At 57.1% G+C, this 138,355-nt stretch overlaps 2 protein-coding genes and 7 long non-coding RNA genes across 16 annotated transcripts; 4 read left to right on the plus strand and 5 right to left on the minus strand.

Annotated features, from left to right (window-relative positions):
* Window positions 1-1,955: 1,955 nt before the first annotated feature.
* EN2 (engrailed homeobox 2) lies at window positions 1,956-10,942 on the minus strand. The gene is made up of 2 exons (XM_003134527.5): window positions 9,934-10,942; window positions 1,956-6,809 (listed from the first exon to the last, which is right to left on the minus strand). The coding sequence occupies exons 1-2, from the start codon at window positions 10,646-10,648 to the stop codon at window positions 6,493-6,495; spliced, it is 1,032 nt and encodes a 343-aa protein (XP_003134575.2). The 5' UTR covers window positions 10,649-10,942; the 3' UTR covers window positions 1,956-6,492.
* A 24,362-nt stretch (window positions 10,943-35,304) lies between these two features.
* LOC110257578 (uncharacterized) lies at window positions 35,305-55,238 on the plus strand. 8 transcript variants are annotated; one of them, XR_014833453.1, is made up of 11 exons: window positions 35,305-35,671; window positions 40,164-40,281; window positions 45,704-45,826; window positions 46,151-46,318; window positions 47,655-48,776; window positions 49,337-50,151; window positions 51,010-51,139; window positions 51,606-51,760; window positions 52,214-52,283; window positions 52,420-53,713; window positions 54,592-55,238. It is a non-coding gene; the product is annotated as an uncharacterized LOC110257578 (long non-coding RNA). The 8 variants fall into 8 exon arrangements; XR_014833455.1 differs by lacking the exons at window positions 35,305-35,671; window positions 40,164-40,281; window positions 45,704-45,826; window positions 46,151-46,318; window positions 47,655-48,776 and adding an exon at window positions 51,331-51,521 and having other exon boundaries at window positions 49,572-50,151; window positions 51,010-51,175; window positions 51,620-51,760; XR_014833456.1 differs by lacking the exons at window positions 40,164-40,281; window positions 45,704-45,826; window positions 47,655-48,776; window positions 49,337-50,151; window positions 54,592-55,238 and having other exon boundaries at window positions 51,010-51,175; window positions 51,547-51,760; window positions 52,022-52,283; window positions 52,420-54,300.
* Window positions 47,189-64,436, minus strand: LOC146394860 (uncharacterized). The gene is made up of 4 exons (XR_014833471.1): window positions 64,246-64,436; window positions 55,434-55,566; window positions 54,712-55,002; window positions 47,189-52,844 (listed from the first exon to the last, which is right to left on the minus strand). It is a non-coding gene; the product is annotated as an uncharacterized LOC146394860 (long non-coding RNA).
* LOC146394861 (uncharacterized) lies at window positions 63,827-66,877 on the plus strand. The gene is made up of 3 exons (XR_014833472.1): window positions 63,827-63,982; window positions 65,555-65,732; window positions 66,774-66,877. It is a non-coding gene; the product is annotated as an uncharacterized LOC146394861 (long non-coding RNA).
* A 2,015-nt stretch (window positions 66,878-68,892) lies between these two features.
* Window positions 68,893-74,367, minus strand: LOC110257544 (uncharacterized). Its single transcript, XR_002340304.2, has 2 exons — window positions 73,656-74,367; window positions 68,893-72,439 (listed from the first exon to the last, which is right to left on the minus strand). It is a non-coding gene; the product is annotated as an uncharacterized LOC110257544 (long non-coding RNA).
* Window positions 74,368-85,149: 10,782 nt separating this feature from the next.
* LOC146394862 (uncharacterized) lies at window positions 85,150-91,653 on the plus strand. Its single transcript, XR_014833473.1, has 2 exons — window positions 85,150-85,315; window positions 89,086-91,653. It is a non-coding gene; the product is annotated as an uncharacterized LOC146394862 (long non-coding RNA).
* Window positions 91,654-108,572: 16,919 nt separating this feature from the next.
* INSIG1 (insulin induced gene 1) lies at window positions 108,573-121,834 on the minus strand. The gene is given in 6 exon segments (NM_001244521.1): window positions 108,573-110,525; window positions 116,278-116,377; window positions 116,627-116,793; window positions 117,899-118,023; window positions 120,709-121,139; window positions 121,759-121,834. Coding segments are annotated over 5 exon segments (831 nt in total). The 5' UTR covers window positions 121,118-121,139; window positions 121,759-121,834; the 3' UTR covers window positions 108,573-110,495.
* A 4,713-nt stretch (window positions 121,835-126,547) lies between these two features.
* LOC146394863 (uncharacterized) lies at window positions 126,548-129,569 on the minus strand. Its single transcript, XR_014833462.1, has 2 exons — window positions 129,431-129,569; window positions 126,548-127,714 (listed from the first exon to the last, which is right to left on the minus strand). It is a non-coding gene; the product is annotated as an uncharacterized LOC146394863 (long non-coding RNA).
* LOC110257512 (uncharacterized) lies at window positions 128,096-135,262 on the plus strand. The gene is made up of 2 exons (XR_002340231.2): window positions 128,096-130,036; window positions 132,292-135,262. It is a non-coding gene; the product is annotated as an uncharacterized LOC110257512 (long non-coding RNA).
* The last annotated feature ends 3,093 nt before the right edge of the window (window positions 135,263-138,355 follow it).

Genomic DNA, 138,355 nt, shown 5'->3' on the forward strand with positions numbered 1-138,355 from the left:
TTTCACAATTTCTCTCTTCCCCTTAACAGGTGTATGGATGCTGCAGGAAAAGGGGAGGCACGCTCCCAAAACAGGCCCTGCGCTGCGTGGGGCACCGCGTGGGCTGAGCGCGGCTTTCCTCAGCAGAGCCGCCCACGTCACGAGCCCTCCACGGTGCCAGGCACTTTCTGTTCATTTCCTCACAAAAACCCCTCATAGGAAGCCTCTTAGGTAGATGTTCTCTCTGCTGGAGAGATGAATGATTGGGCTGGGGGTTGGGGGGCAGTGGGGAGGGTAAGTAACACCGTCGAGCTTCGTCTGAGTGCAAGGTTGCGGGGTTACAAACTGCGCTTCCTCCAGAGCAAAGTGCTCAGAGATAAGAATTTGCATGAAAACTCTGAAACTTGAGCTGGGAACCCAAAGCTTGGGACCTGTGAAAGTGAGCTCAGCCTAATGCTTTCTTACAGGGTTCAGTCTTGTCCCAAACAAATAGAGGTCTGGAAGCCAGCATGTCCATTATTCCTTCTAGAGACTGACCTTGGACCAGTTTTCACCCAGATGTCTTGGCGGCGGAGGGCATCATCTGAGCGAGAGCACAGCCTCTAAGTTATGGTGGAAATGGTGCCTCGGGGCACCTCACTGGCAGTGAGAGTCAAGGCGCTAGCCTCGGCGGGAGCGCATTCTGCAAAAGGCTGGGTGACAACGCCCTGTCCCCTGCTGCCTGGGTGTAAAGATGTGCCAGCCTTCCGGGTTCACGTTTGGTCGATGGCAGTGGGAGAGTAAATAGTCCCCGGAGAAAGTTTTGGCCCAAAGGGAAAACGCAGACGCGGTGCCACGGCCACGCAGGGACGCCAGAGGGCAAGGGCCGGGGCCGCGAGGCAGGAGGGAAGCGGCCAGGCTGCTGCTGGGAGGGGCCCCAGACCCGGGGCCGGGCAGCACCTCCTCGGCGCGCTCGGCAGCTGGAGCCTGTGATTACCCATCCAAAGAGGAGAGAAAGGCCGAGGAAGAAAGGGGAGTTCGCGGAGGGGGTCGAGGCTGGGGGAGGAGGAGGGCGAACCCGGCGCAGAGCCTGACAGTCCCCTTCCAGACAAAGGACTTGGCGGGAGGAGAGAGCCTCGAACGGAACGCGCCGGCTGAAAGGCGTGAGCGGCCCCTTCCGCCCGCAGCGCGCTCGGCCCGCGCGGCCAAGTTTCGCAGCCGCAGATGGATGGGAGGAGCGGCGGCCCGCGCGGCGCTTCCAGGGACCCCCCCACCTACCCACCCTCCCGCGGCCCCGCGGAGGAGCCTGGGCCGCGTCCGGGCCCCTCCGGCCCGCCTTCCCCACCCCGAGCCCTCCGCCGAGGAGAAGGCGCCGCCGCAGGCCCCGCAGCCCGCGGCCCACGGGGCGCTCAGCGCTTCTTCCCTCCCGGGTCTCCGCGGAGACCGGGGCGGGGGCGATGGGCGGAGTGGGGGGGTCTCTCTGGGACGCCTTCCAGGCTGAGGGGGTGAAAAGGCGGCGGGGGAGGCAGATCTCGGCTACTCTTTGTTCCGGGCGAAGCGCGGGGCCCAGCCCTGAAACGAGGGGTCGGCGGGACAGCCAAGGGCGAGTCTGGGGCTCTGGCCCCAACGTTCTCCCTTCACCGAAAACCGGCCCTGGCGTCCCCCGGGGACACGGAGGGGCTAGGGGCCTGGGGACACCCTGCCTCCCTCCGGAGCTGTTGCCCAGGCCTGAGGGCCTGGGGCTGGGGTCCGCGAAGGGCGGCAAGCCTGGGCCACACCTGTTCCCCCAGACTCGGGAGTCGTCCCCCCATCCTTATCTTAGCCCCACATCCTTCTGCCGGGACTGGGCCTACGCTGAAGAGGCTCCCGGCTGGGCGGGAGGCTAACAACAACAACAGTAATAATAACAACGCGGCCCTAGTCAGCCTCACCAGCCACGCTTGATTAAATCTCGTAATTAGGCATCTCTTTGATGAATATTATTACATTTCAGGCGATTTCAAGAATGGCCTTTTATTATCTGTGGGCGGGCGGCATAAAGCTAATGAAGAAGTTGAGACGATTAATAAAAACATGAATGGTCTACGCGGAGCTGGCGCGGCCCGGCTCTCGAGGGTGCGCCCGGGAGCTCCCGGCGCTGGCATCCGGGGCTCGCCGGTCCCTCCCGAGAAGGGCGGCCGGCGGGGTCGGCGACTCCGGGCTCCTGTGGTGACCGCCCCTCTCGCCCCACCCGACCCCACTCTTCCTGGGAGAAGGCCTCGCCCTCGGCCCTGATAGGACCGAGAGGCGCGGAATAGGGGTCCCCGCCCCGAGGCCGGGCCTGGGGCTGCACCGCGTGTGTGTAGGCGGTGTCAGGGTGCGGGGGTGTCGGGGTCCGTCTCCCGCGAGGCCTCGGTCGCCAGGCGCTAGTACGCTCCGAGCGGCCCTGGCAAGCGGCAGTTGTCGGCGGAGCCGGGACCTTCCCCGGGCGCTTGGGCAGCGGCTGCGCAGGCAGCGACGAAAGAGGTCAGATATTAAAGCAGCGGGAGCCCGAAGGACTTTGAGCCGAGCCAGAGCGAGCAAACGCGGCCTCAAGGCCGGGCCCGCGCAGCCCCTCGAGCGCATTTGCATACATCGTGTGCTGCGGTGCGGGCTGTGCGCGGTTTGCCCCGCACACCTGTGCCCAGCGGTCCGGAAGCCCCCATCCGTTTCTCTTTTCGCTCAAGGGAAAAACAGGAAAGACGGAGCCTTCTTGGCGATCAGAGTGGTGTCACCGCGTGCCCCCTGCCCCAAGAAAGTGCCCCGTGGTCCACTTTGGATGACCTTCAGACCCGTGTTGACCCTCGGATTCTGATTCCAGACCCTGCTCGTTCGACCTTTTTGGCAGCAGCAGAAGGAAGGCGCTCTAAGCACAAGGAAACTTGCTGGGTCTCTTCCGCACCTTCGCAGGGGTGTCTGCTCCGCAGGCCTGGGAATGGCCACCCCTCGCCTCCCCAGCGGGGCTCCCAGGCCTCCGCCTGGTCTCTGCCCCCGGTGGAGGAGGACTGCGGACAGGGCTCCGCCTGGGCTTGGCAGGGACACAGCCAGGCCTGGGAGTGGGGGGCTGCTCAGCGCGGAGGAGGAAGGACTTCCTTTATAGAGGAGATTTCCTCTGATGAACACTGAGGAAACCTGCCTCCTGCGGGGGCAGCGGTCTGGCAGGGGCTCAGCTGGGGCAACATGGACCCTCGGTGCTGCAGTCTGGGTCCAGATAGGAGATACAGATGCGTGGGGCCTGGGAGGCCTGGGAGGAACCAAGCAGCAGCTGGACTTCAGAAAGGAGCTTGGCCTTTCCCGCAGGCCTGACTCTGGGCGCCACTAGGTCCTCGGGAAAGCGGCTGGTGGGCACCGAAGTGGCTCTCCATGAGTTATGAGCTTAGACGGTAGCTGTTGAATTTTTAAAATGTAATAAACATAAGTGCAAAAGCAGAATCCCAGCGTTTAGAAGGTCGGAGGGCTCATTCAGTCCATTTTCCTACCAGAGAGGAAAAAAAGCAAAAAAAAAAAAATCTTATGCCATGTGTTTGCTTGCACGCCTCTGGGCATGGGGAACTCATTACCTTGCAAAACTGTACATTGCCCCATAACAGTGCTATGATTTTCAAACAGATTAAAAAACAAAACCCCATAATGATTGCTTAATGTTACTATATTGTCTTTTTATTAAAGAAAGGGAGAGAGAGAGGTCCTCGGGTAATAGAAGTTGTGCTTGTGTGTTTCTGTTTTGTCTTTAGGAACCCTCAGAACCGTGCCGGGGGTGGTGGTGGCTGAGGAAGACGCTGCAGATGATCGTACCCCATTAACACTCCTGGCACAGGGCTGCTGGAGCTCCAGAGCCTCAGCAGACCTAGATCGTACTTGCAACGGGGGTGGTGGCAGGGGAGGGGGGGCGGCTCCGCTCCTTCCAGGAGGCCCAGTGTCCTTCTGATGCAGAAGCCGCGGTTGTGCCAAAAAAGGCTGCCTAAGAGGTCACCTTTGGAACGGATGATACTCTCCAGTCTCTGCATTTGTTTTACTGCAAGACGAAAACTTCTTCTAAGCCAGGAGAGTTGGCAAATAGAGCAGTTGGGTGTGCAGGGTGTTGCTGGGTTGTGCATGCGGAGCTGGAAAATCGCAAACGCTTCCGGGGGAGGCATCCGGTCAGCTCCGGTCCTTGGGATGTTGTCCACGTCCTTTGCTTTTGGGGGGCGGTGGGGGGAGTGAGGATGACAACAAAACAAAAGAGAAGAGCCTCTTTGTCTCAGGTCAGATCAGAGTTCCTCTCCCCAGGGGACGAGCGCCTCTGTCCAGCGCGGGAGCAGCGAGGGGGTCGGAGACCTGTTGCGTCTGTAGGATTTTAAATACTTGTGCAACGGTGAAGAAACCAAACATCAAACTTCTTTGGAGCCCTTCCTTCCCGCAAAGAAACATGCACTTAACTGGCGGGGGTTGTTCTGTCCTCACGTAGGAGATACCCACAGTGTCTTCCTTGTTAAAAAAAAAAAAAAAAAGAAAAGAAAAAGGATGCCTCTGGCTGCAAACATAGGCCTGTGCACACCAGCTCCGACTGAGGCCAAGGCTGGGAGCACTGAGCCCAGGGAGGGGAGGACGCCCAGGGCAGGGAGGCTGGACTCAGAAACACACTTTGAAAAGCTAGGCATTCCACCTTGGACACCCCGTATTTTACAATAAAATGGGTTTTTTTATTTAATGTAATTTTCAAGAATTGAAACACACAAAAATGCAGGGGGAGAGTGTTCACAATTTTGATAACCACGGTTGTAAATAGAAACATTCATTTCTCATAAGATTATAAATATTTGCTACTGAAACTGGAAAATGCACATGTTGGATAAACGAAAAAATAAACATAAAAAAATAAAAAACCCAAGAACTTGGCTTCCGGCTAAAAAGGCATTATCGTTTTCATTGTTTCCTAAGCAGCAGATGGTTATTCACAGAATTTTAAATTACAACTTTTGTTCTTATAGTTTTTTTTTTTAAAAAGGTTTACACTAGTATGTACAAAGTGAAACTAGTATCGCAGTGAAATAAAGAAGTTTAAGGCAAAGAGAGAAGTTCCCCCTCCGTCCGCAGGGGCACAGCCACGAGGCCTGTCTCAGCCATGGGCACGCCCCCTGGGCTGTCCCCATGCAGATGGACGTTTGGACATAATTCTTTTTCCATACACGAAACAGAAGACAGTGTGGAGTTATAGATAGATAGATAATGCGTTTGTTTATATATATGTACTTGGTGGGGGATATATTGAATATATTTAATTTACACGGTACCACACCTTCGAAAAATAAAATGTATATTTAAAAAAAAAAGACAAAAAGTGATAAAAAAAAAAAGGTTATTTACACATTTTTCTTCCTTCTTCTAGATCCTGGAGAATTCTGAGTTCTTTTAAAAGTCAAGGTAGCCACACGGTCCAGAACTGCAGACTCATGCACGCCTGCTTGTGTGAGTGTACAAGAGTATCACACACACGCACACCTGGTTACCTTGAGGAATGCTCTCTATAGCAGAAGCGGCCACTTAGAAAAAAAAAAAAAAAGAAAGAAAAGAAAGGGAATTAAAAAACAAAGGAAAGGAAGGAAATGTCAGCTCCCTCTCCAGGCCTCTGCCTGCCCAGAGGTGGAGGCAGCGGACTTGGGCCGCAGGGCTGGGGCCGTGGTGGCCACAGGGGCGATGTCCAGGCCTGGAGGAGGAGGCGCCCCACCTGCCTGGCCCCGTCGGCCCTGGGCCCAGAGGTGGGAGAGTGGGTGCTGGCGGCCGGGTGGCTGGACAGGGGACAGCGACATAGACGCAGACAGAAGAAGCATGCAGGGAGGCAGAGGCCAGGCCTCAACGAGGAGGAGGAGGAGGAGGAGCAGAACGGGGAGAAGGCGGGAGGAGGGGACCGGGCCTTGGGACCCGGCCCAGGGCAGACCCGGCCTCTGGGCGCGGTAACTGCCCATGGCCAGGCCTCCACCATCCGCCCCGCCAGGGCCCTCTCTCTGCCGCTGGCGAGGCTGGGGATGCGGCCCCTCCTGCCGTCTTCCCCCAGCCCACACACACAAAGTGGCAGAACTCAAAGACCAAGTAGGAGCTCTTTATTCGGTTCACAGTCGTGTGAAATGCAGCAATAAAAATCTTTGGACTTCAGCAAGTTGTTTTCATTTTTTTCTTCTTTTGAAATTAAAAAAAAAAAAAGTGTCCGATGTCCCATAACGGAACTTAGGGGATTAAAAAAGATGAAACCCTAGGCAGCCCCCTTTGCAAAAAAAAAAAAAAATCATAAAATTAGCACGGTCTCTTCAACAACAACAACAAAAAATAACAAAAAAAATACTTTATAGTCAGACGTGTTGGATTTTACACCACCTGTAAATTATATATACATAGAATGAATATTGCAGAACCATAGCTAATACACGATATCGTCGCTATTAATGCTGGTATAATCTTTATACACTGGCCCTTTATGTGTGATTTTAAATTATTGCATTGTTTAGCTGGGACTGAGACTGGACGTGGCGCCCGCCCCCCCTACTCGCTGTCCGACTTGCCCTCCTTGGCGGTGGTGGAGTGGTTGTACAGGCCCTGCGCCATGAGGTGCACGGCCAGCGTGTTCTTGTTGCCCGTGGCCTTCTTGATCTTGGCGCGTTTGTTCTGGAACCAGATCTTGATCTGCGACTCGTTGAGGCTGAGCTCCTGTGCCAGGCTCTGGCGCCGCTGCTCCGTCAGGTACCTGTTGGTCTGGAACTCCGCCTTGAGCCTCTGCAGCTGCTCCGCTGTGAAAGCTGTGCGGGGCCGCTTGTCCTCTTTGTTGGGGTTCTTCTTCTTTGGTTTTCGGGACCTGGGACCTGGGCGGGGCGTGATGGACAGAGAGAAGGTGGGTGAGAGGGCTGGGGACTGCCTGCTGACAGTGGGTCGGAAGGATGCAGAGACTGGGAGGGAAGGGGCTGCCCAGGGCCAGCTGGCTGACCTGGAGGAAAGTCAGGCTGGATGTGAGGCGGGGATGGGGCAGGGCTCCCACCCACCTCTGGACCCCTCTCCTGGGAGGTGAGGAGGGGGGCCAGGGAGGTCTGCATGAGGAGCTGAGTGTTCAGATAAAGGGCAGGCTTAGGGGAAAGTCTCCAGATAAAAGGGAAACTCCTGCAGAAGAGTTAAAAAAAAAAAAGAACACCCAAAACTTTGTGGCCAGGCTTTTTCTAGCCCTTTCTGAGGTTCTATCCAGGAGTAAAGATGCGGGGGGGGGGGGTAAGGTGCTGGGAGAGAGGTAACAGGGGAGGAGTGGAAGAGGTGGGGCAGCCCCAGTAGCAGGAAGAGCCCTGGAGGGGGTAAGGGGACCCCACAGGGGACACCCTCCAGGTCCCAAGGGCTGCGGGAACCTGAGAACAGGAAGGGCCCAGCGGGCTACCCTCCCCTTGTGGGCCAAGTTCACTGCTCCCTTGAGGGACGGAAGGGAGCACACATACCCTTTCCTGGCTTCCCATCCCTTCAAACCCACCCGGCTGCCCCCGGTCCCCCATCCAGGGGAGGAGCACCCTGACCGCTTGTGAGTTGGGGGGCCCAGTTGACCCTGAGCAGAAGGTTCACACTTCTGCCCCGCCCCTCGCTGGGACACCCCACTGAACTTGAGGTGGGTTTGGGACCGCGGTGGTGGGGCTTCTAGGACCTGGTGATAAGGCCTGAGAAAGGAGAGCAGAGGGGAGAGGGCCAAGTGTTTCTCCTTATTGGTTTCCGGAAAGTCAGTCCCAGCACCAGGGTGTCCCGAAGAGGGGGTGACGACTGCTAGTCTGGCCTCTTAATCTGTCAAGTGTGTGAGTTAACTTTGCAGGGCTCCTGGTCCCAGCTTCTTCCGAGGCCGCCCGAGGCGGGAGGCGGGAGAAGGCTGGACCTCGGGCCGCCAGAACGGCCAAGCCCCCACCCGGCGCCCTCATCCAGGGACTGCCGGGCCACTCTGCGCAGTGGCGGAGGGATCCTCGCACCCCGCAGAATTGGGACCCAGGAGGGTGGACCAGCACCCGGGGCTGCGCCAAGCGAGGGGTCTGGGCCGGTCCGCAGGCCCTGGGGGCGCCCGCCGGGAACTCCCTCCCCCTGAAGACAGAGCCTGGCGCTCTCTCCCCGAAGCAGGCTCAGAAAGAGGGGCCGGGGCTCCCTGGAGAGGGGGCGCCAAGGACTCCGGGCCTTTTGGATTCTAAAGCACACCCACGTTCACACCCACCACGCGCACTGCCCCGGCGCGCGCACCCTCACAAACCACCGTCGCGCACTCGCCGAGGGCGCCGGCTCCTCGCCCACCCGCCTGGCTTTTATGGGGCGGGGTGCAGATTCGGGGGCGGCGGCCGGCCTCCCCAGGGCACGCGCGGATGGTAGGAGGTGGCTCTGAGAGGCCGAGACAGGCCGGGGCGGCCCCGCACCTGCTCGGCCCCCACGGTAGCCCGGGAGCCCCGTGCTGCTGCTGGTCCGCCTCCACTCCCTCTCTCTCCGCCCCCAAACTCCTCCGGTCCTGGGTCCCCTGCCCGCACGAAATCAGCCCACAGAAAGACCCAAACCATGTTACAGAAAGAAAATCTCCCTATAACGTGAATTTCCACTTCCTTTTCTTTCTTAATTTTCTTTCAAAATGCACACACTTATGGACTCACCGAAACAAGACCAACCCCCACCAGAAAACTGTGTTGCTGCTTTTTTTAAACACCAAGAAACATACATCTTATTTGATGGGGATTTTTTTTTTTTTTTTTTTTTTTTTTTAAGTCCAGGAGGAGGACCAGCAACGGAGCCAGGCCTGGCCGCCCCGCTCCCGAGGGCCACTGGGGCCTGGCTGGGCCGCGACTCGGGCGCCGCACAAAGCCTGGCCCAGGCTCCTCGCTGGCCGCATTGTGAGCCTATATGTTAATTAAATATTAACAAAGGAGAGTGGCGAGAACAATGGAGCAAATTTCAGATCTAGCTGGAGAAATTCGGATATGGCCTCAGATCCACACACAGCATTTCTGCAGGAAGGCGGCCAAGGGGTGACTTAGTTGCGCCGTGCACTAGGTCAGCAACACCCGCAAACCAGTCGAGGGTTGGAGGGGGGCAGCGGGGGTCTGGTCTGTGCTGCCAGCTCGGGGACAAATGGAGTCTGCGCCTAATGGCGGTTCACAGCCGCAGACTCGCATTTAATGTGGCTGATGTTTTCTACAGGGTTATGGACTTAGCTTTAAAATAGCCCAGATTTATGAAAAATACGCCCGAAGCTCTGCACACCTCTACAGGCTCCCCCCCCCCAACATTCCCTCTGAAATCTGCTCTTTTCCTACAGGGAGCTGCCCCAGGGAAGCTCTGGGAAAGGTCCTTTCTATTTGGGGATTGCAGGCCGCCCTCCTCCAAGCTGTGTGCACGCCGCCGGCTCTGCAAATAAAACCAGGCACAGGGCAAAGAGTGCCTCTGTTTTCATCCCTTCCCTCCCTGGATGCCCCCACGCCTCCTTAGTTAGCCCCAACTGAGGAAGGGCGGCCAGCCTTGCTTTCATTTCGGGCTGCATCTGGGGTAACTGGGTCATAAGAAGAGTCATGGACTGGGGCAGGCTGGGTGTGGATCCCGGGGCTGGACTGAGTTGCAAGGATGAAGAGAAGGGTTGAGAGTGTGAGCTTCCGGGCATGTTTTCCATTCCCCCCCCCCCGCAAAATAAACTTCAGACAGGGGAGGGATGGGCTCGGGGCTGCGAGGAGAGACCCCCAAAAGGCAAGAGAGAAAGGAGGTTCTGGTGCTTCTGCGGCTCTGAGACGTCCGTACCCCCTTGTGAATTGTTCCTGCCCCCTCTCCTCCTGGCCACTGCCCCATCAGCGGTCAGCGTCAGCCGCACACAATGTCGCTGTGTGTGCGTCTTTGTGTTAGGGGAGAGGGATCCTGGTGTCTTCTTCCTCCGGGTAAGTTCCCAGGCCAGCGGTGCCGGCAACCCCGCGGCGGATCGGGACCCGGGTTCCCAGGGCTCACCTGAAGAAGGCCGGTCCGAGTAGCGCGTGCAGTAGACCCAAGCCGGCCAGAGCATGGGCTGCGTGCCCAGGTTGGCGCTGGCCTGCGAACTGTCCGAGTCTGAGCTCACCGACAGGTCGCCGCCGCCCAAGCCGCGGGCCTTGAGCGCCCCGTCCAGGGGGCCCCCTGGCTCTCCGCCTTTCTTGGCGCCGCTGTGCAGCGACAGCGCCTTGGAGCCGCCTTCGCCGTCACCGGGGGAGTCGCCACCGCCACCGCCGGGCAGCGGCCCGCCGGCACCGGGCGCGCCGAGCACGTTCTGCCGGGGTTCCCGGCCGGATCCCAGGAGCTGCTCGGCGCCGCCCGCGCCGCCGCCTCCCTCCGCGCCGCCCGCGCCGCCTTCGCCGCCAGCTCCGCCGCTTCTGCCTCCTCCGGCGCCGGCACAGCACGTCCCCGCGTCCTTTCTCCGGCCAAACTCGGGCCGCAGGATATTGTCGATGAAGAAGTTGGTGATGCGGTGTGGATGCTGGTGGTTGCCCGGCGCCTGCAGGACCGCGGGCAGCATCAGAGCCCGCCGGCGGCCAGTGTCCGCATCGCCCGGGCTGCTGCTGCTGCTGCTGCTACTACTGCTGCTGCTGCCGCCGCCGCCGCCGCCGCCGCCGGGGCTGGATTCCGGCTGCCGCTGCTGCCCCTCCACAGCCGCCGCAGCTTCGCTGGGCTTGGGGTCATTCTCCTCCATGCTGTTCACACCAAATCCCAAACCGGTCCTCCGAGGACACTCTCCAGTCGGCCCTCGGCCCGCCCGCTCTGTACACAGACTCTCGCGGCCAGCCCGTGTCCCTACCCCGCCGAGTCTCCCGAAGGCGTGCGCAGCGGCCGCAGCCAGGGCTGGAGTCCTACGAGTCGCCGGCGCGCTCAGAGCCGAGCCACGTTCATCCACGAGTTGAGTTAGAAAATAGGAAGAGTCGCCCGGCGCCCAGATGCCGGGAGATTCGAAAGAGTCCGGTTCTCGTCTTTGCAGCGCACCCGGGCGCTAGACAGTCACAAAGGTCCAGCGTGGACTCGGGGCGCCGCCGGGCTCCGCGCTCCTCTCCACGTCCGGCTGCCCCAGGTTCCGGCGCTGCAGCGGCGGCCGCCCGGGGCTGGAGCTCCGCGCATGCAGGCAGCGCGCTCCCTAGCGCTCACGGCCGCCGGGGCCCGTTCGGGCCGCCGCCGCCGCCCGGCCGCCCCCGCCCGCGCGCCCCGGCCGGCCCTCGAGGGTGCGCGGCGCGAGCGGTCAGCGCGCCCGCCGCCGCCAGCACGCACATGGAGGCCCGCGGGCCCGCGCTGCGCTCGGCCGGCCTCGGGGCCCCCTCCGGGCGGCCGCCGCCCCGCTGCGGGCCGGGGCGCCCCACCGGCGTGCGGCCGCGCCCCCGCCGAGCCCCGCCGAGCCCCGCGGCCCGAGTCGCATGGGTGAGCGGCGGGAGGCGCGGGCCGGGCCGGGCCGGGCTGGGCCGCCCGCGCTCCCTCGCCGTCTGCGCGCCCTCGCCGCCTCGGCCTCCGCGCGGGCTCGGAAATTTCCAGGCCACTTAGCGCAACCTGAGACACTTTGACTCTGGATTTTTGTTCTTATTTTTAACAGAGCCCCCTCGAGTGACGTCGCGGGCCGGTCTCCTGGACACGTGCCTCGGGCCAATGGCCGCGGCGCCGCGCGCCCACGTGACGCGCCGGCGGCCGCTGGGTGACAGGAGCCTCCCGCCGCCCCTCCCCGCCGCTGCCGCCCCTCCCCCCCTTAAAGCGGCCGTGTCCTCGCGCTCCCGGTGCGGGAGCCGGAACCGGCGAGACCGCGACCGAGTCCCCGGCCCTCGATGGCGTGTTACCCCCGCCGCTTCTTGGTTCAGGGATCTGCGATACCCCCGTGCCAGCCCCGCCAGGTCACCCCAGCGTACATAGGCGGACCAGCGCTGGAAGCCTGCTATTTTTAACATTTCCATATTGTTTACCGTGGGGGAAAAAATCCCACAATTCCTTGCACAAAATGCATAAATAACATTAAATGAGCTGCCGAGATACAAAGGGACTTTTGTGGTCCACCTTCCTTGCTGGTGTAGGGGGGGATTGTCACTTACGTTTGACTTTGGTCACCCGGCAGATGCCTGTCTTAAACGCAGAGCTGGCGCGCAGGACCCTCTTCCTACAGACCCTGCTTGTAAGTGTGCGTGTGTGTGCGCGCGTGTGCGTGTGCAGGGAGCCGCGTGCATAGGGTAGGATTCCAAACCGGGACACCGATCCCTCCTGAAACATGCATGCAGATCCAGTAGAGGTTGGGACTCCGTGTGGGGAAAGAAAGAAAGGAGCATAGGGGGCTCTAACTGAGTCTTCTTTTCTGGAAAGAAAGGGAGAGCTGGCAGTTCAGCCAAACCTTCAAAACCACGTGGACAGAAAATCTTCTAGAGCAGTGGCCTCCTGCCAGTCCCCAGCCGGTCATCTGCCCACCGCCCCCTCCCCCAAGTCCTGGCAGAGGGGCTACCAGGAGGACATTCTCCCAATTTCCTTTGTCTTAAAATCCTTTAAACTAGTTTTTCAGGAGAGCGGGGTCCATCTGAAAAAGAAATTAGAAGTCACATGGTGGAGTGGGGGCCCCAAATTGTTTCTCCCTTCCCCCCTTTTCTCTATCCCTTTCTGAACTTCCTTTCCAGCTGCTGTCAGAATGTCCAACTTGAACTTCTGTTTCCTCTTCTGCCCTCTCTCCTCCTTTTGGCTCCTTTGTGTTCACTCTTCTTTCCCTTCCTCCAGCTGCAGACACCCCCACCAAACACCAGGTTGTTACCCCAGCCACGCCTGTCCATCATTTAAAATTTACATGGAAATTTCTGGAGCTTGAGAAACATCCAAAAGGGCTACTCTGAGGGTGCTGGAGCGCTGGCACAATAAAAGCACACTGGAGCCGGGTGGGAAGAGGATGGGGAGGGGCTGGGTGCCCTAGGTCTGGCATTCCCAGGTGGCTGTGGAGTGCCCAGCCACTGAAAGCCACTGTGGAGCTGCCCTAGGCCTGGGGCAGCCAGCAGGATGCTGTCAGGCCAGGAAGGATGGAGTAGGGTCTGGACAAGCAGCCCTCTTGGCCGTGTGACCGCCAGGCCACCTTGAGGCTTGAAGGCTTGACCCTGGCCTGGCTCAGCTTTCCTCTGGTCCCCACCCTGGTTCTACTCTCTTTCCACCCCGGCTCTACCTTTCTCCCACTACAGCCTCCAGGTTGAGGCCTGGAGTTGAACTAGAAGCAATAGTTACAAGGTGCTACTCTGGGGAAAGTTAACCCGTGGAGGAGGGGCATGGAGCGGGCAGGAGGCAGTTCTGGGCTGACTCACTTGGCCACTCAGTGCAGTAGGTGGCTGGGTGAGGGAGGCTCTGGAGGCAGATGGGGAGGCTCGGTGGTCCTCTGTGAGACTGGAGCAGGTGGAGAAGCTACGTCTTGCTTGGGGTGACTCTTCTCTCTTCCTCTCCAATCCCCAACCCCAGTGGAGAGAGCTTCACCAAATTATCGGGCAAGGCGCACACCCACCAGCCACCCTACCTGGGTCTCAAAAAATGAAACCCCTAGCCTGCTGCACCTGGAAAAATGGGGCTGGTGAGGTTTAGGAGAACACGCTCTTTAGGCCTGTTTAAAATGTAGGAGGAAAATTTCCTGCAACTCTGGAAATATCCACTTACGCCGGGTCTCCAGATCACCAAGTGGGTAGAGGGAGGGCCCAGGGCTGGCTGGTTCCTGCAAAACCATCCCTGTCCCATGAAAACCAGGTAGGCCCGCTCCTGAGAAGTCTTTTCCAATGTCTGGGCCATCTCTGCCTCTGATTGTCTTGGCGTTAACTGAGCCCAAGTGTTGCACTTCTGCTGGGTTTTCTCCTGCCATCCAGACCTAAATTACTGGCTCCAGGATGAACTCTGCAAAGCATCCTTGTCCTGTCCAGGCCCCCTCCCTTGGGGGTGGGGTGGGGCAGCAACTGGCAGACCTTGGCCTCTGGGCCGCAGGTCAGGCTGGTGTGGGGAAGCAGACTGATTTTTGAGTTACTGGCCTGGGGGGAGGAAGGGCCTGGTTGGGGGGGGGGGGCAGAAAGGGATGGGGAGAGAAATCATGAGAGTGTCAGGCCACCCAAAGCCAACCCAAACATGAACGTCATTCCAGAAGGGAGTGCCCCTTGAGAGTGGGTGCCACCCAATGTTATAGCAGAAACTTGGTTTGTACTGGGCCTGAGCGCCTGCAACATCTTACAGACACAGAAATCTCAACAAGCGGTTTCGGGAAGCACTAAAACATCCGTGAGGCCTGACCAGCCAGGTGGGATCTGGGCCACCACTGCCTGGCTGTGCTTCCAGGGGGTGCATGGGGGGCCACATTTCCAAGTCTCTGCTCCAGACCACGGACCCGCAGTGCAGAGGCTGTGTGCTCACCGAGCCCCGCTGCCCCAGTCTCCCACCCTGCCAGCCACCGCGACCCCGCAGCTCGGCTTCTCTATGGGAACAGGCGAACCAGCACTAGATGTTTGTTTCTGCCCAGCATAAAGTGAGGCTGTGGCCCGGAGCATCCATCCTTTCTCCTCCGGCCAGGTCCAGGAGAGTGCCCCCAACCACCTGCTTACAGAGAACCAGCCTCCATCCTTCCCGGGCCCTCTGCACAAAGGAAGACCTTGGAGAGTATTAGGGCAAGGCAGTGTCTGGGCCCGGTGGAGCATAGCACTGGCGGTAACGTTCCAAATAAAATCTGTGCAGAGCAGCGGGTAGCAGAAGCGCTCCTGGAGACGCTGGGCTCCTGGCTGCAGATCCAGCCTCGGTTTTTTCTTAAAGCTAGGCAGACGGAGGGTGACTTTTCCAGCCACTTTGCTGTCCCCTCACTTCTCTGGGTGGGCGTGGGTACACTCAAAGGAAAAAGGAAAAAAAAAGCCAGGAACGCAATGTGAGCGCCGTTCGCTTGCAGGGGTCCTTGTCCCTGGGTTGGTAGAGCGAAATCTCAACCCCCCGCAGAATCAGACCGGGGAGCCCCGCGCTGGTGGCCGAGAGCCAGCTCCGCGCGGCCGGATCCTGGGCGCCTGGCTGGGGAATCCGGGCGAGCGAGAAGACAGGGCCCAGCCAGCCAAGAGTCACCCTTGGCTCCAGGTGCTCCCGGGTGACACCGGCCTGCAGACAAAGGCTGAAGTGAAGGGGCACGCGCAGTAGGGGGGCGGCTCGGGCGGGGTGGCGGCGGCGCCGAGGAAGTGCCTGTGCGCTCACCTCCCAGCCACGCACCCTCCGCGGGACGCACCCAGCGAACTTGGGGCTGGGGTCAGGAACCTCGGCCGAGTAGCCCCAGGGAGGAAGGGGTTAAGCGCAGCAGCAGAAGGCCTGTAACCGGCCTGAAGCATCAAGGAGAGTGGGGCGCTCCGGACCGGCGCCTCTCCCTGCCCGGGGGGCGGGCAAAGGGCGCTCAGCTCCCTAAAGGCCCCGCAGGGCGCCCGAGCCAGGCCGACGGGTAGGTTGGCGCCCGCGGAGACCCGGCTGAGGAGGGCGGCGAATAGCGAGCGGCATCCGGGTCTGGACCTGCCGCGAGACCGGGAGAGGAAGCGGCTTGTGCTCGGCCAAAGCCCCGGGGAGTCGCGAGCACCAAGTGGGTGAGGCACCCACTGGAGACCGCCCGCCTGTCCAAGCCACAGGGAGAGAACCGAGTTTTGTCGCTTAGCCGCAGCGCCTGGCTGGGAGGGCTGGGGAGATGGGTGGATTATGGGCAGGTCTCCAAAGCTGCAGAAACCGCTCCTGAGCTGATTTTTCAGGGAAATGGATGCTTCTAAAGGGGAATGGGGGCGGGGGGGGGTGTCACATCTTTAGCGCTTAGGAACCCACACCCCATATCATTCTTCCTCCTGGGCCCCTCCACCCACTCTCTGTTGGCTTTCTCGAGGGCCAGGTGGCTCTTGCCTTACAGGACCTGCCTTGGGATTCCTTGGGAATCACCTTGTGCCCTGGGGGCCCCTTTCCAGCTCTTCCACTCTGTTTCACTGCTCGTGTCCATTCCTGTAAAATCTGGATGCCCCTGGAAGCTGGACCCATTTCCACTCCCCACGGACCACAGTATCCCCTCCAAACAGACGGAGCAGCCTTGCAGGGTCAAGGTTGGGAGCTGCCCATGACCTCACACCTCCACGGTAAAGAAAATGTCCCCTCACAGGTGCAGCAACCCAGAAGGAAGTGACATCTTCGAAAAATCCAGAGGCAAATCAGCAGAACTGGTTTGGCAAAGGAATTTGAAGAGAGGCACCTATAGCTTGAGCTGACGAATCACATGAAAACAAGAGGAAAAGATACAGGAAAGGATAATGAGTCATGAAGAAAATCAGCCACCCTCTCCGCTCTTACAATTACTTACGCATAGGGGAAGACATTCTAGTATCTATCCGCGGTCTTTCTTTTGATCTTTGCAAGGAAAACAAGAGAGTCCAAAGGAACCCTTGGAACACCTGCTTCCTTCCCAGAGTGTGAAGTTTCTTCTCTTTCTTTCCTTAGAAGCCACAGAAAATCACAGAGAGGCTAGTGTAGCCTAGACTCAGGGATGCTGACTTCACCCAAATTTTGGAAACATGTTTTGAGTGACTAGAGAGTTCCAGAATGTGAGACAAGCTCAGGTTTAACTTAGACCACCTGGATCCAGCCCAGCCAATGCACCTATAGTTAGGGAGACACATAACTCATTAGTCTAGGTTTATGTCAGGAAGAAAAGATTTTCACCGTCACCCCCAAATACCCACAACTGAACAGAGCTTCCCTGGGGGAACTCATGTAGAAGAAGGTACTGGCTGAGTTGGGGGAGATTGATTTTTTTGAAACCTATCTTCAGGTTAGTCATGACACTGTATCCTTTTATCTTTATCGAATGGAAATATATTAACATTTATAGTTTGATATAAAAGGGTAAACCTAAATGGTGAAGTGAAATGAAAACATTGCTAAGTATGATTAAATTGTTGATCAATTACACCGAGTTCGACAAACCTGGTTGTTTCTTTAGCGTGAGTCAGCAATGAACATTCTCAAGTGTACAGTATGGGGGTATGTCCCTCGGTACATTCCTGTGCTAAGAAGAACACTCTCGAGAGGAGTGGTGGCTTTTAAGAGCACAAAGGCTTGGTGATGAGCCATCACCCAGCCTGGTGGATGCCTGGCCAGCCCGTGGTGGCTGCACTCAGGGCTTGCGTACCAGGGCCCACAGCCCTCTGGGCAGCTCTGGCCACTCTCCTCACTGCTTCTCCCTGCCTTCACTTCCGTTCTGTTCCCACATCCCAGCACAGCTTGCCCACTTAAGGAAAAGCCCACCAAAGCAATATTTTAAAGTTAAAGTACATTTTAGAAGTGCTCATTCTCCCCCCCCCTTCCCTCTCCCCAGGCCTTCTAAAAATATTAGTATATTTCTCTGCAGGCAGCTCTTTGTGTTGCATCTTGTGTTGCAGAAGAGTTTCAGGGGTTTGTGTCTCCTATCAGTTAATCCCCTAAGACACAGCAGCCCCTGTGATGACGGCAAAGTGGAGGAACGCTATGCCATCTGGAGCATAAACACAGGCTGGGGAGAGAAACGCGATATGCACCAGGATTTCCCAGATATGTAGCTAATGCCCTTAAATTCCTAGGGATTGACACCCCACCCCAGCTACCGGGAGCCTGAAATGCGAGCTGGCCTAATTAACTACCCATTTGAGCTCTCCGTGTGCAGGGCCAGGGCTAACTTTGGCGGCCGCGGAGCAGCCCCTGGGTTTCAGATGTTGGGGGCCCGCGCCGAGGGCGAGGGTCTGAAGCCGCCAGCGGGGACTGAAGTTTTGGTGCCAACACGCTCCGGCGGCAAAGCGCAGATTCCCCAAACAAACGATACATTTGGGGCGACGCTTTTCTCTCTTAGGTGCAGATGCATATACAGCTGCTGCTCGTGCAAAGCAGCCAGGAAAAACTCAGCCCTGAAAATAGAATGTGAAACCAAGCTTCGACCGTTAGGAAACCTCGATCCGGAAACATTTCCCGAAATCGGAGGCCAGAAAGGATTTCGGATCAAGACGAAATCCAGAGGCGAGCATCTGCCAAGGACTGAGACCGGGCCGCGTGCAGGTTTGCAGGATCTCCGCCCGGGCGAGAAGCTCCTTTTCGTAATGGAAACAACTCCTGGAAAGCACGAAATCGAGCCAAAAGAAAGCGCTTGCCGGTCAGCGAGGGGCGCGAGGAGAGCTCCCTCTCCGGGAACCCCGGAGCCTCCCGCGTCGGGGCTGGCGGATGGGGGCGAGGTGGGGTAGACCTTGCTGGGGTCCTGGGTGGCAGGGCGAGAGCACACCCGGCACCCACTGCGATCCCATCTGCTCCGCCGAGCGGGCAGGGGGAGGGGCTCCGCGCTCCCCGCATCTCCCAGTGTCGCCTAGAGGTGCTTCGGCGAGTACCCAGCACCAGGGTTCTCCGCCCCGGGGGTAGCGGTCTCCGTTGGAAGCGGGGATGGGGCGCCCCAAGCCGGATTTTCCCTCGGTGCGCGCACGCGTGGCGGGAGCGGGCCTGTGCAGGTGGGGGCGCCGGCCTTTGCTGGCTCGGCTATGACCTGGTCTCTTGCTTCCAGAACTGGCAGCCTCTGTTGGAGGCGCGGCTCCTCTACCCGTCTCCAAAGTCCCTTCCCCGTCTCCCTGCGACATCGGGTTGGGTGCCGGGATCCCTTGCTGGACTTTGGAGTGCGAGAGCCCCAGGAGGCCCTAAGCCAGTTTCCTCAGAGCGCCCCCGCCACGCCGAGCGTCAGAGTAAGCCCCGAACCCCGGGCGAGCTTGGATGTAGGAGTGATTCCTAGACACTGACCGGGTGCCCCGCAACACCACCAGAGGGAGGGAGGGGGCGCTGTGGCTCCGGCGCCGGCCCTGCCCTGGAGCCCGTGAGGGTCTACACTCGCGCCCTCTGGCTCGGAGCAGGCCCCTGGGGATGCGCCCGAGCCACGTTCCTGCCCTCTGGCAAGGAAGGGACCCCGGCCCAGACGAGACGCTTGGCTTGACAGTGAGGTGCTGGGAGTCGGAGCCCGAATCTTTGAGACAGCCTGCCTACTTGGCTACGAACTTCCCTCCGAGCTGAAAGCCTGTCCCCTCAGGGCCCCAAGTTCCGAGGGTTGCGAGACCCGGGCACCCGCGAGGAGGCTAAGGGCGCGACTGGAGCGGGGGCCCCCTCCGCGGGGCCCAACTCCCCGGGAGCTCCGGGCCTGGGGCTGGCGCGGCCCGGCGCGGATTTGTGAATGAACCGCTGAGCTCTTTGCAGCTCACAGATCAGAGGGCTGCGATCGCCCCACCGACGTGGTCCAATGAGCGGCTGCAATAGCGCTTAGCGACAAAGCCGGCCACGGCCCGGCTCGGCGGTTCCGCGCTGCGCCGGGCGGGGACGCGGGAGGGGCCGAGCCGAGGCCGCGACTTCAAAGCCGCTCGTTCGGGCTCAGTGAAAGGGTGGCGCTCCGGGGTGGCACCGTCTGAAACTGCATTTCCCCCACCCCCACCTCCGAAACGCCCACAGGCCGCCCTGACCGCAGTGACCCGAGCTTCCGGCCGCCTCTGGCCCTCCCTGTGCGGGTCCTTCGCGTCCCCCAGGGCCCCTGGGCGCGGTCTCATCCCCGCTCGGGTATCCACAGCCTCGAGGGTCTGGCCAGACCCACTTCCTTCTGCAGCCTGATGATTCAAAAGGTTCCCCCATGCTCCCACCTTTTGAAACGAATGTCTTTCGTTGCCCGCCTCGTGTTCCGGTTGTTGGGGAGAGGGCACGCAATTGGGTGGCCCGCCGAGGAACCCGGTCTCTCTGCTTGCGGGTGGGGGCGCGGGGAGAGCCCCTCCGGAGAGAAATGCCTGCGTAAAGCGGCCCTCTGCCCTCTCCACTTCCCCGCTGGCCAGGGGGCCCACCGCTCCAGCAGCGCGCCCCTAAAAGACCCCCTAACCCCGCATTTAGCTGCCCCCCCCCCCCCGCTTCCGCTGCCCGCTTTCCAAGTATGCGCACTGTTTTTTTCCTGGGGAGCCATGGGGAAGGGGGAGGGGAGCCTGGAGCGCGGTGGGGGCAGGGACGTCTGCTTTAAGGGAAGGAGGGAGAGGTCAGAGGTTAGGAGGGATTAAGCCTTAGTGGCTCCGCTCATCCTCAGTGGCCAAGGGACGGAATCCCTGAATCAGGGGATCCAGACATCTTTTTAAAAAAAGAATTTGGGGGGTGGGGACGGGCGTGGGTCCAGTGAAGACAGGAGAGTCCCTGTCGCAAAGAGGGGAATGGAAGGGCACAGACCGTGGAATCCAGAGGGTGCCTGGGTGGGGAGCTAGAAGACCTAGGAGAAAAAGGAGCAGCCTCGTCCCAAGGTGACACCCCCTGGAGAGTCTCCCTTGGCAGGGGCGGGGGCAGAGGCCGCCCTCTCACCTGCACCTGGTCCCCAGACTCAGCTTCCACCCAGGGAATGGTGCCCCTCTGAGAAGGTGGCTGTTTCAGGGCCTGCCTCTGCCCTCTCCCCCGCTGGTACCGGCTGGGGAAGACCTGAAGGAAGGCCCCCCTCTGCGTCCCCCTCCCCAGATTCCCCAGCATAAATTCCCTCTGGGAGGAACTGCTCCCAGCCACCAGAGGAGCTCTGACGTTTGGAGACTTCCCAAAGCTGCGCAGTCAGGTAAAAGGAAACTGCAAGGTAGATACATCCTTTGCCACTTAATCCTCCTCCGCCCCCCCACCCCACCGCCCCCCCCTGCCCACAGCCCTGAGGATGGGGCCTTAACTGCGTAGCATCTCTGCCCCATGACAACAGAGGTTTCTCTCCGCTCTGAGACCCCTGCACCTGACCAGCTCCTGGCCACCTCTGCTCCCGGGTCTAACGGGCATAGTGGCACATTTAACCGTCCAGGTGGGATCTGTTGAGTCCTTCTCCTCACCATTCACCCAGCTGCTCTGACAACGCTCCTCGCGGACAGGCCTGATTCCTCCTCCATCACCCGGGTCCTCAGCTGGCCTGCAGGCTCTGTCTTCCAAGCCCCTCCTACAGTCACCGTTTCCACCCCTTCCCGCCCTCTGCTGCCATCTCTTCTCCCACCTGGAGGGCTGGCCTTTCGGCCTCCACTGGCCCCTGTGGTCTGTTCCCTGTCCACCCTTCATCTACACCAGCAGTTCCCAGGAATTCTGAGGATGAGACACGGTCCTAAAATGCCCCTCACAGCCCCATGCGACTTCCCTCTGCCACCTCCCTCACCCAAGGATGGCTGGTCCCTGGGCTGGCTCCGGGCAGCGAAGCCTTCCCACCTCACAGAGGGTCCCTCTCGCTGTCCTTGCTCTTCCATCTGTGGCGCATTCTTCCTCCAGACTCCTGTGCTTCTGGGTGCAGCCCTGTGAATGCGAGCCCCCACCCTGATTCTTCCCCAGGACAACGGAGGTGGACTCCAGGGCTAAGCTTTCATAAAGCTCATACTTTTTGCTGTTTCTTCAAGGACATTCTTAAGGGAATGGCATTTTTTAAAGCAAAACTCTGAGCTCATGACTGTGACTACAACGCCTGCTGGTGCGGTTGGAGCTTTGACCTCCGTCCTGCTGAGGCCTCGGCCTTTTACTGGCCTGCGTGCCCGTGGCTGAGTGGTGACAACGGTAAAAAACAAATCCGCAGAACTGTCCAGATAGTTGTGTGTAACCCTCTGAAGGCTCCTAGGGATCTGCCAACCGCATTTTGAGTACTGCTGCACTCCAGGAATGTTTCATGAATGAATGCATTTTTTAGGGCGAAGTTCCTGGGCCAGGGATCGAACCCGGGTCACAGCAGTGACAGCACCGAATCCTTAACCCCTAGGCCTACAGAGAACTCCTGAATGAATGCATTTTACTGCAGGCTTCTGAGGTGGATACACAGTCCTTACTGCTGCTCTTGACACCAGATGTGTTTCAGAATGTCTTTGATTTTGGAAAGGTGACAGAGGGTACATAGTGTGTGTGACCAGTGGGGGTGACGGGGCCTGTAATCAAACCCATTACTGTTTCTGCCATGGCAGCTCAGGAATAGTTGCATTTGTGGCACATCAGCCATGAGAAGCCTCACCACCATTCAGGTCAGGTTTTGCCACCGAAGTTTCTTTTCTTTTCTTTTTTTGTCTTTTCTAGGCCCGCTCCCGCAGCATATGGAGGTTCCCGGGCTAGGGGTCCAATCAGAGCTATAGCTGCCGACCTATGCTACAGCCACAGCAACATGGGATCTGAGCCGTGTCTGCGACCTACACTGCAGCTCATGGCAACACTGGATCTTTCACCCACTGAGTAAGACCAGGCATCAAACCTGAATCCTCATGGACGCTAATCAGGTTCATTTCACTGAGCCACGATGGGAACTCCTACCACTGAAGTTTCGAAAGTGGCTTTCATTTCAAAAGCACTTGAGTTTTGTAGTCAAAGTCCTCTATCAACATTGTCATGGGCCAAGGGTGCCACTGGGGACAGAGGTTAGCAGCTGGCCCAGCCGGAGGTCCAGCGCTGGGAGGAGAAGTGAGACTCAGACTGGGGCAGTGGGGTCCAGGGTTGCTGTGCCTCTGCTCCCGCAGTCTCTCCTTACACTGCACGGTGCAGCCCACCAACCAGGGCTCAGGATGCGGAGATCCAGGTCTGGGGGGGGCCCTGGGCCTCCTTCCCTGCCCCCGCCCCTAGCACCCAGCGCTGTGTCTCCCACCCATGTGGAACTGCAGCTTCTCAGGGCCCTGGGAGGGCTGAACACACCCCACGCCTTCCAGCTTCCAGGCTTTTTCTTCTTTCCGTGTCACTCTTGAGAATCCAAGTTCCATCAGGACTTGGGCAGCTTGAAAATTGTAAATCCTTTTTTTTTTTTCAGCTGCACCTGTGGCGGGCAGCAGTTCCTGGGGTAGGGATCGAACCTGAGCCACAGCAGTGACAAAACCAGGTCCTCAACCACCAGGTCACCATGAACTCCCCCAAACTGTAAATCCTAAGATTGAAAAGGAACTTTTTTTTTTTTTGTCTTTTTTTGTCTTTTTTGTTGTTGTTGTTGTTGTTGTTATTGTTGCTATTTCTTGGGCCGCTCCCGCGGCATATGGAGGTTCCCAGGCTAGGGGTTGAATCGGAGCTGTAGCCACCGGCCTACGCCAGAGCCACAGCAACGCGGGATCCGAGCCGCGTCTGCGACCTACATCACAGCTCACGACAACACCAGACCCTTAACCCACTGAGTGAGGCCAGGGTTGAACCCGCACCCTCATGGTTCCCAGTCCTATTCGTTTCCACCGCGCCACGACAGGAACCCCCCTCCTTCCTATTTATTTATTTATTATTATTATTAATTTTTTTTTGTCTTTTTCAGGTGTGCATGAATGGCATATGGAGGTTTCCAGGCTAAGGATCTAATTGGAGCTGTAGCCGATGGCCTGTACCAGAGCCACAGCAACACCAGATTTGAACTGCATCTGCAACCTACACCACAGCTCACAGCAATGCCCAGATCCTGAAACTCACTTAGCAAGGCCAGGGATCAAACCCAAAACCTCATGGTTCCTAGTCAGATTCATTAACCACGGAGCCACCAAGGGAAATCCTCCCCTCCTTCCTTTTTATTTTTTTATTATTATTATTATTATTTTTTTGTCTTTTTGCTATTTCTTGGGCCGCTCCCGCGGCATATGGAGGTTCCCAGGCTAGGGGTCGAATCAGAGCCGTAGCCACCGGCCTACGCCAGACCCACAGCAACGAGGAATCCAAGCCGCGTCTGAGACCTACACCACAGCTCACGGCAACGCCGGACCCTTAACCCACTGAGCAAGGGCAGGGACCGAACCCGCAACCTCATGGTTCCTAGTCGGATTCGTTAACCACTGCGCCACGACGGGAACTCCCTCCTCCTTCCTTTTTAAAGCTGAGTAATATTCCATAGTGTCCCATGTTTTCTTTTCTTTTCTTTTTTTTTTTTTTTGCTATTTCTTGGGCCGCTCCCGCGGCATATGAAGGTTCCCAGGCTAGGGGTCTAATCAGAGCTGTAGCCACCGGCCTACGCCAGAGCCACAGCAACGCAGGATCCGAGCCGCGTCTACAACCTACACCACAGCTCATGGCAACGCCGGATGGTTAACCCACTGAGCAAGCGCAGGGACCAAACCCTCAAACTCATGGTTCCTAGTCGGATTTGTTAACCACTGCGCCACGACGGGAACTCCTTTTTTTTTTTTTTTTTCTTTTTTTTTCTTTTTTTTTTTTCCATGTTTTCTTTATCCACCATCCCCTCTTGGACACTTGGGTGCTCTCACCTTTGGGCTACTGAGAATAATGCCACCATAAACCTGGGTGTGCAAATATATTTTTGAGATCCTGTTCACAGCTCTACAAGCTTATCTCTCTAGAGATAAACTCTAGCTGCAAAATGCACGGGGAATTTGAGACTTAGTACACAAAAAACCCTGAAAGTTAAAATAGCCTGTTGATTTTTGTGTTAATTACATGTTGAATGTTACATATTTCGGATAGATCAGGCTAACAAAATTAATGTTAATTTTACCTGTTTTATTTTTAGTTTTCTTCCTGCAGCTGCTAGAAAACTCTAAATTACTCACGGGCACAGTCTTTGTGTCTTGGACTGTGTGGGTCCAGAAGAACGAGCCTGCACCCATTAGGGAGGAAAAAGCGTGACATCACAGGCCAGAGCAGAGGGAAGGAAGGGAGGTGGCGGTCCAAGCGGCTGTCAGGGCGGGTGTGTTTTCTACTCGAGGCGGGGGCAGGGAGGTGGCTTTGGGAGTCTATCAGACTCTGGGGCTGCTGAAACAACAGCCCGTAATCCTGGTGGCCTCATGCAACAGAAACTGATTCTCTCAGGGCTCTAAGGAACTTGCTAGAAGTCCAAGACCATGCTCCCTGACACCTGTAGGGGGATCTTTCCCACCTCTTCCTCTTTTGATATTGCCCGCAGTCCCCCAAGGTCCCAGCTTGAAGCCACATCACCCCTGCTCTGCCTCCGTGGTCACAGGCCATCTTCCCCGTGGCTGTGTCCCCTCCCTCAACTACAAGGACGCAGTCACCTGGGATCGGGGCCACCCTTCTCAGGCATGGCCTCATCTTAACCCTGATGACATCGCAAAGCCCTGATTGCCAAGTCACTCTCCTAGGTACCCGGGGATACGACTCCACACAGCCCTTGGGGAACAGCACGGGAGGTGGGTGGCACCTCGCTTCCCTCAGCCCTTCGAGCTCTGCTGAGGACCCGCCTCTGTGGCCCATTCCTAACCCCCCACCCATCCCTCAGTCCCTGTTTATGAACTGAGGGTGGCAGTGGCTTACTGGGTGTCAAATGAGCTTAGGCTGAAGCACGGCCTGGCGCATAGCACGTGCTGTTTGTAGGGACGTTCCCCCTAAAGGCAGAGGGAGGCCATGGAGAGTTTTCAGCGGCGGAGTGGGATGCAGCCGCCCTGTTTCAGAACCCCGTTTTAGGTGAGCCTCATCTTAGAACCACACTGTTCCTGCCACCTCTCCCCGCCCCATGCATTGCCCCCAGCTCCACGTGGCTGTCTGCATTCCAGTTAATTAAACTTGACACAATGAGAAATTCGGTTCCTCGGGCTCACTAGCGACATGTCAAGTGAAGATGAGGCCAGAGTCCTTGGTGGTACTAGGAGGGGCGGGGGTGGGAGCCAGGAAGAGGCCGAGTAAGAGCCAAGGAAGGTGGGATTGCCATCCCCCACCCCCCCAAACCTGTGAGCCTGATGGTGGAGGGGAGGGGGAGGGGCAGAGAGCAGGGCGGAGGGCGGGAGGGGGGTGTGAAGGGAGCAAGGCCAGCACACGCTTCTGTGCCGAGGAAGAGGGCGGCCGTTCTCCAGGACAACCGTCCGTGTCCCCCTAGAATTCACATGAGGAATCCTCACCCCAGGATGATGGTGTTAGGAGGGTGGGGCCCCCGTGAGTGGGATTCGGGCCCCCACAGAAGAGCCCCCAGGGAGTCCCCCCTCCCCATGTGATGACCCAGCGGAAAGACCACTCTATGGACCAGGAATAGGTCCTCACCAGACAACAACTCAGCCAGTGCCTTGGTCTGGGCTTCCAGCCTCTGGGCAGCGGGAAATGAATGCTGCTCAGGCCGCCCCATCTCTGGTGCTGCCCTAGCAGCTAAGACAGGGTGAAGGGTGGGGCTGCCAGTGTGGGATGGACTGCCGGGAGGGGTGACCCCTGGCTGCACAGGCTTCCTGGCTCAGCAGTGATGCCTGCAGCTCGAGTGGCTGGGACCTGGCACAGGGACAAGACGAGGGGAGCCCACAGCACAGAGGGGAGGCCGAGAAGATGGGTGGACAGAGGGCGTGGTTGGGGAGGTCAAGGTGGGAGGAGGCGGGTGGGGGGAAGGAGGAGGGCTAGAGACTGGCCTCGCCATCTCTGGGTGGCCCTGTGCCCTGGCCTGCTGGGGTCTCCCACTCCTGCCCTGCATGCCCTCCTTCCTGCCCCCCCCCCCGCCAAGTTCACAGTCACTGGCTTTCAGAGACAACCCCCCCACCCACCCTCTTGGTATCTGTGTTGGGCCTGCAGACACATGTGTGGTTGCTGGAGAAGTCTCCAAGGACAGGGACCACGATGGCTTGTCCCCAGAACCTAGCAGCTGCAACAGGTCTCACTGGTGGAGTGAAGGCTGTGTCCTTGGTACCATTCTAGAATCTTCTCTGGGGGATTTGTTGAAATCCCGAGGGCCCACGGGCTCCTGTACCAGTCAGGGCTCTCCAGGATCCAACAGGAAGAGTCATTAAGAGATTTGTTTTGGAGAGTTAGTTCACGAGGTGGTGGGCCCGTCATCTGGGATCCTTGGGGTGGCTGCAGGCTGGGAGCTCAGGGGGGAGCTGACTCCGCAGGCGGGGGGTGGCTTCCCCTTCCCTGGGAAACTTGGGGCTCCCTCTTGGGCCTACAGCTGACTGCAGAGGCCCTAGTTAGGGAGGGGCTTTTTCACTTAGAGCCACCTGGCTGTAGGCGGTAATCCCTCCGCAAACCCGCCCTGACTGTTCCCCGGGGCTAGCGTTTCCGGACTGTGTGCCAGGGCATCCCCACGTCACCCACAGGCTCAAGGTGTGCTCGGATCCACAGGAGTTGGAAGGCAGGGTCCTGGGCCCGCCCCGGCCTGCGGAGCCTGACTTTCTTCCAGCCTGGAAGCCTTCATCTCACCGCCTTCCGCTGCTCGTGGCCCTGCCTGCGTCTTCAAAGCCCAGCCCTCCAGCCTCTGCCTCGGTCTCACTCCCTTTTTCTGGCTTTGACCCTCTCTCTTCCTTCTTATGAAGACGCGGGTGAGCGCACCGGACACTCCCAGGTCAGCACCTCCAGACTCGGTCGCATCTGCAGAGTCCCCTCGGCCGCATCAGGTCCCTGTCCTAGCGCCCGGCAGGCGTGGTGAAGCGCCACAGACGGGGCGGCTTACCCAGTCTACACCTGTTGCTCACAGTCTGGAGACCGGACGTCTGAGATCAAGGGGTCAGCAGATTCTGTGGCTGGCGGGAGCCCACCTCCTGGGTCACAGATGGCAGCTGCTTGCTGTGTCCTCGGTGGGGAAGGGTGAGGGGGCTCTCTGAGGTCTCTTCTGTTAGGGCACTGACCTCCACTCAAGGGGCTTCTCAGGACCTCAACACCTCCCACAGGCCCCGCCTTCCAGAGCCCCGCCTCCCACAGGCCCCGCCTCTCAAGACCCCGCCTTCCGGGGCCCCGCCTCCCACAGGCCCCTCCCCCAGGGCCCCGCCTCCCGACACCATCACTGCATGGGTTAGTCTCCAACATGAACTGGGGAGGACAAACATTCAGTCTGTGGCTGTAACACGTTCTCCGCTTGTGGGGACTGAGACGCGGGCAGCTTTGGGGGCCATTCTGTGGGATACAGCATGTCTGCAGGGATGCCTCTATGAATTGGGTCCTCTCACGCAAGGGCACCTGGGCGGCTCCCTACGAAGCTGACTCTTGGTCTCACCGAGCCCTACGGAGTCGGAGGCACCACTTTCGGGTCCAGGCTGTGACTCCAGAATCAGCATTTTCAACCAGCCGTCGGGTTGTTTCTTGCACGCTAGGATTTGATCATCTCTCTTCTAGACAAAATGTGGTGGGGACCAGCAAACAAGGCAGAGCAAAGCCCGGCACCACACCCCCACCCTGCGGTGCCTCCCCTAGGCACCAGTGGGCACCCTGATTCCCTATTTCCGCTCTCTGGGTGGGTTTGCCTCTCCAACGACAGTGGGTTCCTGGAGGAGACAGTCTTTTTCCCACACTGCCCGCAGCTATGGAGCCTGCAGGTCCTGGTCGGAGGAGCCCGGAGCCCTTGGCTGCACCTTGCAGTGCCCGGTTGTGGGTACCCGTGATGCCTCCACTGACCTGAGGGGATTTAAGATACAGAAACTATGATTTGTATTCAGAGCCTCCTGAAGACTGGAGTGCAAAGAAGAAATCATTTCTTTCAAGCCACACGCCCTTGGCTGATATTAAATGTTCTGCATATGACGCTTCAAGTCTGTGCCTCCTCCAGGACGGGAGATACAGTGAATGGGGTGCTGGGAGGAGCACAAGAGGGGAACCCGCTCCTACAGTCATTAAGCCCCTGAGCAGCTCTGGGCGAATCCCCACACCTCTTTGTGCTTCTGAGACGAAGGTTTAGGGCGAGTCCCTTCTGCCACCAGGATGCCACCTGGGACTGTTCCCGTCCACAGGTGGCCAGGCGGAGGGGATATTTTCTAGGCTAATTGAGCATTGCCCCCAATTCCACCCGATCCGAGAAAAAGGCTCTGGATTATTCACGTATGAGAAGATGGCTTTAAATAGCACCTCAATTTGTGTCCTCACCCATCGGGCGGGTCTCCGTGGAGACCAGGTGCCCAGGGGAAGCGTCTCTCGTCTTCCTCCGAGAAGCGTCTGGCAAGAGTGAGCTGTCGCCCCCACCAGGGAGGGGACCCGCTTCCATCTCATTTCCGTGTGCGGGTGCTTCTCATGCTATGACAATTAAAAAGATGGAGAAACCATTTGCATTTTCCTGGGTGTTAATGACCTTCCAAACCAGTGTTCAATTGTCTCGTTTAAAACAGCAGAGCTCACGTTGCATGAATAATTCAACGGCTGCCGAGTTCTCCCACGTAGAGGGCAAAAACCTCATTTTTGACCTAGTTCCTAAAGTTGAATCCATTCGTGTCATCTTTATACACACTTAATTTCCGTTTTTTTTTTAAGGTATACCTTCTTTTACTCAGAGATTTCCTAAGTAAACTTAGTGCCAAGGTTCGGGGACTTAAACTGACGAAGCAGAGAGCTAATTTGTTTTATCTTACCTGAAGCCTTCCTTTAATGAGTTTTCTGTCTTGAGCACAGAGGCATCTACTGGCTTGCTGTGATCTGGCTCAAGGAGGCATTGTTGGAACTTAGGCAGGAGGAGGCGTGGAAAGACCTGGGGTTCAGGGCGGCCCCAGGGTGGTCAAAGGCACGGCACTGAGGGCTGCGGTCTGATCTTGGCTGCGGGTCCAGTAGAGTGAAACGGGGTGCGGGGCGCTGCCTCCTCCCAGGGGCCGTCTGTCCTGGACAGAGCGATAGCTCACTGCCCAGCATGCTTCTCTTCCTGAAAGCAGAACTTGTGGCTGCAGAGCTATGAAAGTGCAGGGTCTAGGCCTCATCCTGAAGCTCCTTAAGCCAAATTTCTGGGTTGGGGCTTGGGTTTCCACAGTGTAGGGGCGTTCCCAGGCATCCTTAATCTATATTAGCATCCTGTCCCTGCCATCACGGAGGACCATGAACTTGGTAGCTTAGGACAACAGAAACGTGCTGTCTCACATCTCTGGAGGCCGGGGCTCTAACACCCACGTGCTTCCTCTGAAGCCTGTGAGGCAGGACCCTTCCTCGCCTCTTTCAGCTTCTGGTGGGTCCCCAGGGCTCCTTGGCTCGTGGCCACCCCTCCCATCCCCTGGTTCCACCTGTCGTTGTATGGTGTTCTCCCCTGGTGGCCTCAGGGCGACGCCACTTCCTGGCAGGCCATGTCCACAGGTGCTTCAGCATAGCTTTGGGGGACACGAGTCAGCAGCGTTGAAGTGGGCCTGTCTCCATCACCAGAAAATGGACAGGCACCCGTTTCCTGCCTGTGAGGGGCCTCCAAGCCTGGCGTATGTTTCTCACCTGTTCAGCCACGTGCAGCAACCACTCAGCTGGGTCCAGCCCTGCACAGGCCCCAGATTTTTTCTTTTTTCTTTTCTTTTCTTTTCCTTATAGGCTGAGCCCAAGGCATGAGAAGTTCCCGAGCCAGGGATCGAACCCATGCCGCAGTGGTGATAACACCAGATCCTTAACCCACTGAGCCACAGGAGAACCCCGGCCCCAGGTTTTCTGACCTAAAGACAGTGTGAGATGGGGGTGCTCCCAGGCCAGCGCGGGCGGCAGGCAGGGAGACTCTGAGACAGTAACACAGGCCTTGGCATCATGTTTGGGAGCATGTCCAGCCCAGCATGGGGGGCGGTAGAGGAGGGAGGAAGGTATTTTCAACCAAGATGTGTCTCCCTAGGAAAACTCCGTGCGTAACCGTGTTCATTCTTCATTGGCACGACAGCCAGGAGTACAAGGAGTGATGGTGCTGGGGTCTCAGATCCACTGTATCTTTGGCAGTGCCCCCCCCCCCACTTCCCAGAGGGGCCTCGTTTTCTCACAGGAACCCCTCCCCGGGAGATTCTTGATGACAGATAATGGCATTTCCAGCCTTTTCAGAATGAACCATTTGATCAGGGAGGAAAGCTTTCACTGTCAGGCAGCAGGAAGCCTGACTTCCGGTGGCTGGAATCCGTCCTTGGTTTCCTGCTCGGGCTCTGGGGGCATTGCTACCGCCCTTGAGGATGTGGGGGGCCCAGCCTGTGGTTCTCGTGGCCCGTGTCTTCCTTTCCAACCGTGATCTCAAAAGGATGCAGGGTCAGAGGTCAAGGTCGAGTAAAGAGGGGATAGGTGTGTGCTGTCCTGGATGCCCGGGGGTTGCTGGTCATGCCTCAAGGGTCAGACTGTGTCACTCGGGCACCCTTAGCTGCAGGAAAGCCGGGCAGGGGTTTCTAGGCGTTTATAATACAAGCCAGCGAGAGAGAAGGTGGATGGAAACATGCACTGGGTCACCCAACCCACAGTGTCTGCCATGAACAGATGCCCTCACATCTGGTTATTAACTGTTCCAAAGCTGGTCTCCATGATGAGATCCTGCCTTGATGTCTTGCTTTGCCTTTATCCTGCATTTGCCCATCACCAAGAGATGTTTGGGGGGGAAGCCTAGTCCCTTCTGGAAAAGTTCGCCTCTAATCTGGCTGTCCCCCACCTCCTTGTAGCGTGTGGAGACAGTGGGGTCCTAGTGGTGACAGGGTGGGTCCCTGTGTGCATCTCCTGGGCCTGGTGTGACAAAGCATCGGACCCTGTGTGGCTTGGAACCACAGAAATTCGTTTTCCTGCAGTTGGAGGCCGGAGGCCCAAGGTTAAGTGGGGGTGGGCTGGTTCCTTCTGGAGGGCCAGCCCGTCCCAGGCCTCGTCTCTGGGTCTCCTCAGTCCCCAGCTGTCCTCAGCCTTCGCTGGCATGGGGTGGCAGCTCTCTGGCTGCTCTTCTTCTTTTTTTTTGTCTTTTTTTTTTGCTATTTCTTGGGCCGCTCCCGCAGCATATGGAGGTTCCCAGGCTAGGGGTCGAATTGGAGCTGTAGCCGCTGGCCTATGCCAGAGCCACAGCAACTTGGGATCCGAGCCATGTCTGCAACCTACACCACAGCTCACGGCAACACCGGATCGTTAACCCACTGAGCAAGGGCAGGGATCAAACCTGCAACCTCATGGTTCCTAGTCGGATTTGTTAACCACTGCACCATGACGGGAACTCCTGGCTGCTCTTCTGATGGTTGGGGACATCCAAGAGGGCGCCCCCTCACTGGTTCGTGGGAACCCCTCTTCCGCTCTCACCCCAAGCTGGAACCGGCCTTGGGTGGAGACATCTGGGCACCCCACCCCCTGCAACACTGCCTCTGCTGTGTTGGACACAAAGGCCCACAGGCCACCCTGCAGCCTGGAAGCTTCCAGGCAGTGCCAGGCACTCCTGTGCCAGGTTCTGGTTGCTTGTTTGGGCAGGGGCCTACCTCTAGCCTCTGCCCTCAAGTCCTGGCCTTTCCACGCATTTCCGGGGCCTGGAGAGGCCAGGGTCTCCTGCCCTCAGAAGGGACTTATGGTCAGAGCATCTCGCTGGGCACGGCAAGCCTCGCGTTTTATCAAACATTCTTTCTACCTGGTGGGAAAAGCGGGGCTGAGTCCAGCAGGTGTGGCTTGTGCTAAGAGAGGTACGACGCTAAGGGTCAGGGACAACTGAGGGGCCGCTTCACTGTCCCCAGGGGCCCTCACTGTCCTGGGAGCACGTTCCGAGCCAACCCTGCCTGACTGTGTCACAGAGTCCGGCAGCCCTGCCGTCCAATCCTCAGCCCAGGTACAGGCTCAGCCAGTAACGAAAGGAGAAACAGGTGCTGACTGTACCCCAGGCTGCTTCCAACCCGAGGCTTCCAGGCTAGGCTGCCATGATGCCATCAGGTACCTCGTGATCCAGGTGTGACAGCAGGCAATTGTGCTCTAAGGTGTTTGCAGATGGATAGGTCAGCCTGGCCTTTGGGTTCAGGCCCAATGGTTTCTGTAGAAAAGCCTGGGACAGAAGACACGCCTGCGTCCTTCCACCTCCCGGGTTCCTGCGTCCCGGGGCCCTTTCTTCCTCCCAGGCCATTGTGGTTGGGGGCCCTGGCTGTGCTTCCCCCGGGGGCTGAGGTGTGGGGAAGGCCACCATCGGGTCTGGTAAGGAACGGCAGGGCTGTCCAGGCTGCAGTCTTCTCATGTTGTATTTTCTGGTCAATTTACATCCTTGGGGGATTACATCACCCTGGACCGGGGGGTGGGGGCGTCCCACTCCACCCTGAGGTCGCTGAGGGAGCCAGCCGGGGCCAGAGCCACCAATGGCAGGAACATGAGGGCAGTAAAAGGCTCTTCCCCATCCACCTGAGCCAGGAGCCCGAGAATTATGAGGTGTCTGTGTCTCCAGACTTTCACTGTCCACCTCACGATCACAGAAGATTTTGGTGAAGTTGGAATAGAACCGAGGACCTTGGGCTCTGAGTCCAGCGGCCTGGCCTCCACACACACCCAGGGGACTGGACGTGGCTGTCCAGGAGGCAGATGGCCGACCCAACACGCTGTGTCGGGGCCACTCACCGGCTGAGATTTAGGAACCCGCCTCCCAAGTGGGAGTGTAGCGGTGGCTGGGGCTTCCCTGAGCTCAGGGGCAAGGGGGATGCAGTGCTTTTCCTGTAGGTGGGACACAGGGGAGCGGCTGGGCGGCCGTGGTTCCCAAGGGAGTGGGGGCAGTGTCAGCCCTCCATGGCGTGGTGACCAGAACCCCAAGCCTCAGCCCGGGCGTCGCCATGTGCCTCTGCTCAGGGTCCTTGTCTCACTTCTGCCCACAGCTCTCCACCCCATTCCCTTGAAATCACGACATTCTTCATATTGCTTTCCCCTTGATCCCAAATCCCACCTGCTATGGTCTGGGATGTGGTGCGTGCCCCCTCCCCAAATCTTTGTCTGGAAACCTAACCCCTGAGGTGATGGCATTAGGGGGGGGCCTTTGGGAGGGGACAAGGTCATAACGGGAGAGCCCACATGAACGGGCTGTGTCCTCTTGAAAAGGAGCCCAGCGCGCCCCTCCTCCTCCCAGCACCTGAGGAGCTGGCAAGCAGCCGAAGACACCAGAAGAGGGTCCTCGCCAGAACCCCACCCCAAGGCACCCCGATCTCAGACTTCTAGACTCCAGAACTGTTGTGTATAAGCCCCCTGGGGTGGGGTGTTTCTTTACAGCCTCTCTTAGCCAGGCCTTCTCCAGCCAATCCTGCCTACCACACGCCCGCGGAATCTCAGGTCCCTCCTGAAGGACCCAGGCTGGTGGCAGACGTGGAGGGTGGCAGATGCAAACCAAAGCACTTCTGTTTCTGTTTGAGAAGCTCTGTAGAGACGTGGGCTCAATCGACCTCGAATCCCTCCAAGGCCTGAACCCCTCAGAGGGCAGGTCTGAGCCGCGCAGGCAGGGAAGGCTCTGTGTGGGCATGGGTGGTGGCCGGGTCCTTGTGGTCGTGGGTGTGGAGGGTGCAGAGGAAAGCTGGGCAGTGGCTCTCTCCTCCTCCCAGGCCCTGCACAGCTGGCAGGGACTCTGGGCTCTAGGGGCCAAAGAGCTGGGATCTGGAATTAGGACAAAGCACTCTTTTTTTTTTTTTTGTCTTTTTGTTGTTGCTATTTCTTGGGCTTTTTGTTGTTGCTATTTCTTGGGCCGCTCCCGCGGCATATGGAGGTTCCCAGGCTAGGGGTCGAATCGGAGATGTAGCCACCAGCCTACGCCAGAGCCACAGCAACGTGGGATCAAGCCGCGTCTGCAACCTACACCACAGCTCACGGCAATGCCGGATCGTTAACCCACTGAGCAAGGGCAGGGACCGAACCCGCAACCTCATGGTTCCTAGTCGGATTCGTTAACCACTGCGCCACGACGGGAACTCCTTTTTTTTTTTTTTTTAAGGGCCATACTTGTGGTATATGGAGGTTCCCAGGCTAGGGGTGGAATCAGAGCTGTAGCCACCGGCCTACAGCACAGCCACAGCAACTCAGAATCCAAGCCACGTGTGCGACCTACACAACTCACCACAATGCCAGATCCTTAACCTGCTGAGCAAGGCCAGGGATCGAACCCACATCCTCATGGATCCTAGTCGCGTTTGTTAACCACTGAGCCACGAAAGGAACTCCGGGATGCAGCACTCAACTGAAGCAGAGGAGCAGCCTCCTCCCCATCCACGCAGCTGCCGGCCTCTGAGGAGCAGGGCTGAGCCTGCCCCTCCTCCAAGGAAGCCAGGCCGCCTGTGTCTCTCCATCCCCAAGATTTCGCTTCTAAAGCCTTCCTTGGCCCATTTTCCCGCAGCTAATTCTCCCGGCCCTCTCCTGCCTCTCCTTCTGGCTTTCCAGCGCTCCCCTCCTCCTGGGGACCCAGGGCCCAGCGCTGATGAGTCTATCAGCCCTAACAGCCGGCCTTGCGGCTCCTCGGCAGATGAGTGGCAGATCTCTCACTAAGTCCTCAGCTCTGAGCCTGCTGAATTTAAGGGTAAGCCCTGGATATGGATGAAACCGGAGGCCTTACAGGAACAAGGTAACAGTCCTTTAAAAACACCCCTGTCCTGCTTGGCTGAGCTCTTGGGGACCCAGCCAAGGCGGCCAAGGCCATTGGTCCATCTCGGCTCCAGGCCTCTGTGCCAATGAGAACCTGGTCCCATTGAAGGGCACTGGGGCTGACTCGCTTTGCTTGTTTGGGTCTTGAGCTCTGCGGCACGTGCGTGCGTGTGCGTGCGTGCGTGCGTGCGGGTACGTGCGCATGCGTGCGTGCGCATGCGTGTGCGGGAGCGCGCCCTCGGGCCCAGAGCGAGGCCCAGCGTGGTTGGCCCTCTGCCGGGTGGACACCCACTCCTTCAGACCCAGTAGCCCTGCTGGGTCCATTGGGAGCCGCTGCCCCTCCGCACGCTCCGGGGCCGCCCCGCCTTCCCGAGGGGGATGGGCCGCTGGGCGGGGTCTGAGCCCCGCCCTCATTTCCAGGGCGGCCCGGAGCCCGGAGGGCAGCACCGCAGACGGCCCGAGGGCCTTGGGGACCACCCTCCTTCCACCTCCCTGAGAGCCTCCCTAGCAGGTGCCAAACGCCGCAAATGATCCCGCTGGTGACTCGGAGCTTTGCAAGACAAGCGCTTCCCGTCTCCTCTGTGAAAGGAGCCAGGTCAGTGACCCTCTGCGACAACGGAGCTGACCCTTCCGGTCCAGGACAGGGACAATTCAAATCAGTACAAAACCCAAGGGCTTGCCCAGGCCCACGGGGCTCACGGGCACAGTCTGGAGAACAAAGCCATGAATTACTAGGTTTGTTTGTTTGTTTGTTTTTCATATTTTGGTGCTCTGGTAATTTATTTTTCTTTTTTTATTACTCAGTGAATTTTATTACATTTATAGTTATACAATGATCATCACAACCCAATTTTATAGCATTTCCATCCCAAACCCCCAGCCTATTCCTCCACCCCCAAACCCGTCTCCTTTGGAAACCATAAGTTTTTCGAAGTCTGTGAGTCAGTATCTGTTCTGTAAAGAAGTTCATTGTGTCCTTTTTTTCAGATTCCACATGTCAGTGAAAGCATTTGATGTTGGTGTCTCATTGTCTGACAGACTTCACTTAGCATGATAATTTCTAGGTTTATCCATGTTGCTAAAAATGCCAGTATTTCGTACCTTTTAATGGCTGCGTAATATTCCATTGTGTATATGTTGATCCACTCCTCTGTGGATGGACATTTAGGCTCTTTCCATGTCTTGGCTATTGTAAATAGTGCTGCAGTGAACATTGGAGTACGTGTGTCTTTTCAAGTCATGGTTTTCTCTGGATAGATGCCCAGGAGTGGGATGCTGGATCAAATGGTAATTCTCTTTTTAGTTTTCTGAGGCATCTCCAAACTGTTTTCCACAGTGGTTGCCCCAATTTACATTCCCACCAACAGTGTGATAGGGTTCCTTTTTCTCCACACCCTCTCCAGCACTTACTGTTTGTAGACTTTTGGATGATGGCCATTCTGGCTGGAGTAAGGTGGTACCTCATAGTGGTTTGGATGTGTATTTCTCTAATGAGTGATGTTGAGCATCTCTTCACGTGTTTTTTGGCCATCTGTGTGTCTACTTCAGAGAACTGTCTGTTTAGATCTACTGCCCATTTTTCGATGGGGTTGTTTATTTTTCTGGTATTGCAAAGGAAGTGTCTGACAAGGGATTAATCTCCAAAATTTATAAACACCTCCTGCAGCTCAATACCAAATTACCAGTTTGTAACACACACCGTGTTCAACCTAAAATTCGGAGCAGTTTGCAAATCCGAGTTAAGGTGAGTTTGCTGAACACCTTCCAGGGCAGCACACAGGCCACAAGCAGCCCCTCGGGCTCCAGGTGCCTCTGCATGGCAGCCAGGGTCAGAGGGGACAATGTCAGCCCCCAGCCTCACTGCCCAGAGGAGGAGAGAGCGAAGCAGAAGAATTCACACAGCGGCCCGGTCCCCATGGAGGTCAGGCAGCGGCAGCACTGACCACCCCAGGCTGAGTGAGCTGGTCCACAGGGCTCCCAGGACCCCAGGGCCTGCTTGGGCCTCCAGGGTCGGCCACGAGAGAGAGGCCCTGACCACACCCCTTCTACCCTCCACCGCCTCCAGCTGTCACCTCTTCCAGGATCAGCCTTACTGCACGCCCTTCCCAGGGTGGCCGCCTGCGGTACAAATGCCCACCTGTGACACCGCTAAAAGACCATATGGCCCAAGAAGCCCCTGCTGGGTGGCCAGGCTCGGTCAGGCTGTGGCTCAGCCCTGCTGCCCCCTTCTCTGGGTGGGACCCCTGGTGAGAATCCTGCTTTGCCAACTCCAGCACTAGGACTCTGGCTGTGAAGGGTCCAATTGATAAGGGCCCTTAAGAGGGTACAAAGCCAGATGGGAGAATGCCCGGGGTGGGGAGGCGGGTCACATGAGCAGTGGGGAAGCCGATGGAGTTGGTACCCAGGGAGCCTGTGCAGACTGAGGGGTTGGTTTCTAAGCAGAGCAGGGAGGGATGGGTTGGGGGTAAGGGAGGCTCTGGAGGCAGAGGAAGCAGTTGTAAGTCCTGCCCCCGGGGGCAGCTCAGAGGAGCCTGCTGCTGGGCCCCTGCCAACCTCTTGGGAGGACTTTCTGACTTTTGAGAAATGCGATGAGATGCCGTTTTTCACCTGCCGGCTAAGGAGCGCCATCCTGCATTCACTGATGGGATGGGATCATGTTAGTTCATCAGGCGGATACAGGATAGTGGTTATGTTGCTAAGAACTCTATCAGGGAGCTCCCTGGTGGCCTAGCAGTTAAGGATCCAGCCTTGTCATGCTGTGGCTCAGGTTTAATTCTTGGTCTGGGGACTTCTGCATGCTGCAGGCAGGGCCCAAACAAACAAACAAACAAATAATGGCTCTATTAGAAATGCACGTGGAAGTTCCCACTGTGGTGCAGTGGAACTGATGGTGTCTCTGGAGCGCTGGGATGCAGGTTCGATCCCTGGCCTGGCATGCTGGGTTAAGGATCCAGTGTTGCCACAGCAGCAGCATAGGTCAGCTGTGGCTTGGGAGTGATCTCTGGCTCAGGAACCCCATATGCCTCGGGGTGGCCAAAAGAAGGGAAAAAGAAGAGAGAAATGCATATTGACATATCTGGGTAAGATGCCTTAATGTCTTGATTTTTGTTGTTGTTGTTATTTTAGGGCCACCCCTGCGGCATATGGAGGTTCCCAAGCTGAGGGTTGCATCAGAGCTACAGCTGCCTGCTGGCCTACACCACAGCCACAGCAACATGGGATCCAAGCCACGCCTGCAGCCTACATCACAGCTCATGGTGATGCTGGATCCTTAACCCCCTTAACCCACTGAGCAAGGCCAGGAATTGAACCTGCATCCTCATGGATCCTGGTTGGGTTTGTTAACCACTGAGCCACAAAGGGAACTCCTTGAATTTGTTTGAAATATATTTCAACTGGAGTTCCTGTGTGGCTCAGTGGTAACGAACCCGACTAGGATCCATGAGGACATGGGTTTGATCCCTGGCTGCACTCAGTGGGTTAAGGATCCAGTGTTGCCATGAGCTCTGGTGTATGTCGCAGATGAGGCTTGGATCCCGTGTGGCTGTGGCTGTGGTGTAGGCTGGCAGCTGCAGCTCTGATTTAGCCCCTAGCCTGGGAGTTTCCATATGCCACAGGTACGGCCCTAAAAAAGACAGATGTCTATATGGCAACCAAAAACATGGCAGGGCGATGAATGGGAGTGGGTGGTCGTTACAGCTGGTGATGAGCGTATTTTAGTTCATTGTTCTAGTCTCTGGACTTTGGTGTCAGTTTGAAATTTTCCTTAATAGGAGTGGTTTTTTGTTTGTTTGTTTGTTTTTGTCTTTTTGCTTTTTTCTAGGGCCACACCCACGGCATATGGAGGTTCCTAGGCTAGGGGTCTAATCAGATCCTTAACCCACTGAGCGAGGCCAGAGATCGAACCCGCAACCTCATGGTTCCTAATTGGATTCGTTAACCACTGCGCCACGACAGGAACTCCAATAAGAGTTTTAAAAAGAGCGTCATGCGTGTCTGGTGAGAATGTGGGCACAGCGGTCTCTTGCACAGTCTGGAGCACGTGATCTGACGATGGTAACAATATACGTAAAAACGCGTGTGCCTGTCAGGGCAGGACCCCCTGCAGGTAACTTACCCTGTGGACACAGGCATTGATGTCCAAGGACACACAAGGACGTGGACCAGTTGGAATGGGTCTCACCCTCTTGGCCTTGAAGCCCTGGGAGCACCTCATTTCTTCTCCTTCTGGAAGGACTCTGGCCTCACACTCCAGGCCCAGAGGCGGCCCCCAGGCAGAGGAGGGCGAGGCTCGCTCTGTCCCCTGGGAGGGGTGGCAGGGCCCAGAGGCAGGGACACCTGTCCTTTATGCTGCTTCTGGCTTCCCTTTTGTGCACAAACTTTAGTAGGACACTGACTTTTCATGACAGAAACAATTACATGTATATATACACACATACATATTTTTTTAGGGCGGCACCTGCGGCATATGGAGGGTCCCAGGCTAGGGGTCGAATCGGAGCTGCAGCTGCCGGCCTGCACCACAGCCACAGCAATGCTGGATCTGAGCTGCGTCTGCAACCTACACCACAGCTCACAGCGACCCCGAATCGCTAACCCTCTGAGCAAGGCCAGGGATCGAACCTGCGTCTTCATGGATGCTAGTCTGGTTCTTAACCCACTGAGCCACAACGGGAACTCCAAAACCCATAATTTTGGAAATCATTTTAGGATCATTAGAAGCCAAGATGCCTTGCAGAACCAGCCCGTGTTAACCACGGAAATCAACAGTTTATATTTCGGGCTGTTTCTGTGTCTGCAGAAGCACCAGCGTTTCAGGTGGGGAGGGGGGAGGAGGTGTGATGGGTGTTTTTATTTATTTTACATTGTTCCTATTTAGTTTTGGACTCAGCCTCACCTGTGACTGGTCAGTTGTCCCCCCCCCCAGAACTGATGAGGCCATTCAGTTGGTTCCGGGCTTTTCCTTCGCAATTCAGGCCTTCTTCCACCTGTGGTTGCTGTACAAGGAGACACGAGAGAATGCCAGTCATTGTCACCACTCGTCATCACAGGTCTGAGCGAGAGAACACCGGTCATTGTCATCACAGGTCTGAGCTCCGGGGGGACGGGCGTGTCCTGTTCGCCGTCGTGTTCACCGCACCCAGGATGGCGGAGGGCCCCAGGGACACTTGTCATGTGAACGAGCGAGTGAAGAATGACCCCCAGGTGCGTTCACAGGACCGCGTCCTTTCCAGAGTGTGATGCTTGCTGCTCCGCCGTTCAGACTGCGCTGGAGATGGCGCAGCGCCCGGCTCCATGCTAGTGGGCACTCGTGCCACACCTGTCGAATGAACCAACATCAGCAAGTCCTGATCCCTGATCTCAGCTGGCTCCTAGCCCGTGGGCCTGTCCAGCATCTTAAGGAAGAGGCAGAGGTTCCAGGGGTCCGGTCTCCAGGGGCCTCCTTCTCACAGCCGTGCCCAGAGGTGCGGCGGCTCTGGGAGGCAATCAGCTCTGGAGCACCCACGTATCACCCCTCGGGGACGTTGTGTGCATGGGGACTGAGCTGCGCCAGGAGCCCTGTCTCACCTTTTCCTTTTGACTCAACGCCCCTCCTCTGGGGGCTTCCTGTGCCTCCAGATCAGCGGCACAATGCGTGCACCCCTAGGGTCCCCCCACGTCCCCTGTCAGCTCCTCCAGTGTGGGGACAGGGCCTGAGCCATGGTCCCAGCCTCAAGGCACATGTGCACCTGGCGGAGCCCCCTCCTCTGAACCATTCCTCTCTCAGCGTGGGGGATCCTCCAGGTGTCACCCAGTGACAGGAGCACTGGGCTCTGCACGCAGCTGCCCGCAGAAGCGCCCCCTGCCTGCGTGCCCCTGTCCCCCTCTGCCACAGGATGGGCTTTCTAAGTGTCCAAGGAGGGGACACTCGGGGGGGGTACCTCCAGGCTGCGGGGACCCACGCAGCATAAACGCTTCCATTTGCCTCTTCTCGGTGCCGCACCTCATCCCAGAAGCAGCGGGTCCCTGTGCCATTTGCAAGGCGCTCGCCGCTTTCCAAACCTCGTCCTGTCCCTGCTTGGTTCTCAGCCCTCCTGTGACACAGGCAGGTGTTGTCACCCCACTTGGCGGGAGAGGAGGGTCCAGAGGAACAGGTGACTCGGTCAAACCCTGCACCTTGTCAGAGGCAGAAGCGCCCTGGGGCCCTGGGCGCCTCCTCCCCCATTTGGGCGCCTTTGATGTGCGCGTACGAGGTGCCCTTGGGTGCTGACCTGTGCTCTTGGGATAATCCTGACCGTGACGCCGCCGCCGCCGACTACGGTGGAGGTGGTGATGGCTATAATGATGGCTAAATTCACCAAACCCCGAGCGAGGCCCCTCACAGCCTTGCAAGGTCGGTATCATGGCCACCCCCATTTCGCAGATAAGAAAACTGAGGCCTAGAGAGTGACTCAGTAGCATCACACTGGCGGCAGGAGGCCAGCCAGCCTTGGTTGCTCTGTGGGAGGGAGATCCATGTGGCTGACAGTTGGGTTTTAGGGTGTGTGTTTACTTCTGTCAAGTAAAAGGCCATTATCCAGGCGGCCCACCTAGGCCCCGGGTCCCTGGAAGAGCACAGTCACAGGGAAATGGGACCTTGGAGGAAGGTTGGAGGGACGCAAGGCTGCTGGCTTTGAAGACGGAGGGAGGGCCGCGGGCCTGGGAGCGTGGGACCCTTAAAGCCGGAGACGGCAGGACACGACTTGTCCCCGGAGTCTCCAGGAACCAGCCTGGCCTACAGGGATCCGCCCGGTGTGTCCTGTGTTGAACTTGACCTGCCAAACTGTAAGATGATAAATTTGTGTTGTTTCAAGCCACTGCGTTGGTGGCAATTGGTCACAGCGGGAACAGGCACGGATAGAATGTGGAAGAGCATGAAGCCGGGACCCGATTCCTTCACGCCTTCCCGCAGGTCTGCAAGGGCTGGAGGGGAGGGCGCGCTACCATTCATGGGAGCTGCAGAGAGAGGCAGGGGGTCAGGGGAGAAACGGCACGTCTCCCGAGGCAATGCAGTTTGGGACGCTCACTCGCCTCCCTCGGAACAGGGGTTCCCCATCCCCCACCCCCGGTTCCAGGCGTGGGTTAGCGGGGAGGTGCTGTCTGAGCGGCTCCCTCTGCACGTGCACTTCTGGAGACTGGCGGGCGGGGACAGGGCAGGAAAGGGTCAGTGCTCAGGGACTGAGCCACCTCTCTCTGGGCCCCCAGGAGGGGAGCTGCCACCCCCAATTCCCAGGGCTGTAAGGGGGCCCCAGGGTGGCCACGGCAGCCGCTGGGCCCTGGGGAGTTCCTGGAGTGGGGCTGGGGTGTCGGGCGCTGTCTGTCTCTGAGGCCGTGTAGCCAAGGCGGATGCGATGCAGACGAGGGCATCTGTAAATGTGGCCAACTCCAACATGCCTCGACTGGGCTCAGGCTCAGAGAGATTTGGGATCCTGGAGACCAGCAGAGCAGAGCGAATCTCAGTGGCTGGTTTCTCTGAAAGACCAGCCCCAAGAGCCCCAGGCTTACGGGATTCCGCTGGGAGATGGGAAATCCTTGTTAAAGCAGGCTGGTCCAAGACAAGGACTTGCCCGTGTGAATATGCGCGCCCCCCCCCCCCCACACACACCCTAAAACCATCTCCAGCTGCTCAGCTGCCGAGACCTTAATCCAGGAGCTGTGACCCAAAGGCTGTGAGCTGCAGAGTCAGCCTGCGTTTCTTTCTTTCTTTTTTAAATTTTATTTTCTAAAAAATGTTATGGCTGTGGGTGCGGCATACGGAAATTCCCAGGCCAAGGATTGAACCCGAGCCTCAGCTGAGACCTGTGCCACAGCTGTGGCAATGCCAGATTCTTTAACCCCTGTGCCGGGTAGGTGATTAAACCTGTGGCTCTGCAGTCACCTGAGCCGCAGCAGTCAGGTTCTTAGCCCACTGTGCCGCAGCAGGAACTCCCATCTCTCTTTATCTTTTTGAACCAAGCACCCGCATTGTCAGGACTCTGAGTTCCCGCCAGCTCCTGGCACCCCGGGTTAAGTGGGAGAGTCTGGGGCCAGGCTGGCCAGGAGGAAGGCCAGGAAGCAGTAACCCACGCAAACCCTGGTGCACAGCAGGACCGGTCACCCCAGCAGGGCGCAGGCCCCTCCGCCTTCGAGGTACTGCCCCCCTGTGTGCCTGGTGCTCTGACTTGTGTCCCCAGACCATTGGGGGCTGGGCTGTCCTCAGATGCATCCGGGGCAGGGGCTTGAGTGGCGAGTGGGGTCCTCCCCACCAGCAGTCTCTGGTCATGCTGTCACCTGCCTGTGGTTCCACAACTAGAGGCGTCCTCCCTGGGGTGAGCTTTGCTTTGCTCACAGGAGCCTCTCCACTAGGGCCTCCCTGTGCTGTGTCCTGGGCAGAGCTGCATCTGGGGCAGAGGAGGTGGGGGGAGCCAAAACCCAGTGGTCCAGGCGGACTCCCTCCCCGCTCCCCTCCCCCACTGTGCCCACTCTGAGCCGGCCACTGCCAGCTGGGCAGGACTTCTTCTCAAAAGCAAAATGCAGGCATTGTGGTGACATGTTACTATGTAGGTATCTACAGTTAGAAAGGTTTAAAAAATCAAGGCTCATTCCTGTAGCAAACACTTAAAATGATAGATTCTGGAGTTCCCTGATGGATCACGCGGTTAAGGACCTCGCAGCTGTTAAAGATGTCACTCCCGTGGCTCAGGCTCAGCCTGGGAACTTCTGAGTGCCTCAGGTGCAGCCAAAAAAAGATGAGTCTAGATTCAGACAGCTTGGAGTTTTTTGTTTTGTTTCTCATCTCTTTTTTTTTAGGGCTGCACCTGCGGCAAATGGAGGTTCCCAGGCTAGGGGTCAGATCAGAGCTGTAGCTGCCGGCCACAGCCACAGCCACGCCAGATCTGAGCCGCCTCTGCGACCTACACCACAGCTCACAGCAATGCTGGGTCCTTAACCCGCTGAGTGAGGCCAGGGAGCAAACCCGTGTCTTCATAGACATGGTGTTGGTTTCTTAGCCTGTCGAGCCACGGCGGGAACTCCAGGCTGTGTGGAGTTTAATCCGCCTCTGCCGTTGATTGGCTGTGCAGCCCTGAGCGTCTTTCCCTCTCTGTGCCTCGCTTTTCTTGTCTTTCAAGTGGAGTAATTATGGGACCTGCCTCTTAGGGTTATTTTGAGGACCCGCTGAAATGAGTGAATATTTGTAAATCACTTCGCACAGGGCCTGGCACGTGGCACGTGCTACGTCCATGTTTGTCAAATGAGATAAATGCCAACATCACAGCATACTCAGCCTGCTGTGCGTGCCTCTGATCTCGGTTTTCCAGGAAAAAATCAAGAGGGGGCAGGATCCGCAGCCTGGAGCTCAGAGCCTGCTGAGGACATGGGGGCACCGAATAAAACTTTGGAGCTGAGAGGGGACCGAGGGACCCATTGGGGGTGTGAACGCCTGCAGAAATGCTCAAATGACCCAGCAGGATGTGGCTGTCGGTCACCACCAGCTGCCCCCGATTCCAGTCCTGGGTTTGCACTGTGCCCAGGCCCGCCACAGCCCCCACCCCGTTCCTGGCTCCAGGCCTACACCACAGTCATAGCTGTGGGCGGGGAAAGAGCCAGGCTTCTGGTCCTGGCAGCTCCTGGATGAATTCTCGACTTTTTCTCAACTGCCTGGTGGAGAAAATAATTACTGTCTTCTCGAGACTGTTCTGGGGAAGCCTGGGAGCAGGCGATGCTGGCGCAGCGGCTCAGAGCGTTGCTGAGCGGCCCCTGGGGAGGGGTGGTGTCGAGGTGACACCCCTGCCCCGTCTGTTTCACTAGCGACCCCAGAGGGCCCAGAGAACCTGGTGAGAGGTCAGGCCCCCCGACCCCGTCCCTCCGCCCACCCCCGTGCTGCCCCGACCCCCCACCCCAGCGTCATCCTCCCCCCCCCGGGCCTGCTCGCAGAGCTGGGAACTGTATGAAGTTATGTGCTTGAGGAGCTGACAGCAGCCTCCGGGCTCAGCGTTTGATCCGCCTGTATGCTGACATCTTCAGAACAGCACCAACTGCCGGCTCTCCTGCCCCTGGTTGGTGGGGGGCAGCCCTCCTGCAGGGGTGTGGCCGGGGTGCGGATGCTGGGGTGTGAGCAGCAAAGACCAGGCTGGGCTGTCTGTCACACTGGGAGGGAGATGGGGATGGGGGGGAGACTCCGGAGCAGGAGACAGGCCCCCAGCCTCAGCTGCTCCTCCCCTGGGTCTTCCCTGCCCCCAGGTCCCACCCACCCCGCCTGGGGGCCAGTGACTCAGCCTCAGGACAGGTGCCTGTCGGCGTAAGTGACGGTCAGAGGCTCCTTAGGGACCCGCGTGGCTGGAGAGGGCCAGGCCCTTCCACTGCCCAGCAGGCATGTCGCATTCAGGAGCTTCTCCTGCGTCCCTCATAGTGCAAAAGAGGATGGAGTCCCCATTGCGGCTCAGTGGGTTATGAACCCGACCAGCATTAATGAGGATGCAGGTTCGATCCCTGGCCTTGTTCAGTGGGTTAAGGATCTGGCTTAAGGACTAAGCTGCGGCGTAGGTCACAGATGAGGCTCGGATCTGACGTTGCTGTGTTGCTGTGACTCCAATTCTACCTCTAGCCCTGGAACTTCTGTGTGCTGCAGGTTCGGCCCTTTAAAAAAAACAAAACAAAACACACATTACAAAGGAGGACGAGGACGGCCGCCGACCACTTGCTGCCTTCTGAATGACAAGCAAAGGCTCCTGGGACAGGAGTGGAGATCCAGGTGTGGGCGGGGCTGGCTCCCCCCCAGGCCTCGGCCCCGTGTCCTCACGCTGTCGTACCTCCGTGTGTGTCTGTGTCCTGATCTCCTCATGAGGACCCCAGATTAGAGGGGGGCCCACCTGCATGACCTCAGATTAACTGAATCACTGCCTTCGAGGCCCCATCCCTGAACACAGCCACATCCTGAGTCCTGGGAGCTGGGGTTCAACACAGGGCTTGGGGGCATGACACCCCCCACTTAGGTGCGTGGCCATGGCCATGGTTGTGTCCATGGCCGTGAGCAGGAGAAGATGTGCGGGTGAACAACACAGCCCCCCGCTTGTAGGGACTTGCCATCTCTGGCAGTGATGTTTGCCCTGAACAAGAAGCCCCGGGCAAGGTTAGAGCGGTGCTGTCCTTGGCTGTGCCAGTCGGAGGGAGCAACGCGCTGGATCCGTCGGGGGGACGTCTTCTTGGAAGAAGGGGCTCATATTCTGGACCTTGAAGGGAGCAGGTGTGTGCAGGTGGGGGACACGGGAGGGTACTGGGTTTGAAGGGAGCTGCTGGTGAGGGTGTGAGGACTGAAAATCTGGTGCCCAGTGGAGGGCGAGGAGAGCCAGGGGGCTGGTGGGGAGGGGGGTGAGTCCAAGGTGGGCCTTAGAGGCTTCATTGCCAGATCAGAACTGTGTTCTGGGAGCTCCCACTGTGGCACAATGGGATCCACAGTGTCTTGGGAGCACTGAGATGTGGGTTCGATCCCCAGCCTGGCACAATGGGTAAAGAATCCAGTGTTGCCACAGTTGTGGCTTAGGTCACCACTGCGGCTCAGATCTGATCTCTGGTAGGAAGCTCCATATGCCTTGGGGAGGCCCAAAATGGAAAAACAAAAAACAAAAAAAAAACTGTGTTGTTTAGGCCATGGGGGCCTGGGCAGAGAAACTCACAAGTTAGCTGCTTGCCATGCTGGGGCCTCAGTGGCAGGTCTGTGTTCCAGAATGTGACCGGTGGGTCAGCTGTGCCGCAGGGACCCTGGTTGGGCCCAGGGTGCAGGCTGGGCTCCCTGCTCGAGGGACAGGCCCCAGCCGCGGCTTCCAGGACCTGAGCCCTGAGCCTGAACCACAGACAGGCCCACGGACGGAAGTGGCCCGGGACCCAGGGCGGGCCGACAGCAACCATCCTTGTTAGTTTCTAAAGTGTTCTGTGTTTCGAGGCAGAAACAAAGGGAGACTCAAACAAAGGTGTTTGGACTCTCTTCGGCCTGTGATGGGCCAGAGCCGAAGCCTTCTAAGCAGGAGGTTACACCATGGACCTGGGCAGGAATTACTCCACCAGGGCTTAGCAGGCTAGATTGGGACCCGCGACGGAGAGCAGACGGAGGCAGCAAGACCTGGCCACAGACTTTATTATTTCTCTTAAATTCGGTTGCATCTCATCTCTTCAAAGAGTTTTTCTCTTTAAGTTTCAATACTGTGCTTGAATCCCAGGCTGAATAACCACCCTCCCCAGCTGTCATTTTCAGCTGGCAGGGCAGGGGTGCTGTGATGGGGGGGCTGAAGAGCTGGGCCGCCCCCCCAACCCCGGGGGGGGTGGGTGTTAATCTGGTTCCCAGAGCGGGGCCGCCTTGTCTCCGAGACCTCACGTCCCTGCTCCTCTAGCTCCGGGGAGAGCGAGGCCTGCTTTAAACGTCGGTAGTTGTGCCGACAACCCCTGAGTGCAGGAGGCTACTCCAGGCTGGATTACAAACCCACTTTCATGCCAGCTGGGTTTCTGACAGAAACGCCACAAGCTGGCACCTGGCAGTGTTACCGAGCTGGCAAAGTCAGAAAACTTTGATTTTTTTTTTTTTGCAGCTCACACAGCGGAGCCTTCAGCATTTCACAGACTTTCCCACGTGACCTGCATTTTTGAAAGAGGCTGGCGTGGAAAGTCATGTTAGATCAGCTCTCATTTGATTAGGACTAATGGTGCTGTTTGAAGTTCCAGGGGTATTTGAAGCGAGCATCTCCGACTCCTTCCAAAGTCTCAGCTCAAGTCCAATCGAATCATGCTCGTTTCCTGTTCATCAGTAAATTGTGTTTATGCTGATTCTTATGCATAAAGCAGACTCGAGGGAGGCGGGAACCGGGGGAGGGGGGATCCAGGCCTGGGTTCAAGTCTGACTCAAGAAGGGTGGGTTGTGTGATACTGAACAAACAAACCTGGGGAGACTCCCTACAAAATGGGACCCTCCCGGTGTCCCGGGTCATTGTGAGCACGACGTGACCTTGTGGGCACAAGCCATCCTTTGTGATGGATCGCGCTTAGGAAGTGAATGCTCAGCAGGAGATGCACGGAAAGTCCTCGAAGTGGGGGCTAGCCAAGCCCCCCGGCTCCTCCGGCCCCGTTTCACCCCATGCCAAACCTCGCTTTTAAGATGGTAACTCTCTCAGGCTTCAGACTCTGGGGCTGAGTCTGCCCCCTGCCCCCTGCCCCCAGCCTCTGGTCTCCCCATCCTCCTTTTAGTAACAGAAGCATGTTCAGTGTCAGCAGGACAACGGACAGAGGGAGACCGCAGCTGCGGGGGGACTCTGCCTAGTGGGAAAAGCTGGTGCACCAGGGCGCCTCCTCACAAAGGCAACTCCTTATCCTGGATGTTCCTTTCTCGGCCCCCCTCCCCAGAGCGAGGACAAGTGACACCTCAGTGTGCCCAGCGCTCCAGGACACGCATGCAGAGCAACAGGGCAGAAGGCGTCTGAACCCCGCGTGACCCTCCCCGTGGGCTGCTGCGGGGGCAGTGGGCCTGAGCCAGATGCCCAGCCCTGGACAAGCAGGCTGAGGGCTGGGGGTGTGCTGCTTCCTACCTTCCAGGCCCTTTGCACACACTACCCCTCTCCCTCTCTCCACAAATGCTTGGGGTCAGCACCGTCCTGACCCCTACACGGGAGGAAGCTGAGACTCACGCGGGTTACACAGCTCGGCTAAGGACAGAGCAGGCACGTGGCAGAAACAGGACAGGGCCCAGGCTGTGTGGCTCCCACCCACTGGGCTGATCTTGAAGCTTCTAGGGAGCCAGGCACCATGTGAGGCTCAGATTCAAAAATGAGGTCCACGGAGGTCCTGTCGTGGTGCAGTGGTAACAAACCTGACGAGTATCCACGAGAACTAGAGTTTCATCCCTGGGTTTGCTCAGTGGGTTAAGGATCCAGCATTGCCGAGAGCTGTGGTGTATGTCGCAGACGTGGCTCATATCTGGCGTGGCTGTGGCTGTGGCATAGGCCAGCAGCTGCAGCTCAGATTCGACCCCTAGCCTGGGAACCTCCATATGCTGTGGGTGTAAACAAAAAACAAAACACCCAAAGAGGAGGTTCTGCAGCCGTCACCCCAGGCTGCCCGGTGATGGGGTGCAGTGGGTGTTAGAGCCACTGGATGTGCCGTCGGGGGAGGGAGGGAACTTCCCAAGGAGAGGAAGGACCTGCCAGCTTTTCAGAGATGCTGGGTGCCCTCCAGAATTCCCACCTTAGGAGGCGTCTCTGCTGTCACTCTGTCCCACCAGGGCCTTTTCTGGCAGCCACCTGGGCTCTACTGCGTGAGAGACATCCAGCTGGAAGTTAAAATCAAGGCTTCCTCCTTGTCCAGAGAACTGAATGGAGAAAGACACTTTCAGTGTAGAGAAGGCATCACGTTTCTCTCTTCTGGGAAAACACAGAGCCTTCAGACCACCTGCAAGGAACCAGAGGACTCCAGGGCGCGGGGTCTTCGGGGGACGGGAGGAACGGGCAGCACTCCGCGGTGGCTGGAGAAACGTTTCAGATGCCGGGTCGCCATCGGATGATGCTGTGGCCCAGGAGGGCAGCTGGGGTCAGGACGGAGCAGAGGCAGGGGCCTGGTGAGCCCGGGTCCTGGCCTTCTACGTTCTGGTCCTGGCTGGGCCCACCAGCCATGCGACACCCAATGGCCTGACCCCCCCTGCCCCAGCCCGGGGCCCTTGGAGGTCTCCCGCTTCCACCCCTTTGCCGTCGCCACGCGGACTTTTCCCCGCGCGTCCGTGTCCAGATGTCCCTCTGTACAAGGACACCGGGTCGTGTTGGATTAAGAGCCCACCTGCCCCAGGATGGCCTCATTTTCATAATCTCATCTGCAACCACCCAACTGCCAGCCAAGGGCACATACTTCGGTCTGGTGGTTAGGGCTGTGGCATATCTTTTGGGGACACAGTTCAGCTCATAATACTCAGTTTCCTCCAATCTACAATGTGAGAACTAGTGTTAGCTTCAGAAGGTTCCAGAGAGAATGAACCAGTGAGTGGACATGAAGTCCTTTGCCAGAGCCTCGCACGTACTGTGTTAAATAAACATTACCTATGAGTGGGTACGGGCGTTTTATGAAACTTTTATGAGCTTCTGCACTGAATTAACTAACAGGGAGGTCGGGGCTAGAGAAAGGACCAGAATCAGGCCGTGGAGACCATTTCCCGCTTCATTTGACCTGATCAGGTGTCCGGGGTCAAAGAAAAACAAACCCTAGACACGTGGTTCACTCTCGTGTCCCAGGTGGTCCTTCTACCCGTGGAGGATGGGCCTGCACTGGAAGCAGAGAGAGCCGGGCTGGGGAACGTCCGCCCCTTGCTGGGGGTGGCGGTGGCGGTGCCAGGGGTTGTGCGGTTTGCTGATTTCCGTGGCAGAAATGTTCCTACCGAGGCCAGTGTCAAACCTTGAGACCAAAGACTGGGAGTTCCTGTCATGGTTCAGGGGTTAACGAACCCAACTCATATCCATGAGGATGCGGGTTCGATCCCTGGCCTCGCTCAGTGGGTTAAGGATCTGGCGTTGCCATGAGCTGTGGTGTAGCTCCCAGACGCGGCTCGGATCCCATGTTGCTGTGGCTGTGGTGTAGGCCGGCAGCTGAAGCTCCAGTTGGACCCCTGGCCTGGGAACCTCCATATGCCATGGGTGTGGCCCTAAGAAGACAAAAGACAAAAAAAAAAAAAGACTGAAGACTAAACAAGGAGCTACAAAGAGATGCACCGCCTCCGGGGTACCCCCACCTGTGTCTTTTTGGGTCCCAACCTCCTGAGCAAAGGCCACCACGCTTGCCGTCAAGCCCCTCCTGTGCCTTGGCTACGGGCCCTGCGGGCTGAGGGTGTTGGCAAAAGAACCGCCCAGGTGATTCTGGTTCAGCCCCCTTTGCTGGCTGCCGCCTCAGGTGAGTCCTATTCTTGTATTTAAGGAGCTACTGTTGCAGCCGAAGCTCCAAGCGTGGGCTGTGGGAGCAAAGACAGACAACAGCTACAGCGGGGGAAAAAGGCTGCACGTCCAGAAGCATGTTCACCGACTGGAAGAGCCGGGACCCCTCTCAGGTGACAGCCCCCGGCAGGCAGGACAGATGTTGAAAGGTGGTTACAAGCAGTAAAGCTGAGAAGGGGACGGGAAGTCACGCCAAGGGTGGGCTGGGCCTGGAGGTGGGGGGTGGGGATGGGACTCGGATAATGGGGGGTGGGGGGAGGGAAGGAATAAAGAAACAGGTGTTTTTGGAGTTCCCGACATGCAGGTTCGATCCCTGGCCTTGCTCCGTGTGTTAAGGATCCAGCGTTGCCGTGAGCTGTGGTGTAGGTCGTAGACACGGCTCAGATCCCGTGTTGCTGTGGCCCTGGCATAGGCTGGCAGCTACACTTACAACTGGACCCCTGGCCTGGGAACCTCCATATGCAGTGGGTGCGGCCCTAAAAAGAAAAGAAACAGGTGTTTTCCACCCTCTCACTCTTAGACCCCCTTTGAAAATATCTCCCAAAGCGGATTCCATGGTTGAAATAGTTTATCTCACAGAGACTGTTATTTAGTAAAAACTTGGGGCAGCCTGAGAGACTGAGATGAGCCATGTTACCATGCTGAGTTTTCACCGAAAGCAAGGATGAGGACGTTTGCGGGCCGAGCAGTGTGCGTGGGGGGCCCCAGGCCCTGGAGCTGACGAGGAGCTGCAGGTGCGCAAAGCAGGTGCCATGCGGCCGCCAGTGCCGGTGGTGGCCTCACCCCCCTCGGGGCCCTTGTCTCCAGGAGGCAGGTCCCACAGGGGACGGGGGTGGGGACACACTCCCTGCATCACCTGTTTTCAACTCCTTGGGACCCTGACCCAGCACCAGACTTGGTTTCAGCCGCATTCTGGTTTCAGTGCTTGTTGGCTACACAACCCCAGACAAACTGCTCAATCTGCCCGAGCCTCAGCTGCCGCATCTGTAAAATAGGCATACCAAGAGTCGAGCAGCCGAGACAAGAGCAGGCAAAGTACTCTGAGGACAACTAAACCCAGTGGACAGTACCGTCCCGGCCCCAGGCACCACCCAGCCTCCTGAGCTTCTGCTGCCCGGGACCAGGCACTGTCCTCCACTCCCTTTCGGTCCCCGCTCATCAGTGATCTGGTCTGATCTGGTCTGCAGCCTCCCGGGCTCCTCATCCCAGCCCTTCCCCTCCCCTGGATTACACGGAATTGATCCGACGGGGCAGCAGGTAAGGTTACACGTGCCAAGCGCAGCGGCCCCCTGGGGAACGCTTGAGACCCACAATCTTGCCTCCGCGTTGAAGCCCATTGCACAGGGAAGGAAGTGGAAGCTCAGAAGGATGACATCAGTTGCTTGTCTCACAGTTAGTGTGCGGCAGGACTCAGGCAGTTTGCCGACATGGATGCCCATGTGTGGCCACCTCACCCAGGCTGCTTCACCTTGCCCTTGGCTCTCTGAGAAGCTACTGGTCCCCTTTAGAGAGCGGCTTCTCCGGCTCAAAGAAAGCTGAAGGCGGCAGTAAATGAGAACGCTCCCTCGCAGCTCAGCGCCCCCGGCCCCAGCGGGAAAGACCGACTTACTTGTACATGGGAGGGAGAAGGAGGTGTCTGAAGGCTTCGTGCGGGTCTGTTTCTCCCCTTGTCCTGCATTCGCTAAGTGCTCCCTGAAGATCTCATTTGTGGAGGGAGGGTTACGCCGTGATGACACCCACTGGCCTTTTAGCAGTTGGGGGTGAAGCCAGAGGAGCCCCCAACCTGCCCAGGTGCTCGTCTCAGCGTTAAGACGTACACTGAAAGCACAGCCGGGTTAAGGTGGGTGTTAAAAGCATAGCCGAGCGGGACTCCCTTCCAGGAGGGTTTTCACCCATCGCGCTGGTCTTGGGGGCAGCAGGGACCCTGTGCTGCTGCCCCCAGGCCCTCTGCCTGGCTGGGCAGTCACACTGGGCCCCTTGCCAGCTCCGTGGCGTGCCTTTGTGACCCATTTTAAGCGGGATCAAGCTAAAATCAAATACTGTAAATTCGGAACGGCAGCCAGAGGAACAAAGGGGCTCAGTGGCGCGGCTGTGCAGTGTTGGGGAGAAAAGAGGGACCAGCGGAATCGGCCGTGTCCTCGGCAGGGCTGTGTGACTGCCCTCTTTTCCTCCCCCTCCGCTGAGCACTCTTCAGAGCTGGCATTCAGGGGGTGGGGGAGCACCAAGTGCCCGCATCTCTGATTTGCTGGAGTCAAACACTCAGGAGCAAAGGGCAGTGCCTGCTCCTGGAGCCGCCCAACCCTCTCCCCACCCCCGACCTGCCAGCCCAGCCTCGAGGAAAGGAACTGGCTGCAGGGTCTGGACACAGCTAGAGATGCCACACGGGGCAGGTGTCCAGGCTTCAGGCAGACGCTGCTCCTGCAGAGGGTGCGGCTGACCTGAGCCCCATGGTCCAAAGCCGTGGGTCTCGGGGCCAGAGTGAGCATCTTGGCCACCGGCAGCTCCATCACCAGAGCTGGGAGAGGCGGGCAGCCACCCCCTGTCCTGTCAGGATGCCTGTGGCTGAAAAGAGCCACCAAGGGATCCTTCAGGGCCACCATCTCAGGTCACCTGAGAGCCGCTGAAGATGAACCTGAGCCTCTCCAGAAGCAAGCCTGGAACGCCTTTCCGACCCAGCCTGGACAGAGGTGTGTTTCCCTCTTTGGCCGAGATCCACGGCAGAATGGCTGCCCCTCCGCTGCCGCTGCAGACAGAGGAGGATGCTTCCCCCAAGGGCGGCTCCTGAGTTTCTGAGTGAAATAGTCACCTTGGCATCTAAGGAGAATGTGACCTTGTGCTGCTAGGGTGATGGGCACGGAACGGGGATTCTAGAGAAAGCACCACTCATGTAAAATTGAGTTTTAATTTTTTTCCCCAGCTTTCAAAGTCCAGCCCAATTCCTGAAGGAAAAAAAAAACAAAACAAAACTGTTTTTTTCATTCTTTCTATGGCAAACAAAGCCATTTTATATTCTTTCTTCGGAGTAGTGGTGGATGGCTTTTTTTCCTTTACATTTGTTTATTTTTTGAATATTTTAAAAAAGTTTATACCTTTTCAACGTTGCGAAATTCCAAAAACCTTACAGAATTTGGGGAGTTCCCTGGCGGCCTAGTGCTTAGGACTTGGCACTTCCATTGCTGCAGCCTGGGTTCAATCCCTGGTCTGGGAACTGAGATCCCACCTCAAGCCACTGCACACTGTGACCAAATAAATAAATACGTTTTTCAAAAAGAAATTCCCTTTGTGGCTCAGTGGATTAAGAACCTGACATAGTGTCCATGAGGATGCGGGTTCAATCCACGACCTCATTCAGTGGGTTAAGGCTCTGGGGTTGCTGCAAGCGTACATTGCAGATGGGGCTCAGGTCTGCTGCTGCCGTGGCTGTGGTGTAGGCTGGAGGCTGCTACTCTGATTCGACTCCTAGCCTGGGAATTTCCACATGCCACAGGTGCAGCCATAAAAAGAAAAAACCCACAGCAACCTTACAGAATCCCGGAGTGCGACGTTTCACTATTTCCATCCTCAGGCTGCAGTGCACCAGCATTCAGCTCGGAGCCTCTCTTCACCCTTTGGAGCATCCAGGCATCCGCCCCCTTCCTCCCTCTGGAGGCCCCGGCCTTCCCTCGGCGTCCTCAACTCCACTCACCCGGACCCACTCCCAGGACTTCATGGAGAAAGCGTCCCCTCCCCAGGGAATGAGAGCCGACTTCGGGGATGGGGCTGTGGCTTTCCAGATCCTCCACAGGCTCACGGATTTTTGGTCCTACAGCCATTTGCCGCCAGGCCTGAGGGGGGATGCAGGGGCAGGCAGGCCCCTGATTTCTGGATGACTTGCAAATTTCCCTCCCACTCAGGCCCCACAGGGTCCAAATCCAGGCTGCGGCGGGCTGCTTTCTTGGGCCTCCCTGGCTACCGTCTGCAGCTGGAGAACCTGTGGCTGCGAAGGGGGACATGCATTATTAATTCTGCGTCTGAGCCGTGCATATAGAAAGACATTTTACAGACTCGCAGCCCTGGGCCTCCCAGCCAAGCTCGGCTGGGGACTGTGAACTCTCAGCCCAGCCGGCAGAGGGCAGCACACTGCCCTCCCAAACCGGGGGCGCGGGGTGGGGGTGGGGGTCGCAGTCATTTTTAAATCAAATTGGGAAATACACGTATGCTCTCTGCTTTTCATTCTGCCGTGGTTTCCAAGAGATAGCATTCTCTGACATTTACTGGTTTTCCCACCCAAACATACACAACTTGCGAAAACGTTCTCAAGAAAGCAAGCCGAGTTTGATTTGGAAGTCATGACCCCTCAGTCATGTGTGTGGGGTCGGGCCCCTGCCCCCCGCCCCTTGGTGCTCGGTCCCAGAGTGGACTTCTGACCTGAGTGGGGCTGCCTGGGTCTGTCTGTCCATCCTCCTCTGTAGCTCTGTCCACATGATGCAGCCAGGTCACGCCGAGCCTCCCGTACCAGATTCCTAAGCGTTAGCCAAGGCATGTCTGCAGACTCCCTCTCCTATTTCACGGTAGAAATGCAGCCGAAGGAATACCACAGGGAGAAGTTAGAGTCTGGTTCCCCCTGGCCTGGCTCAGCAACAGGACCGCTTTAGCGCTTCCAGGGGCCAGGACCCCAGGGCGACAGTCCCTGGACACGCCTGCTCCCTTCTGTGTTCCCAGTGGCCTCTCCCCCAGCGCCGGGGAAGGAGGAAGCACTTCCCCGAGCTTTTCTAGGACTGCTGGGCCTTCTGGACCCACCCAGCCCACCCCCTCTGCCAGCACCATGGGCCAGAGGTAACGAGGGCAAGAAGGATGGGAAATGGCAAGGGGGTGGGAGCTGGTGGCCAGAGGCCCCCTGCAGGGGCCAGGGCTCCTGGATGCTGGTTATCTTTGTTGTTGTTTTTCTTTATTTTTTTTGTCTTTTTGTCTTTTTAGGGCCGCACCCGCAGCGTATGGAGGTTCCCAGGCTAGGGGTCAAATTGGAGCTATAGCCGCCGGCCTATATCACAGTCACGGTAACGCCAGATCCAAGCCATGTCTGCAACCTACACCACAGCTCATGGCAATGCCGGATCCTTAACCCACGAAGCGAGGCCGGGGCTCGAACCCAAAACCTCGTGGTTCTTAGGCGGATTTGTTAGCCTCTGAGCCACGAGAGGATCTCCATGTTGCTGTTTTTAATTTAATGTTACTGCAGTATAGATGACTCACAATGCTGTAGTAGTTTCAGGCGTACAGCAAGGCGAATTGGTCACACACTGAAATCTATCCATTCTTTTCCCCACAGCGGTTACTACCAACCAGTGGGTAGATTTTCCTGTGCTCTAGTCGGTTCTCATTAACCAGCTGTTCCGTACAGTTGTGTGTATGTGTTATTCCCGCCCCCCCCAAAGCTTATCTTTAAATAAGCCATCGAAGAGTTGTTGGTGCAGGGTGGCCCCTCTCACAGCCGTAAGCAAGTGACCTCGGGGCTTTTCTCTGCTTACATAAGGGGGACCAAGGCGTGGCAAGGCTTCCCCGTCACACGGAGGTGGGGTGGGGCTGAGTGTGGCCGCTCGCTCTGCCGGTGCCCCCTCGGCCCTCCACCTGCTCTGAGCCCCAGGGGGAATCTTGTGGCCCCACCCCCTGGGCTGCCCTGCCTGTGGCTCTGGTGGGTTTGGGCCCTGAGAGGGCCGGCCGGAAATGACAGGTGGGAAGCTGTGAGGAGGGCAGCCCCTGCTCCCTGCCTGAAGGGCCACTGTGGGCTGCTGCCTATCCTGAGGCATTCTGGCGCCAGGTTCAGGCCACGCAGGGTGCCCGCTCCCTGCCGTTACCAGCCCATGAATCTGCACTTCCACCTGGGCCCCCTGCACTGAGCCCACCTGTCAGCGCTCTTCTCTACCTCCTCCTCCTGGCGGGGGTGAGACCTGTACTTCCTGCCATCCCATCATTTTTTTTTTTTTTTTAAATGGCCGAACCTCCAGCATATGGAAGTTCCTGGGCCAGGGATCGAGTCCAAACCACAGCTACGACCTATGCCACAGCCATGGCAATGACAGACCCTTTTACGGGGATCGAACCCACACCTCCACAGCTACTGAGCCGCTGCAGCCACAACAGGAACTCCATGCTCTCTCATCATTAACTCATCAACACCATCATCCCATCACCTCACCATCCCCATCATCCCCATCACCCCATCCCCATCATCACCATCATCAATGATCCCCACCATCCCCATCATCCTCATCCTCATCCCCATCCCCATCATCCCCATCAATTACCATCATCATCCCCATCACCTCCCCATCCCCATCATCCCCATCATCCCCATCACCTCATCATCCCCATCATCCCCATCCCCATCATCCCCATCAATTACCATCATCATCCCATCACCTCCCCATCATCACCATCCCCATCATCCCCATCATCCCCATCATTCCCCATCCCCATCATCCCCATCAATTACCATCATCATCCCCATCACCTCCCCATCCCCATCATCCCCATCATCCCCATCACCTCATCATCCCCATCATCCCCATCCCCATCATCCCCATCAATTACCATCATCATCCCCATCACCTCCCCATCCCCATCATCCCCATCATCCCCATCACCTCATCATCCCCATCATCCCCATCCCCATCATCCCCATCAATTACCATCATCATCCCCATCACCTCCCCATCCCCATCATCCCCATCATCCCCATCCCCATCATCCCCATCATCCCCATCATCCCCATCATTCCCCATCCCCATCATCCCCATCAATTACCATCATCATCCCCATCACCTCCCCATCCCCATCATCCCCATCATCCCCATCACCTCATCATCCCCATCATCCCCATCCCCATCATCCCCATCAATTACCATCCTCATCCCCACCATCACCATCATCAATGATCCCCACCATCCCCATCATCACTGTCATTGTGATCCCTGTCAGCAGCAGCAGCAGCATCACCACTGCTTATAGGCAACTCTTTGGGGCGAAGGCTGGTCCTTCACAGCCTCTTCTTGTTTTCCCACTCACTGGTCACTGGCCACATGAGCCTCAGCCAGGATGACCTCCCACAGGTGCGCCCGCAGGCCGAGCCCCACCTCTCAGCCTCCGCCAGGCTGCCCCTCTGCTGGAACCGCCCTGGCCCTGCCTGGGCAGCTCCTTTAAGGGCCGGGGCTTGGCTCTCCCGTCCCTTCCTTCTGGAGGGATTCTTCCCCGATCTCAGACCAGGCAGACATGCCAGCTCCCTTCTCACCCCACAACACACACAGCTCAGCGTCACCCTGCTGGTGGCGGGTGGGGGATACCTGCATTCTGGCTGCTTCTGGAGGCCCCCCAGGAATGGGGACCCGCTCCTTCTACTCCTGCTGGGGCTACACCTGGGCTGAGGGCTGGCTTGGCATGGAAGTGGAGGGTCAGCAGGCTTCGGCATCAAGAAGCTGGACTTAAATTCTGTTCTGTGCCTTACTGGCTGGGGACCCCCGGTGAAACCTCCGGCTGACCTCTCGGTTTCCTTGAGTTACCTTACAGTGTTGTGAAGGCACTCCCACCCTGTGCCACCCAACCAGCAGGGAGGCAGTGTGGCCCAAGGTCTCTGCACTTGCCACACGCCCAGGGCAGCTCCTGGTCCTCTGGCCTTCACGCTAAGGCCCCAAAGCACCGCTCACGGGCCCTGGCGGGAAGGAATGCATTGCTGCAGGGGCAGAGCCAGGTAGAGCTCCGCTCCCTGAGTGAGCGTGTTCTCACCGACCCAACAGTTTAGTTGGCTCCCCTGCCCAAGCCGGGGGCAGCCCAGCGCCTGGTTCTGGCCATCCCCGCCCGGGAGCCTGGGCTCATGCGAGGAATGATGGCGGCAGGCTGGGAGGAAGGGGTGTAAACAGCCGGCGCCACTGCGAGACCCTCCAGGTTCCCAGAGGGGAGAGTGGCAGACCCCAGCAGAAGCATGAGGCAGAAAGGTGCTTCCCCCGCCGCCTGAAAACTCAGATGCTCCTTCAACTGCATCGTTTCTAACAGAAGAAACCTATAGGTCCTTAGTGGTCCAGTGATATTGGGACTCTTCCTGTCCGCATCTCAGGTTCACGGCTGATCTAGCCCTTCCCCTCCCCTCGTGGCTTCCTGCGGGTTGGCTTTGTTTTCCCAAGGAGACCATCACACCTCTGGATGCACTAACACGAGCGCAGAGGGTTGGTGAAATCAGTAAGACTGAACAAGATGCTGACGGGAAGAGTCCGGGTATCACTGGACCACTAAGGACCAGGGTTTCTTCTTTCAGAAACGATGCAGTCGAAGGAGCGTCTAAGTTTTCATGCCAGGGCAACGAGAGGGCACCCCTGGTGCTGGACCTTATGCTTCCCTTTGATTGGTAGTTCTCCTTCCAGCGCCAGCCTGCCTTTACCTTGTGTGGCTCACACCTAGCCCGTCGGCATCCGACAGTCACATGGCCCCGGGAGCCTCACACCAAGGCTTTTCCACGACCACACCTGTATCCCCGGTGAGGACACGCTGCTTTTTAGACCCAGGGGACTGAAGGAAGGAGAGGAGATGAATCAGGGTTTAACTGACCAGCTCTGGTACAACAACCCCGAGAAACCCAAACTCTGATGAGGATGTGACCATCCATCTTCAAACTAAAAATGCCACATATTTTGAACTCGAAGGGACCTTAAAGTGTGCTAACGTCACACAGCCTTTGACAAACCAGAAAACGGAAATGGCTCGGACAGACCGAAACCTAAACAATGCGACTCCCCGTCCAGCTCTCTGCTCCCCACTGGGATGAAAGGCCAGTGCCCTGGCCTCAGCTACTAGAAGCTTCTGCCCCAGGCCGTTTCCTCTTTCACATGAGGCATCCAACGTGGCTATTTTTTTTTTTTTTTTTAGGGCCACACCCGCACATATGGAGGTTCCCAAGCTAGGTGTCCAATTGGAGCTGTAGCCACCGGCCTACACCACAGCCACAGCCACTTGGGATCCAAGTTACGTCTGCGACCTACAGCACAGCTCATGGCAACGCCGGATCCTTAACCCACGGGTTGGGGCCAGGGATCGAACCCACATCCTCATGGATACTAGTTGGGTTCGTTACCGCTGAGCTGCAATAGGAACACCAGACGTGGCTCGCTTTAATGACAGCAAGCAGCTGCATTTGGATGCTCAATAACACTCTTCAAACCCCTTCCACGTTCCGGGTGAATCATCTCAGCGAGTCCATGGAGCTGGCTTTGGATCTACTGATGGATGAGGACAGCCTGCCTGAGAGACCGAGTGAGGACACCGATGCCCCAGGCCTTCCACACGGAGATTCTGGCAGTCGGGGCTGCACTGAAGCCCTTTGTCCGCCCAGTCCCCTTGGCAGGGCACCCAACACGCTGGTGGTGCAGCTTTGCCTTGATCCGGGCACTACATACAGACCGTTCCCCAGGTGACCCCCCAGGGCCCGGTCTCAGGGAGCAGGGGACGGGGCAGAGCCGAGGGGTCTGCCCAGCATCAAGGCCAGGGCAGTGGCTCCTGACAGCCCCTCACTGCCAACAGCGGGCTGACATTCCCAGAGACCCTGAGCTGAAGCCACCGAACCCCGGCCCCCACATCTGCTTCCTGCGCTAGAAAGTGGGCAGGAATGAAAATGCCACCTCACAGACCTGCCCCGGGGATGGAGTGAGTTAACGTACGGAGCGTGTGTAGAACAGCGCCCGGCCCGCAGTGCCTGCTGCCTGTGTGTCTGAATCATGATGGCATCAGCTCATTGCCTCAGACAAGCGTTCGCTCAGCATTCCGTGGTGCACAGACAAGCCTCACCGTTCCTATCATTAGACTGGTGCTCAAGGTCACGGACAGCTGGAGGGAGGGCGCCTGCTTCCCCCTGAGGCTGGAGGAAGCCCCTCTGAGATTGGAACACACCCACAGCCCGAGGGAGCAGCCTGGGGTTTGGGGCCCGAGTCGCAGGTTAACTCCAGCCCCTGATGGGGGAGGGGGGGTCAATTCCCAGGGGTGCAGAGGTGCTGCCCCAAGAGACTTCACGGCCCCCTGGTCCGCCTGTTTCCAACCAGAACACCGCCCCACCCAGGCAGGATATGAACCCCGGCACACACAGGCTGGGACCCTGCCTCTTCTGGGTGGGAGGTCACTTGTCCAGGTTTTAATCTGCATCACCCCCTTGCGTTTGGCAACGAGACCTTTCTCCTGTGGACTGAGCTCAGGGTGGAAAAAAGCAGCTTCAGTGGATGTTACCCTAAGTCCTGTCTTCTTGAGACACACTTTCCAGGGAAAGGGGCTTGAAACAGTAGAGCACCCCCTCTGTCCCCGCTGGGGGGAGAGATGGCATGGATGCTGCACTTGCATTCATTAGGCACCTACTGCAGGCAGGGCTCTGAAAGGCCCGCCAGCCTGGGGATGCAGGACAGACCAGGAGGCACAATGTCATGGCACCACCACTGCGTGTGTGCTGTGACAGACCTCGTCCCGGGCACTCTGGGAGCTTGGAGGAGGGACCCTTCCCAGGCCGGATGGGGACGGGGTCGGGAACAGTGCCAGGAGGAGGGCTTCTCGGGGAGCAGGCCGGCTTCAGTTCATAATACAAATTTCAAGACTCTGAGCTGAAAGGGGCCTTTGTGCTCAGGCCTCTTTGACACCAACCAACCAACCAAGGGGGACCCCAGAAGAAGGCAGAGGAGTGACTCACGGTGGCTCTCTCCCTCCTGGTCCCCAGGAGCCAGGCTTCTGTCCCCAGGGCTCTAAGGGAGGCTGGTCAGCCAGGTGCCCCTGGCAGGAACTAATCCCAAAGGCAAGCCAGTGGGTCTCCACCCTGATGCTGGTGAGAAAATCAGCTCCCGGGTGGCACCTCGTGCAGCCAGGAGCTAATGGAACCCAGAGGCTCTGCGCCTGGTTCACGGAACCCTCCACGGAACCCTCCTGCCGGACCCGCAGCCTGCTGGGCGCTTGGGATAGAAGAGGGTCTCCCGTGTCACAGAGGAGGCAGACCCGGGGGGCCAAGTGGGTCACCATGCGTCACAGGAGCAGCATGGAGCCGAGTTTGCAAGCCCAGTGCCTGCTCCCCCGCTGGCTGAGCGCTGACCTGCTCACAGCCAGAACTCGTGGCGCTGCTGCCAAGGGCACAGCTTTCAAGTTTCCTGGAACCTCTGGCTTTCGAGGATGCAGCAGAGCCTCGAGTCTACTCAGGATGAGCTGTTCTGTCACAAACCCTCGCAGGAGCTGCTAGACTGAGCTGTGGTGCTGAGTCCTGGCTCCAGAGGAGAAGACGGGGTGGAGTCGGCAGGGCAGAGGCCCTGGGAGCGTCAGGGCCACGGGAACCTGTGGGGAGGAAAGGAAGCTGCGAAGGAGCTCCCCCCCTTCCCCTGCTGCATTGGGGTCTTGCTCCTGCTGCCTCGGTGACCTCATGGCCTTCTGGGACCCAAGGTCATCTCTCAGGCCTGCTCAGAACAGAGGCACAGACACACTGAGGGAAAATGATTCATGGAGACTCACAGGCAGAGGGAGGCTGTGTGACACGGAGGCAGGGCTGAGGATGCTGCGGCCACAAGCCGAGGAGCACTGGGGGCTGGCAGCTGCCGCCAGGAGCCCAAAGGGGCAAGGAAGGGCCTGCCCACGCCTTGACCTCAGACTTCCATCCTCCAGAACCGTGAGAGAAAGCTTTCCGTGATCTTAAGCCAGTCAGTCCGTGGTGCTGTTACAGCAGCCACAGGAAACCGGTGGAGGTGGGTAAAGGGACGCCTGGACGGCGGCCGGGCCAGGGGGCGACGGGGAAGCCGTCCAGCCCACCTCCAGCCCATCTCCAGCACCCCAAGGCTGTGAGCGGTGGTGCAGGAAGACGGGGGACGTCAGACTCAGCTGATCTGTCCCCATTAGACAGGACACAGCACAGAGAGGACATCAGGGTAGAGCAGGGTTGAGGCCAGGGCTCAACCCGGGGGGGTTCTGAGCCCCTCAGATGGGCCTTGTCATCTTGGCCTCCTCTGCCCCAAGTGGTATCCGGGGACCCTGAAACAGCTCCGAAGGGCATGGTGGCTGCTTGCTGCCCCCAGACTGGCGAGCATCCACCCGGACACAGGCACTTGCAGCCTCCAGGGAACACCCTGATGCCTGAGGGACTTGACCTCAGCGCCAGGGTGCCCCCTCCCAGGAGGAAAGCACCTTGGAGAAGTATTTTTATTTTCACTTAGCGGCATTTGGTCATTCCTTATGAAAGCGCCCCCCCCCCCCCCCGCTGCCATCCCCCACGTGAGGCGCCAGGGTCCCCGGGCACACTCCAGAACTCCACCGGACCACGGAGGCGGGACCAACTCTTTGCACCGAAAACAGAACGTTCCCGCCAGAAGCCACGCGAGAAGTGGCCACCCACTCCGGGCGTGTACAGATGAGGACTTGCTCAAGGTCACACTCAAGGTCACAAGGCAGCTAGTGTCAGCAGCTGTGAGCTGGTCCCTACTTCCTGCTCTGCGAGGCCATAATCCTCCCCTCATCGAGTCCGGCCCATCCTCCCACCCCCACCTCCGCTGTCCCCATCTCACCCCCCCAACCTCCCCCTCCCCAACCCCGGGCTCGAACCCGGACCCTTCCGCGGAATGGAAAGAGCCTCCCTCGCCGGACCTGGCCTCGTCCCAGGGCCGCCCCTCTGCCCACGGCCCCGGCCTCCCCACCTCCCACCTCGCCACCCCAGACTCCAAGCTCCAGCCCCTGCTTGGGGAAGTGAACCCGAATCCGCCAGCGCTCCGCCGCAGGCGGGGGCGGGTCGTCCTAGCTCACCGCCTCTTCCGCCCTCCTTCCCGCCCCCTGCCCATCGCGGAAACTCAGGCCTTAGGTGGCGGAGGGAGGAACCCCAGCCCCGACACCTTCCTGCTGAGGACCCCTCTCCCCTGCGGCGGCGGGGCCCCCTCCGCCTGCGGTTCCCGCCCCTCACCCGCGCTCACGCCGGGAGGGGAGGGGGCCAGGTAGGGCTCGTGGGCTGCGGGTCCCGGGCGCACGCACCCCATTCCCCGACCCCGGCCCGGTCCCGTACACTCCCCGCAGCGGCCTTGAATGTTTGACCCATGAATCGGGATCAGAGCAACTCTCGGCAGCCGCCGAGAGCTCCGGTCCCTCGAGTCCGCTGAGAGCTGGGGGCGGGGGCCGGCCCCACCCCACTGCCGCCCCCGGACCCGCCTGCGGCGGCGGCAGCGGCGGCGGCGGGGTCGAGCGGAAGGCCCCAACTCACCGCAGGTGCCCAGGGCGCGCCGGAGTGCACATCAGTCTTTCTGGAACAAGCACGGCTGCTTTTCTCCTCTGCGAGCTGCGTGGTGTGGGGAGTCAGCCTTCCGCCGGGCTCACCGGCCACCCCTCGCACGCGGCCATACGTGCATACGTGCACACTCACAAACACACCCTTGCACAGGCCCCCAGAGGCCTGGCCGGAGACCGAAGGGACTAGCCCTGGGGGATGCGGAGGGAGGGTCTCCAGGTCTGCGGGCGGGGCTCCTGAGCGAGGCGGGGGGCGGGGGGGGGGACCGTGGCCGCAGAGAGCCCCGCCGGAGCCATTGCCACTTGGGACCGGGGGCATGGGCCGGGGTTGAAGACCCTGGAGCGGAAGAGGGCGGCCTGGAGGTGCCCAGGGAGACAGGGGCTGGTAGGACTAACCCAGGCTGGCCCCGCCAGAGGCTGGGGGGCGGGGTGGGGGGGGCAGCCTTGCCTGGGGCTCGCAGTACTGTACACCCGGCTTTGCCCAGATCCCCTCGGAGGCGGAAGATGGAAGTTGGCTTTTGTCTGACCCGGTCAGACAGCCGTTTTGTGGGATAAAGGCTTAACGCTCGGTGAACACGCAGAAAAAGCTCCGCGCTGGCCCTCTGACAGTCCTATTGTCTGGGGCCTGAGCCCAGCGGTTTGGTCTGAAAGCGCCAAGTTCATGACATTTCAAAGAGAAATGATACTGGGAGTGGGGGGTGGGAGGGGGAGGGCGTGCAGGAGAAACAAAATCCGAAAACGGAGATAACAAAATTTGACTCCCTGACCGTGTGGCAGCCCCCTTCACACCCACGCAGACCAAGTCCCTTTCTTGGGACTTATCTGGACCGGGGAGCCAGGCTGACAGAGTGGGGAATCACCCGGGCTGGCTGCCGTTTGCAAGGTGAAGGTGTGAACGGATGCCCAAAAAAGCACGTAGAAGCTTCCAGGACTATTAGCAGAGCAGCGCAGCCATTAGCACAAGCTCCCATTGTCTGCACTGCTCTCTGCAAGATGAGAATTTGCCAAAAGGGCTTTAGGCGGCAAAATGAGTTTATTTTAAAGAGCCAGAGTGTTATTGTTTTCTTTCATTTTTATTATTGTTATTACCGTATCCCTAAAAAAAAAAATACTATTTTCGGAGCCAGGGAGCAAAGGAGCTTCCATTTTTAGTGTTTAATTTGTTTAATGTGCCTCTGCAAAAGCAAATAATTCGGGAGAGAAAGCGGAGGAGTCAGGAAATTGAATGTGTTTTGTCTCCAGCGAAGTTTCCCTTGAGTGATTTCGTTTGCTTTCTGTCTCGCCAGGCAGGCTCTGACCTGGGACCTCCAGCAGGCTGGGCCCGGCCGGCCGGCCGGCCGGCCAGGGCTTCGGCTCCCCTCTACCCTCCGGCCAGGTAAACCGTCCCCTGGAAGAACAAGACACAGCCGGGCAGAATCATTTCAATGCGAGGAGAAAATAGGATTAGGCCAAAGTATCAGCAAGGTAAGTCGGATTAACCGCAAGCTTCAGTACATTTTGGCATTCTTGTGCAATTTTTAATTGTACAAAGGTATATGTTCCCCTTCTCTGGTTTTATTTAAAGAGGCTGTTTGTTTGTGCCCAAGAGGTAAAGGACGAGTGATAAGGCTCTGTGTGGAATTGGAAACGTATAACCTTGCAAAATGACATTTCGCCCTGTAAAGTGTGACACGCACGGGCAGATAAAGGCAGCGCGCCGCAGCCCGTTCTTTGTTAACGCCTCTTGCCCCCTGGCGTCGCTTTGATGGAAAGACACCCCCCCTCCCCCCGCGCCCGCACTGCTGCCAGGCGTCTGCCAAGGGCTCCTTCCCCACAGGCGACCGGGAGAGCCTGCTCTTTAAATATCCAAAGTCGACCTTTAAGCGCTCATGGAGCAGGGGGTCGTAGATTATTAAGCCTGGGAGCAAAGAGTTAGATGGCAAAAACTTGCTATTTATACTATGGAAACAAAATATATCTGTGCTGCATTGTGCCACATGCAAATTTAGTCTTTATTTGTTAATCGGGCTCCAGTGTGTCACAAATTAACACCATTTCTTTGGGGCCAGGCAAGGAGCATCAACAATTGTTTGGCAGTAAATTTGGGGGGCAGAGGGCTGCCCATCCCTGGGTACCAAGGCGGTTCCCAGGCCACCAGGAAGTCACTGTCGTGGCGTCTGACTGTCCGTGGCACGTCCGGATGGACCTCGGACAGAAATCCGGAGGGGAGAGAATCCACCCAAAAGGATTTTGAAGTTCTGGCTGAGAGGGAAGCGCATCTGCAGAAGCGCAGGGCGAAAGGGAAAGAAAGTTCCCTGGTGCGAGTCTTCCCCCTTTGGAGGGGCCCGGGGGAGAGGCAACTCTGGGCCTTCTGCTTCCATTTCAGAGTCTTCGTGTCCTCGGCAGGAGGGGAGGGGTTTGGAACAGATAGAGCGGGACCCATCCGAACTGGGCAGGGTCTGAGTTCGGGAAAGCTGTGAGATGCTTCAGCTCACGGGGGTGGGGGGGCAAATCCTTTTCTTCCAGTTGCAGAAGTGGCCAGAGAAGTTTGCCTTGACTCTGCCCGCCCCCCGTTTCCTGCTCTCTGGGAGCCCCCCCACCCCCGCAGCTAAGCTGGAGGATTCCTGGGGGTGAGTTGCATTTAGGTAAACTCCAGAAGTCTATAATTCCATTTTGATTAATCTGGTGAAAGGAGAGCCAGGGTTTTGTTTGCTTTTAAAATTTCTTCCTCTTTTCCGTATTTCACGCAGATGTGTGTGTATATAAGACGTAATAGACTTTCGCAAGGCCCGATCTGGCGACTCCTTGTTTTAATGGCTTGGTCCTCGAATTCACGCATGAGTGCCTCTTTTAAAACTGATCAATAATCTAGCTCTTTGCCTGGGATGCAGAGGGCCAGGACTGTAATTTTCTCTTGGGTGGGATGAGACTCACAGCCTTTTGGGTCTAAACCCCGGCCCAGTTACCCAGCACGCTTTTCAGGTTATTCACCTCCGTTATGCGGCTGACTGCTCTAAAGGCCTGGGAGTCTGAACTTTTTCCCTTCTCCTCGCCTGATCTTTAGGCTGTAAAATCTTGCAGCTTTCCTTTATTGGAGCCCTTGTCTACCAGCGAGGTTTCCCTTTTCCCAAATGTCAGAGTTACCACCTGAGACCAGAGGCTCTGCAACAGGAGAAAGTGCGGCCCAGCACCCCACCTGTGCCCCCAGCACCCTGCCTGCCCCCCAGCACCCCGCCCGCCCCCACCCCCATGCCCCCGAGCCTGCACCCAGCCTTCCTCTGCCTCATTTTTGCTGGAACCTTGAGCTTAATGTGCCGCAGAGGGACTCCTGGGGGGGGGGCACCTTGAACAAATGTCCCCGTAGAAGAGAAGGACAGAAGCAGAGTACTGGAGCAGCTCGGAGGTGACCAAATGTGTAGAAGACATCACAGGGCTGGCTCGCTCCTGCACCTTTCTTGGCAGCTGGGGTGTATATTCCTCCTCTGATTTCCTCGGACCCGTTTATAACTAGCAGGTGTATCTATTAAAGGGACATGTCCTTATTCCTACTAAGAGCATTATCGTTTCTCTAGAAATTAGAAGTAAAGGTGAAGCATCCCCCCCCCCCAAAGAGTAGAGTGGAAACTCCCTGAAGAGAAAGGAAGCCAGCTCTGCCCCGTGGGCACTCTGGGCAGCACTCCGGCCCCTCACCCCCAGTGGGGGGGGGGTTGGCGGGAGGAAGGAGGGGCGTTTTCTGTTGTGAGTCCAGGCCTGGTGGAGGAGCCCAGACGAAGGCCTTTGCCTTCAGGCCATTAAGTCTGCACCCCCTGCCTCCCCATCTCCGACCCACAGGTACTGACCACTACCACCACCACGGAGGCTGGTGGGCTCTTAGCCATCGAACTTGTACCTTTGTTGGCCTTGGGACTGGCAGCCTCCAGCTGCAGGATGGGGTCTGCATCCACAGACCCCAGCTCCAGTGACCCAGGGCCTGGAGTCTGGACGCGAGCCGGGCTGCCGGCTGCACCTTGGTGGGGAAGCTCGGGCTGCTTCCGGGCGCTCAGTGTGTGCTGGTTACGGAGGGGCCGAGGGTTCTAGGTGGCCAAGTGACCCTGGAGGGTCATTGCTTGCCTGAGTCATGGATCAGGCCTGAACCTGAGCTCCTAGGGGCTTTGTTTTTGTTGGGAGAGAGGGTTTGGAGACGAGACGTGCTTGCAGAGGGTAGGACGCTATCAGGAAAACTTGGCAAGAATTCAGCCCCAGATCTAAAGAGGTCAGCTAAGCCAGGTTCTAGGGAAGCCCAGCCACGTGTGTGCTGGGGCCAGAGGGACATCATGGCAGGCCTGCAGGGTTGACACTTTGGGGTGGCCCCCCAATTAGGAATCTGCTTCCTTTGCAAGCTTGAGGGATGAGCACTGGATACGCACGGGGGCTTGGCTCGGGCAGCCCAGTGAGCTGTGCGCGGTTCCATTTCCTGCTTCCACTGGTGGCCTGTTCAGGGAAAATGAGCTCAAACCCATGCACAATCACAAACCCCGTTATCAGGTGGGGAACCCCAGTGAGAAAGGGAAGCTTTGGAAACCCACCGCCCTCGTGATGGAGAAGGGCAAATTCATTTCCAACAGACTGCCGTAAAGTAGGTTTGACGAGAACAAAGCAAAAACCGTTAGTGTTTGTAGATACGTGTGTTTATTTCCCCTTGATCGTCTCTAAATGGAGCTTTATTGAGCGTCTTCAACCCAGGCATTGAGCAGAGTCCAAACGCTGTCTCTGGGCAAGTTCACACCCATCAGCTCTCTCCCCGGGCGTCTCCACGCATTTTATTTATCTTTCAGTTTATTCCATCTTATTTTTGAACCACATGAAGGCGGTTTTATTTGGCTTGGAAAGACTGCATTTAACTCATTGAGTATGCATTTGTAGAAGTTTCACAGTCAGGTGCCAGCCCAAATTCCAAATTGGGAAGTTAAATATTTGTTTTTAATTTTCTTGCTCCAAGATGTTAACTAACAGAAATTATCCTTTCCGCTCTCATGTGCTTTTGCATAAGTGGGGCTGTTAGTAGAACCTTCCCCTAAAACAACATTTGCTTCGTGTCCAGACACATTGTGTATGAAAACTCCATTCTTAGAAGAAATTTTCGTGTGTATAAATAAAAAGCCAGTGCTTGACCTTAGAGGGTTTTGGTACAGGAAGCAGGACAAGGAGGACACAGCCTTCATATTTTTGGGTAGCTTGATTAGAGACAATTCAAGAAAAAGAATGTATTTTGTGGGAAAGTGTAAAAGGGCTTGCCTTATAGAGAATACTGGCACCAAAGTCCCCCGGTCCTTTTTAATATTGTAATCGAAGATCGAACAAATAGTAGTTTGGAATTTTGTGAAGAAGTTCAGGGTTTGATTTGGCAAATGGTTTAGCTTCGTCGCATTATTTCTCATTTTCCTATTTATACCTGCCACTTTCGTAAATGAAGCCAATTGCTCCTTTCTTCACCGAGTGCAACCAAATGACAGAGAATACAAATAGGTTTGGAAATAACCTCATTTATGACCTGCACACCATTGGAAATGGAGCCAGGGAAACCTGTGCCTTCTCCAGAGAGGCGCATTTCCAGGCAAATCAAATTGCAAACAGGTGAAAGCACCCTGCTCAAACTAACACTCGCATGTGAGGGAAGAGGAGCCATCTGACCATAAACCCAGAAGGAGTCCCTCTTAAAGAACCAGTATTCCCACATCTTCACAGCTAACTTTTTAAAAAGGGCCTTTGGGGGGAATAGATGCATCTAACACTTAGAGCGATGGAAACGCAAAACCTCCACGACAACCACGTAACAACTGTCTTAACTGGTGTGCCGCTTACTTCCTCTCTGCTTTATCCTCCCATGTCTGAAGGAAGCAAAGATGCCGCCTACCTACGTCTGGGTCTCAGTTCTGTCAGCAACAGCACAAGGGAACCAAGGGCTGCCCCTTCCATTGCTTGCAGAAAGCACACCAAGGACCCTCTCTTCCCCCAGCCCCACTGTCAACTCCCAGAAGCAGTGCCCGCTGCCGCCGCACCCCCTGGGGTAACCTGAGCCACTCACGTCTCTCTTCAGCCCAGCAGGATTTGTCTCTAGTCTGTCCTTTATCGCATCCGCACATCTCCTTTAGGAAACACGTGTGTGAAGGCGGCCACGTATAACCCGAGCTACATAGATTTCAGTGGGGCAGATAACCGTTCAAGGTCTCCTGGCAGCTCGAGTCTATGGAGCCCCCTCTGCCTCCGTCTCCTTCCTCTGGGAAGCCCAGGAAGGGAAGGAACGGGAGACACAGCTTTCTGGTTTTGAGGTGGGCAGGGATGGGGGGCTTCTAGGGGACAGTCACTACTTTTCACCAGGAATCCAGCAGGTCAACAGGGAATTTGTTCAACCATGTGCTCTGTTGCCAACACTGCTTTAAACGTACCAGGAGAAGCTTCCCTCTCTGAGGTCTAGGACCGCCTTGGGGAAGCCCTGGCCACGGCTGAGCCAGGGCAGGCTCTCCCCCTCCCACCCCCATTCTTTCCTGGATAATTTTGAATCTCCTCCCAGGGATCTCTGGGTGCTGTGCGAGGGCATCGTGAAGTCCTGTGTGCTCCCACTCCCGGCCCTCTCTGATCCTGGTGGGGTTGGGGACGGAAGGGGGTGGCCCAGCAGGGAGGATCCAGACGCGGTTTCCTTTTAATTTTACTCAGCGCTTCCTCTTAAAAATTTCAGGGCGAGTCGGGGGCCCGGCTCACCCCGGAGCTTTCCTTTCAGCTAAGCCCCCTGCTTAAAAAGCAACTCCCCCTCCCCACACCCTTTGAAACGCCGCCGCCGCTGTGAGACTGGGTTGAATCCAGCCGCCTTGGCCGCCAGCACGTGGATCCGAGAGTGGGCGCCTTGTGCGCGCCCGGGGGCGCGTGTGCACGGGGACCGGGGACGTGCAGCGGCTGTGGCGGAGACGGGTCCCTCCACCGCGCCGCAGCGGCCGAGACTGCGTTTGAAAGGCGGACAGAGGGTGGAGGAGGTCCACCCAGGGAAAAGCAGGGAGACAATTAGGACCTGTCGGGTGCCTGCACTTTCCCGCCTTCCCTAAGTGACCTTTACGCCGGCAGCGGCGAGGAAGTAAACAATATTGATTAGGCTCCTCCTTTGGTTCCAAGGGCCCGCGCTCCGCAGTGCAAAATGAACGATTAGTGGACGCTATTGACCAGGCGCGCCGGCGGCCTCCCCCCATTCACATGTCCGCGCGTAATGAATTCGTCCATTTAGGAACATTACAAGGAATATTGGAGATTGACTGCCAGAGGAAGTGACACTTGACCCTTGCATCCTGCGCCCTGGAGGGGACAGCAACCCGATTTCAAAATAGCAGTCCCCGAGCAGCGCCGCGCGGCGTGACCTGCCGCTGCCTTCCAGAGCCTCTCCGGGTCCCTTTACTCGCCCCTCCCGCCTTGCAAGCCGCGTTCCCTGCTCGACACCTTCTTGCAGCCGTGTTTCAATCAAACTCACTGGGATGGCACCGAGCTGGCGCCAGGGACAAGAAACACGGCGCTGGCGACAACGCGCGAACAAGCCAACAAGCCGAGCCGCGCGCTCCAGCGCCCCCATCCAAATGCACTTTGCTCACGGGGACCTCACCCGGCTCACGCCCATCGCCGAAAGAGCTAGGGCCCGCGGGGTCGCCCCCGGGACGCCCCGGCTCCCGCGCCCTTCGCTTCAGTCCGGGCGGCTCGGTAACAAGCTGAACGGACCCTTCCCCTTGGCGAGCCCAGGGCCGGCGTGTCCGGGACGGGGGAGAAGGCACGTCGCCTTGTAATCGCTGCGTTCCCAGTCCTCTTCCTGTGGGGACTGGAGCAAGCAGAGGACGGAGATTCCGAAGGGAGGAGAGAAAGGGAAAGAAAGAGGAGATGCGGGGGGAGAAGGGCCTTGGCGTGCGTCCCGACCTCGGGCCTCCGCGCCCCCGACGCCCCGCGCCCCAGGAGACGCCAGGGAGGCTCGGAGACGGCGGGGCACGGATTTGGGGGTCACTCGGGACATTCACAGCCATAATCGGGGTGCCGAATTGGGCTTCCTAATTTCGAAGTCGGGGTGGGTGGGTGTGGCTGGAGCGCGCGGGCGGGTGCGCCTCGCACTCGGATCGTTTCGCTGGTCACTCGCAGGCCCATGCTCCTCCTGGAAGTCCGGCCGCGCCTTTTGTTCTGGCCGGTGGCTGTAATTTAACATAAAATGCTTATTAGAATTACTGCTGCGGCTACACGAGTTTCTCCTTGTTTTGCCACCAACTAACAGGATTAGCCAACAAGAGCGAGATTTCAAATTAACCATAAAAATTACAAATTGCAATTCATTTAGCTGCCCATTTACTACATTAAAAAACATAAATAAATGAGTCTGTGTTCCAAGGGTTGAAATGGCAGCAAGGAAGCCTGAGCAGTTGAACTCAGGCCTCTCCACCTCGGAGTCAGGGATCCACACCCTCCTCTCAGGGACCAGAGATGCAGGGTGGGCTCCAAAGCTCCTTGGGAAGACAGGACCCAGAAGGAGGCCCCTGAACGCAAGCATTGTGACCACCTAAGTTAGGGAGGGCTGGAGCCAGGAGGAGGTGTGGATGCTTACTGGCCTTCCAGGGCAGAGGGCTCTGCAGAAGGAAAGCCAGGGAACAACAGCTGCAAACAGCATTTGCAAAACTCCAGGTGCCTGGATTGTAAGGACTGAGATTGCTGATGAATTGGGGGCTGCATTCTGAAGGGGAGCTGCCCTAGCAAAAGGATTGATACCAGCGCGTTTGCATGGCAGCCAGGCCTTTTCATTTTATTTTTTCATTTTTATTTTTTTTTACGGGAGCAGGTCATTCTTCTGGTCTGTGGGGCCCCACACACGGTAACCTTTCAAACCCAGTCTCTGCTTTCTCAAGTATTGAAGTTTTCTGTGTTACAGACACTCAGAATCCTAAAGTTTTGTCTGAACAGTAGACTCCGGGGGAGGCCTGATTTATGGGGTGGGGGGCCAGATTGGTGGGTAAGCCTTTCAAGCTCTGCGGGGGGCCCGGGGGGGGGGCGCGGGGAAGGGCCGACTGCCTTTTCGCCTTCAGCCGAACGTCACCCAGAGGGAGACACAGACATATTTTCGTACCTCCCTCCCATTGCTTGGGGTGTTTGTTCAGTTTTGGAGATTTTTGTCCCTAAACCCAGACGGTCTTTGGCAGAGGACAAACGCTTTCTCCTCTTTGTACCGGGGGACCGGCCTCCCCAGGGCAGGTGGCGTTGCCCCCACTGTGTGCGATCGGCAGGGGGCGCGCCGAAACGCCCTGGCAGAGACAGCCCGCAGCGCCGCCGGCCCCCCGGAACATCTCTGGTCTCCTGCCCGACCGCGTGGGCGCCTGCCCCGCGCGGCCTTTCCCCGGCTGGGGTGGGGGGAGTACGCACCCTGGCGGGGAGGGTGGGCCAGCTGGAGCCGCAGGCACCGAGTGTGACCTGGTTCCGGCTCAGTCCCAGGTTGGGAAGAAAGAGCGCTTAGTTCTCCAGGCCGCCACCAGGACGCGCACCCTCGTTCTTTCTAGACGCGCATTATTTGGCACCTTCTTGTCCCGCCACCTCTCCTGCTCTAAATCTTCGAGCCAAATTCAGAGGTGAATTTTGCCTTCTCTCTAGAATGTTCTCGAAGAAATCCCGAAGACTCGTCTGATTCCATCCGAGCCCGGGTCTTCGCAGGTAACGCTGGAATAAGGAAGGCGGAGGGACAGGGATGAGAGGCAGGGCGGACACTTCGGGGTGCCCAATAGGGCCTGGGTGGCGCTGGCGCCGCCGTTCCGCCCGGTCTGACCTTTCTTGCCCTCCTGAAGCTGCTCAAAGGTGGAGCGAGCCCCGAGGAGACGGCGCCCCAGCTCAGGGAGGCCGGGACGCGGCCTTTTCTAGAAAGTTGGCATCGCGGCGGGTGAGGCCTTGGAGCCTTCGATGGCTCCCCGGAAAGCGCGGGCCAGGCGATCCAGGCCTTCGGCTGCCCCCCTCGCCGGCCTCTGTGCCCCGGGGGCGCGGGCAGCCGGAGCCTGCGCAGCGCCTTCTGCTCGCCCTGGAAAGGGGAGCGCAGAGCGGAGCGGGGTGCTTCTCCGTTCCTGGCTCGCTCTACCTCCTCCAGCGCGGAACCAGAAGGCGCCAGGGGAAGTTTGTTCAACACTCTGCCAGCGACGGCCTATCCGGTTACTGTCTGGTTTCCTGTCTTCAACTCCAGTTCCGGGGTGTGGGAGCGGAGCCTTTGTTCGCCGGGGCCTCCGACAAAGAACAGAAAGCTTGCTGATCGGCCAGGTTGGACGGGGTCCCTCTCCGCAGGTTTAGGGGCAGCTGGGCTGTGCCCTCGAAAGTGGGTTAGGGGCACCTCCTCAGGTCGGGGACCGTGTTCTTCCGGGAGCCCCAAACTGCTCCCTTGAGCCTGCTGGAGTCCTCGCAGAATCCTAGCAAAAATCCCTGGTCCGTGCCCCACCCGGGCTCCAGCAGAGCTGGGGTGGGGGTGGGAAGCATTCTGAGAGCACAGGAGTCTGCTTGCCAGCTGCCAGGGCATGAGGGCAGCGGCTGGGGCTGGGGGAACCGCCGTCCCCAGCGTTCGTCAGGTGCCCATGAAGGCCAAGCGGCTTTTCTCCCCTCCCCGTGATTTATTTTACTAAACCCTTCCCACCCGTTGCTGGGAGACGCACCTAACTACCTCCCGATACCGGTACCACCGAGGAGCCAGGGCTGCACAGCTAGTAAGTGGCTGGATTTGACCAAGACTTGCCTTCAGGACCGCAACTCTGCTGCTCCCTCTGTGACCCCCACATGGAGCCTGCTCTGTGCCTTCTGTCTCAGGTTGCCGGCCTGGAAAATGACAATGACAAAGGCCCACCCTGCCACTTCATCGCAGAGTGAAGCCCAGACTGTGAAGAGGCAGGAGAGAGCGCAAGGGGAAGCAGAGCATCCCGGCACAGGAGCTTGGCTCGGGCGGGTCAGACAGGTGGGGGGTGCGTCCTGGTGCAGCCTGACTGGCCTGGTGGGCATGTTGGTCGCCCTTGGCTGTGGTGGCCGTGCCCTCCCCTTGCTGATAGATCTTCTCACTTTGCTGACTTTGAATGGTTGAAGGGGCCTGAGGACCAGTTAGGGAGTCTCAGGGACTGGGGTGGCTTGGAGGTGGGGGGGCTGGACCCACAGGTTGCTGGTGTCTGCAATCAACAGATTTTATTAAGTGCTTGCTGGGGGTCCAGGAGTGCCCTGTGGGTGGGTGTTGGAATCACAGCCCCAAGCTGACTCCAGTCTCTGTGTTGTCTACACAGAGGTGCCCTCGCGCCCAGCCTCCCAGTCACAGCTGAAGACAAGTGGAGGGAGTTCCCATCTTGGCTCTGTGCTAACGAACCCGACTCGTGTCCATGAGGACGTGGGTTCGATCCCTGTCCTCGCTCCTTGGGTTAAAGATCCGGCGTTGCTGTGAGCTGTGGTGTAGGTCGCAGACCAGGCTCGGATCTGGCATTGCTGTGGCTGTGGTGTAGGCAGGTGGCTACAGCTCCGATTCGACCCCTAGCCTGGGAACCTCCGTATGCCATGTGTGTGGCCCTAAAAAGCCAAAAAAAAGGAAACGGAGAAAAAAAAAAAAAAAAGACAAGTGGAGGTCCCACAAGCCTGTCTAGAACCTTCCACATGATACCAGACAGGCCTGCCTGTGTCTCACTACCCCCTTTGGAGTGTCGGTGTCACGTGGCGGTTTCTCTTACCTCCGGGTCTGGTCCAGTGCCTTGGTGGGTGGGGAGGGCTCCATCCCTGTGGGCCGGGCTGGGCAGCACCTGTTGGCCGCAGCACGTGCTGGGAGTTCGTGAAGGACGGGTGAGGGGACAGTGGCTCTGGGAGGTGTGTACAATGACTGTGGACACTCAGCACAGTGCTTCCCGAGGCAGCTTCACCCGCACCCCCTCCCCCACCCACGCTGGAGTCCTGCCCCCTGGGGACCTGGAAAACCAGAATGTCCCCCCCTCCCAGCACTCCAGGAATGCAGGTGTGTCATCCATGGATGTAAAAAGGGGCAGGACGGATGCCAAGCAGAAGCTGGGAGGGGCCGTGGGGGATGGGCAGCAGAGCCGCCCAGGCCTGCTCTCCCAGGTGCCCCCCGGGGCAGAAGGAGCCTGTACCCCCGGTTCTGTTTGGTTGACAGGAAGTGAGACCCTGGAAAGACAAAAGGATCAACTGTTAGGAGGCCAAGCTGAGGCTGGAAGAGGGGAGCGCTGTCGGCTAGTAACGGCACCAGCTCACCCTGAGGCAGAGCTGCCCTGAGAATGCCACCCCGCCACCAGTCCTGCAAGGGTCTGTTCTCCTTCTTCCCATTTGACGGATGAGGAAACCAAGGGTTGGTGACTTGCTTAAGATCACACCACCTCGTAACTGGGGGAGCCCGGGTTTGTCTCCAGACTGGCCCCCCGCCGAGTGTCACCTGTCACAGAGAGACGCCTGTCCCCAGGAGGAGGCCGGCCATCCCATGTGGACCGATGAGGAGAGGCCAGGGGAGGGGCCAAAGGAAGGTGCAGCCGCCCACCTGCCCTGGGAGCCCCTTTCATCCTGAGCCTCCTGGTCCCGTCTGGGCGGGTGGGCCTGGGGGAGGACCGACACTTGGAATCGTCCAGATAAAAGGGCACAGCTGGCCCCACGCCCGCCCCCGTCACCCCTGCTGGGAGGGATTCCAGATGCTGACCCGGCTCCCGCTCGCCCTCATTCTTAGCTTTGATCTAATGAGTTCTAACCCCCGCGGATGACCTGGCCTCTGTCCATCTGCTTCCGTTCGCTCCCCCGGCAGCAGCGCCAGCCTCTTTGGGATTCTTTGGCCTGAACACCTGTTCCCACCAGTGACTCTTGTTCCCCAAACTTCCCGCCTCCCCTCAGGGTGGCACAAACACAGCTGGAGTGAGGCTGTCACTGCCCCTTCCTCCAGTTAATGTCCCTTAAACCGTGGAGAAAAAAACCAAGCCTGTTTAACACAGAGCAAAGCCAGGAGGCGTGTCTCATAACAGATGGGAGGTTTCTTCCAGAGTGGGTAAGATACTTTTAAAAGTTGAGACGCTTTCGCATGAGCTGTCTAGGAAACTTAGCTCCCTGAGAAAACAAAGGGTCTCACTCAAGTTCATTTCAAGGCTTTTCAACCCAAAGGGCATCGGTGGAGGCCGAGGAGTCTGCCTGCCTGGATGGTGGCTCCCAGCGCAGCTCTGCCACCCAGCAACACATCTGGTTTGGAGCGCTCTCCCCCTCGCTGGGCGGCCCAGCGGAAGGCTCCTACTCTCGCTGAGCCTTGTCTGCCACCGTTGGGTGGGGGCAGGAACAGTCATCAGAGGGCTGCTGTGGACACAAGTGAAGTGCCTGGGGCTTAATACCTGTCGCCACAGCTTCCCTCGGGGCCACTCCCTGTGCTCCAGCAGGATGGGGGACTGCAGTTTCAGTTAAAAGGGGCTGAGGGAGCTCCCGTCGTGGCGCAGTGGTTAACGAATCCAACTAGGAACCATGAGGTTGCGGGTTCGGTCCCTGCTCTTGCTCAGCGGGTTAAGGATCTGGCGTTGCCCTGAGCTGTGGTGTAGGTCGCAGACGCGGCTCGGATCCCGCATTGCTGTGGCTCTGGCGTAGGCCGGTGGCTACAGCTCTGATTGGACCCCTAGCCTGGGAACCTCCATATGCCGCCGGAGCGGCCCAAGAAATAGCAACAACAAAAGACAAAAAAAAAAAAAAAAGGGGCCTGAGCTCTTTCGGGGGGCGGGGGGTGGGGACGTCTTTGAGGTGGGGGGCTGAGCACCTTCTCACCTGGCTGGTGGAAGATGGATTTTCATTGGGAGAAAATCAAATCCCTTGAGAGGGTGCCTGATGCAAGGACACTAAAGTCTGGTGGCCGTGTGACCCAACTGCCCAGGTAAAGACACTCCACTGAGCCCCAGTCAGGTGGGGGCAGCCTTGTCAGATCCCCCAGGCGGGCACTGAGGTGTCCCTCCCCTCTGTCCCCTCCTCCAGAGAATGTCCCCACCTCCTCTCTGTCCCCTCCGCCAGGGACGTCCCCACAGAAGGCCAGCTCTGTGCAGGACGGCCTTTCCCTCCAGCATCGCACGGTGTTTAAACCCAGACATGGTCTATGAAGGCCGAGCGTTTCCTGAGGTCCTTGTGGGAGGTGGGGTCCCGCCGGGGGCCAGGGCACCTGGGAGGGTCTCCCCCGCAGCCCGCCAGGCACAGCTGACTCCCGTTCTCACGCGTGCCTCCACACGGGAGCTGCTTTGCTCTGGCCCGTTGCTGGCCCGGGTGGACCCGATGCCCCTGCACCTGCCCCACCTCTCGTTTTGACATCGGGAGCTTCTGCTGGGATGTGGGGGGGCTGTCTCCACGGGGCTTCCTTGACAACATCCGAGCCCTGGGGGACCTTAGATGGCCAGCCCCTGGCTCTCGCAGCTCTCCATTTTCCAGAGCCCAGAGAAGAGGGCCAGCCGTGCGGATCCAAGCTCCTGGGTTTGGATCCTCCACCCCCGCCCTGGTAAGAGGACACAGCTTGGCACACACTCCCCTTTGTGGCTTCTCGCTGTCCCTCCTGCAGAGGAGGGGACAGGACCCCTGGCAGGGCGGGGTCTTGGCCAGGACGTGCTTTGCTGAGGTGAATAGTGTCCCCCGCCACGTCCTTTCCAGAACCCCAGCACGTGACTGCGTCTGGGAGTAGGGTCTTAGCAGTGCTGCTGGTTGGGTTAAGGGAGGGCACGCTGGACTCGGTTGGGCCTAAATGCATTGACTGGTGTCCTTATAAGAGGGAAAAAGGACACAGGAAGACCCCCCCCCGGGGGGGACACGGGGCGATGAGGCAGAGGTTGGGGCGACTCTCCTACAAGCCATGACGTCATGATGGCTGTGCCACCAGAGGCCTGCAAAGGCCTGACAGGTTTCAAGGGGCACGTGGCCCTCCCACATGTGACCTTGGGCTTCCCTTCCAGCCGTGGGGGATGCACTTCTGCTGTTACATCAAAGCCCCTGTGATGCTGGAATGTGCTGGGGACAGGGGTCAAATGCACAGCAGGTGGGCGGTGGTGAGGCCAGGGGCTCAGGGGTCCCTCCCGCTGGCTGTGACTTCACTGTGGTCTTGGGGATGCCCCGTCCTCCTCATGAAGGGTCAGCGCAGGGCCGTCGGGGCTCTGACCTGAGGATGGACGCTCCCTCTGCTTTTCCTTCCACAACCCCCCCAGCCCTCACCTAAAAGCTCCCGCCTGGCCCGCCCCCTTGTCCCAGGGTGCAGTGTTGGGGGCCGCGTGGCAGAGCCCAGGGGGGCAATGAGAACAAGGCCTGGAAGGAAGATGTTTCTTATACTCACGGGGCCAGAGGGGTCCCCCAAGTGCCATAAGGGGCCACGGGGAGGCAGTGGTGTGGTGGGGAGGCAGGGGACAGGCGTGAGGGGAGAACTTAGGTGCTCGAGGGAAAGGTGGGCAGGGGGACAGCTCAGGGCTGGCTGGCTTGGACAGCTCTGGTGGGCTCCAAGCTCTAGGGGTGGTCTCAAGCTGCCTGGTGCCTGGACTTGGGTGATAAAGGCAGAGGGGGTGCTGTGGCTCTGGGTTGCCTGCGGGCCCTTGGCTGTCTGTCTCTGGGCAGGGGATGTCTCTCTCCAGCCAGAATTTTTTTTTTTTTAGGGCTGCCCCTGCAGCACATGGAAGTTCCCAGGCTAGGGGTCGAATCTGAGCTGTAGCTGCAGGCCTACACCATAGCCACAGCTACGTGGGATCCTTTAACCCACTGAGCAGGGCCAGGGATTGAACCCACATGCTCATGGATATTAGTCAGGTTCTTAAACCTCTGAGCCACAATGGGAACTCCCCCAGAAATGTTTTTAAGATCTCAACTATCATAATGTTAGACAGTAAAGAGAAATGGTGGAAAAGGAATAAAAAAAGAAGAAAACAGGAGTTCCCTTTGTGGCTCAGTGGTTAACGAACCCCACTAACATCCATGAGGATGCGGGTTTGATCCCTGGCCTCGCTCAGTGGGTTAAGGATCCAGCGTTGCTGTGAGCTGCGGTGTAGGTCACAGACACGGCTCGGATCCCGTGTTGCTGTGGCTGTGGTGTAGCAAAAAAACAAAAGCCAAAAAACAGGTGAAACCACTGCTCTAGAGAGTCAGCACACACAGCTCCTCAAAGTCGATGATTCTCGCCAGGACCTGCATGTGACCTGGTCGGCAGTCAGGACTCCCAGCGTCACAGGTGTGACACAGAGCTGCCTCCGGGTCCAGGGAGGGAGTGCAGGGCCCAGAAGCACTGGCTCCAAGGGACATCCGAGGCTTTGCAGGAAAGAGGGCTGGGGCGGGAGACGTGTCGGTGGCTTTGGCTGTATTTGCCCAGCTCTGCTCGCTTTGCAGGCAGGTGTCGCAACTTCACAGGAGGGCTCTGTGCCCACGATTCAGAGACCACAGGGGGCTGGTGTGTCACCCTGGTGCCTGAGGACATGACGTTGCTGCCCATCTGCTGCTGCCTGCTGCCTGTCCCCCTCCCCCGCCCAGCATGCCATGAACGTTTGCTTAGAACAGGGAGGAGTTGGGGCTGCGTGACCTTGAAAGGGGGACCAGCTTTGTGATGTGCCAGGCTCCCTTCTAGGGGGCAGGAGGGGTCTGGCTTCACATCTGTTTGGAAATACTTGGCCAAGGGAGGCACTGCCCTGCAGGGACAGCAGGTGGGGGCAGGGGGCTGGTCCCCCACGGCCTGATGGCTGGGCTGCAGGGGGACAGGAGGCCGAGGGCGGGAGAGGGAGGCGGGCCCTAGAGCTGCAGACCAGCCTTGCCGCCCTGGTCCTGCCCTCAGCCTCCCTTTCTTCCCAACGTGCGCTCTGCTCCTTTCTTTCAAAGTGTGCGCGTCTGCTGTGCAACTTGGGGCCGGCAACACCTTCACCAAAATGATTGAAACTGTCACTTGGAGCCAACACCCACTTAGGTCTCCTTGTGCCCGGTCACCGTCAAAGCTAGGCACCTCTTTGGGGTACCAGGGAAGTTTCTGCTTAGCATGAGCCTCGACAGCGATGTTTCCCAAACAGCGTTGCCTGGAATATTCGTCTCCCCAGGTGTCAGTGTTGTGTGCCTTGCAGACAGGGAGGGGGAGGAGGTGTCCCGCCATCCGTGGCTGCCTCCTGTGTGCACGGCTGTGGCGTGGGTTTGATCCCTGGCCTGGGAACGTCCACGTGTCACTGGTGCAGCCAAAAAGAAGAAGAAAAAGGAAAAGCTGTTACCAGGGCAGATCCTGGGGGAAGGATGGAGTAGAGACGGTTTGTCCCCACTGCCTGTGGGCTTCCCATCGTCATCCACTTCCTCCCTGTCAGAGTCCCCTCTCCTCGACCTGCTCAGATCCCCAGTGTTGAGATTTTGCCCATCTTTCCTCTCCCTGAAATTATCATTGGTGACTGTAATGGAAAGCTTGTTTATACTAACGTGTAAATGACTAGCCAGCTGATACTACTTAAATTCAGTGTGGCAAGCTGCACACCACCCACCAATACCCTAAGGTATTGTTTGCCTTTCAGCAGAAGACCCCCCCACCCCACTTTGCTTTTTTTTTTTTTTTGTATTTTTGCCTGAGCTGCTCCCGTGGCATATCGAGGTTCCCAGGCTAGGGGTCCAATCGGAGCTATAGCCACCGGCCTATGCCAGAGCCACAGCAACGCGGGATCCGAGCTGCATCTGCGACTTACACCACAACTCACGGCAACGCTGGAACATTTACCCACTGAGCGAGGCCAGGGATCGAACCTGCATCCTCACGGATGCTAGTCAGGTTTGCTAACTGCTGAGCCATGACGGGAACTCCAGTATTATTATTATTTTTAACAGCCACATCCATGGCATATGGAAGTTCTCAGGCTGGGGGTTGAATGGAGCTGCAACTGCAGGCCTACACAACAGCCACAGCAATGCAGGATCTGAGTGGCATCTTCAACCTACACCTCAGCTTGTGGCATTGCCAGATCCTTAAACCTTTGAGCGAGGCCAGGGATCGAGAACTCGCATCCTCACAGAGACAGTGTTGGGTCCTTAACCCTGGAGCCACAATGGGAACTCCCAACAGGTATTATTGTGCTAGCCAAGTCCTATTCTAGGTGAAGAACCTACACTGCTGAGCAAGGCAGACAAGACCCCTGGGACTTAGTGGGGGTGACAGAGACAGCCAAGTACATTTAATCCCAACAGAGGGGCTTTGGGCCAAGGACCACCTGCATGTCAAGGACGTGTTGGCTACACCTGTGCGAAGAAAGACAGGAAACTAGAGATGCTTAGATCAGGGGTGGCAAAGCTCCTCTGCAAGGGGCCAGGTAATAAATGAGGTGACTGCGCCCTTGTGGCCCTGGGTGGCGACGGCTGCATGATCTTCTCTGCTCTTCGATGACCCTTTAGCCACGACACACCAATACTTGCTCGCCCTGGACCTTCGGCCCAGATCCCAAGCTCCATGATGGAGCTTTGCCCACCAGAGGACACTGTTTTTAGAGAAATGTTTTGTTTTTCCTTCAAAAGAAAAGAAAACCAAATGTTAAAGGTAATCCTGCTGGGTAGCATCGAGAACTATGTCTAGATACTTACATTGCAACAGAACAAAGGGTGGGAAAAAAATGTATACATGTAAGAGTAACTTGGTCCCCATGCTGCACAGCAGGAAAAAAAAATAGTTTATAGTCAAAAAAAAAAAAGTTAAAGTATTGGCGAAAGTCTAGGGGATGGAGGAGGGGAGGTCCTGAGGGCTGTTGTGATGGCGAAGGTCGTGTGTCCTCGAGGCCAGCCTCTGATGCTCAGGTGTTTTGTCAAACACCAGCCTGGATGTTGCCATGAAGGTATTGCCCAGGTGTGATCAACATTTACATCTGTAGACTTTGAGGAAGCCGAGTAGCCTCCACAGGGTGGGTGGGCCTCGTCCAATCAGTTGAAGGCTATACGAGCAAAGACTGAGGTTTCCCGAAGAAGGCATTCTGCCTGAAGACTGTAACCCAAAAGTCTTGCCTGAATTTTCAGCCTGCTGCTGCCCATCAGAACTTGAGCTCAAGACTCAACCTCAGTTTTTTTTTTTTTTTTTTTTTTTTTTGGGGGGGGAGGGTCTTTTTAGGGCTGTATCCACAGCATATGGAGGTTCCCAGGCTAGGGGTCAAACCAGAGCTACAGCTGCTGGCCTACACCACAGCCACAGTAATGCCAGATCCGAGCCGCGTCTGCAACGTACACCACAGCTCATGGCAACTTGGGATTCTTAACCCACTGAGCGAGGCAACTTGGGACTCTTAACCCACTGAGCGAGGCTCTGCGTGGATACTAGTCAGGTTCATTACTGCTAAGCCACAACAGGAACTCCTGCAACCCCAGCTCTTAATTGAGTTTCCAGCCTGCTGTACAACTTTCAGATGTGCCAGGCCCCACGATCAAGTGAACCGATTCCTGACCTAAATCTCTCTCCCGCCCTCAGAGTGTGTGCACGTGCGCGCCCCCGCCCGTTCTGCTTCTCTGAGCAGTTAATCCAAATCATCTGTCGCAACATCACTCTGGGCCACTGAACCTTTCGCAGGATTGCTGGGACAGTGCGGGCACCTCTTGGCACCAGTGTTCCCAGGAGAGATGAGAGAAAAATGTTTCTCTGGATGGGGAATGGGGCCAGGCGGCTGCAGCATCCTGAGTGCGGGTTTCTCCCGAGTCCCTTGTTGGACAACGAGCACCCCCCCCTTCCCCTCCATTCAGACCCAGCCCAGTAGCCCCAGCAGCACAGCCTGCATCTCAGGTCTGCGTGCCTCCAAGCAGCAAAAGACCCCCTCCTTTGCCCTGGCCGTCCCTGAGGTCTGCAGGGCACTGCGCTACCCGTGTCTGGGAGCAGGAAGGCTTTTCCTTTCCCAGACCCCAGTTCAAGGGCAGATGAGCCTTAGTTCTCCTTTTCTCGTTGTGGTCCGTGGTGTGGTGATCAACCCAAAGGCCTGTGAGTGTGGCGGGGACAGGGACTGTCCCTCTGGACTCGGCCTCGCTCTCTTTCATTGTAGACGCGCCCTTGTGGTTGTTGGGGCTTGGCTGCTTACGGGGCTGCGTTCCCAATCTCCTCTCCACTGGGCGAGGTCAGGAGGCCGTGTGGGCAGCAGGTGGAAGGGAGCCCACCCTCTTTCCACCCTCCTGTGGCCGGTGGGCATCACTGGCTCTGGGGGCTGATGCCCTGGATACAGCAGGTAGCAGGCAGGCAGCTCTTAGGCACTGGGCATCTTGGAGGGCAGAACCACCAGCGTCCCATCACCACCAGTCTCCGGTCACCACCAGCCTTGAGTTCTGTTACTTGGGAGACAAGTACATCTTCATCTAAACCCTCTGGAGAACTGCCTTGGTAACCCCCCCCACCCCAATCAGCACCGCTTAGGGGTCGGCTCCTCGGTGGGGACCCAGCGTTGGCCCGCTGGAGCCGGAAGGGGGCCTGCAGCAACTGCTGCCTTTGCAGGGGGAGGACGGCGGTGCAGGAAAGGCGGGCAATGGAGTGCCTACCCCAGGTGTCCCCGAATTCCCATGGCCCATCTTTGCTTCTGGCTCTGTGTCTGTGGAGATAAAGGGGCATCGGAGGCCCTGCCCCCCCCCACAGGAGAGGAAGCTGCCCTGGGTTCCTACTCGGGCACCCAGCCAGGAGCAAATGACCCTTGGTGATCCTTACCCTTCTGCCCTACTCTTGGGACCCACCCTCCCTGGTTGGTCCCCAAACAAGTGTCGCTTGAGCCCGAAGAAGGGACTGAGCTCAGGAGGCGAAGGAAAGCTTTGCCCTTTGCTGGAGGAAGGGGGGGGCGGGGGGGAGCCCAGGCTGTCCCCGCGGCTGTGGGCGGGGCTCCTCGGCAGCCCGGGAGGGGGCGGGGCCCGTGCGCCGCGCGCGCCGCAGGTGGCGGGAGCCGCCGGCTCTGCACACGGCCCGCCCGCCGCCATCTTGAGTCTCGGTGTCGCCGGCCGCGCCCCGCCGGCCGCGAGCGGAGGCGCCGCGGCAGCCCTTTTGCCCCAGGCGCTCGGCTCTGAAGCCCCGGGCGTGAGCGCTCCGCACGCAGCCCCGGAGGAGTGCGTGGACATGGACTAAGCCCAGAGGAAAAGAAAAGGTTAGACTTCGTTCCTTACCCGGATTCTGTTTTCGTCCTTGGGCAATTGTGGCGGGGCTTTGCCGGCCACACTGTCCCAGGACCTGCCTGGGTGCCGGGAAGTGTGTGCGGGCAGGTGCATGTGTGCGCGGGCACGTGTGGGCACGTGCGCTCTGCGCCCGGCCTTCCTGCGGCAACAGGCAGGATCTGGGGTGGAGGGGGGGGTTCAGCCAGAGAACCGGCGGTTTGGCGGGCGTGCAGGGTCAGACTTTGGGGTCATCTCTGTTTTGGGTGGTCAGGGTCAGCCCAGCTGGGATGGGTGGGTTGGGGCTGGTCCTGGGCCAGAGGGACAGGTGTAATTGGCCACATGAAAGATGGTTGTGATTGGTTCTCCTGGAAGCTGAGCAGCCGCCGGCGCGCTGTGGATTGTTACAGGGAGGGAATGAATTTTTAAAAATTTATGCTTCCTGTGTTCTTCTCTTCATCACATAGTCCTTTAAAAATATCATCCTCACAGGGCAATCTGAAATATTTAATGGGATCGTTCTTGATTAAAATCTAATAAGAGGTGGGGCTGTCTTCCCACACAGTGTGACCCGAGCTTGGGAATTCCTGCGGGTCCTCCTCCTGCTCATCTTCCCGCAGCCCACCCCCCTTCCCTCCCCTGAACCCAGGACGTCCCTGCCCTCGGTCGGTCTCTGCCATCTCCCGGGATGGGCATCCCGTTTCCTGGGGCTCCGCAGTTCCCACCCCGAGGTCATTTTACCAGGAGGTTTGGTCGGGACAGGAGGGGCAGCGAGAGGTCTCAGGGGCCACCGATCCTAACCCGGTGCCGGGCCATGGCTGGGACCCCACACAGGGGCACAGCAGGGGCGCCCACGGGGGTCACTTCCAAAGGCGAGCGCTGGGATTTACACCTGCACGTCTAGCATCTCTGGGCAGGACTGTATATGCTCCAAAGAAAATCTTTTTGGTGGCGTCCTTTTGAGACAGAATCTGCATTGGGGTCAAAATCACGCACACTGTAAGCGCTGCTCTGTGGTGTCCTGGCCAGTGAGTTAGTGGCATTGATGGTGGGGAGAGTTTCTGCTTTTTCATTGCCTTGAAATTGTTAAAAGCACTGAAATGACTGATACCTCCCAGGGCCCAGGAGAGCCTTTGCAGCCTGCAAAATGGAATAGAGACAAATTAAATGATAAGATTGCACCTGCTCCGATCTGTAATTCAGTCGCTTTTAATGAAAAAACAATGGATGGCTTCGCCTTTGTGCTGTGTTGGCCGCTCTCATCGCAGTCGTTCAGGTTAAAGAGAAAAAGCTGTGTCCTCCGGGCCTTTGTGGCGCAGCTCCTTTTGGAAGGCTTCCCTCTAGGCTCAGGGCTGGCACCCGGCTGTCTGGTCTGGCCGTGACGTCTGTGTCCCTGCAGAAGGCAGAGACGGGGGAGCCTCCCGATAGAAATACTGCCCAGGACCTCAGTGTCGCTCGCTGGCCCAGGGGGCTCAGTGCGTCTGCTTGGCTGCCGGGGAGCTGGGGAGTGAGGCCTTCTGCACTAGGCCAGGTGCAGCTGTGTTCTAGAAGGTTCTAAGAGGAAGAAAGGCCTCTGGGCCCAGGAGTGGTCTCCGTTGCCGCCACTGAGGTTCTGGCAGTTACTCAGGGGAGCTGCTGCTGCCCACGGTCCCTGCCTCGGTCACACCTTGACACCAGGCTTCCCTTGCACGACGGTCCCACGTCACAGAGGGCTCTTCCCAGCCCCGTGGGCAGAGGGCCCTTTCCTGGGTGGGAGGAGGGGTGCCCGTGCCAGGCTCCTGGGCCTGAGGCTGCATGGAAGCCCAGCGGGCCCAGGTCCCCCGAAAAAGCTCTGAGCAGCAAGTTCACGGGCCAAGGGTAGAGCCCAGCTCCGGGAGGCATGGTCGTGGCTGCTGAAACCAGGCTCCCTTAGGGGTGTAGACAACAGGAATTCATTTTCACAGCCCAGAGGCCAGAAGTAGGGGCTCAAGGTGCGCCAGAAACAGATATTGTTGTAGCACCACGGTGGGGCTTATCTGGGAAGCGTAGTCACACAGTTACAGTGTTATAAATACTCCATACCAGTTGAATGAGAAGCTGTGATGGAGGAGTTCCTGCTGTGGCTCAGTGGGTTAAGACCTGATGTTGTCTCTGTGAGGATGCGGGTTCATTCCCTGGCCTCACTCAGTGGCTTAAGGATCTGGCATAGGTTGCAGATGTGGTTCAGATCCTCGTTGCTGTGGCTGTGGTGTAGGCCTGCAGCTGCAGCTCCAATTCGACCTCTGGCCTGGGAACTTCCATATGCTGCAGGTTTGACCATAAAAAGAAAAGAAAAAAAAAAAAAAAGGAAAAAGGTGTGATGTAGGAGCTCCCTGGTGGTGCAGCAGGTTAAGGATCTGGCACTTAACAAACTGCTATGGCACGGGTTTGATCCCTGGCCTGGGAACTTTTGCATAACGTGGGTGTGGCCAAAAAAATTTTTTTTAAAAGTTCTGATGTACATGTTGGAAGGAAACTGTGGAGAAAGCGAGGAGGAGAGACAGCAGGAGAGCCCGTCATGGCCCTTCTGGTCCTGGGGCCGAGGTACCAGGACGGGGAAGCGGCGGGACTGCTTGTCACATCATAAGTGGGCTGAACTATTTGCTGTGGAAACTTACTATTTTGATAAAATGGAATAGATAAAACCCTAGGACCCTTTGGCATTTTTAAAAGGTAGATGTATAGGCGCCCATGGGTGCAGCTGCTGGGGAGCCCCGAGGACACAGGCCCGGAGGGTTGGTCCCTGGCCACTTGGCCCTTTAGGGCTGAGCCATTCTCTGTGGGGCTGTCTAGTGTGTGTGGGAGGACGTGCCACCAGATGCCAGCCACACGACCCCAGGCCCCAGCCGGGACAAGAAAGAGTGGCTGCAGATGGAGCCCGAGGTCCCTGCAGGCCCTGCCTGTGCTTGAGCCCCGGCCTGTAGGGACCCTGGAGGGGCTGGAAGGGGGGTTTGGGGGTGGGGGTAACCCCAGGTGCGGCCTTTGCATCCCAGGCCTGGCCTTGATTTGGCCACAAACTGCTGGGGCAGTGGGCCTCTTGGGGCTGCCCCTGCGGTCATGCTTCTGGCCAGAAACCCATTCCGGGCCCTTTGGGATCAATATCTGGAGTGACATGCTCTCTGGAACCCAGTTATGCCTGTGGCGAGGACACAGGGACAGCAGGGCTGCCTATGGCGACGTGGCTTGCAGAGGCCTCAGGCTGGCCTCCGTGGCCTGGGGGCCTGTGGCAGCTTTGGGGGCCCGGCACCTTTCCCCAGAGTGCTCTTCCTGTTCTCCGTGGCGCCCACGGCCCTCAAACGGTGAGGAGCCACCCTTTCGTGCTGGGCTCAGCTGGGCTCCATCACTCCTCCAGACGAGCGCGGTCTGTCCTTGGCTGCAGAGGGCAGAGCTGTGCAGTGACACAGCGGCGACGTGAGAGGAAAGCCAACCTGGAGTCCGGAGGGACAGGCAGGCAGCAGCGTTTTCCTCCGGTGCCCGAATCGCCAGCCTTTTCTCCATGTTTTCCCCTTACTGATATGAGTTCCAGCTGTTTGCCCCCACGAATGAGAAAGAAGTGTGTTTTTCTTCTTTAATGTGCTTGCAACCAGAGAGATTCATTTAAAATTCGTTCTGGCAGAGGCTGCAGCATCTGTTAGCATTTTTACCTGGGCCCCAGGGGCGAACGTTCCTACCTTGCTGGCTTCAGATGGTCGTGGATCCGCCTGCAGGCCGCGGCAGCTGGAATTAATGCAAGCCCGTTTCCCCCCAGGTCAGCAGACGGATTTGCCAGCCGGACCCCTGAAGCCAGGTGTGCACCCCCGGCTGGTGCCTGGTGCCCCTTCCCATCGTACCCGAATCCTGACAGTGCCCACTGCGTTGGTTCCTCCAGGTCGAGCCCGCAACTGGGAGCCTAGGAGAGTACCCACTTTCCTCCTGGGACGCAGGGGGTGCCCGGCGATCCTGCAGTCCCCAGAAACCCACCAGAGGGAGTTTACAAGGCGAGGCGGCCACTGGTTAAAAACCAGCAGAGTGTAAGGTGGCCGCGGATGGGGCCTGGGTGGATCCCGTGGCTCTTTCTACTGCACTCTTATCTCAATCTTCTGGTGGTTTACGTTTTGGTCACGTACGTGTCATCCTGTTCTCAGACTTTCGTTTTCAGCAATCTGGAAAAAAGGCCCTCAGCCTCAGTCGTCCGTAACCTCCCGTTACATGCAGCTTAAGAAATAGATTACATACAGCATTTTTTTTTTCCAGCATCAAATTTCCATGGAGATTTGCTTTTTAAAAAATATCTAGCTCTGCTGTGTAGAACTAGCAACTATATCTAGTCACTTATAATGGAGCATGATAATGTGAGAAAAAAGAATGTATACATGTATGTGTAACTGGGTCATCATGCTGCATGGTAGGAAATTGACAGAACACTGTAAACTAGCTATAATGAAAAAAAATCATCTTATATATATCTATATCTATAGATATATATAAACCCACGTCGAGCCCTCATTTGATCTCTTAGGAGGGAGTGGGCTGGGGGAGGATGCAGGTGCTGCAGTGGCCACCAGGGGGCGCGGGAAACCCAGGCCTGTCCCGGGATGAAGTCCCTTTCTTCCCATGTGGGTGCGTGTCTGCAGGGGGGTGGCCTGGTTCTAGATGGGGTGCAGGGGCATGAATGGAGAGGGACTGTTGCACAGGAGCCTCTTCTCCTTGAACGCAGCCACCTGGTGTTGCACAGGACACTCTGATGGAAAACGAACCTGCCAGTAGTGGGCGCGCTTCAGAAGCCACGGCAGTGGGAAGTGGTGTTCAGGCGGTGGGTCCTGAGTCACCAAAGAATCACATGTGTCATCAGGAGAAGGGCAGATCTTTCTGGAACCCTGGGTCTGAGGAGTCCCTGGTCAGGCAGGCTCCCCCTCGCTTCCCCAGTGTGTGAGGGGGGCCAGGTCGTGAGGCCTAGGGTTAGGGTTAGGGGGTTAGGGTTAGGGCACTGGCTGTGGGCTTGGTTGTCCAGGTGGACAGGTGAATGAGGTCAGGGCCCTGGGCTTCAGTCCTGGAGACTTTGCCCCCACGGATGTTGGGAACATCTGGGGATGTTTTTCACGGGGAGAGGCCAGGATGCTGCCAACACTGTGGGTTCCAGCACAGCCCACAGCTAACAGGTGTCCAGAGCTGAGGCTGGGGAGCCCGGGTCCTGAGGGACTGCCTGGAGTGGGCCCCCCCGGGCCAGGCGAGCTCAGGCCACCCTCCAGGCCCGTCCCCTGTGCAGCTGCCTCTCCCCTTGGCTCTGGGACACCTGATCTGCCCCTTTCCTCGTGCTTCCTGGATTCCACCCGCCATCACCCCACGCATACCTGCAGGCACCTGCCCTGTGCCAGGCTGGGGTGAGGGGAGAGAGATGGGGTGTTGCCCTTGGCAGCAGAGTTATGCAAGGAGCGGACCCCGTGATGGCTGAGTGGGTGACCAGTACAGGCCTGGACTGGAACCATTGTTCAAAGATAAGAGAGTCACCCTGGGAAAGTGTGGACACTGAAAGCGGAAGTTGAATGTTCTCTGAGAGAGAAGGCATGTGATTTAAGGACGCAATCGTTGCCACACGGAATTGGGGGTGACCGAGAGGGTGCGGTAGGGAAGCAAAGATGAGGGGGGCCTCAGTGGGGACCTTGAACACGACTCCGGTCTTATATGAGCAGGTGGAGCCCATGTGAGCTTCTCGGGGCCGTCGCTGTGCCACAGACAGGCTAGACAACCGGCACTCGTCAGTCCTGGGTCCGAGGTTGGGGTGCTGGCTGCGTTGGGTCCTGGGGAGGGCCGATCCTGGCGATCCTCCAGGGCCGGGGGCCCCCTCATGACCTCACTTAACCCTCGTTACTTCCGGAGAGGCCTGTCTCCAGATGCAACCACACGGGGTGTGGGGGTTCGATGAACAAATCTGGGGACCCAGAGTCTGCGTAACAGGGCAGCAGACCGGACGCAAAGGACCTGCACGAAGTAAAGCAGAGACCACAGGAGAGAGACGGCTGGAAATGGACATCCATGTAAGCCGTGCACTTGCATTCGTGCTAGAATCTGCCTGTTCAGAGACAAAGATGTTTACAGACATGGGGGAGGAGTTCCCATCCTGGCGCAGGGGGTAACAAGTCCGCCTAGGAACCATGAGGTTGCAGGTTCGATCCCTGGTCTTGCTCCATGGGTTAAGGATCCGGCGTTGCTGTGAGCTGTGGTGAAGGCCAGCAGCTAGCTACAGCTCTGATTGGACCCCTAGTCTGGGAACCTCCATATGCCGCGGGTGTGGCCCTAGAAAAGACTAAATAAATAAATAAATAAATAAATAAATAAAGACACGTTACAAATAAACATAACGACACAAGTGAACTTGCGGGGAAGGAAGAGAGCTGACCGACGTGGGGTGGGGTGGGGGGACTTCCAGTCCCGACCCTCCACGTTCACCGTGCAAGTCCAACCTCCGCAGCTCGGAAGGAGACCCGACTTGGAGAGACGGTGTGTACCGAGGCGGCAGAGGCACGGTGAGGTTGCTGGGGTGGCCCTCACGCACTTAATGACCCAGTCTTTACCATTGGCTTTGGGGGTGGTCGTGAGGGCGCGGCAGGGAAGCAAAGACGCGGGGGTCTCTCCCGGTGTCCTCCTGTAAAGGGGAGGTTTGGACACGGGCACACACGCAGGGAGACCCCGGGTGGAGACGAGATGGCCGTCTGTGAGCCTTGAGAGAGCCTTCGGGAGGAACCCACCCTGCCCACGCCTTGACCTCAGACTTCCGGCCTCCAGAACCCGGAGACTTCCCGTTTCTGTTGCTTAAGCTGCCCAGTCTGTGGTGCTTTGTTCCCACAGCCCTCGCGAATGACTCACCTGTCTTGGGCTTTTGTTTTTACTGTTTTGTGGACTTGTGTGTGTGGAGGAATGGAAGAGACCTGAACACATTCACAGGCTGCTGGACAGGCAGAACCTAGAAGTACTGGTGAGATACGTGTGACCCAGCCCATGCTGGAATGTTACGCAGCCCTGAAAAGGAAGGAAATCCTGACACCGGCCACCGCATGGCTGAACCCGAGGACACTGTGCTCCATGGAATAAGCAGACACAGAGGGACAAATACTGTCTGATCCCACGTATATGAGGTTCCTAGTCGAAGTCACAGACACAGAAGGGAGAATGGTGGGTGCCAGGGGCTGGGGAGGAGCGGCGGGAAGTTACTGCTTAATGGGGACAGAGGTTCAGTTTGGGAAGGGAAGTTCTGGACGTGGAAAGTGGTGGTGGTTGCACAACAGTACCCAAGTGTCAAGTTCCCCTAAACTGTGCCCTTCAAGGTAGGTTAGGATGGTGGCTTTTGTGTTATATACACTCGATGACAATTTAAAAAAACAGTAAAGGAGTTCCCTCATGGCTCAGAGGGTTAAGGATCTGGCGTTGTCACGGCTGTGGCTCTGGTTACAGGTGTGGCTTGGGTTCAGTCCCCGACCTGGGAACGTCTGCATGCTGTGGGCGTGGCCAGAAACAACAACAGCAACAACAATGAGCGGCTAAGTGCTGGTGAGAGAGTACCACCTGCCAGGGACTGAAGATGGACAGGCAGCAGGAAGGGCGGTGGGTCCCTGTCCCTGTCGGGAACCTCAGGGGACTCTGCACGGTTGGGCTGTGGCACACAGACCCCTGATGTTTCCCCACGTCCGAGGTGCACTGGGCCTGCGCCCCCAGCCCACAGGCAGGACCCCGCGCCGAGTCGGTCAAACATCCATGGGCCTGGGCCCGTCTGCGTGGCCATCAGGTGGGGGGAGATGGCCTGAGGCCGCAGATGGCGTTTTCACCTGGCGTTCTCCACCGTCGCTGGACGCGGACAGGTTCCCATTTGGAACCCAGGGCCGGTGGGGTGGGGTCTAGCTGAGCCTCTGTCCCCGCAGCCTGGACACCAGGGGACAAAACCTCATGACCACTGTGCTTGTCCGCCCCTTGTCCAGTGCTTGACCACAGAAAAGGCGACGGGCAGCCCCCCCAGCAGACACTGCAGTCTTGGGACAGGCCTTCTCCAGACCCCACATGGTCCCTAAATTGAAGTCGTTGGGCCTTCGGTCAAAACTGGCTGGTGCGGCGACCAGGACCGAGGTGCTCGCGTGTCGCTCCGGCCTAGTGTTTGGAGGGTGGAGGGTCCCAGCTGCAGGTCCTGATAGGGGGGCGGGCTCTCTCAAGCTTGGACAGCCTGGTCCCCAAGGTCCGGCCACTCCTGGCCTAGGCCGGCCGCCCACTGCGGCCCACACTGTGTGAGCCAGGGCCAGACCAGTGCTCCTCCTTGGCCCACGGGGCTGGTCCCCCCTCGAGGGCTCCCCTTTGGAAGCGCCCCCGCTCCCGCCCCCAGGGCCTTAAGCCAGTTAGAACCGCTCGTGTCTCCTGCTGTGGGAGAGAGCGGCTTTCACCACGGGGGTGTTAGCGTGGTGCTGAGGGGCTAACGTCACCCTCAGCAGAGGCGAGGAGAGAGGAGGAGGGGCAGAGGGAGGCAAGGCAGGGGGCGCGGGAGGAGGACTCGTGGGTGCGAGGCCCCATGGCGGGGCTTTCTGGGGAGACGTGGCCCCGCTCCAGGCCGTGCCCTCCAGGGGCCCCCAGCGTGCTGAGTGAGCAGGACCGTCACCCCCCACATACCTGTGGCCCCTGTGTCTAAACACAGCCCTGTGCCCTGATTGTCACCTTTACCCCACAAACAAACGGGAGCCGGGTGACCCGAAGGCCGCACGAGCGACTCTTGTCCAGACAAGTCGTGGTCTGGTGCCCAGCGGCGGGACCCTCCGCCATCTCCTCCCAAGAACAGCCTCGGGCACAGGACACTCTTGGGCCTTCGCTGGTCAGGTGTCCAGCTCAGTTTCAACCCAACTGTGCCAGTTTCTAGCAGCGTGATGGGGACGTGGGAAAGGGGACCAGCTGCAGGCTATGTGATGTGTGCCAGCCTCCCCCCAGCCCTCGAAAAGTAGGGCCCACACATGGGCCTCGCTGCCCATGCTGACGTGTGGTGGTCCAGGGGCCCTGGGAAGACAGGCCCCTCCCTGCACCAGCTGCTGCTTGGACGACTCCTGCTGTGAAGACAGGGTTGGAGGCCTCCACCCGGTCCTCGTGGGCACCTGTGGCCGCCCAGCTCCACAGTGGGTGACAGGTGGCGGGCCACCCAGAGCAGCGACCGTTTGCAGGAACCATGAGATGCTAGCTCCTTTAAGTATATTGCAACTCCTGCTTGTATTATTTTCTAGGTTTTTAAATTCTATAAATGTGTCCAGAACTGTGAAGGGCTTGAGATTTTATTCTGCTTACAAGCTAGCACGTCGCCTGTCCGTTTCAGGGCCAGAGACAAGGACAGTGGCTTCTTTGCAGCAGCAGCAGTAACCAGCCTATCGGCCTGTCCTCTTGTCTGAGGTCACCAAGGACGACACCTGCCCCTGCCTGGGCTCTGCCTGGGGGGGCCTGGAGCTCCGGGAAGCTGATTCTTTCTCTGGTGGGGGGGGCTTTGTCTTGCAATAAAATAGGCGCTCGCTGTCAGCTGCCGTTACTCCTAAAACAGCAGCACGGTACGGTCATGGCCTTCATCCGCACTCGGAGACCAACGCACGCGGGACAGAGCGGGACAGAGCGGGACGCGACTGGGACAGAGTGGGACTGCCTGAGACAGACTGGGCCAGACTGGGACAGAGCGGGACGCGACTGGGACAGAGTGGGACTGCCTGAGACAGACTGGGCCAGACTGGGAGAGACTGGGACAGACTGAGACCGACTAGGATAGCTGGGACTGACTGGGGCAGAGTGGGAGAGACTCCCTCCAGCCAGACGCCCTTCTTAGGCTCAGAGCATGGGTTCTTCTCGGGAGATGGGTCCCCTCTTCTGGCACCTGCCCCAGGGACCTCCTTGGCCCCCTGTGTCTTGGGTGTGCCCCCCGACTCCAGCCCGAGTGCCTGGTGGCTGTTGTGAAGTCTTTCCGAGCTGCGACTTCCCGCCTGCCGAGTCCATGAGCCTCCGTGCGGTCTCCCAGCGCGGTGAGCGCTCTGTGCCCTGCGCCCAGCTCTCTGCATCTCCACGGGCCGCTCGTGGGGTCAAGACGGCGAGGCCCTCACCGTCCACGGCCCCTGAGTGACATGTGAGCCACGCTGGCCCCCCGCGGGCAGTGACCCACCTCTTCCTGTGTGTGAGTGAGAAGTGGCCTCTGCGGTGACCCACGTCGTGGGGGGCTCTCACGGGAGGGCCCCCTCCCAGCCTTGGGGAGACACGGGGCCGCAGGCGAAATGTGGGCGGAGGGTGTTATCAGGGCCAGCGGGGCTCAGGGTGCCCGAGTCCATGGCCTACTCCTCTGTCTACACTGGGGATGCAGGTGGTAGTGTCCTGACCATGACGCCCCAGCCACCTCTGTCCCACCGCGTCCCAGAGGTGAACTGAGTTTTCGGGAGGGCAGTGGACAGGAAGCCCATGAAGGGACAATTGTTGGAACCTCTTGAGCCTCCCGGGAGTGTGCCTGACATGAAGCTTAGTTTTCTTTCTCCTTATGGTGAGGCACTTGAAGACATGAAAATATATGTAACATACTAAGTAATCAAACGCAATCAAATAGTTGGTCCCTGGGAGTTCCCGTCGTGGCTCAGTGGTTAACGAATCCGACTAGGAACCGTGAGGTTGCGGATTCGATCCCTGGCCTCGCTCAGTGGGTATTGCTGTGGCTGTGGTGTAGGTCGGCAGCTGTAGCTCTGATGAGACCCTAGCCTGGGAACCTCCATCTGCCGCGGGTGTGGCCCTAAAAAAGACAAACAGTAGTGAACCCCTGGTTCTCTCAAGCTGAGACCCGAAGTGTCACCTGTGGCCCTCTTGTATCTGTCCGTCCCTGCCCTGCGCTCCCCAGGGAATTTTGTTTTGTGGTACAGTGAGTTTTTGGTTGTCCCCTGAGATTAGTGGGCACTTGACTGTTCCTGCAGACCGTCCGTTGGTGTCACGAAGTCAGTTCGTTGCAGGAGCAGTTTAAGGTGAATGGTGTAGTTATTTCAAATGCTCCCTGGAGGAGGAGAATGGGCAGGGGGCACAAAGGTTTAGAATCGCAAGTCTGTGCCTTTGGATTTAGGAGCTTTGGGCCTCCAGAAGAGTTTATCTTCTGTGCCGAAAGTCCTTCTCCCTTACGCTTCTGTTCCTTGTCGGCAGAGCCGTCGACCTTTGCTCTCTTCCCGCTGGTGCTCCTTCAGAGGAACGAGGTGAAGCTGTGTTTTGTTTCTCTGCGACTCGGCGGACGTTTGTGACCACGAGACATGTTAGGGATGCGAAAGTAACTCTAGGGCTTCGCTGGTGGCTCCGCAGGGTCACTGCTGTGGCGCGGGTTTGGTCTCTGGCCCCGGCACTTCGCGTGCTGCAGGGACAAGCGGAGCAGCACACCGAGCCACCGAAGCAGTGAAACTAAGGAACTCGGTTAGCGCCTTTGACCTTGGGTGCCGACTAATGGCTTTACATTCTCTGTGCACTAGTTCCTACTCGCACGTGCTTGAAAGCCTCATCATTTAAAAGCTGTTGCCTGCGCTGATCTCACAGCAGCCTTGTTGTAAGTAGTGTGAACAGTTTGTTCTCCCAGTTTGACAATCGAAGAAACTGCTCTCTGAGGAATGAGGTGATGGATCGTAATGTAGCAGGAATCAGAGATTGGACTCGAAATTGGGTATTTTGAATAAATAACCGGTGCTCTCTTTATGATCCCCCCCCCCCCCCGCCCCCAGCTTTGTTTTCCAACCCAAGGGCTTGCTTGGTAACCAGCATTCAGACATTCGGGAGAGATCAGAGGCACCGCCAGGTAGCTCATTGTCTCATGGCTGCTGTGACAACTTGACAAAAAGTTGGTGGCTGGAAACAACAGAAGTTTATTCTCTCACTACGTGGTGTCACGGGGCCCAGTTCAGGGTGTCTGCTCCCCTCGGCCGTGAGCTTTCTGTGCTCACCTCGCAGGTGGAATGGGGGGGGTGGGGGTGGGGGAGCAGGGCACAGGTAGCCCCCCAGGAAATGCCCCGAGGAGGCCTTCGCAGGCCCCCGTGCTTGGCGGGAGTGTCCCAGGAGTGGCTGGGCTCTCAGGCAAGGCTCCCTTTGAGAGCTCCTCCTCCGTGGAACCTGCGTTCATTTCCCAGCGGCTTTTCGGGGCTGCACTTCTTAGAAGGGGCCTAATGGCCTGCGGCCCAAGCGGACCTGAAGGCAGGTGCTAGCGCCCAGGGGAGAGAGGGGCCTGCTGTTTCATTAGGTTCCAGCTGCAGCTCCATCAACACCAGTTCTTAGGAACTTGGCCGTCAAGGTTGTCAGAGCAAGAGCAGAACCCACCTTGCGATAAGGTACCTTGAAAAAAACAAAGACCCACCCCTGGATGTGATTCTGAGTGAGTCAGGATCACAGGGTGGACTTGAACTCACGGACTGCAGTCAGGAAGCTGGGACGGCCCCCGCTTCCCCCCTACTCCCCCCCGCCCCCGCCCCCTGGGAGCCAGAGCACAGCTCAAGGTCTGTCCCGCCCAGACCCGTCATGGGCGCTGATGAGTGTTTGTTCTGGCTTTTTACACACCTTTTCTGTGTGACTGTAAGAGGTTAGGTTGGCCAGGGATTAGGTCTTGATTAGGTCCCTGAGCCCCAGGGTCTAGAGACCTCGGCTTGGTCTTCTGAAAGGCTATTTTTAAAGTTAATATGACTTAGAAGCTGCGGTCTGTGGAGGCATGTCCGTGACATTGGGCCATGGCTCTCCTTGAAAGCTTTCAGACCAGGCCCTCCCCAAGTTCCTGGCCCCCACGTTCTCATCTCCGATACACATCCCTGGAAGAGCACTGAGGCCCTGTGTCTTCCCCGTGGTTACAGCCTGGACTGCCTGGATTCTCACCCCAGCTCTGCTGTTCGCTGTGTTTCCTTGGGCTGGTTCCTCGACCTCTCTTTGCCCTGTTTCCTCATCTTCAAAGTCCCGGCTTTATCAGCTTATCATGAGGATTAGAGGAAGGACACCTAACGTGCTAACGCGGGTGCTGGCGCGCCTCAAGGCCCAGTAAATGGCTCTGCTGTGCGCGTGCTTGCCATGGTCACGTTCAGGGCGGTGGCCTCCGCAGCCCTTGGGGTGGCCCGGTGGCCTTCGTCTCTCGGGCAGACGCCAGTGTTTCCGGGGCGCTCCGCGGGGAGGAGGCCCTGGCTCCCCACCCACCCGTCTTTTCCTGAGCGGCAGAGGTTCTTTTGTTCAGAACACTCCGGAGACGGGGGGCTTGGGTGCTGCTTCCTTCTGCTTAGTTCCTTGGTTCCAATCCAGCTTTTCTTGGTGCGTTTCCACCATTTCACCTTCGGCTAAAAACATAACATCCTACTGCTTGGCTCCTGCACTCATTTGTTCACCGCTTGAGCAAATTCTTACTGATTACCACTGCTGAGTAGTATAATATTTATGTGGCTGACAGGTCTGTACTGGTGATTTTTCTTAAAACGAAGAGCTTCTCCAAAGGAGAGGTGGAATATCTACCTCCAGAGACAGACGGCTTCGTCTGCTTACAGACCGTCTCTTATGTATTGTTATACTTGGCCTTAGTCAATGAGACTCGGGAGCCCAGGGACAGTCGCAGGTAACGAGGGTGCTACACTGGATACTGTCTATCCAACAAGCCCCACACTGTGGGCTGCTAAGGGGGAGCTCTTAGGAATTATGCTGAGACCACAGGCATGCACTGGGCTGGCCCAGGCCAGGCAGGACGTACGGTCCCCGGTGCAGAACAGACGCTGAAGTGAGAAAGAGTAACAATTAAATAACACACAGCCTTGTAGAAAAATGGGCCAGAAGTGGGTCAGAAAATTCACATGAGAAATACAACTGGAGAATAGTCATACTCAGAGATTCTCAGTCTCCTAGTGATCACAGAAAATGCGAGATAAAAACAGGGCGTCTTGTTCCCCCGGAGACGGGCGAACATTTGGTGTAAGGTGTTCCGCATGTGGGCACAGGTGTGAGACTCCCGGTCGTGGGAGTGTCAACAGAGACAAGGCACTGAAGGGAAAATCTGTGGTGTTTATTAAAACGCCAGGTGTGCATACGCCACAAACCCAGAAGTTTTGCTGCTGCTAGCGCTCTGGCCCTAGAGATGGTCGAGGTGACTGGGTGGCAGTGGTGAATAATCGGGGGTCACCTAACCGCTCCCTGGAGGGGACACGTAACTCGTTTAAAATCCACCTCCTAAAGGTGTGCGGGGAGTTCCCATTGTGCCTCAGCTGTAACAACCGAACCCATTAGGATGCGGCTTCGATCCCTGGCCTCGCTCAGTGGGTGAAGGATCTGGCGTTGCTGTGAGCTGTAGTATAGGTCACGGATGTGGCTCAGATCTGGCATTGGTGTGCCTGTGGTGTAGGCCGGCAGCTGCAGCTCTGATTCAACCCCTAGCCTGGGAACTTCCTTAAAATGCCGGTGTGGCCCTCAAAAGACCCCCCCTCCAAAAGAGCGTACGGCTCCTAAAAAGAGTGGTCGCCCTAAGAGTAGCACAGCAAACCGGCTGCCTCACACAGCTCCCGAGCCTCTCTCAGCCGCACCTGCTCTCAGCCTCGAGCCCACCTGTCTGGCTTCTGCCGCTGGGGGAGCCTGTGTGGCCGGGGGCCGTGCCTGAGGCTGACCAGCCAAGCCTGGAGCCTGTGGTTCCTCCCACCCTCTCGCGTCTTAGATGAAGTGCCACGTCCAAGGCAGGGGATCTTCGACCTGCAGCCACTGCCAGAGTGTCCAGGGAACACAGTCCGGAGATGGGGGACTGGGGGACGTGACCCATGGAGGAAACGTCCTCAGGGAGGTGGCAGAGAGCAGGCAGCTAGATTTCTCCCTCTTGTCCTTCCAGTGGCCTGTCCCCAGCACGGCTTTTCCATGCAACCTGCCTGGAGGTGGCTGGAGCCTGTGTGCAGCTCCCTGGCCTGGAACTTGGTCGGCGTCCCTGCTTCACGCCTTCCCAGCTCCCTTTGTGTCCTCACGGTCATGCCCTGTGATTGCTTCTTCCCCAGGAGCATCGCACCACCGTGGCTGTGTCTTCCAGGGAACAGGGACCAAGCCACCTTCTCATTGAGGTTTTCACTTCAACTACACACTGAAAATTGCAACCCAGCAGCCCACCCTCCCTCCTTCTTCCCCACAGCTCCTATCATCTTATCAAATGTAGCATTATTTATTTCTTACTCTAGTACTTAGTGTCTGTGCCCTCTGGCTGGAAAAGATGCTTCAAACAAATGAACCTGTCTGCAGAACAGAAACAGATTCATAGACACAGAGAACGGCCTTGTGGTTGCCAAGGGGGAGGGGGGAGAGAGAGGAGGGATGGATGGGGAGTTTGGGGTTAGTAGATGCAAACTCTTCCGTTGAGAATGGATAGGCAGTGAGGTCCTACCGTACGACGCAGGGAATTCTGTCCAGTCTCTTGGATGGACCATGATGGGAGATAATATAAGAAAAGGAATGTGTATATATGTATGACTGGGTCCCTTTGTTGTACGGAAGAAGTTGGCACAGCACAAATCGGAGTTCCTCTTGTGGCTCAGCAAAATGAATCTGACCAGTATCCATGACGATGCAGGTTGATCCCCAGCCTCGTTCAGTGGGTTAAGGATCTGGTGTTGCTGTGAGCTGTGGTGTAGGTCACAGACACAGGTCAGATCTGGAGTTGCTGCGGTTGCGGTGTAGGCCAGGGGCCACAGTTCCAATTTCACCCCTAGCCCAGGAACCTCCATATGCCGTAGGTTCAGCCCTAAAAAGATAAAACAAAACAAAAAACAGAAGGCACTAATCCTGATTTTGTTCATTGGTATATCCCAGAATGCCTAGAAACAACTGAACATGGTAGGTACTTAAAAAACCCTCACTGCATAAATAGATGAATGAATTTATATAATGGACATGAAAAGATATTCGTGATGTATTGTTGAATAAAAAGCATAGTTTTCAACATCCTGTGCTCATAGATCGGGAGACTTAATATTGTTAAGATCTCAATCCTCCTGAAGCCCAATGCCATTGTTTTTGCAGAAATTGAAAAAGAAACATCCTAAAATTCCAAGGGAATCTCAAGGGACCCCTAAAGAGCTAAAACAATTTTAAGAAACAAACAAAAAATTTTAAGAAACAAGAACAAAGTTGGAGGACTCACACTTTCTGATCTCAAAACACATCACCTTTCAAAAACATATTACAGAGGTATGGTCATCAAAACAGTGTGGTACTGGCATAAAGACAGACAGCCAGCCCAGTGGTAGGACAGAGAGGCCAGAATAAGCGCTTGTGTATGTGGTCAGTGATCTCCAGCCAGGGTGCTAAGACCACTCAAAGGAGAAGGGATGGGAGTTCCCGTTGTGGCACAGTGGTTAACGAATCCGACTAGGAACCATGAGGTTGTGGGTTCGATCCCTGGCCTCGCTCAGTGGGTTAAGGATCCGGCGTTACCGTGAGCTGTGGTGTAGGTCTCAGACCCGGCTTGGATCCCGCGTTGCTATGGCTCTGGCGATTAGACCCCTAGCCTGGGAACCTCCATATGCCTCGGGAGCGGCTCAAGAAAAGACAAAAAAAAAAAAAAAAAAAAAGGAGAAGGGACGGTCTCTTCGACAAATTGTGCTGGGAAAGCGGGATGTCCACATGCAAGAGAATGAAGTCGGGCCATTTTCTCACACCATGTACAAAAATTAACTCAAAATGGATCAGAGACCTAAACATGAGACCCCCAAACTATGAAACTCTTAGAAGAAAACACAGGGGCCAAGCTTGATGTCATTGGACTTGGCAGTGATTGCACGTTACATCAGACACAGAGGCAACAAAAGGAAAAACAGACAAATAGGACTGCATCAAAGGTGAACCTTTGGTACAGGAAAGAACCCAATCAGAAGAGTGAAAAGGCAACCTAAGAATGGGGAAATATTTGCAAATAACATACCAGATAAGGGATAGCACCCAGAAAAGATAAAGAACTCTTACAATTCAACAAGAAAAAAAATAACTGTATTTGTTTGTTTTTTTGTTTTGCTTTTTAGGGCCACACCCGTGCCATATGGAAGTTCCGGGGCTAGGGACTAAATCTGAGCTACGGCCTATGCGACAGCCACAGCCACGCCGGGTCCGAGCCACATCTGCAACCGACACCACAGCCACGGCAGCGCTGGAGCCCAGACCCACTGAGCGAGGCCAGGGATTGAAACCCGCACACTCATGGGTGTTAGTTGGGTCTGTTAGCGCTGAGCCATGTGGGGAACTCCATATCTGTGCTTTAAAAATGGGCCACTGGGAGTTGGGGATGGATATGTTCTAACATTAGGTTGTGACGATGGTGGCACAACTGTACATACCATAAAACTCATTGAATTTAAAAACTCATTGTAACCTTTAGCGTGTGGTCTGTTTTTTAAACAAATGTTACCTTGTTTCACGCGGTAGTCATTTTCTTCCTAAAATAAATGAACAGGTTTGTAGAAAAAAAGTGGGCAAAGGCCTTGAATAGACCTTTCTCTAAAGGTGGTGTACAAAGAGCTGATAAGAGTAAGGAAAGACGCTTGGCATCACGAAAACCAGAGCAGCGCCCAGCAAAGCCGGCAAGACGTCCCTGGAGGAGGCCCCTATCGGAGAGGCAGGGAGGAGCCCCAGGACGCAGGAGGGAGGTGGGGCGTGTATGGGCCTCCCTGGAGGCACAGGTTTCTGCCACCAGCAAGGGCAGAGCCTCGCCTCAGCTCCTGGGGCAGGGCCCGTGGCTCAGAGCTCTGTGCCAGGAGGGCACAGCTGCTGGGGGGCGCCCAGTGTGTCACACAGTGCTTGCAAGGGGAACAGAGCCTGCCTACCCCCGCCCCCCATGGCCACAGAGTTCCAGTGCAGGGAAGGGAGAGGCCACACAGGACCTGCATGTTTGGCCACCCTGGCCACCGGGCACCAGGAGCAGAGCCTGGCTCACCCGCTCTGGAGGAGCCGCTTATGTACCTGGAGTGGCTGGGACTGGATGCAGGAGCCAGGAGCTGCCAGAGAGGTGGTCGTGGGGCTGCTAGGACCTGTACTTGGACCCAGGGCTGCTGTGGCCTCAGGTGAGGCACCGCCAGTCTCCCACAGCTGTGACATGGAGGCGGGAAAGGGGAGGAGGGTCGGGCGGGACAGGGAGCTCCGTCATTCCCTTGGCAGAGCCTGCCAGCCCAGATTTCCGGGGGTGGAGTGTCTCGGGCCCTGGGAAGGGACAGCCGTGGGGCAGAAGGACAGGGGATCTGGCCAAATGCAGGGGAGGGCGCCTTAGCCTCTGCTTTCCCTGTGTGGTTTGCAAGTCAGTCGCCCTAAGGGGCAGGTGCAGGAAGGGACACTGACCTCAGCAGGAGGCTTCCACACTGGGTGGTGGAATTCTACCTGGTCAGTGCTGATTTAATCTCTGTCAATTATGTTTACAAAGGCTCTTCCTTGTTGAGCCGCTCAGTTTCTTACTTGATTAGCGGGGCAGCCCACCCACCCATTCTTCCCTCCCTCCCTGGGAATTTTGCAAATTACAGAAATCTAGAGTAATGAATTCTAAAGCAAATATTTACTGTCCCTTCAATTCTCTATACCACAGCGTGGGGTTCCCACCTGAGGATGGCGTGGGCGGCCTGGGTTAGATTTCACCTTTGTGCGGAAAATGCAGGGGTCTGGGTGTGGCAACCCCAGAGCTTCAGATGCAGCGGTTCCCCTGATGCTCCCATGGTGAAGGCTGCAGGAAATGAAGCGGCAGAGACTCCAGTTCTGGAGGCCGGAAGCCTTGAGTCCACTGTGTAGACCGCACGGCCTCTGAAGGCCTAGGCCCTCTCTGCCTGGGGCCCACCCTGCCTTCACAGGGCACCCTCCCCGCCTGCCGTCTTGACTTCCCTGGCGCCCGCGGCTCCTCTTTGGACACCAAATCCATGGGATCGGGGCACACCTTTGTGCCCTCATGTAAACTTGCTTAAATCACATAGACTCCCTAAAAGGTCCCATTCTGAGGTGCAGGGGCAGGTGTCTTCTTAGGACATAGTGCAGGCATAGCACACAGGGCAAGGGACACTGAGATCCCTGGAGAAGCATGTCCATGAGCAAGGACCCTGGGGGGCTCAGGGAGCTTTCTTGGGGAGCCCAGGTCCTCAGCAGTCACCTGGCACCTAACTGACCACCAGGTTCTAAGTTCAGGTGCTTGATAAAACTGTAGGCTGTGGAGTTCCCATTGTGGCGCAGTGGTTAACGAATCCGACTAGGAACCATGAGGTTGCAGGTTCGATCCCTGGCCTTGCTCAGTGGGTTAAGGATCTGGCGTTGCCGTGAGCTGTGGTGTAGGTCACAGACGCTGCTTGGATCCCGCGTTGCTGTGGCTCTGGCGTAGGCTGGTGGCTACAGCTCCGATGAGACCCCTAGCCTGGGAACCTCCATATGCCACGGGTGTGGCCCTAGAAAAAGACAAAAAACAAAACTGTAGGCTATTTTCAGTTCAGAGTTGGTCTCCTAATGCCCGCACCTGAGCGTTTGACACCCTGCGCGCCTACCCATCTTCCTCCTCCTTAAACTCCTTTTGAATGTCATGCGGGAGGATCGTGTTACTAAACTAAGATGGAACGGAAACTGTGTGGAGTTCCTGCTGTGGCTTGGCGGGTTAAGGACCCAACATCGTCTCTGAGGACGTGGGTTCGATCCCCGGTCTCGCTCAGTGGGTTAAAGATCCGGCATTGCCATGAGCTTCGGTGTAGATCACAGACGTGGTGCATCCTGCGTTGCTGTGGCTCTGGCGCAGGCTGGCAGCTGCAGCTTTGATCCGACCCCTAGCCTGGGAAGGAAGGAAGAAGAGAGGGAGGGAGGGAGAAGGAAACAAGACACGAAAGCAAAGAAACGCAGTAGCGTCCCCCGGGAGCTTTCCGCCTCCGTCTCTGGATGCGCCGACCGATCTCCTGTGAGCCGGCGGCCGCTGACAGCAGGGCAGGCACCTGCTCTGCTCCTGTGCCCACGGTGAAGGTTCTGGCTCGCGACCATGCAAACAAACGCAAGGAGCTGCGGGTGGCTCCTGGGACGTCCGGCACTGCCATGTGCCCGGCCTCTGAGCGCCCCAAGCTCCCGGCCGGCTGGCCAGGTGGTGAGAGCGCGCGAGCCCTCCCCGGATGGACGGGGAGCCTCGGGATGGTTGTGCAAGTGACGCCTTGGCTCGTTGACCTTTCTTCAGCCGCCTTCCCCAGAACGCCGACAGGTGGGCCACGTGGAGGGCTGTCTGTCAGCCCTGGGCAGGCTCACGCCCCGGGGCGGCAGCGACCAGGAGCCGTGGAGGCCACTAGAGCATCGCTGGCCTGCGGGCGCTCCTGTCACCCCGCCGACCTCTCAGAGCCTCACAGGAGCCTCGGACCCTGTCCCTCTGAGCCCCCTGTCCTAGCTGTGTCTTTGCACCCGATGTGATTGATGCAAAATTAGGGGAAGGGGAGGGTCCCTGGTGGTGCAGCCAGTTAAGGGTTGGTGTCGTCACTGCTGAGGCTCTGGTCACTGCTGCGGTGCAGGTTCGGCCCTGGCCTGGGAACTCCACATGCCATGGGCACCGCCGGAAAGCACATGTAGGGACAGGCCTCTGCCAGCCGTTCACACTGGCCTGGGTCAAGGCCCCGGGTGTGAAGGAGGTGGGGTGGGTCTGAAAGCAGCAGTCAGCCCCAGGGCTGGGCGGTACGTGGCGTTTGTGGCACAGCTGACAAATGGCTGAGGGAATGGTTTATTCAATAGCCCTCCCCAACTTTTCTGGATGCTGAGCCAGGCCCTGAGGCTCAGGGCAGAACAGATGAGGACAAAGAAAGTCTCTTCCCCGCGTGAGCTCACCGCTGCAGGGAGGGCTCGAGCCCAGTCACGCCTGGATGGTGGCCTTAGGAGCCTGGGGGAGGCTCGATGAGCTGAGGCCAGTAAGAAAATGACACTCGAGGGGTTCCCTGGTGGCCTAGTGGTTCAGGATGCAGCGTTCTCACTAATGTGGCTTAGGTTGGCTTCTGTGGTGCGGGTTTGATCCTTGACCCGAGAACTTCCACATGCTTTGAGCACCATCAAAAAAAGAAAAGAGTTCCCGTCGTGGCTCAGCGGTTGATGAATCCGACTAGGAACCATGAGGACACGGGTTCGACCCCTGGCCTCACTCAGTGGGTTAAGGATCTGGCGTTACTGTGAGCTGTGGTGTAGGTCGCAGACGTGGCTCAGATCTGGCATGGCTGTGGCTGTGGCGAAGGCTGGCAGCTGCAGCTCCAATTCTAGCCTAGTCTGAGAATTTCCATATGCTGCAGGTACGGCCCTAAAAAGTCAAAAATATAAAAAAAAAAAAAGGAAAAGAAAGAAAAGGACGCTTTACTCGAGGTCTGAGAGATGAGGAAGAATAAACTCTACAACCATAAAGAGAGACCACCTGAGAGAAGACGCAGGAAAATCTGACGAGCCTGGTTCCGATGAGAAAATTACTGTAGCGAACCTTTAGCTTCAGCGTCCTTGAGTCCCCGAACCAGAGAGTGGACCACACGTGGGACAAGCCGTGGAGAACTTGCAAGAAGGCACCACTAACTCAGTGAGGAGTTCCCATCGTGGCTCAGCAGGTTAAGATCCTGACATGGTGTCCGTAAGACGCAGGTTCAATCCCTGGCCTCAATGGGTGGTATAAGGACCCAGAGTTGCCACAAACTGTGGTGTGGGTCACAGATTTGATTCAGATCCAGTGTGGTTGCGGCTGTGGCAAAGGCTGGCAGCTGCAGCTCTGATTTGTCCCCTAGCCTGGGAACCTCCATATGCCGTGGGCGCGGCCCTAAAAAGAGAAAAACAAACAAAACGTGAAGTAGGCAAGGCAAGTTTGGATTTAGATTGGCCCCTTTCCGTCCTTTCTTTTCACCACCAAGGTCAAGGGGACGTCTGTAAATCCGGCGGGTGGTGCTGGGGCACCGGATAACTTCATTCTGTCTAATCCAGGTCTTCAGACTAACTGCCAGGAACACTCCTCGGGCAAAATCCCCGGAGATGTTGAAAACTGGCTAAATAAAGCCAGCTTCGTCTCCACCCGGAGTTCCCAGCTCTCAGCCTTGCTCACGACAGGGCACGGAGGTTGTCTGTGAATTACACGCCTCACTCTTAGTGACCTGAGATCATGCAGTCACCTGCTCGCAGACCAGAAAAATTCCAGGAAATGTTTCACTCTCCACACTTCGCCAAAAACACAGGTCAGACGAGTGCGGCGTGGGCGTTGCCCTGTTGGAGCCGCATAAAGTGGATGCATCTCAGGCAAACCCCCAGGTCTGTGGGGGGCACATCAGCCAGCTCTCTGCGTTTTCCTGCCCAAACACTGTGTTCGGCGTGGGAGACACCTGCAGGTGTGGGCTGTCTGAGTGTTCGGGCTTGAGTGTGGCAAGGCAAGGCTCTCTGCCCTCACTGCACTGCCCTCTCCCAAGTGCGAGTGCTCTGCGCACAGCCGGCTGGAGCCCCGCGGGATTGCTGTGGGCCTGGCGTCCCCTCGTTTCACGGACTCAGGGCTACTTCCCGGGAAGTGGGCACATAAGGCCCGGCAAGTCCGCGAGCCAGGGACCACGCTCCGCTCCAACCTGCCTCCCTTCCCGGGAGCAGGTTCTCTGTTCCAGCTTCCCTGTCGACATGCGCCCCTAGGGAGAGAGGGCGACTCCGAAGCACTTCTGGAGCCCTTCGTCCCCAGCAGAGAGAGGCGAAGGCTGATACTCGGGGACTCGGGGACACCTGTGTGCTGGCTGATGCTCGGGGACACTCTGTGTGCTGGCTGATACTCAGGGTTCCTCTGATGTGCTGGCTGATACTCAGGGTTCCTCTGACCACCTGGCTGTTACTCAGGGCTCCTGCCTGATACTCGGGGTTCCTCTGATGTGCTGGCTGATTCTCGGGGTTCCTCTGATGTGCTAGCTGATACTCAGGGTTCCTCTGATGTGCTGGCTGGAACTCGGGGTTCCTCTGATGTGCTGGCTGTTACTTGGGGCTCCACTGATATCCTGGCTGATACTTGGGGCTCCTGGATGTTACTACTGGCTGATACTTGGTCAGGATGCTCCACCCTTTCCTGGACTCTGTTTGCTGGGAGTGCAGTCCCTCCCTCTCCCACCCCAAGCCTGGAGAACAAACGAGGAGCAGCCCTCTCCTTCCTGGAGGACAGCATTCCTGGGAAGGGGCAGAGCAAGGCCCAGGAAGATGTCCCCTCTCGCTTCCCAGTGTCAGTGGGAGGGGACAGGGAGGTTAAACAGGCTCATGTCCACCACGATGAAAAAATGTCTTTCCCAAGAGGTTGTACGGATACTCAGTATATTTTGAAGCGCCATAAAATATTTTTCCATCCCAAATCAAACATCCTACACAGAGAACACTTCCCTCCCGTGTTTTCAAAGAAAAGCCCATAAATACAACGGTGGTTTTGAACCTTTAATAAAAGTAAAAAAAGAATGCAAAAGAACACAATGCTGAAAACTTAGTATGAGTGTGAATCTCACTGGATGTTCAAATCTGATAGTGCAAATTTTGCCGCGTTCATCCTCTTACATTTTTACAAGCTCAGATCACTTTGGTTCACATACTTGCTATAAAGTCTTGGCAACAGAATTCTTCAGGTTCACATCTTTTGGCTACATTATTTCTAAAGATACAGATTTCCAGTTTAAGAGAAGAAAATACTTCTTGTTTGTGTGCGATCAAGTACATTTGAAAGGACCAATGACTGCTTTCGCCTGACAACTTCTGGTTTTTCATAAAATGCTGACATCGTCATTGAAAAGGCGTTTCACGGAGCTGATCATTTTCGTTTGCAGAAAATGGAGACGGGGTCTCTGCAAAGTGCAGAGAGATCCCATTTTCTTTTAAACACAATTCCCCTAAAACAAATTCGCTACGGTAACCTGTAATTGACCCCAGGATATCTTCCTCAAAACCAAACCAAACCGCAACAAGGCCCATCCCTCAAGTGGCCAGCTGTCGCCAGAGCCCCCCTGTCCCGTCCCACTGACCACCGGCTGCTGCTCTAGAGGAGTCTTCTCATCAAGCCACTTACACGGAACTGAAAACAACCAAAACATTTAAACTGCAAAATACAAAAAGGTAAATTTGTAAGTAAAAATGACGAGTTTCCTAAACCCACAAAACTGGAGTATTTCAAAGGCCCAGGGCTCAGTGGAGGGCACAACAAAGCAACTTCACAACCGAAAGAAATTATTGCTGAATTTCGCCTCCATGCAGCACTGAAATGGAGAACCCTCTGGAACACCTCATATGTTAAAAAAAGAAAATAAATATTTAAGAGAATACAAGGCTCAGATTGGTTTTCATAGACATTGCACTTGAAGTTGAAGACCCAGGACTTGCAACCCGGGTCTCACGTGGTCTGTGCCAGTCACTGAATACATTGTGCTCACCACGGCTTGGAGGATTTAGAAACACCCGATGTTTAATGCAGTGACACACGCACTCTTCTTTTTACAAGGCAATCACAGATTGCAAACCCCGTGGGGCTGTGGAAAAAAGCCGTCCTTCCTGTTCTGAGTTGCAAAGAAACACCCGAGTTTGGCGAGGACAGACATGCGGCGGACAGGTGCTCCCTCCCGGACGATTCGGGATTCTGGATAAACTTCACAAACACGGAGGGAAAACCCCAACAAATCACAGTGCAGAACGATGACCGCGCGTGGCCTCTGCTCTCAGGAAGATTGTCACCTCGTGGGAATGAAGAGCCAGGTCGTGCGCTGCGCTACAGATGGGTGGCCGTGCTGTGCTGGCCGCCGCCGCCGCCCTCTCTTTTTGACACAACCCTGTCCCACAGTCTCGTGGATGAGTCAGCTTCCTATCGGACCACACCTCCTCCTTGTAAAAGCACCGTCGTGCTACCCCCTGGGCGCCGAGACGCCCCGAGCTGGTAGTGAGGCTGGAGGTCAAGGCTTTGAAATATGGCGACTTGCTTTTAATAACAAAGGAAACCAAATCCTCGGGACCCTGCGCCCGGTGGCTCCAGAGCAGGCGCCCCGGCGGCGGTGGCGGCGGCGAGGCTGTGGCCCCACGCGGTGATCCTTCTTTCCGCCTGGCTACTCTGAGCAGGCCACGTTTTGTCCAGGAGTCCCTCGCAGTCAGCCCGATCTAAGGAGATGAGGAGGCAGACAGGCCGCCGTGGCACAGTCCCGAAGCACAGCCTCCCCGCCCCGGCCTTGCGGCAGGGTCCGCGGGTCTGAAGACTCAGTCGCTGTGTGGCTTTTCGGGACCACCCTGCACGGACAAAGAGGAAATTAGCAGGAAATGTACACGTATTCTAATTAGCAGTGAGGCCTCTTCACCAAAAAGTGAGAGGTGAAAGGTCCCTCTGCAGGGACCAGGGGATGGAGGGGAGAATCCTGGAGCCCGGCCCGGGGCCCCTCGCCCAGCAGATGGCCCCTTCCCGGGCCGCACAGGGATGGAGCCGCACGTGGGGCACAGTCTCTGTGCAGAAAGCTGCCTGTTTATCTGAAGAAGGGGCGGTTTCTGCCGTCAACCAAATTCCTATCTGGTTTCTCCAGAACAACTCTGCACTCTGGGGAGAAGGCCACGTGGAGGGGAGCAAACGGATGCCCAGCAACAGCGCTGCCTTAACCAAGAGAGCCTCCCAGCTCACACCTTCCTCCTCACGGGCCCTGCGCTTGTCCCCGCTCTCCAGGTGGCTGCTCTGCAGAGGATGGACGTCCCAGCAGAGGGGCCGTGCAAGGTCAGGTGACCCTCCTGTGGTCAGAGCTGCTGTCCTGAGCCTATCCCCTTGTTTCTTGTTTCGCGTCCGGGCAGCTGGGCTTCCAGATGAGGAGCTCTGGTCTCAGAGCCGTGGGGCCCCTCCTGACCGGCCCCCAGGAGCGCTCAGACTTGGAAGACCTGATGGCCTGAAAGCCTGACCAACGGCTAAATGAGGACAAGAAATGTTCCTGGACGAACACCACCTGGAGAAAACCAGGAGCACAAACGGGAGGCAGGACTGACCCGTGATGTGACGGCCAGAACCCTGGAACCGGGGTCCGGTGTGACGGCCAGACAGAAGACCACTGCCTCCCTGGATGGGAGCCAGTCCGGCGCACTGACCCCATCAGAGCTCCCGAGGGCAGCAGACCTGGCTGGCAAGAGGCCTCCTGCGGGAGCCGGCGCCCGGCGCGCACCCTGACCTCACCCAGAGGACAGCCCGGCAGCGGGAGCCCGAGGCCCCGGCGCCTCAGACGCCCGGCTCCAATCCGCTCTGCACTCAGTGCACTAACACGGTCCCTCCGCCAAAGTGCTATTCAGGACGCCCTTCGCCGACGATGGAAATGTCCAGCCCAGCACCTTGGGTGCGGCAGGTGCCAATTAAAAATCAGCCCTCAAAACAGAAGTACCAGCAGCAGAAGTACCAGAAGTACCAACATCACTCCCAGCAGCTGTTGAACCGAAAACAGGAAGAGCGAAGTCAGGGCCACCTGCCGGGGAAGCAGCTGTGACCAGGTGTCCTGGGCCCCGGGGAGCAGGGCCAGTCCTCGCTGTGGCCGTGGGAAGCCTTGCTTTTTCTGAGAAAAGACTTGACGCTCCAACTAGCACCAAATACAAATGCCATAAAGTGCCACTGCGGGCTTGTCATGTTCTTTTAAACAGGCAGGCTGACCACAAACACCACAGCGAACAGGCCACTCGACCCGTTGAACACTCAGGCAGAGCCGGCCTGCAGGTCTGGGGCGTGGCGACCCTGCCAGGGCCCACCCTTCTCTTCAAGGGGGCGAGGGAGAGACGCCCAGGAGCGGGACCCAGAGCTGAGTGTCCCTGCACTTGGCAAGCTGCCGTCAGTGCCCCCCAGCGCCCCGCTCAGTCCTCACTCTGGTCACATCCCAGCACAAAGCCTTCCTGCTGAAGCTGTCAGTTTTAAGCCAAAAACTCATTCTGGGACAGCGGCCCCTAAAAACCTTTGCCAGCTCCACCCTGTCCAAGGGCCCACAGCCAGGGAGGGGCCTGTGCCCCCCCGGGACCTTCAGCAGGCAACCAATCTCATTTCTAAGGCCCTGAGCCATTTTCTAGGTTTTAAGAATAGAAATGAGTGTTTAAGTTTTGAGCAAAGAGTAAGTGCACTTTTATAAATAAGAGGTTCATTTTTTTTTTCCATTTCTGTGAAGAAAAAAAATAAAATAAGGACTTAAGAATTCTAACTCCTTTAAAAACAAAGTATTGATTTTGCCCTCGAAGAAAATTTTCTTGGACAAGACAGAGTCTGGCAAGGTGTGACTTTGTCACAACCTCAACTTTCAAGACTCCACCGGATGGAGGTGAGAGTCAACACAAAGGCAACAATTCTGAGACACGAATACAAAACCACGAGGGGCAGTGTGTACCATGCATGTGCCCCAGTGCCCCTGGCTCAAGACACTTTGGCTCAAGTGCCAGAGTCCCAGCAGGACTGGGACCTGAGCAGTGGGTAGTCCAGGGCCCCAACCTGGCAGGTGCACAGGGTCAAAGCCACACCTGCAGCTCCTGTCACTGCAGGGCCCTTGCTCCAGCCTCCTAACTGCTGCTGCTACTGCCTGGGGGACAGGTGGGGGGAGCCCACCCACACACCCAACAAAAGGTCCCAGGAGACACTACCGTTAGTTAGGTAGGGGCAGGCAGTGTCATGCAGAGAGGGCCCCACAGTTTTCTCAAACAAGTCTTATCATAGGTGTATTTTTCATTCTTCAGCCCTGACGTAATCTGAAGCAAGTATGATTTCCTACGCTTCCAATAGTCTCATGAAAACTCCAATTCTGGCTTCACGCACTTATCTCTCTGCTGCTGCAACAGCACATTTTTGAAGGCCAGCTTTCAGCCCATGGCAATGGCAAGGAGGCCACACCTTCAGTTCAGGCCCAAGTGGATGGAGCACTTGTTAAGAGTGTGAGGCTGTAGGTTCAAAAGTTACCGGAACTGCAGGTGAAGGCTACTCAACTCCTGCTGGACACAGGGGACTTTTTCTAAGACTGTCCACTGTTTTCAGGAGATTCGTTTACACAGCCTTCACAGGATGGAAAAAAAGAGGAACAAAAAGGCAGAAGACTTGGGAGGGAGACCAGCACAGGGATGAGGCTGGGAGCCTTGGGGGTGGCCAATCTGCTGTTTCCTTGTCATCTGCATCCAAGGCCAGGGCCTTGCTCCCAGGAAGCTGGCAGCACCGTGCAGAGGCCGAGGGACCAGTCCTGCAGTGGCCTCCCAGTGAATAATCTCAACAGGGTGTGGTGGCGGCTCCACCCACCCGAGACTAGACCGAAGCTCGGAGCTGCTGTACACCCCGAGGGCTTTTGGTTATGAAGGCGCACTGGAGCCTTGTACAACCGTGGGTTTGAACCCCACGGCCCACTTGCATCGGAATTTTTCAGAAGTAAATGCTACGCAAGTATGGTCGGGGGTTGGCTGGCTCTGAGGATAGGGACAGCTGACATACATTCGTCACACTGGGATTTTCCACTGCTCAGAGGGTCGGTGCCACAGCCCCCGTGTTCTTCAGGGGTCAACTGTATGTTTTCACTGTAAATTTTACAAATGCAACATAGGAGAAAACCCCAAACCCACCTGCAGTTCCGCTGCTCAGCAATCAGCACCTGGGGCCCCTCTCCCCCGTCCTCACTACGGGAGCGAGGGCTGCGGCTCTGCCAGGCCGGCTGGCCCAGCCATCAAGACTGCTGAGCCCGGCTCCTCCTCCTTGGGCCTCCGTCAGCCCCGCAGCCACCCACCTGACTTCTTCTGGCGGAAACGGCTGTGACAGCACCCGGGATGGTTTCGCCTTTATTCACCCTGTGACATGCCCTCCGCTGGGTTTGGAAACCCAGAGAAAAATGCCTCGCTTGTGTCCTCCTTTGGAGCAGCTGGCAGTGGCCACGTGCTCCTCCGTCTGGTGCAAGGACCCGGGCCCGGCGGCGCGGCCAGCGGGGGGCAGGGAGGCAGATGTGGCTGCTCTTGGGGCCGAACGGGGCCTGCCAGCTTCACACCGCTGCCGGGTCTGCTCGCTCCCTGTGCCGCTGGGACCCCGCAGCACAGACTCGGAGTTTCAGGGCTGGGGGTGGGGAGGCGGGCCAGGCCCAGGGCCCAGGAAGGGGTTGGCACTCAGCCCCCATTCCAGGACACAAGGGACCCACCCAACTATGAGGGGGCTCAGGGCCGTGCCAACGCTCATGTTTTAGGTTCTGTTTGAAACTTCCATCTTTGCAAAGAAAGGAAAGTGTCCGAGACAAGGGTGGAAGGCTGTCGCTGGCGGTGTGACGGCTGCTCTGGCGAGACGTCTCCTTGTGTGCGATGGGACGTTCTTTGCTCTATCGAGACACCAGTGTACCAAAACTGGCTCTAAAACCGCCGGCGAAAATGTTTCGGAGCGGAGTTCCCGTCGTGGTGCAGTGGTTAACGAATCCGACTAGGATCCATGAGTTTGTGGGTTCGATCCCTGGCCTCGCTCAGTGGTTAAGGGTCCTGTGTTACCGTGAGCTGTGGTGTAGGTCGCAGACCCGGCTCAGATCCCGCGTTGCTGTGGCTCTGGCGTAGGTTGGCAGCTCCAGCTCCGATGAGACCCCTGGCCTGGGAACCTCCGTATGCCGCGGGTGTGGCTCTAAAAAGACAGAAAGACAAATAAATAAGTAAAAGAAAAATAAAAAATGTTTCGGGGCATCAGCTCACCCACCCGGAAGAATAACCAACCGTGTGAATGTTTTCAGTTTTAACTCTCCACATGGTCGTGGTGGTCGAAGACAGGTTAACCTGAAAGCTTCACTAGGAACCCGACGGCACGGCCCTGAAACAAAACCCTCAAAGCAAGAAGCAATCGTGGCGTTGCCTCACGCTCCTCTGAGCCAACACACCAGGCCCGGGGGCGCAGCGCACGAGCCGCAGGGAGTGTCGAGAGCCAGGCCCGACTCTCATGAGTGGACCAGAAGCCACTGTTTCAACGGAGTCTTTCTGCCTTGGCAGCAGATCTGCAGAAAACTACGAAGGAGCACACGTGACGGGTGAACCAAAGAAGGCAAGTTCCGTCTCTCGGAGTTACTCCCCTTTCTGTGAGACAGCCCGTCACCCTTCAGTTCGGCTCTCACGGGCGGGCAGCAGCTGTCTTTGAACACAGCTCACGAGGGACCAAGACAACGTTCTGAGAAAAGCCAGGATGTGTCTCTGAGGGAAACGGCCCCCACAAGGCTGGTTTCTCGCGTTCATTTGTTCCATTCCCGCCTCCGAGTCAAAGTCCATCTGCAGGAACAGCTACACGTCCGCGTGTCCCGCTGTCATCGGAGTGCCGAGGCACCAGGCTTTGACTCCCCCAAGAACGCGAAGTTATCCTGGCTTTGTTTGCCTCTCCGGCTCCCAGCAAAGAGCTGTGCGGGGGCGGGGGGCGCTGTTTCTCTTTCACCCTAAGACAGGGCCATGGCCAGGCCGGGGCCCCCCAGCCCAAGGGAGCTGGGCGCACCCTCCCGGCCCCCGACCGCACTCTCATAGGGCCTGGCCCGGCGCCCTTTCCCCAGCATCACCCACTCCCACCTGAAGGCGGGGAGGAAACGCATTGTAAGTCATTCATTCAGCTGTTGCGCTGACTTTCCCCCTCATCACAGGAGCTGCGGCGCAGAAAAGCCGCTGATTGAGCTGCAGTGTGAGGCGACCTCTGGCTCCTTGCTGGCATTCACTGTGGGTTTGCAAATCTCTGAATCTTTATAATTTAGCAAAGAAATTACCTGGGTATTAGACCTGCTTTTTAAAAAACATGCGCTCTTCTGAGTAATTGGTGCTCCTGCGTCTCAACTAGACGTTTATCAACACGACTGTAACGCACTGTGGTAACCAGACCCATCAAACTACAGCCAGGAGCTCCCTGGTGGCCCAGCAGATTAAGGACCTGGGGTTGTCACCGCTATGGCTTGGATTCCATCCCTGGCCTGGTAACTTCTGCATGTGGTGCTTGCAGCCAATAAGTAAATAAATAAATTAAGTAAATAAATGAACCCTCCAGTCGGGGTGGAGGTGACATTTCACGTACCATGGCCAGCTGTCGTCCTATGTTTCCCACTGTCACGCCTCCCGAGAAGAAAATACACGGGAGCCAGGAGCGGATGTAGAGGAAGTCCGGGGACGTGTACCTGCGAGAGAGGAAGACACGAGCCTGAGTAGTGGCTCTGCGGCGGGCACGCTGTGCGCCCGGCGCACCCTGGCGGCAGCGGCGTGGTCTCCCTTCCCGTGACATCAGCCACCAGCAGCGTTTCCGAGAATGCCGTGCCTGAATTTCAGGCACACGTGTACGGGGAAAACGTGCCATCCCGGCTCCGTGGGTACTGGAAACAAAAGCTGAGTGACGGCTTCCCGACGGGGCAGGGCACGGGCACACTTACTGATAGACCCCGTTGTACACCAGCAGCTGCGTGATCAGCGTGGCGAGGACGGCGATGGTGAGCCCGAGCCCGAGGCCGCTCCTTGAGCGGTCAAATGTCCACCACAGGCCCAAAGACAGGGCTGCCAGCGTCAAGGAGAGCTGAACGTTATTGGCAAAGTCCAATTTCTGGTGATGCAAAGTTAAGGAACAGTTTCATGATTTTTTAAATGGTCAAACCCCAGCAACCCCCAAGCACCGGGTAGGCCTCCATCCGTAGAAACTGCTGAGTGAGCTGCAGAAACCATCTCCTGGGTGCAGGGTCACCGTGACCACGATGGCCTGGAACCTGCTCGAGGACCTCTGGGCCCAAACTTGACTTTCCAGATCCCTTTTCTGAGAGCTACATATAAATTCTGCTGGTACTTCAACCACAAAGCAACATACTTGGCAAGTAAGTCAGGTGTGGCCCCACTTGTACTTCGCGTTTGACTGGTAGTTGGAACGGAGCGCCCACCTCCGCGGGAAGACCCTCAACAGACGGCGCTCAGCGCAGCACGTTTCCCGCTGGTGGAGGCACATCGGCTTCCATCACCACACCCCTGTCGGAGCCCAGGCCTCTCGCGGTTCCCTTGACCCTTAGCATTAAAGTCAGGGTGGAGCCGATTTCAGAAAGGGTAACTCTTAAAAACATACTCCAGCTGTGCTAAAGAAGCCGCACATCTTTTGAGACCCGGAAAACCATGGCTGTCTTCCTGAAAAACGCACTGAGTACAGACAGGCCGTGTGTTCTGTGTAACGCATGCCACTGGGGTTGGCAAACTTCATCCTGCGGCCAGCTTCAACCAAGAACCCTCTTCGAGGGCCGGCGCTGCGGGCTGGCCTGGGCCCTCTGGGGTCTCCAAAGAAGTGGCCCCATGAAGAGTGACCCCCTGGCCACTTCTTCCTGGTCCACCAGAGCAGGGCTTCACGGTGGGAAGACGCTAGGTAGAAATGCAACGGCATTTACAAAACAAACTAAGAAAACTGAGCAATGTGCTTAAAAATAATACTCCCAGAAGACTGTTCAACTGCTCACGAGATAACGTATACCCATTAAGGAGGTCTCTTGTGGCACCAGGGGTTAAGGATCCGGCGTTGTCACCGTTGTTTGTGGCTCTGCTTATAACTGTGGTACAGAAGAACTGTAGCTGGCACTGGCCAAACACACACACACACACACACACACGAGTAATGAAACATTCAACGTGTAACACCAGAAGCTGCTCTGGACCACACACCCACTCAAGGATACAGCACTGGCGTGGTTGATGCCAACGAAAACCGCTACACAGCGCATCACACTGGCCCACTCCCTCTTAAACTTGTGCGGTTCTCCAAGGTGGCTGTCGATGCAGGGGTAGAGCAAGCCCACGACAGCTGTGAAAGAAGGGCAGACAGCAGGGTTAGAGAAACGGCCTCGACGTGGGGTGATGGCTCTGCGGCAATTATTAACACGCTGGTCAGACATTCCTGACTTCAGGGCTACAATATGATATTTCAATTAAAACTAATTTTACATTTTTATCCTTCTTGAGTATAAACAATAAAAATTTAAAACAAAGTTGCAGTTTGGTTTGCCCTATAGCAGGAATGGAGCAGGGGCTACTTAGCACGTGCAGGACCCTGTAGCGCCTGTGCAGTCGGCCTTCGGCCTGCATCGGTGTTGCTCCATCTCAGTGCAGAGGGGCTTCCATGAGGGCCCGGAGGCCACAGCACGGCCTGCCATCGATCACGACCCACACTGATGAGGGCACCTCTCTGTGGATCTGCCTTCGCCGCCATCCCCGGAGGCAGCACTGCCCTGTTAGGGGTTCCTGCATTTTCCGCAGGAGCCCCCGAGCACGGGCTGTGGTGGGTCGGGGTCCCGGGGCAGCCACACCCGACGGTCCCAGAGCCCAGGCCCTGAGCGGGGCATCGCGTGGGAAAGGAGGGAACCGGACGCCTCCTGTTTGTTTCCTCAAGCGAAAGATGATGAGGATTGTGGGCCGAGAAGCCCGAGGAGGGAGCGCGTAGTGTGCTCAGAAGAGTGAGGCTGTCCTCAGCCGTGGGACTTCACAGAGAACTCAGACGGGGGAAGGCGTGGCGCTCCAGAGAGAAGTCGAAGGAAGGAAGAGCAGGAGAGAAGAGGGTGTGGTGCCAGGGCCCTCGTGAGGTCACCCCGCTGCTGAGGCTCATGAGCGTGCAGCACCTGCCGTCCCAGCAAAGACGGAACCATTTCAGGTTCCTGAACAGAGAGGCAGGCAGAAACACACTGTGGCCCAGCATTCAATGGGCAGAAACACACTGTGGCCCAGCATTCAATGAAAGAGTTTCAGTTTCAATTTCATATTACATTTTATCCAGTTCTGCTTTTGCATTTTGAAAAATGAACCCCAACCATTCTGTGACTCAAGTCAGTATAACTTAATCTTGCCCTTTAAGGTTAAAAGCTAAATAAGTGAAAATGTACTATGGAATTTCTCCCCTTATGCCCTTGACGGATGGTTTAAAAAAAAAAGTGAGTAAGGTATGAGAAGTTGTGTTTCAGATATGCCTGGAATTCCTTGAAGCTTCAATTGCAAATCAAGCCTAAACTAAAATGGTTCAGTGGTTTTAAAAATCAAGCTTTTGATTCAAAGAAACTATTGTGCCAAATGTGAATAGAAAGAGATGTTTCTCCAAAAGGATTAAGAGTAGAGCCATGAACTTAAAGGGGTTAGAAAAACAACAGTAGCCAGTGTTTCTGAGAACAAAGAGAAAAACCTTCCACTCTCTGCTTCATCACCATAGTGTCCCCGTCATGAGGCATCCCGCCTAGGACACAACCTCCACTCCAAGCCCACTGCTTCCTTGCAGTTTGAAGTGAGCCTGCTGAGAAGACGCCCCTCTCCAGGGTGCAGGGGACACACCCAGACTCCAGGGGGCAGTATAGGCAGGGTTGCGAACGGGGACCTGTCACTCCGCTGTGCCCCTGCAGACACAGGAGCTTCACCTCTCTGATTCAGTTCTCGCCTCTGTGCAGTGGCGCTGAAGCAGAGCACTGCTGAAAGGACCAAAGGAAGCACAGCCTACGGAACAGGAGGCAGGGCGCTCGTTCCCTGGTGGCCCGTGGGGCCGACGTGGCGCTTTCACCGCTGCAGCCGGGGTTCAGTCCCTGGTCTGGGAACTGAGACCCCACATCAAGTGGCTACGCACCGCGGCCAAAAAAAGAAGAAAAAAGGAGAAAGATCAGAGCCCGCGAGGTCGGCAGTTCACAGAGGGGAGCTACAAGGCGAGGCTGTCCGACGGGAGTGTCTGCTCCGTGCTTTACAGCCAGGCGGGCGGAGGCCACAGAGAGCACCCGGCAGGTGTCCATTCATCCATTAATTCGTCCACAGCAAATGCTGTGTGACCGGAAGAACTGAGTGACCTTCTGAGCCATTTTTATAAAACCAAATAACTGAGCAACCAAATAACTGAGCAACTCTACTCCAAACAGCCAGTCCACCTGTCCACAGCAGACTGCTGCCCCGGGGTCACGACTGGGTCTGGCCAGGGTGGCTCCTGTCCAAACTCTAAACAGAGACTTCCTTTTCCTTCATTCCAGAGCCCAGCGGTGGGGGCAAGGCCAGGCTCTGGCCACGTTCACTGGGCTGTTCCAAAAAAGGAAGAGCAGGAGGCCGCTGGGCTGGGGCAGCAGCTCTGCCCACTGGGCCCACGTGACGGTTTGTTTTCAGTTACCGGGCCGGTAGCGTGTTCCCCGGGGCAGCCAATGGCACTCCAGCCCCGCCGCTCACCAGTCCTGCCCGCGGCCAATCCGGGCAGCTGGTTAGGATGACAGCTGCGGGGCTCCCCCAGCACTGGCCTCAGGGCCGGGTCAGGAAGAGGGAAGGACCTGGCCAGCCTGGCACGAGCGGGCGAGAAGCAGCCAGTGGCCTCCCCGCCATCTCCACCACCGGGCCTCCTCCAGCCTCCAAGCCCCCTCCCCAAACACAGTCGCTGGGATGCACAGTCTCCTCTGTGGATGGTTCCATTTTCACACAAATGGTTCCCACAGGCTGAAAACCGCTTTTCACCAGACAGACGTCGTTTGTTTCTACTCACCAGCGGCCGTCCCACAGCAGGGAGGGACCCACCAGGCTGAGGAGAAGATGGTGGCAATAACCTCCTCGGGGAACAGGGTGACATTCCTCTGGACCTGCAGCAGGTTCAGCACCAGGGCCAGCACGACCCCCACCGAGAACAGCACCAGGCTCCTCTGCAGCAGGTGGTGATGCCAGCTGTTGGTGTGGCCGCTGCCACCATGGCTCCCCATGCCAGTGCTCTGAGGCGCATGAGAGGGGTCAGGGCCCTGGGCACCGTGGGCCACCAGCAGAGAGGGGCCTGACACAGAGGAGCTGATCATCTCCCCCACTTTGGCCTCCTGCCCTCCGGCACTGGCCCTGGGGTGGCCTCTGTGGTTCGTGCCCTTAACACAGGGACAGCTCCAGAGGTGGTCGTCCAGTCTGGGCATCAGCCACACCTGACAGGCTTTCCTAGAAGGAAAACGGGGGTGGGGAGAGGGAATCCCGATCAAGTTCACTTCCAAGGGACAGGGCAGGTTCAGAGAGGCCCAGAGACATGGCTCTGGGCACGTTCACTGGCCAGGAAAACCCCCGAGTCTCAGGGAGTCAGCCGCACAGGGTAGCCCACGGGCAAGTACTGCGGGGGAGGGGCTGCAAGGACCCTGTCCACACCCGGGCCCTGGGTGATGCACAGGCTGCAGCCACAGCCAGGTGTTAGCTACACCTGGGTGATCCCGCTGCAGTACCTCCTTGTATGAGCCCTGAAGTTCTGGGCCGTACAGTCCAAAAGTTTTTCAGAATCCGCCCGTCTGCAGGAGGCAGAGGCCAGCCAGCGGCAGGCCGCCCCAGGACAAGTTGCTGGGGTCGTCCCGGACGGAGAACAGCCCTGGCAGAGCCCACCTGATGTCGGGGATGCAGTCCCCCACCCCGCGGCTGGGGCTGGAGTCAGGGTGCGCACCCAGGCCCGAGGGTGGGTGCTGAGGACCCCAATGGAAGGCCGTCTAGAGGGGCGGCTGCCGGGACCTCGACATCCCCGTCCCCAGGGCTCCCCACCGCTCCCGGCCCAGTTTCCCTTGCCGCACCCTCGTACCTGGCCAAGGGCGCCCGCCCGCGGGCTCGCCGGGGGAGGAGGTCGCCGAGGAGAGTCGCGGCCCAGAACGCCTGGAGTTGAGCCCGCGGCCGTCCACGCGCGGCGCAGCTTATAAGGCGGGCGGTGATACCGCTGCTCACGTGACCCCGGCCGGGCCCGCCACCCCGCCCGCGCTCTCGGGGGCGTGGCCCATGCGCGCCCCGCCCCGGCCGCGCGCACGGCCGCTCACGGTCTGGTGAGGCGGCCGCGGCCAATCGTGGGCGGGCGGCCCATATGACGTCATCACACGCCACCGCCGCCCCGAGCTCGGCGCACTGGCTCGGGAGCGCGGACGGCCGGCGGCGGACTGGCTGTTCCCGGCCCGGGACGGGGGCTGGAACTGGGCGCGGCCGGACGGGGCGGGGGCGGGGGCCGCACCGACGGCAGGCAGGGGTCGGCCGAGAGCATCCGGGGCCCCGGGTGGGAGGCGCCCCGCGCAGGTTCCCGGCGGACCGCGGAGAGAGGGCGATTTCCAGGGATTGGCAGCCGCGGGCCTGGAGTCCGGCGGCTGAACAGCTAGGTCGCCGGACCCTCACCCAGGCGTGGCGGTTGGCAAGCCTCTCCCCTGCGGCCGCTCCACTTGGTCACTCTGCAGCCGCCTGTGCCCTGAAGATGCTCTGACCTCTGGTCCTTGTCAGCTCTCTCAGTGGTGGCCGCACCTGCTCATGCAAAGCGGGTTCGTGTGCGCAGCGACCAGCAGGTGCTGGCAGGGAGCGAGGGCTCGGAGACGAGAGCTGTGTATGCTGCGTGCAAGGATCTAGGTGTTGTTAAGGGTGCTTTTATGTTTTTCTGCCACCAGCGTGGTTCAGAAAACTTTTCTGACATAAAATACTTACGAAAATGTAAATGATGAAATCGTCATTCATAAAATCGTTTCTTCTCGTTTCGAATTGTCTTTCAGTGGGAAACAAACCATCAGAACCACTTAGAAAAAATAGAACGCTGTTTTATCTTGTTGATGTAATGTATTTATATCCTGTTTGCCCCATGGTCACACCATCTAAATAGCAGGGCAGGCCCTGTGCCACCTGGAAACCCACATTTTGTTGAGCAAGATACTTAAGATGTCCTGGAAAGACAGTAGAGCAAGTGTGCGGCCTTTTCTCTCTGCAGGTGAGAGGAAGTCTGTGCTCTAATAGGGTCAAGAGAGCTCACAGGCTTAGGCGGTGTCAAGTACTGCATTGTGTGGCATCGTACCTCAGGGTTTGTGGTTTTTATGGCAGAAGGTTGGAAAAAACCTTCCTGAGGTATCAACATTTCTCAGACTTCATTTTTAGGGGCTGATGGGGTGGGAATTCACATGAATTTGTGATGGCCATCAGGAGACTACAAAGAAAAGCCATGCCTGCAGTGGATGGCTCACTCTCCTGGCCCCCAAGGGTGATCCGTTAGGTGACTGGTCAGGCAGCGCTGTGCAAAGACATTTGCCGTGGAGTTCCCCTGTGGCGCAGTGGGTTAAGGATCCGGCGTTGTCACTCCTGTGGCTCAGGTTGCTGCTGTGGCACAGATTTGATCCCTGGCCCGGGATTGTCCACAATGGCAGGGAGTGGCCGAAAAAAAATGTTTAAATTAAAAAAAAAAAGGCATTTGCCTTTTTAGTGTGTTACTGTTGTCCCAGGATCAGTACTGGTTTCCCTGTCACCTCTGCCTTACCAGCCAAACACACCCTGGTTGTGTAGATGTCCTACCACTGTCCATGACGCCAGCAGGAATTTAACCCCATCTTTTATGATTCAAGCATGAATTAAAAGTGTCGGGAGTTCCCGTCGTGGCGCAGTGGTTAACGAATCCGACTAGGAACCATGAGGTTGCGGGTTCGGTCCCTGCCCCTGCTCAGTGGGTGAAGGATCCGGCGTTGCCGTGAGCTGTGGTGTAGGTTGCAGACGCGGCTCGGATCCCGCGTTGCTGTGGCTCTGGCGTAGGCCGGTGGCTGCAGCTCCGATTCGACCCCTGGCCTGGGAACCTCCATATGCCGTGGGAGCGGCCCAAGAAATAGCAACAACAACAAAAGACAAAAAGACAAAAATAAATAAATAAATAAATAAAAGTGTCGTCTCTGTGGATTATAAGCAGAAATGACTCTCACAAACGATCATGTTCCATCAAGACAGCCTTGGCTAATAATGGGACTTGTTTTCCTTTCTCGAACGTGACCAGACAAAGCAAGAGTGGCTGGAGAGGGGCCCCCATCCTCTGCTCTGCCTCCGGGTGAGCAGCACCAGGCTTTCCTCTGTCCCGGTCGGCACCATACGCTTTGTTCGAAGCAATTTTGACGTCAGGGAATCCAGGTCTTGGCCATCATCGCCAATGCATCGTACACAAGTGCGTGAAGATAGGGGTGTGTGTGTGAACATGCACAGACTGTCACAGTAACATTGGAACTGGGTGGCCGCCAGAACAGAAAAAGCTGCCCAGCTATGGTTAGATAAACGATGATACCTCCATAGAGTGGGGGGGCTGTATGGCCAGAGCCATTCCTTCCTCAACCATCAGCCTGTGCTGGGCCTCCCCTGCCCTCCATCGGCCTCAAGTCCTGCACACACGGGCTGAGAGGCCCTGATATGAACCAAGCTGTTAACCTCAAGGACATGCACGTACAGCACGGCCTTACCCCTGAAGTGTCGGCGAGTCATGGATCCCACTGGGAAGCACCAGCAAATGCAGGAAGCTTCTCTCTGGCACATGTGCTTTCAGAACCTGGTCTGTTCAGGTACAGGAGGCCAAGTAAGCTGAGATGACTGCTCTTTACTTGGTACCGAGCTGCTGTATGCAGGGATTCCTGACAGCCGGAAATCGGTGTGTCTGTCTGCTGGGATCTAGAATGGTTTTCTTCACCGTTTTTCCTCCTGCCGTTCTGCTTGGCCTTGCTGACTATTCTGATATCTTTCCGTTTTAATCCTCCATGTGCCCAAGTACACGCTTCGTAAAAACATGGGTTCCTGTGCTGTCTGTCTGCTGCGTGGAAAAGGGCTGTCAATTCCGTTGGCTAATTGGTGTGTTAAGGTCTGTATTCACTCAGCCACCTTTTCCTCTTTACTGAAGCCGCTGGTGATACAGCCCAGCCTCTGACTCTCCATCACTTCTCGCATCTGTACTGAGACTTTGTGCACAGCAGCCTCCAGGGGCCACGCACAGGCCCCGTGGACCTGTGGGAAGGTGGGAGGGACGCCTGTGGGCTGCGTTCTGTCGGGTCCCTGCCGAGGGCTGTCTCTATGGCCTCAGCCTCTGTAGCATTTGTCACTGCGTCCCCGGGGTGGTGGTTGGCCTGAGGGTCCTTGGAGTCTGGCCCCGTGGGTGAGGTCCGTTTAGGAGATTGACAGCAGAAGAATTCGCACATTCCTCTCTTGGAGACCACAGGCTCGACGTCAGTGTGCTGAGTGTTCAAAACGCCCTTATCTCCAGGGAGGCTGTGATTGACGCAGCTTCCCTGAGAGTGTGGGACACAGTGGGATCTGTTCTCTCCAGCCCGATGAGTGGCTGCGAGGTTAGTGCCTGGGGAGGGTGTTCGGGAGGGTACCATTTACTCCTTAATGGTATCACTTCGTATTGGTGGCAGATATGCTCTCACACAAGGGGAGCGTACTGTCACCTACAAACCCAAACCAGTGCCTCACCTCCTCCCCAAGTCTCTCACCAAGGTCAGGGCATGGCAGTGGGCATCACCACAAGCCTCGGTTGCTCTTTTGGACACAGACGAGTTGTAGGATCGTAGGCAGGGTGCGAGGGTTTCTCTAAGGGCTCTGGGACATCATGTAGTGAGCAGTCTGCTGCCCTGAGTCTGTCTTCCTACCGTTCTTTTAATTAGAGCATGAATAACCATTTACAATGACTATTTTTAAAAATAGGGTAGATGATTATATTATTTGGTTTTGTTTTGCTTTGTGGCCGCGCCCAAGGCATGTGGAAGTTCCCAGGCCATGGATGGAACCCACGCCACAGCTGTAACCAGAACCACAGCAGTGACAACTCCAGGTCCTTAACCCATTGCACCACCAGGGAACTCCAAGTATATTATTTTTTAAGACAAAAACATCACATGCTTATTGTAGAACATTCAGAAAATATGGGAAAATTTATGTTACGTTATTTTATTTGCTTTTTAGTGCCACCTGTGTGGCATATGGAAGTTCCCAGGCTAGAGGTCGAGCTGGAGCTATAGCCGCCTGCCTATGCCATAGCCATAGCAGTGCCGGATCTGAGCTGAGACTGCAACCTATACTGCAGCTGGAGGCAAAGCTGGACATTTGACATCCTGAGCGAGGCCCGGGCGGAACCAGTGTCCTTATGCATACTAGCCAGGTTCATTTCCACTGAGCCACAATGGGAACTCCAGGAAAATATATTTAAAAAAAAAATCCATGAGTTCCCATTGTGGCTCCGCCATACCGACCTTGACTAGTACGGATGAGGATAGGGGTTCGATCCCTGGCCTAGCTCAGTGAATCAAGGATCTGGTGTTGCTGAGAGCTGCGGTGTAGGTCGCAGACACGGCTGAGATCCGGCCTTGCTGTGGCTGTGGTGTCGGCCAAGAGCCTGGGATTTTCCGTATGCTGCAGGTGTGGCCCTAACCCCCCAATCCCCCCAAAAATCCATAATCCCACCACCTAGAGATACTCACTGTAACTTTTGGGGGTATGTATTTCCAGATATTTTTCCTATGCATATATGTGTGTTTAAAAAAAAAATGCAGGTAGGGTCATACAGTGGCACCAAGCCTTTGGAGCTATAAAGTCCATCAGCAGAGACTGTGTCACCACTTTCTAACAGCTTTATTGAGATAACATTCACAAACCGTGTAACTCACCCGTTGAAGTACACAGTCGCTCTAAGTATATCCACGGAGTTGTGCAACCATCACCGCAGTCGATGTCAGCACGTTTTCATCACCCCACGAGGAAGCTCTGTGTGCCTTAGAGTTTCCCTTATCCGCCCCTCACCCCACTCTCCCAGCCGCCACTCCCAAGCTTGAGACGGCTCCTCATCCCAGTCTCTCCCTCTCCTTTTATTCATTTTTGGCTGCCAAGTGGCATGTGGAGTTCCCAGGCCAGGGATCAGATCCCAGCTGCAGTTTTGAACTATGCCGCAGCTGCAGCAACGCCAGCTCCTTAACCCACTGTGCAGGGACGGGGATTGAACCTGAGTCCCAGTGCTCCAGAGACACTACCGAACCCCTTGCGCCACAGCGGGAACGCCTCTCTTTTCTGTTTCTATAGATTTTCCTGTTTTGGAATTTCATAGGAATAGACGGATCCAGTCTATATCGTCTTTTGTGCCTGGCTGTCACCAGCACAGTGTTTTCAATGGCTGAAGGATGTGCCATTATCTGGAAACACCAGACTTTGTTTATCTAGTCGTAGCGGACGGACGCTGTTGTGTCCACTGTTGGCTCTGATAAGTGATGCTTCCACAGACGCGCATGTGTGTGAGTTCCTGCGTGGACGTGTTTTCACGTCTCTCGGGTGGACCTGCTGGGGCTGGACCTGCTGGCCACCTGCTAGCTCTGCCTTGAATTGTTTGTGGAGCTGTTGGACTGTCCTCCATGCAGCCAGACCCTTTTCCATCCCCAGCAGCGGCGCGGGAAGCTTCTGGGTTCTCTTCCTCCTCACCAGCGCTTGCTGTCATCTGACTTTTTGATTCCAGTTATACCCAGGGGCCGTGAAGGGTGTGTGTTGCGGCGTTGGCAGCAGGGTGGCATTCCTGCGAGTCAGGAGTGTCTTAGCTTCCTCGTAGGGCTTCGTGGCTAAGTGTTATGCCAGCAAGAGGGAGGGAAGGAGGCGAGTGAGCCGAGAAGGAGGAGGGGCACACTGGGGCCTTGGCGACGTGGCTGCAGCCGTCCCGGGAGGCACCTCCAGCTGCCTGGTCACCGGGATGTCTCCATTCGGGCTGCGTCGAGCCAACGTGTTCTGCGAGAACCATCCTTTGGGAGAAAGAAAAAAAAGAGGATCGTTTAGCTCTCCGTCTCCCTCCTCTAGTTGGTCGTGTGCCCCGTGGTCACCATGGCCTCTGCTGTCTCCATCCTGGCACCCGGCCCCTCAGTGGAGCTGTTGGGCAGCCCGAGTCCAGAGCCACCAGCGATGCGTTGGCAGAACCTGACGCTGTAGGAGGAGCCCAGGGCGACCAGGTGGGGCAGACTGTCCCTCCCTGAATCGGTCACCCAGGGAGGGAAGAGAAGCCTCGGGAGTAGCTGAGACACCAACCCGTGGATGCGGAAGGTGGTTGGCGAGTCAGTCGCAGAGCCACTGCCAGTGGCCCCCAGAGGGCTGGCAGGTGGGCCAGGACAGAGTGCCTGGGGTGGGGCGGGCGCCTCGGTGGCCCTGGCGTGGAGGCAGGAGGCCCCAGCGGGCACAGGGATGGCAGGTCCAGAACAGGAACTGCCATGTGGGCCACAAGCCCAGGGAGGTGCCCCCTGTGGCCGCACGTACAGGAAATGGGACGATGCAGAGATTAGCGGGGCCGCTGAGCGTGCAGATTCTTGAGGTGATGCATATGTTAAGGACAAAAAAAAAAAAAAAAGAAAAAGAAAGAAAGAAAGAAAGAAATCCAGGGAGCTGTGTTCCGGGGAGGAGTCAGCAGAGACAAAGACGAGCTCAGGTGGGAAGGGTGCTGTGGTCTGGGCCGCGGGCCTCGGGCCGGGCAGCTCGGGGGCAGAGGGCACCATCTGGAGGCCTTCCTTTCTTCATCTTCTTTCTCTTTTTAAATTTTAAATTCCTCAAGTCTCCCACTTACCAGCCAAGCAAACTCATTCGTAAACCTCTCTGCTAGTTTGTATTTTAACATATGATCTAATTATATATGCATTACAATACATAATATATGTTTATGTACTACAATTATATATATTATCCATACTAATTTGTTGATTCTAGATTGTATCTAATAATGTTCCTTTATTTTAGAATAAGATTGAGTTCACTTACAACACCCTCCCCATCCTCTGTCTTCAAATAAATTAGTGCATTGTTTTTCCCAGCTGCCCCCATGACATGTGGAAGTTCCCGGGCCAGGGATTGAATCCACGCCACAGCTGTGACCCACATTGCTGCTGCAGCTGCAGCAGTGCTGGGTCCTTTAACCCCCCTCGCCAGGCTGGGGATTGAACCTGCACGTCCACAGGGACCTGAGCTGCTGCAGTTGGACTTAACCCATTTCGACACAGGAGGAACTCTCATTTCCTTTCGTTTTAAAAACGAGGGAGACACGAATTTGAAAGCTGATGGAGGATTCCAGTAAGAGAAGGAGAGAGAGAGGGAGAGCATGTAGGTGATTCTCTGAAGAGCCCTGCGGAGGCTGGGCGGGGTGGGTGGCAGGATTTGCTTCATCTCCAGGAGGGTGCCCTGGAGGAAGAGGCCCCGGGCAGCAGGGGTGGGTGGGCGCCGGGCAGTGCCCACGGGCAGTTTCAGTGGTTGCGGGAGGAGTTAAGGGACAGGGAGGACTGAGCCAAGGAGAGAGCAGTTGGGTGTCGGTGCTGAGGGGCTGCTTGGACAGGTGGACAAGGACGGAGAGAGGAAGCCAGGCAGGGACAGGCGCTCCTGCCCTCCCAGGCGGGGGAACCGTGCCGAGCGCCACGTCGGCTCCACACGTGGGATCTCCGCTCTCTCCCCTGGCACCCCCCCAGCACCTCCACATTGCTTACCTGGCACACAGGCTGAGAGGGGACCAGTCACATGGGAGGTTTCAGAGGGCCAGCAGGTGCTGATCAGACAGAGCCACAGGGCGGCCCTGGGATTGGGTGGCTTGCGTGGCGGGGAGGAGGGATGGGTCCGTGGTGTAGGACAAAGCTGCTGAGGCAGGTTTGAGATGTGCGGGAGCCCCGTGTCCTCAGGGGGTGGGGACGTGACTCAGGGTGGTAGGTGGCTGCGGCAAGGAGGGCTGCTGGCTTGGACAGTGTCTCCCTGAGTCGTGTCCTCCCTGGGACCTCCGGATGCAGCCTTATTTGGCGAACTGGGTCACCGCAGCTGTGATAAGTCAGGAAAAGGTCGCGCCAGGGGAGGGCTGGCCCTTCACCCAGCGTGACTGCTGTGTCCCCATGAGACGAGGGACAGAGACCAGACAGAAGACGCGGGGAAGCCCCGCCGTGATGGGGACGGAGGGGACTGACACCACTGCCAGCCAGCAACGCCGAGGCACCCGGGAGCCCCAGCAGCTGAAAGGGGCTGACGCCTCGCTGCCTCCAGGACTGTCGTTGCTCGTCACCCGGTGTGAGCCACCCCGGGAAGCAAAGACGGAGGCATGGACTGAAGTCTGTGGGAGTGGGCGTTCCCCTGGGGACAGCCAGGCACGACACGTCCCATGACAGCCGGGTCTTGCCAAGGCCCAGGGAAGTGGGAGGGGGCGGGCACGAGGCTGAGAATGGGGTCTCTGCGGGGAGCTGAGGGCAGCGGGAGGTGGAGTCGGGGTGGGAGGGCCGCGCAGTGTCTGCGGCCCCCTGTTCGGGGGCCGGGGGGCTCATCGTGCCTCCCTCGCAGCCCTGCTGTCCTTGCTTCTTCTCCAAATACACGTGCCCAGTGTGGCCTCTGTCATTTAACCTTCACAAACCCCTGAAAGACAGGTGACATCTGTTATCTGGCAAATGAAGACATTGGCTCTGGAGTTCCTGTTGTGGCGCAGTGGTTAACGAATCCGACTAGGAATCACGAGGTTGCGGGTTCGATCCCTGGCCTCGCTCGGCAGATTAAGGATCCGGTGTTGCCGTGAGCTGTGGTGTAGGTTGCAGACTCAGTGTAGATCCGGTGTCGCTGTGGCTGTGGTATAGGCTGGTGGCTACAGATCCGATTTGACGCCTAGTGTGTGAACCTCCATGGGGCCTTAAAAAGACAAAAAAAAAAAAAAGAAAGAAATTTGCTCAGAGCCATTGCACATCACGAGTGGCTGAGCAGGGGGTCACGTTCAGCTCTATCTGAGCCGGCAGTTGCTGCCCTCCCCACCCCCCCCGTGTGGTTGGCATCCCACAAGCCTTCGTTGAGCACCTGCTGTACACACTGTATACAGAGTGTACTGTATACAGAGTGTACTGGGCGGCTTCCAGACAGGGAAGTCCTGTAGGAGCTCAGGAGCTGGAGAGAAGGACCTCGGGCTGTGGTAGCAGACCCTCATGCTTAACGGCGGAGGACAACCGTGTTGACCTTGGACTTCTGGGGGATGGGCTTCAGCCAGTTAAACTCAAGGCCCTGAAGGCCGTGTTCCTTCGGAGGCTGTGGGGAGAGTCCTCTCCCCGCCCCCGGTGGAGGCCCCTGCCTGTATCAGCCCGGCCCCTGCTCTGTCCTCGCGGCCCCTCCTCTGACTTTTCTAGCCCCCCCCCCCACTTTGAGGACCCTGGTGGTTTCTCGGGACCACCCAGATCATGCGGGGTAACGTCCCATCCCAAGAGCCTCGCAGGCCCCGTGACCTGAGGCTCGGGGACAGGACTGCACTGACAGGAGGAGCCAGGGCTGCTCTGTGTGTGCTAGGCTTCCTCGTAGGGGTTCACACACGAGGCCCCCAGGGCTGAGGGGCTCCAGCCTGTCACACAGCAAAGGGGGCATGAGCTCCAAACGTCTGAGCCGGGCTCGGGGGTGGGAGAGTGATGACGAAGTGGGGGAGTTGGTTGGGCTGAACCCCGACGGTCATGCAAGTGGCTTTGCCTTTATCCTCTGAGCTGACGTCTGCAGACCTTTTTATGGGGGGGGGGGGGTTGTCACCACTCGTAGCAAGTGAGGAGGACACCAGGGCCTTTCCCAAAGCAGGTCCCCCCTGAGCCGACCTTTCGTCATCGCATGTTCCTGTTGGTTAAACCAGGGTGAGCTTCCCCTCCAGATACGTGTGGTAGTGGAGGCATAAGTTACACGTGTATTGCTGGACTAATATCTCATGTACGTTAGAAGATACATAAAAATGGAAATTTATTTATTTTTTTATCTGGATCACACCCGCAGCATATGGAGGTTCCTAGGCTAGGGGTGGAATTGGAGCTGCAGCCAGCGGCCTGCACCACAGCCACAGCCACGCCAGATCCAAGCCGCGTCTGCAACCTATACCACAGCTCACGGCAACGCCAGATCCTTAACCTACTGTGCGGGACTAGGGATCGAACCCTCATCCTCACAGCTACCAGTGGGGTTCCCTACTGCTGAGCCACAACGGAAACTCCCTAAAAATGGAAATTTAGTATCAGGACCCCCTGAATTTTAGGTGGCCCCTGACAATGTTTTCCAGGCCCCCTGCGCCCAGGTGCGTTCACAGGGCTGATGGGACGTGAGCAGACGTGTGGCGGGCAACTTCTGGGTCATCTCTTAAGACAAAGTGCCTTCCTGAGTCCCTTCTTAGTCTCTGCCGGTTGCGGCAGCAGAGGGTGTGGACGGGAGGTGACACTGTCGGGAGGGGGCACAGGTTTCAGGAGAGAGCTGAGCTTCTCCCTGTCAGTTAGCTTTCATGGCCCCGTTACCGCAGCTTTAGTTTAACCCTCATCCGTACATCGTGTTCAAGTTCACATTCAAGCTCAAGCTGTTTTTTTCCTAGGTGCTTTGCCGTGACATGTGTAACAAAGCAGACTCTGCCCAGGAGCAGATGTGTTTGTGACCACTTGCCGTGTCCTTGCAGGGAATGCCAAAGACTGTACTGTTGTCACCACAGCATCCAAAGGACACGGATTACAAAGCAGTACCTAAGATGACTTATAAGCCACTTTGGGAGCTGCCATGCTCTGGCGCGGACCCCACGGGTGGGTGCTGCTGTCACGCTCCGCACAGTGCCCTGACCCACGTGTGCCTGCCCGAGTCACATCGAGCAGTGGCCTGCAGCTGAGGGTCCGGCTGAGCGGAGGTGGCGCTGGATGCGCCGTGTCCGTGTCCCGTCCCGGGAGTTCACAGTTTGCCTTGGGAGGTGATCCGACTGGCCACAGTCTGGAGGCCTGGAGGGGCCGAGGCCAGGAGCAGCATGAAGAGTCCGGGGAGCCAGGCCGCACCCAGTGGACAGGGCTCAGCTTGGGGACTGGAGGGCAGCTGCGACCTGGGCACTCTGGGTAGAGGGAGGGGCTCACTCCGAAACTGACGGCACTGACGGCCGGAACCCAGCCGGAACGCAGACTGGGACTCGAACCCATGGTTTTAAATGAGAATCCCTCACCCTGTGTCTGGACTCCCTGAGGTTCGGGTTCTTCATGTCTCTGCGCAGAAGGAATTCAGCGAGAGACAAAGTGATGGGCACGAGGCAGATTTATTAGGATAGGACATTTGTGAGAGGCGCCAGCGGGCAGGCGAGGAGGCTCTGCCCCGGAGGGTCCGGTGGGCCGCAGTTTTATCCTCCAGGGGAGTTGGGGTCGGAAAGGGCCGCCTCTTCCTTTCTGGGAGTCGCAGCGCCTCCTTAGCATCGGGTCAGGTGTGTATTCAAATCAGCTGAGGGGCGGTCCTCAGACTCCTGCCCTGGGTCTGAATCTGAATGCAGCCCTCCTCCCAGCCCCCACCCAGTGACCCGAGGCAGTTCTCCTACCTCCACCTGCGAAGCAAGCCTGCCTTGTGCTGATGGCTTTCCTGAACCACCAGTGGGCTCCTGGCAGGTTTCCCTCGGTATCTGTGACCCCCCTTTGAGGCGGCTACAACCACCTGTGCCTGCTCCATCCCTATCAACCTTGCCTTCTCTCCCCTCCGTCCCCTGGACCGGGTGCAGCTGGAGGGGGGGCGTGCTGTGACCCCTGGGGGTGAGCCACCCTCCCCAGAAGGTCTCAGGGAGCACAGCCCAGCTGCTGCCGCGTGCCTGGCAAGGTATGTAGGGAGCAGGGGTCCCGTCTTGCCCTCACCGGTGCCTAGCGGTGGCGGTGGCAGAGGCCCCGGTGCTCAAACCAAAGGGGAGGCCTGCCTCAGACATGAGCGAGGGTCACAGCCTGGGGACAGCCACTCTGTCAGTGCCTCCCTCGTCACTTGCCCTGTGACTCTTGGCAAAAAATATCTTTAAAACCAAAAAAGATGTTCGCTGTGCGTCCCTGATCAAGATTCACAAGAAAGAGGAAAAGTGGAAAAAAAGTGACATCCTGTTTTTCAGCCAGGTTTGGGGGGAGCTTGGGGGGGGGGCGTCTGAGACAGGGCCCCAAGGGATAAAGTGGGTGACAGTGGCAGCACAGAGAAGACAGAGGCTGCCTGGGTATGAGTCTGGTCCAGCTGCCTCATAGGGAAGGGGTCTGGAATTCCCGGGGAGGCAGAAGGAAGCCGTGAGGGTCTCAGCGGGTCTTGGGGGGGGGGGCACTGCCATCCAGCTCAGGAGCACGGGTCCTGGAGGTGGAGGAGGTCGGGCTGCGGGATGGGGAGAGGGCAGGAGGGCCGACGGAGGGGGTTTCTCTTCGGCGCGAACATCTGCCAGGCTAAGGGGGGAAGGTGGCTGGCCACGTAGGGACCTGGACCAGGTTTTAGCAGCAGCGTGGCTAAACGCTGGACGACGCCACAAAGACGCACAGACGGCCAGAAGCCTGTGAAATACGCTCACCATCGCCAGCCGTGAGCACTTCACTGGAATCGAGAATTTAATAAAGAACTTGAGGATGTTTGAAGGAGGACATGCCCTGATGAGTCGCCCTAAAATTGTCACGTGTGTGGATAATTACGTAACTCATGGTCACGTAAGGAAGTAAGACATAAAAGGAACATAAAAATCATCTATAATCCCCCCACCCAGGGCCAGTCATGGATTGCATTTCAGGACCTGCACAACCAGATGCTTTCATGTGTGTAACTCAGGCGAGTCAGTTTACAGCCAAGATTTTACTCCTTGGACTCAATTATACTTGAAATCCTGTTCTTGGTTCTCAGCTTACTCCCTCCTCCCAACAACCCCGGGTAAATGTCATTCAGGATAAGAAACATACGTTTTCAACCATGTCCCGGGCAAAGGTGTGTGTGCGTGTGTTTCTCAGCCTGTCTCATCATGGGACGTTTATAGACGGCCTCCGGTTTTTCAGTATCAGAAACAAAGCTTCAACAAATACCTTCGCCGCTCAAGACAGTTACACTTTATTATTATACCTTTCTTCTTTTTCCTTAGGATAAGTTCCAGCACTTTCTGATAAAGTAATTCAATTGTACAGGCGCATGTGTGCGGCTCTTGATCACGAGTTACCAGTCGCTCTGATTTCTGCCTGTGGAATTAATCGTCCTTAGCGGCTCCTATCGCTGGTGCCTGGCGGCCCGGCTCCCTCAGATGTGAGCAACCTAATCGGTGACCTCGCCAGCCCTCCGCCTCTCCCGTCACTCATTCTGGGACAAACGGCTCTTGTTCTGCTTTTCGTTTGCAAAGACTTCCTATTCCTCTGTTGTTTTTTTTTTTTTTTTTTTTTTTTTTTTTTAAATCAGAGCTGAGCTTAAATCGCTTAAACGGGGGTTTAACAAGAAACCTTGCAACGGCTTCTACTTTTAAATACTCAGTGGCTCTTTCAAAATAGGACGGTGTAAATAAAGCTTATGGCTGAGCACAGGCTAGGGACGCGTCCCTGGGGTTGCAGTTACTTTGCTTTTGCCGTGTCTTCAGTTTTGCAGACAAGCAATTCAGTCTGCCAATGGAACGCTTCCTTTTTGCAATAAGGACAATTTGGGGAATTGTAATTTAGCAAATGGTAACTTCGTCAGTGTGCTTTGGTAACGAATTTCCTTCTTGGGTACAGAGGGTGCCGTGTGACACTTCTGAACGTTAAGAACGGAGCCGCCACCTACACAGGGTCACTGTGATTCTCTGCTCAGAGGTTCTCGCCCAAAGGGGGGGAAGGGCCACGAGGAGCCTGGGTGTGGGGGTGCCCTGGGACCTCACCGAAGGAGGCGATACCTGCACCTGTAAGAAGACAGACCGCCTCCAGGGCACCTGCGTACCAGGCTCGGCGTCAGCTCACCTGCATGGCCCATGCACAGCTGTGAACCACAAGCCTTTTACACCCACACGTACCACCAGGAACCCACCTGGGACTTTTTCACACCCGGTACTAGTGGCCAGGGGTGGGGAGTGGAGAACGCCCTCTGTTTGGCTGAGTCCCCTGATCCCGTCGGGACCTCTGAGCCCAGGGGGGAGAGGGTTTTTCTTGTCACCTGTGGGCGATTCGTGCAGCCCGTGTCTCTGCACCAGCAGTACATGTGTAGGCGCCTGGGCACCTCTCCGCTTCCCCCATTTGTCTCTCTTGCTGCACGTATTTCCAAGCTCTGTTCTCCAGCTCATGCACATTTAGGACTTCGTGACAATTGATGCTTTTATTATTATGTAATGTCCCTCTTTGTTTCTGGTGACAGTCTTCGTTTTCAACTGTGGTCTTTTTTTTGTTGTTGTTCGTTTGTTTTTCTTTTTGCCTTTTCTAGGGCTGCTCCCGCGGCATATGGAGGTTCCCAGGCTAGGGGTTGAATTGGAGCTGTGGCCGCCGGCCTTCGCCACAGCCACAGCCACGCGGGATCCGAGCTGCGTCTGTGACCTACACCAGAGCTCACGGCAACGCTGGATCGTTAACCCACTGAGCAAGGCCAGGGATCGAACCCGCAACCTCACGGTTCTTAGTCGGATTCGTTAACCACTGAGCCACCACGGGAGCTCCATCAACTGTCTTTGACCTGATGTTAATATAGCGATGGATGGTGTGCCTTTCCCCAGGTTTTTACTTTCGGCTTGTCTGTGTTTTCATTTAAAGTGTACCCCTAGGAGTTCCCCGGTGGTGCAGCAGTTTAAGGATACAGCATTGTCACTGCAGTGGCTTGGGTTGCTGCTGTGGTGCGGATCCCATCCCTGGCCAGGGAACGAACACGTGCCGCAGGCTCAGCTCCAAAATAAAGTACGTCCTTGTAGGCAGCTTATTTTTGGGTCGCACTTTTTTTTTTTTCCTTTTTAGGGCTGCACCCTCGGCATATGGAGGTTCCCAGGCTAGGGGGTCTAATCGGAGCTACAGCTGCTGGCCTACACCACAGCTCACAGCAACGCCGGCTCCTTAACCCACTGAGCGAGGCCAGGGATTGAACCCGCAACCTCATGGTTCTTAGATTGATTTCCACTGCGCCGCGATGGGAACTCCTAGGTCTCCCTTTTAAAATTTATTGTAATTATTCACATGACATGAAGTCTGTCATTTGTCTTCTGATTTTTTTTTCCCCCGAATTGGTTGATTCTTAGAATTTCTTTTTAATTTATCTGTTGACTTTGGAGTTAGATGTTTTTTTGCAATTTTTTTAGCGGTTGCTCTCGGGATTATAATGCATACCCTTCACGTGCCACTGTCTCTTTAGAGTTTAAAGTTATTATATAACATAAATGGAAAAATTTGCAACTGTAGAAAGAAGCCATCTACCCCACCCTCCTTATGTCACAGTGGTCATGCGTGTTACATCTATGCCGAGTTAGTTGTGGGTGTTTATTTGACCAGGTACACACATTATAAAGAGGAATTCTCAGGAGTTCCCGTGATGGCTCAGCAGTTAACGAACCTGACTAGTATTCATGAGGATGCGGTTCGATCCCTGGCCTCTCTCAGTGGGTTAAGGATCCGGCGTTGCTGTGAGCTGTGGTGTAGGTCACAGACAAGACTCAGCTCTGGTGTGGCTGTAGCTGTGGTGTAGGCTGGCGGCTACAGCTCCTATTCGACCCCTAGCCTGGGAACTTCCATATGCCGCACATGCGGCCCTAAAAAGACCAAAAAAAAAAAAAGGAATTTCCGCTGGAGTGCGGTGGGTTAGGAATCCAACTGCAGCAGCTTGCTGTGGAGCTGCGGGTTCAATCCCTGGCCTGGCACAGTGGGTTGAAGGATCCGGCGTTGCCACAGCTGCAGCTTGGATTCAACCCCTGGCCTGGGAACGTCCACGTCCCATAAAAAAAAAGACGACAACGACGAGGAGGAGGCACCAGAGCGGGACCCACACGAAGCCGTTTCCTGGGTGGTGGTGGGCGGCCCTTGGGCCCTCTCTACTTGGCTACAGCTCTGCCACGGGCGCCCCGAAAGTGTAGCTGGCGCGGGCTGGGTGGTGGCGGCATAGGCCCTTCCTGCAGCGTGTGTGTGAGGCTTGTCTCTGCAAGTCTGTGGTTGATCTGAACTGGTTCTGAAAGGTGTGCTGTAAGAAGCGCATTTGAGACGGAGCATTATTTATAAGGCTGGAGGAGGCTTTTACATTCGTGCAAGTCCATACATTTGATTCTTCAACCAAGGCTACACACAGCTTTGATTCACCAGCAAGGTGCCAAGGAGATGACTCGTGTTCTAGGGCTTATGTCAGAAAACACAACCCAGCAACCTGCAAGCAAATGAAAAGATGAAACTATTAGAGGCATCAGAATAACAGGCCAGCCCCTAGGAAAGCCATCAATAATGCAGGAGCCAGCGCAGCATTTTTCTTACCGGAGAGAATATCACAGCCGCGCTTACTCTGCGTAGGGAACAGCTTCCCAGCCTCCCAGCCGAGAAGGCCGGCCGCGCGGCAGGGCTGCCTTGAGTCTCTTCTCCATAAAACATGGGTTTTCATCTTTTGCAAAAAGCCGTCAGCTTTCCCATGTCTTATCCCTGGGAAGCAACACAGTGCGGGGCGGGGGAGGCTTGCTACACGGAGGGTCTTCGTGTTTGCTGCTCGGTAGCTCAGCCCCA

Source organism: Sus scrofa, chromosome 18 (genome assembly GCF_054392235.1).
Source record: "Sus scrofa isolate SSC_HxYL_T2T_F1_AM1 chromosome 18, Sscrofa_HxYL_maternal_Yorkshire_Landrace_v2.0, whole genome shotgun sequence".
Lineage (NCBI taxonomy): Eukaryota > Metazoa > Chordata > Mammalia > Artiodactyla > Suidae > Sus > Sus scrofa.

What these genes read in the sequence shown, in the direction of transcription:
- EN2 (XM_003134527.5), bottom strand. Translation starts at nt 10,648, where the DNA reads ATGGAGGAGAATGACCCCAAGCCCAGCGAAGCTGCGGCGGCTGTGGAG. An exon ending in CTCGGACCGGCCTTCTTCAG is followed by an intron (nt 6,810 to 9,933) that starts GTGAGCCCTGGG and finishes CGCCCCGCCCAG; the next exon opens with GTCCCAGGTCCCGAAAACCA.